Below are 114,515 nucleotides of genomic sequence, written 5' to 3'. Positions count from 1 at the left end.
AGAATGGGAGAGTTTGGGTTTGAGGCAAGGTCTCATGTCGCTCAATCTGCCTTGATTCTCCTTCCTCCAGCACCAAAGTGCTGGGATTCCAGGCATTCACCACCATGCTCAGTGTTATGAGGGGCTGAGGACTGAACCCAAGGTTTTACAAATGCCAGCAAGCACTCTACCCACTGAGCTGAATACACAACCCCTTGTTTTGTTTTTGTAAGACTGAATTTTGCTGTGTAGTTGGCTTCAAACCCTCACTCTCCAGTGTGAGCCTCCCAAGTGGTGGGAATCTGCAGCTGGTTGATATCCAGAGGACAAGTTGTAAGTGTCCATAGATACAGGTACAAAGTAAGCCTGGTATCAAACTTTTGGGAGGAAAATTTAAGCATACACACACACACACACACACACACACACACACACACACACACATTTAATCTTCATTGCCCACTTGCCTGGGCTTTGAAATCACCTAGGAGAATACCCTGTAGGTGCATCTCTGAGGGTATGTACAGGGAAGTTTGAATGAGGATGTTGGCAGTTCTAAAAACTCTAGGCTGAGGTCTATATTCCGTCATACTCATAGACTGGCACTACCCCAATTGTCATTAGAGAGCCCTTATCCAGTAACTGGTGGAAACAGACGCAGAGACCCACAGCCAAGCATTGGTCCTAATTTGGGGAATCCTGCTGAAGAGAGGGAGGAAGGTTTGTACCAGCCAAGGGGGACAAGGACATCACAAGGGAATCCCCAGAAACAACTAACCTGGGCTCATAGGAGCTCAGAGTCTAGACCAACAGCCAGGGAGCCTGCACGGGACTGACCTAGGCCATTTACATATGTGTGACAGTTTTAGCTTTGTCTACTTCTGGAACTCATAGAAGTGGGATCAGGGGCTCTGTCTAGTGCTTTGGATGTCTTTTGGGAAACTCTTCCTCATACTTGGTTGCCTTGCCCAATCTTAATACAAGGAGAAGAGCTTAGTCCTACCTGAACTCGATATGCCATGCTTTGTTGAGATCCATGGGAAGCCTGCCAAACAGAGGAGGAGTGGGTGGGGTGGATAGAAGTGAGGTGGGGAGAAAAATGGGAGGAGTGGAGGGTCAGGATGTAAAATAAACAAATAAAGTTAATTTAATAAACAATGCTGATAGAAGGAAAGATTAAGAAGACACTGCCATCTACTGGCCTAAGCCACCTCAGAAAAGTCACCACAAGGGGAAGGAAGATTGAGCCTGATAGGTAGGTGTAGCTAAAGTTTTCCTGCCTGGCCCATAGTCAGGACAAATCTCTCTCCCCTGCCATTCCCACAGCCGTTCAGACCCAACCAAGTAAACACAGAGACTTATATTGGTTACAAACTGTATGGCCGTGGCAGGCTTCTTGCTAACTGTTCTTATAGCTTAAATTAATCCATTTCTATAAATCTATACCTTGCCACGCATTGTGGCTTACCGGCATCTTCACATGCTGTTTGTCATCATGGCGGCTGGCAGTGTCTCTCACTCAGCCTTCCACTTCCCAGCTTTATTCTCCTCCTTGTCCCGCCTATACTTCCTGCCTGGCCACTGGCCAATCAGTGATTTATTTATTGACCAATCAGCAACACACTTGACAAACAAACCATCCCACAGCAGTCTCTAAACTCTAAAATAGGAGTTTTAAAGAATCTGCAGCCAGGACATTAAACTGCTACAGAAAAGGGTCTTAATCTAGGACCATCTCATTGCTTATTAGAAGGACAACAAGATCTGAAGGTGTGACACCACACACGCCCTGTCACAAGGCAGGCAGAAGAGCTGATTCTGCCCTGCTGACTGGTCCCCATCTCATTCCTGAAGGCCCATCTGTGCACCTTAGGTCAGTCCCCATGCCTGCTGGGAGCACCATATGGCCCCAGGCATACATCCACAGCTCTGAAGTCTCCATCCTTTGGTCAGAGGTCACAGACTAACATCTGAGGTTCTGCATGGACTAACAGACACGTTCTGGTTTGCCCACAATAATTCAAGGGAAATTTGTCTGTGTAAGTTGCACTGTGGGTGCTCTGTCCTTGGTTCAGAATCCATATTTTAGTGGCCTCATCTTTCCCTGGGCTCTAGGTAATGTCACATGTCTTCCACTCAAATGCGTCCTACTGGTTTTTGACAAAAACAAAAGCAGTGTGGAAAGATGGAGAGTTTAACACACACTGTTGAAACATTTGGATATCCACACCCTAGAAAACTAAATGCCTAGAACTGCCCCCCCGATTCAGAACAAGAAATCCCAATTAAATCATGATTCATGAGCTCAAAGGTTGACAAAAAGCTACAAAACTCAAGCCTTTTGGCTACCAACCTTGCCAAAAAGCAGTGAGCTCCACTTCAGGGAGAGACCCTGCCTCAAGAAATAAGGTGGAGAGTGATATAGCAAGGCAACTCACACCCTCCTATGACCTCTGCACGCTCATGTGAGTGCGCACACACACACACACACACACACACACATACACACACACACACACACACACACACACATACATGAGTTGGGGAGGGGTACATAAATATTGTAGATAGATACTTTAAAACTTTATAAAAGTTGCAACAAATACAAGGCTGCTATTGATTTTTTATAGACAATACCAAACAAAACCTTTAAAAGAAATTTGAAGAATTGGGTGTCATCAAAGCTTTAAATGTGTAGTCCAGGGTGATGGGTAAAGTGCTTGTCATGTAATCATGAGGAATAAGTTCAGATCCCCAGCACCGACATAAAACCTGGGTACAGTGGTACACATCGGTAACTTCAGAACTGAAAGTGGGGGAAGCAGAGCCAGGGGACTCCCAACACGGACTTTTCAGCAACATTTCTTTCTTTTTTAAAGTTTTACTTTCTTTATTTTACATGTATGAGTGTTCTGCCTGCCCATATGTATGTGTAAGTGCAGTGCCCACAGAGGCCAGAAGGAGGCATTGGATTCCCTGAGCCAAGTTCTGAGATAACAAGTGTGGGTACCAAGAACTGAACTTAGCTCCTCTGCAAGAGCAGCCACTTCTCCTAACCGTTGAACCATCTCTCTAGCTCAGATTTTGTTTTCTTTTTAGGAACTGATTGGCTAGTCCAAAGGTGTGCATAGAAGAGGACCTGACCATTGTTTACAGACATCCTGACGTCCACAAGAGTGACAGGACATCAAGGCTTGAGACTAAAGCTCTAGCAATGAAACAGCAGTGGACCTGTTCAGAGCTGAGAAATTAGACAAACCACATAAACCAGAGATGCCAGGAAAAAAATCCAAACATATTCAGAATCAGTATCTTCCTCAAAGTCGCTGGCATTGCAGGGCACTGGGAAGATGTGAGCAGTGTTAAATTAATTCAGAGAAAGAAAAATTGATTATTAGTCCAGGCTTAATTGAATAAAAATCAATAAAAAGCAGGCACGGTGGTTCACACCTTTAATCTCAGCACTTAGGAGGCAAAGGCAGGTGGGTCTCTGTGAGTTCCAGGCTAGGCTAGCCTGGTCTACAGAGAGGATTCCAGGCCGTCTTGAGTTACATAGCTAGGTCTTGTCTGTAAAACATCAGTTAAAAATTGGTCAAGAGCCGGATGGCAGTGGAGGCAACTGCCTTTAATCCCAGCACTCAGGAGGCAGAGCCAGGCGGATCTCTGTGAGTTCGAGGCCAGCCTGGTCTACAGAGCAAGATCCAGGACAGGAACCAAAAACTACACAGAGATACCCTGTCTGGAAAAACAAACAAACAAATGAACAAAAATTGGTCAAGGACTTACTTATTTATAAAAGGAAAAAAATTAAATCCTTTATACGGACCGGGAGGATTGCTCAGTGGTTGAAGATGCTGTGTGAGCCTGGGGACCTAAATCCAGTTCTCAGAATCATGTGGAAGTGAAAGGAGAGACCTGACTCCACAAAGATGTTCACTGACTCCCAAATGTGTGCTGTGACATGCACTTTTGTGTACACACACCACAAACATACTAAATAGTAATAAATAAAAGTGTAAGGTATTAAACATAAAAAGGTTTACAATAGGAAATAGGAAAACAATTAATTTTCAGGATATCGCTGTCATTTATTTCTGTTGTTGTTTGTATTCCCCCCTCTTACTCCTCCTCCTCTTCTTCTTCATCCTCTCTGAGGTTTCTGTTTGTTTAAAAATGCTCTTATTTGTTTTTATGTGCATGGATGTCTGTGCCTCAGTGCATGTCTTTACACCAGGACAGTGCTCACAGAGGCCAGGAAAGGGAGTTGGATCATCTGGAGTTATAGATAGTTGTGAGCTGCCATATGGGTGCTGGGTATCAAACCTGGGTCCTCTGGAAGAGCAGCCAGTGCTCCTAAATGCTGAGCCATCTCTCCAGGCCCTGCTTGTTTTTGGAGACAGAGTCCTACCAAGCCCAGGCTAAACTGGAACTTGCGATGTAGGTGAGGATGACTAAACTCCAGAAATCAGACCTCTACCTCCCAAGTGCTGAGATTACAGATATGTGCTTGGCTTGGTATTAATAATTTCTTAAATGAGGGACAAAAAAAGTATAATTAGTAGACTAATTTGGTTCATTATAATTAAAAGCCATTTATCAAAAGATATAAAAAAAAGATGACTGGGGAGATAGGTCAGTCAATAAAATGTTTGCTGTGTGAGCAAAAGGACTTGAATTGGATCTGCGGAACCCACATAGAAAGCAGGCCTTCAGGACACATGCTTATGACCAGAGTCATCCATCTGTGTTCTGTTTCATCACAAACACAGGATGGGGGAGGGTGGGAAGAGGAGGAGGAGGGAAGGAGGCAGAAGAAAAGGAAAAGGATGCTCTAAAGTGTTTAACCGCAGAGGAAAACGATGTAATAGTGTGTTAACACAGCCAGCCAGAGCAACACAAACAAGATGCACGGTACAGTGTCAACACATCAGTGTGCATGGACCTCAAAGACACAACGATGTCGAATGATAAAACCAAAGACTTAGAAATGAGGCATGCGAACTGAGTATGGTAGCACATGCCCATAATCCCAGAACTAGGGAGGCTGAGGCAGGAGGATGAGGAGCTGGAAACTAGCCTGGGCTACACAGTGAGACCCTGCTAATGAAAGAAATGGAAGAAGGAAGGAAAGAAAGAAGGAGAAAGGGAGAGAGATGTAGAGACAGACGCACCATCAGACAGACACAAAGATAGATAAATAGTTAGACAGAGTAAGAGGGTTGGGGTGCATCTCTGTGACAAAGTACTTGTTCTGCATGTCAGGCTTTGGGTTTACTCCCGAAAACTGAGGGAAAAGAGGGTAACACTGGTATAGGCAGCTGGTGCTGGTGAATCTCTGTGAGTTAAAGGCCAGCTTGGTCTACAAAGCGAGTTTTAGACCAGGACTCCATAATGAGACCCTGTCTCTAGAAAAGAAAATATAACTCTGTCTATATAAAAACCCCAAGCAGAGACACTAAACAATACACCCTGGGCAAACCCATGTGCATGTATGTGACAAAACCTTAAGCCAGCAGAAAAAAAATACCAGGTTGAGGTCGTCACCAAGGAGAATAGAAAGCAGGTATGTGACATCAGAGAGGAGGATCGTCAGTATAGACCACATTCTATTACTGCATCTGGAGGAGGGCACAGTGTCAAGAGTACTTCCATGTGAGGTGTATCTATTTATTGGACATGTTGTCAAACTGCCCTCTAAATATCTATGTCCATAAACTCTGATTAGCGCGGTCCTCAGCCTGGGTTGGAGAAGCTTCCCTCTGCTGTGGTCTTGGTGCTGAGAAAATGTGACAATTGAGTGCTCAGCCGTAAACGGGACATCTATATCACACCCTACCCTACACCACCTCAAGGCACCTCCGCACTACTAGAAGGCACCTTCATCATACCCCAAGCAACCCCATCCTATCCCAAGGCTCAGGAACATTTTGGAAGGAAGAAGGAGAGGAAAGCATTCGACAGCCAGAGGTGAGGAGGAGAGGGCTGTGAGAAGCTGGGATCTGGCTGAGGCATGGTCAGTGCACTCATGACACTGTGCCTGTGGTCACCTGCCCAAGACCAAGACAGCAAGATCGGTTAGCATTCCGGGGGGTGGCACTGTGGACTCAGTGGGTTAGGAAGAGAAAGAGAAGAATGGAAGGAAGGGAATGGACCACGAAGGGGAGGAGGGAACACATGAGGGAGGGGGGGTGGGGTTGGAGGAAGATATGATAGAGTTCTGTTGTACATGTGTGGAATTATCTAAGAATAAGTAAAGGTATTCTATTATAATGTGTATGTATATGCATTTATGGGGCACATTCTTTTATGCATTTGACACAGCAAAAAGAGTCTTGTAAAAATCTGAGAGCATTCTCAGAATCACAGATTTATTTGTTGTCCTCTGCCATCAGAAGAGCTGTGTCCAGGGACATGGACAGGGCTCCGACGTCAACAGACCTCACTGATTCTCATAATCGGGACAGTGTTGCTTCTCCCCAGAGCACCGCTGAGGCCTGTTCACCCAGAGGACGGCACTGAGCATGCTCAGGAGCAGGGGCACCTCCAGAAAGACCAGGAGCTGGAAGTAGATGCTGCTTAGCAGGGGCCTGTGGGGACAAGGTCACAATAAGCTCATTTCCCAGAAGGTGGTGATGGTGTCCTACACTGTGTGTCGGTCTCTTTACCCAGGTGTGTGTCCAAGGTGCTCTTTTCAGGGACGAGGACAAGGAACCCTGCCTGATGACCAGTGTGACTGATATACCAAGAAGTAGCCTGGAACTGTGGGTCTGACTCAATCTGTCCATGGACCTCCACTCCTAAGGCCTCTATGCAGGCAGGCTCTGCCTCCTCCACCCAGACCCCAACTCTCTTCTAAACTGAGTTCCCCTATTTTCTCCTGGTGGCTCTTCTTTGTTATTTATTTATGTGTTTGTTTGTTTGTTTGTTTGTTTTTTGGTTGGTTGGTTTTCTGGAAGATAGGGGGAAGGGTCTCTTTTTTATGTAGCCCAGGCTGTCCTGGAACTCACTATGTAGACCAGGATGGCCTTCAACTCACAGAGATCCACCTGCCTTGTTCTCCCAAGTACTGGTGTTAAAGCCTTGTGCCACAACAAACCGGTGACTGTATTTATTTTCATCAATTAATTAATTTACCGGTGTGTGTTTGTGTGTGTGTGTGTGTGTGTGTGTGTGTGTGTGTGTTCATGTGTGTGTATGTAGGTGCACATGTATGTGCATGAACGTGGATTCCAGAGGATACCCTTGGGTGTCATTCCTCAAGAATCATCAACTTGTTATGTTGGTGTTGGGACAGGTCTCACTATGCAGCTCTGGCTAGAATGAAATTTGTTATGAAGTCTAGGCTGAGTTTCATCTCTTAGACTGGCCTGCCTTTGCCTCCCAAGTGCTGGAATAAAGGCATGAGTCACCACACCTGATCCATCTATCTTGTTATCTGACAGGATCTCACATTGGCCTGGAACTTGCCAAGCAGACCAGGCGGGCTGGCCAGTGAGTCTCATGGATTCTCCTGTCTCCACCTCCACAGCTCAGGTATTTCAAGTGTATGCCACCATGCCTGACATGTAGGTGCTGAGGCTCGAACTCAGATCCTTTACCAGCAGAGCCATCTCCCCAGACTCTGGGTGTGTTTGTGTAGTAACCTCTTGACAGGAAACTAACTCCATCTCAGCACGTCTGGGTCTGGGTGTCATTGCTGTGTCCCAATCTGTAAATGAGCAACTGTTGTTCACAAGACACTCCCCAGGTCAGTGTGTGATTGGAAGATGCAGGAGATGCCCAAGGAGGGAGATCCAAACCCTTCTACCTCCACCTCCAGCATTACCCCCACCCCAATCCAGAGCCCTCAGGGTTCCTCACCGGGGTTGTAGGCTGGGACCAGGAGTTGTATCCTCTGTGGTCACGCTGGACTGAGTGTGCACTGGTGAGGATGTGGGGGACCCCAGGATATTTGCTATGATCTTGGGTACAGAGACTGTGACTGGAGCTAAGGATGGAAACACAGACTGTCCCAGTGACCTCCACTCCATCTCCTCCCCACTGAAACCTCTGCAGCTCTGCTGCACACAGGTCCCTAGGGACAGGTTGGACAGTTGTGTGACAGCCTACAAGCCCCATGGCCCCACCAAGTCCTGGTCAGCTCTTCCCTTCCCAGCCTTTCCCATGGTGCATTGGGGCTGGTTGGCACTTTCAAACTTGAGGCCAGTCTTCCTGTAGAGGAGAGTTTAATTGTCAATGACAAGACACTTGGTTCCAGGTCCCTTCTGGCCTCAGTCACACCTTTTGCCTCCTTGTCTTCCATCCTTCTGGGAATGACATAGAGTGGTGGGACTCTGTCTGTCTGGCCACCTCATGCCCACACTGTCACCTAGACAGGCCACTGGGAAGTCTTTCCTGAGGAATGGCCAGATGGAAAGTTCTAAAAAGACAGATGCTTGAAGGACCCTGTGGAGAGTGGCCTCTACTGAGGGGAACTAGAAACACCAGCAGGATTTGGTTCCATACTCCTCACTATGAACTCAGAGAGAGTGTTGGAGGGAAGCTTTTTTGAGGGGGAAACCAAAACTGAGAACCAGAACAGGAAGCTGGGTGTGGCGATGGGAGCCTGTAATCCCAGTGCCAGAGAGGCTGAGTCAGGAAGATCAGTCATTCAAGATGAACCCCAACTACACAGTGCGTTTGTGGCCAGCCTGGGCTACACAAGACCCTCTCTCAGAAAAGAGAAAACTGGGAATAACAGAGCAGTTCAGCCCCTTCAGCCCCTCCACCACCCGGCCCTTAAAGAGATGCTGCACTAGTTAGGAGTCTGTAACAAGGGAGGTTCCATTAGGGGAGAATGACTGCAGACATGGAGAACATTGGGACCAAAGGAGCTGAGAGACTGTCTTCCATCCAGCTTCACCCTCTGCCTGGGAAGGGGAACTTTTGGGGGATCCCTGAGTTTCTTTCTGTAGTAAATGTTTCCTGGGAAAGGGGGATGGAGGGGAACTTGGAGTAGTTGAATGGATTCCTCAGGGATCAAGAACCCCGATACGCAATCTACCCTCCTTTTTGTGTCTCTGGTTCCCGTCAGAAGACCCACAAACACTGTGATGAGGCTGCTCCCTCAGGACCTCCATGGAAGTAAAGTGTCCACTCAGTTTCAGGCCAGGGCATCCTTTGAAGAGGGGACCAGATACGCTGGGTACTGTTCCCACATGAGATGGGGACAGGACCAAGTGAGACCTGGAAGAGAGGACTTGTCTCCTATGAGGACAGAAAGTCACAAAGAGCCACTGATCTAAGGCATGTCTCTGGGCCTCAGACTGTCATATGGAAAACACAGAGAATCTCGAACAGTGGCTGATGAGACAGCTTGGTTGGTAAAGACCTTCCTTGTCAAACCTGATGACCTGAGTTTGAGCCCCAGTGATACACTGTGGAGAGAGAACTGAGTGCGAGTTCTCTGGCTGACACACACCGGGGCTATCCAACTAACTAACTAACTAACTAACTAACTAACTAACTAACTAACTAAATGTAATGAAAAGAGAGTTTCTAAGAACCCAGGTTCCCCATTGTGCCTGTGTGTACACGCACACACATGTATTGGTGTACATACACTATCACACATACCACACATGCTCTTACAAAGGTACACGTGGACTCACACCCCCTGTGGCCTGAGTCACTGATTCACCAAGCTCACCATGTTATTGTATCTGCCTTCCTTCCTTCATGAGGGAATGACAGGCCTGGACTCAGGGTGCCCTGACATGAGGGGAGCTTACCTGGGACCACGGACACCACAACCTTGAAGGACGCATCGATCCCAACGGAAGGATTGATTCCCACGATGGATCTGTCATCAAAAAGTGGAATGTCCACCCCACACTTGTAGGTGCCTGCATCCTCCAGGGTGAGGTTCTCCAAGGTCACTGTGAAGGTGAGGTTGACTGGACGGTCCCTGATGGACACTCGGCCTTTCCCAGCTTCTTTTGAGGCTCTGGTCTTGACAATCTCTTTACATGGTGTTCGCAGTGACACTCTGCACCAGAATTTCTCATTATTCTTGTGTTCCTCCTCGTACTGACACCGCACACTCAGGGACTCGCCCACAGTGCCTGTCACCTTGCTGGGGCCACGCAGAGGGACACAGTCTGGAAAACACAAGGCCCAATTCTGCACCCTCAAAGCTGGATGGGGTCAGGCCCCCCTTGGTCAGCTCCTAGAGAGCTGTCTGGTCTGGAGGAAGCATGGAGAAAGGAGACAGGCTTTGTCAGACCCAGGAGTCAGGACTGAGGTGAGTACCTGTGTTGTCCGGAAGAGGGGACGGGGAGGGGGCTTGTCCCTTGAGAAAGGAAGGGCCCAGTAGGAAACAACACTGTGTGTGTTCGTGTGTGTGTGTGTGTGTGTGTGTGTGTGTGTGTCTGTAAGAGAGAGAGAGAGACAGAGACAGAGACAGAGAGACAGAGAGAGATAGAGACAGCTGGTGGGAGGGAGTCTTTACCTATGTATATATATGTGCATATGTTTCTGTGGGTGTGACATGTATCTATGCAGGAATCAGTGCTTATGTGCATTTGGTATGCAAATACATGTGTGTACACAGTAGAGATTGTGTGCTTTCAGGGCAATGACTGTCACAGCTAACCCTCTCAGCAGGTCCTGACTGTCTCAGTGTGGTAGTCATGACTGTACTGTGCACTGAATCCTGACAGCACCTGTGAGGTGATGCTGGCCACTCCTGCCCACCCCCACTCCTTGTCTTCAATGGGCCCCATCTTCCTCTGCTGACTGCTCTCTCCCACCTCCCATCCCCCTGTCCTGCACTCTCACTTACTCCAGGAGTTCCCCTTTCAGAGCTGTAACCCCACACACACCCCCATCCCCGTGCTCACCTGGGACCTGCAAGAGGAGCAGAGCTGAAGGCAGCCACACTCCCATCACTCTTGGGGTCATTTCTTCAGCTCTGGTGTCTCCTGCCCACACCAAGCCCAAGAGGAGGAGGAGCCGTGTCCTTCTAGACAGTTCAGTGTTCACATGCCGAGTTCTCCTTTCTGTCCTCTGCTTCCTGGTCCCCTGAGAGGCTCCAGATGAACTGGTACAGGAAGTGCTCTGAAGATGCTCCAGGCCTCAGGGGCACTGGTTCCCATCACTCCCAGTGAGGGGACACACCCACGACCATGGATTGTGGGTGCTACCTGTCCACTAGCCTTCAGCTAAGGGCCTCACAACCTTCCCACTCCTGGCAGAGCCCTAGAAAGTATTTCCTTTTTTGTTCAGGCTGCTCCACCCTCTGTGACACATCATTTCCTGAGTGGACGTGAGGGCTGTCAATCTTCTCTTGCTCCTTCCCTGTGAGCAGAGGAACCATCTCCTTCCAAAATTCAGCTTACCCTTCCATAGAGTGCTCTTAGTCCATGGGGTCTCTGGCACTATTTCTGGCTTCACACAGCGGGTCCAGCAAACACTGTGATCCTGATACCTTCATCAGAGTTTATGTTGATGCTGAGTCCCCACAAAGGTACAGACCTGTAGGTCACAGCTCTCTCTCCTCTCTTCCATCTTATTCTGTTTGTTTGTGGCAGATCTCTAGCTCAATCAGGCTCTATACAACTAAGGATGACCTAGAATTGATCCTCCTGCTTCTACTTCCTGAATCTACGTTTTTATATGTGTGATCTACCACATGCCATTTATTCTGTGCTCAGAATTGAACCCAGGGCTTCATGCATGCTAGACAAGCACTCTACCAACTGAGATATGTGTCAGACCTTGTTTATTTGAGACAGTGTCTCACACTGCAACCCAGGATGGGCTGGAATGCATTATTTCAAGCTGAACTTGAACTGACAGAAATGCTCCATTCCTTGAGTGCTGAAAGTATGGACATCAGCCACTCTACCTGATGACTCTGTGTTTGTATGTCTCCTGGCCCCATATCTAGACATGGTCCTGTTGTCATTGTTTTGGGTGGGTGTTGGGTGTTGGGAGGGAGAATGAAGAATAACTCAGGTCTCTCCTTTCTGATAATCCAGTTCCTAATGCTGGAGGTCCATTTCCCTCTCATGTAGGGGAAGAAGGCAAGAGAATGTTTCTTAGAGCCCAGTGATGCACCTAACCTTAGAGGCATCTGTACCTCTCTGATATATGTCAGTATCTAGAGGCTGTGGTGACATTCATGGGGGACACTGGTACTTGCTCTTCATTGGCCTGGGGCTCTCCTCTGGGCAATCATACGTATTCCACTGATTTCCAATCCCTATTAACAGATAAGGCAGAATTTTTTCATTGTATCACTTTCTCCAGTTCTTGCCTCTCACATATACATCTTCAGGGTGTCTGTCTGAATTTTGTCTGTGTCCTTTGTTTCTTTATGCTCAACTCAATACCAGCTCAACCAGAGCAAATACTCAGCCTTGTGCATTCACTTGGGGACTCCAATGCCATAGTCTCTGCTTGGTGTCTTAGTCACTACTCTAGTGCTGTGAAGAGACACCATGACTACTTCTTAAACTCTGGCCCAGACTTGAGGAGTGTGGTAACAGGGAGTCACATTCAAGGTGGAGTCACAAAACCTCCTCTGTGGCAAATCAGTGTACCCAACACAACACAAAGCCACATTCCCTTTGTGCTGAAGACTTGAGTGAGGACTAGGGGCTCAGAAGTGTCGGTGACGGCCACGGCTGAGCCGCCAGCTGTACCTCATGTTGATGTTGAGTCACTCTACAAGAGCTGCGTTAGTTAGATAAGCTTGGACAGATGAGGAACCTGCACACACAAGAAAATCTTAGCGTTATATAGAAATTTGTAAACACAATGTTGTAACAGGAGTTCTATGTAGGATCTGGATTCCTCCCTGTGGCCCTCTTATGGCCACTTAGAAGCCCCAAGATCACTTCAAGGAGCCTGGTGTCTCAGGGACCTCCACGGGCTGGAGAGATGGCTCAGAGGTAAAGTGCTCACTCTGCACAGGTAATGACTAGAGTTCAGATCCCCAGAATCCACGTCAAGCTGGACGCCGTAACACACACCTGTGCTCTCAGGGGTCACTGTAACACGTGTGCACCTGTACTCTCAGGGGTCACTGTGACACGCACCTGTACTCTCAGGGGTCACTGTAACATGTGTGCACCTGTACTCTCAGGGGTCACTGTGACACACATCTGTACTCTCAGGGGTCACTGTAACACGCACCTGTACTCTCAGGGGTCACTGTAACTTGCACTGTGCTCTCAGGGGTCACTGTAACACGTGTGCACCTGTACTCTCAGGGGTCACTGTAACACGTGTGCACCTGTACTCTCAGGGGTCACTGTAACACGTGTGCACCTGTACTCTCAGGGGTCACCATAACACATACTTGGACTCTCAGGGCTCCTATGTAGCTGAAGTTTTCCTGTGTCCTACCCAGTCTGCAGCCGCTCAGACCCAAGTAAACACACAGAGATTTATATTAATTAAAATTGCTCAGCCATTAGCTCAGGCTCTCTACTGAGTATCTCTTACACTTAAACTCAGCCCATTTCTGTTCATCTATATGTCGCCACATTTTCCATGGATTTACCTGTGTGCCATTACATGCTGCTCCCTGGAGAGAGGCCTGTTGTCTCCTGACTCAGTCTTTCTCTTCCTAGAATTCTCCTTATCTGCTTATCCCACCTATACTTCCTGCCTGGCTACTGGCCATTCAACGTTTTATTAAACCAGTGTACAAAAGCAATATCCCACAGCACTGGTACATATGTGTTTTTGAGTGCGGTGTATGGCTATGTGTGAGAAAGTGTGTATGTGTACGTGTGTGTCTGTGTATGCAACAAAGCCATTGTTCATATTGTATTGTTACAACCTTGGCCATCACAGTCACCCCTATTAACGCACCCTGACTGTCTGAGAAACAGGATCATTGGCAAGGTATGTGTGTGGTATATTCTACTGTGTAAAGAATGGTGTACATATATACATCTGATGTGTGTGGTATATATACATCATGTGTGTAGCATGTGTAGCACGTGTATGGTGCATAGCTGTGTGAGATATGGAATATACACATATAATATTTGCAATATATATGTATCATGTGTAGTGTGTGCACTATGCCCTGCAGGTATGTATCACAAGTACACTGTGCTGCATACATGTGTGTGGCATGTGTAGCAATGTCAGGAAGGTTCACATGTCTATGGTATGATATACACACGACAATGCATGCATGTGTGTGATAAGCCATGTCCCCTCTTGATCCTGCACAGGTTACAGTTGCATTGATAGATGTGCCTTGGGGAGCCAGGCCTTTCCTGCGTAGCTACCGTCCAGTGATTGGCCAGGCTACTTCCATGAGCTAAGAGAGTGTGGCTCAGGAGCTGACCCTGTCTCTGGGAGCCTTGCTCTCCTCACAGAGTGCAAGAGTGAGGGTTGCTCCACCTGCTTCTCTTGGAAGGAAGAGAAGAGTTGGAAGGAGGAGTCATAGCTTTGGCTGCTCCCAGACATGGATTCTCACCATCCCCATTCTGAACTGCCTGTGGACATAGCTTGGATTCCCTGGCTTCTACCACAGTTGTTGCCAAAGCAAAACCGTCAACTCTAGACTGCCACAACCACACAAGTTTATTTCTTGTTCTTAGGAAAAGTGAGTCAGCTCACCCTTCCCTCCCGCCCAGACTGAAGATGCCTCCAGTCCACTGTAGGTGGCAGGAAACCACATGGTGGCCCTAACACTCTCAGCTCTGAGGGTCCCTGTGTCACATAAACTCACATCATCATGGGGACAGGGAAATGACATGCTTCTCTGCAGGAAATCACAGCTGTTGGGAAGACAGCTCTGCTCTGTGAGTCCTGGTGACTCAGTGAGCCCAAGTGACCTTGGGGACCCCAGTAACAGCAGGGAGGTTAGACTGAACTCAAGTGTATTTATGGAAAAGGTCTGCGGGTCATTTGCTGTGGGAGGTTAGCAACATGGCCATCAAGCTGGCTCCTGGAGAAAGCATGTCTACCAGACAGATCCTGGAGCATTGGACCACAGGAGTAGGATGGACTCTGGCTAGTGGGGGTGACAGATTCTACATGAGGTTGAGGGGACACTGTCCAAGTTAACTCAGTCACAGCTATTGGTGGCCATAGAAGTTTCCTAATGAGATCTGAGCTTGCTTTACCCAGCAGGACTGCTTAAGAGGATGAATGGACCACAGGCCTGGGTACCAGGTGTTTGGAAGGGTCTACACTTGGTTGTATTGAGCAAGGGGATGGTCTTTTGCCCCTCCCCTTGGCATTGTTATAAAAAGGCCTTTTGAATCAAGTTCTGGGCTAGTAGATAAGGATCTAGGCCCTAATAAGGCTATCCTGCGTTTCTGTCTTTCTCTCTCCCGTCTATATTTGTATCTAAATCTCTTATCCCTCACTCCTCAAGAGTACCCAGGTAGAGGTGGGGGCACACAGTCATCAACATCATGGATCTTTCTCTTATTTCTTTGGACATGCTGACATCTTTCCAAAGAGATAGCTTTGATTTTAACTGTAACAGGTATTTGATTGTTGTTTTTAATTAAATTGATAAAGTTTTGATGCAGTTTCTCTGTATCCCAGGCTGGTTTCCAACCCTTGATTCCTCTGTCTCAGCCTTCCAAGTGCTGGGGTTATTGTAAGGGTTCTGTATACGAGCAGCTTCTCTGGCGCCTTATTATGTCATCAGCGGGTGACTGTATCCCAGCCTGAAAGCCGGACATGTGCCCCATACTCTCTCTTTGCACTCTCTCCACGCTCTCTTGCGCGGTCTTTCTGTGAGTCTCTCTCTGCTCTTGGTTCTCTCTCTGTCTCTCTCTTTCTCTGCATATCTCTCTGTCTCTGTCTCTCTCTCTCTCTCTCTCTCTCTCTCTCTCTCTCTCTGCTCTTGGTCTGTCTCTGTCTCTCTCTTTCTCTGCATATCTCTGTCTCTGTCTCTGTCTCTGTCTCTGTCTCTCTCTCTCTCTCTCTTTCTCTCTCTGTCCTACCCCCTCTTCTCTCTACAAAGCCTATTCTAACTCTGGTAACCACGGCTCGTGACTCTTCACTTGTGACTCTTCCGCCGCCGACCTAACGAGCGCCATATACCCTTTCAGTTATAGGTATATGCTGCTACAGATGGCTATCCTTTTTATCTTTGATTCTCTCAGACAAGTTCTTACTATGTAACTCAGATAGACTGAAACACTTCATGTAGGTCAGGCTGGCCTTGTACTCATGGCCATCCTCCTGTTTCAACCTCCTGAGTGTGGGATTAGATACATGTGCTACCATGTTTGGCTAGTTTGTTTACTTCACAAGAATTAATTTCTGGGGCTGGGAAGACAGGTAAAGTGCTCAAAAGTATATGAGGCCCTAGCCAATCAGCCATGAGAGACCCAAAGTCTCAAAAAAAAAAAAAAACCAAAGTGGACAGTACCCAAGGAACAACACCCAGGCTCTCCACACTCAGGTGCACTCATGCACACTCTCACACACCCACCCTTGCCCACATGTGCATTCACATATGATGTGCATATGCCCCCAACCCATATGAACACACACTAGCACACAACATTTCTACTTTCTAGACCCTCCTTCACCACTACTACCGCATTTACTTAAGGACATCGCCTTGAAGGATTTATAAATGTTACTGAGTCAAAAGTACTGGTCAGAGGAGGGATCTTTGGTATAGACATCAGAAACAAGGAAGTTAGCCTTCAGAAAGAAGTAAATTGGCAAATTTGTGTGAAAGAGCTGGTTTTGACAGGAAAGATGGAGCCATGGAGATTTGGCAAAACAAAGGAGAATGGCAGAAGAAAACTTGTTTTGCTTCCTCCCCTTTCTCCTCCTCCTCTTCTCCTCCTCCCCACCCCTCCTCAGTGTCATCTTCCTAGTCTCCAAGAGACAGGGTCTAGCTATGTATCCCTGGCTGACCTGAAATCAGCTGTAGTCTGTCTGGTCTCAAACTTGGCCCAAGGTCAGGATCACCCTGCTAGGTTCTTCTGCATTCTTCAATTTTAAGAAAGAGGATGTTGACCTGGTCAGAACGTCTAGGAGGAATTTGAAAACAAAGAAGGAGGTCATGAAGGTCAAGGCTAGGCTAACAAATGACCTCAAGCTGCTGGGCTGCTGCTGGCTGCTGCTGGCTGCTGCTCAGTTTGGAATCTGATAAGGCATGAAGCCAAACACTCAGGTTGGACCAAGTTCACATTTAAACACTGCTGCCTGGAAGGAGACCCCAGAAATCAGGATCTTGGAACGGGGTAAAGCAGGTGGTGACTGACGCTCTGGGAAGGAGATTTGAGGAATCTGGTGGCTTGGTGCAACTGTTCCCCTCTTCCCAGAGTGAGCAGAAAACAGAGCTGGAAGCAGAGCATTCGTGTCCACCAACCCGTGATCTCTTAAAATCAGGGCTCACACTTGCTGTGTTCTTAGTGCCTTGCCCATGGTAGCTATAGCAAATAAAACTATACATTTGACAGCAACCTTCAGAGACTAGAGAAATTAGTGACTTACTTTTGTGTCCCTCAAAAGTCTGGTGAGGTACAGAGTCCACACGGCCAGGGTCCCAGGCTTCTGCTGTCTTCCTGTTCTGTGAACCCTCAAGAGTTGACTTCATCTGCACATTGAAGATAGTCATTAGTGCAAGAGTCACGTTAGTGCAAGGGTAGAAAGCTGATGGTGAGAGCATTCCCCGGGGGTGGGGCCGATTCACACTCCCTCACACCTGTCTGAACAACAGAGCCACAGAAGCACATAGAGTTGCTATGGAGAAAAGAGGAAATGGAGAAGACAAAGGATGGACTTCTCTTGTGTCTTGCCAAACTCCACCCTACAGTGAGAAGCAAGAAATCTCACCGAGAAGAGGAACAACCTACAGATAGTGAAAAGGAAGTGTGTGTGTAGACACATCATGTGCTCATCACTGCAGCTCCACATTCACAGACACATGCAATGCACCTAGCAGGCCATCTCTGGACCTGTGGCACCCTCCCTGTGTCTCTTCAGGGTCTTCCATTGTGATCCTCTCCAAGGAGCAGGATGGAGGCAGGTTCCTCTCAGGGAGTGGAGGCAGGTGCTGCAAGCAAATGCCTACTGTGTGCTGCTTGACAGACTGAATAAACAGCAAAGGGAAGAAGGAAGTGGAGCACCAACATCATGTCTCTGCTTTCTAGTCGTGGATGTAGCATCGTCAGTCACCTCACACCTACCACTGTGTGTTTTCCATCATGGCAGCTAAATTCCCCAAAATCATGAGCTCAAATAACCCTTCCCTCCTCAAGCTGCTTTTGGCTCATTATTTGGTCACAGTAAAGAGAAAAACAGCTAACACAAGGCCTTTGAGAAGGAAGGGAAGAAGAAAAAGGTAACAACAGACAGAGAGATTGGTGACAGTGTCTAGTAAGTTTTTGTCAACTTGATACACACTAGAGACTCCTTGAAGAAAGAACCTCTGTTGAGCATCAGACTGGACCAGTGAGCTCGTCTATAGGGATGTTTTCTTGATTGCTAATTGATATGGAAGGGTTCAGCATGTTGTGCCCAGATTGTGACCCCCAGAGAGACCACCAAGGATGAGCATACCAGAATGCAAAAGCAAGGTTTATTTCCATTACAAGTCACCACAACAGGGAACTCATCTCAAGCACTCACTGGCCGCAGCACAGTGAGGCAGGGAGGAGTTAGTCTTTCTTGGGGAAGATAGTTTTTATAAGCAAAATCCACAAAATTTCTTAGAGGGGAGGGGGTTAGTACAGGTCCATCCTTGATTGGTCCAGTTTTTCCCAGGCCTGGACTTTGTCTTATTTCAGCTTATCTGTTTGCCCTGTTAGGAGTTTTACAACCCATCTCCAGGGTCTGGTCATGTTATCTCCAGAGAGGGGCATCTCGTGGTTAATTGGTCACCACCAGACATCCTGACTTTGTTCTTTTGAAAACACCTGACTTCACCCTCTCCAGGAAAGGGGAACTGACTCAGTTCTGTTTATTTTTAAGATATCTCTTCCCTCAGCTCTTTTGAGTTTCTGGGGAAACTGTGTCTGGGTCTTTGGTGGGGTCTTTCACAGCACACCATGTGTGATGCCACCCCTGGGCAGATGGTCCTGAGTTCTATACGAAAGCAGGCTGGGCAAGCCATGTAGAGCAAGCCGGTAAGCAGCGTTCCCTGTGGCCTCTGCTTCAGTTCCTGCCTCCAGGTTCCTGCTGAGTTCTTGCATGCTTCCTTCAAAATGTACTTGACATGGAAGACAAATAAAGCCTTTCCTCCCAGCAAGTTGGTCTTGGTCAGTGTTTTATCACAGCAACAAAGATCAGACTAGAAGAGGTAGGTAGATGGATGGATAGATCAGAGAGACAGACAGATGTGTTTACCTCACCACTTGACTGACACACAGGGTGGCTTTTTCCATTTGTAAGGGACATAGACTCTCACCCTCATGATCCAGCTTCTGCCTCTATCTTGATCCCCTTTTCTCAACCATCCTCTTTTATATTTATTTATTTTCCCTGGACAGGGTTTCTCTGTGTAGCCCTGGCTGTCCTGGAACTCGCTCTGCAGACCAGACTGGCCTCAAATCCACTGATAGCCACCTGCCCCTGACTCCCAAGTGTGGAGATTAAAGGCATGAACCACCCACACTGGCCGCTCAAGATCCTCTTTATTGGTCACTATATTCAGCCTCATAAAAGGCAGATCCAGATGGAGAAAAACCTCTAAACAGATTACAGTGAGTTTAAAAATGTACAAAGGCTTGGGAGAGAAAAGAAAAGGGATATAGACAGTCACACACACACACACACACACACACACACACACACACACACATGCACACACGTATATATCCAAAAAAGAAACCTTTAGTCTCAAAATATCTTACATTGGTATGGATTTTTGTTTATGGACACAAATTTAAAGTTAATTTTGTTATACTGTATTTATGTTGCTACTCTTTTGTGGGAAATTGTGTTTATACAGCTCATTTAAAAATTCAATGTGTAATTATGAAATACAGATTAATAGTTAGCTACCTATTACAATCAGTCTTATAGGTCACGTTAGGTGTGTTTTCAAGGTCATACACAGATATATTTAGATAGACAGATGGTCCTTGAACACTTCAAAGACCTACAGAATATGACATTTAATGTGTTTAATTTTTAGCCTAAAATTTTTCATAACACTGAGACATTTCTGTTCCTGGCAGCACTAATCTACTTCAGAGAAGATGATGGGCATCAAAGAATGTCCATAAGGAGTTTGCATTCTTTGTCTCTAAAGCTAACCACTGGGTAAAGAAAATCCCCTTGCCTCAATTGCTATCAGTATACAGTCCAAACTGGATTAACAGGACACACACACAAAAGCAACTGCCAAACTTTGCCAAGAGAAAATTCTCTGCTTCTGAAAAATGTCTATTAGATATGCTAGGCCTGTAGGCCAAAGTTAGATGCTCCAACATTACAGAAGTTGACTGTCCAGATAGTCAAATGTCCCTGTTACTAGGTAACATTTCATTCTTCTGTGTTCTTGGATGAAATTTGTCTTGTTTGTGTTTCTATTGCTGTGAGGAGACACCATGATCACAGCAACTCTTATAAAGACAACATTTAATTGAGGTGTCTTGCTTAGTTTCAGAGCTTCAGTCAATGATCATCATGGCAGGGAGCATGGTGGTGTGCAGGGAGATGTGGTGCTGGAGCTGAGAGTCCTTACATCTTGACTCAGAGACAAGAGGAAGTCGACCGACTGTCACACTGAGTGAAGCTTGAGAAAAGGACCTCCAAGCCTGCCCCACAGTGACACACACTCCAACAGAAGATGTTGTTAGTTTTATTATTATGTGGCGCTGTTTACCATGAGAGAAAAGCCATGAGGCACAACAAAACCCACTTTGAGAGTTTATTACAAGGGAGGGACAGGAAAGGGTGTGCTCAGGCCTGTTTGAGAGACATGTGCAGAGGGATAGGAAGAAGGAGAAGGAGGAAGAAGAAGGGGGGAGGAGTCTGTGACCTGATTTTTATGGATTCCCCTGCACATGCACTTAGGGCTCACATAGCTAGGCCACACATGGGCATAGATTTCATGGTTGCATTGTGTGCAAATTATGTGACCACACAGCACATGGATTATGTAGGATGTAAGACCCATTGCTTGACTACTGAACAGTGCATGTGCGGTCAAGTAGCAACAGGTGTGGCCCAGATTAAAGTTGTGTCATCCAGCCTTCTCCAACAAGACCATGCTTCCTCCAATAATGCCATACTAATAGTACTTTCTGATAGTACTACTCCCTATGAGCTTATAGTGGCAAAATACATTCAAACTACTCCGTTCCACTCCCTGGCCCCCATAAACCTTTAACAATACAATAGTGCAAAATGCATTCAGTCCAATTTCAAAAGTCCCATAGTCTATCAAAATCTCAACAATGTTTAAAAGTCCAAAGTCTCTTCTGAGATTCATGTAATCTCTTAACTATAATCCCCTGTAAAGCCAAAGCAAAAAAGCAGGTCACATACTTCCAATGTATAATGGCATAGAATATACATTACCATTCCAAAACGTAGGGAAGGGAGCATAGTGAGGAAATACTGCACCAAAGCCATGTGGCAGAATGTAGATGAACATAAATGGGTTACTTTAAGTTGTAAGAGTTAGCTAGTAACAAGCCTTAGCTATTGGCTGAGCATTTATGATTAATGTTAATCCTCTTTGTAGTTATTGGGGAGTGGACTGATGGGACAGAAAAGTCCACCTACATGTGTGTGCACACCATTACACACATACACACAAATACATACTCATGCACACTTAATGATTTTTTTTTAAGGACAAGCCTCCAATGAGAATTGGACAGGACATGGATGATCTCTGCTGAGGTCTGGAGATACTGCTCTTTGTAGATGTGAGATGGGAAGCAGGACTCTGTGGCTTCCACCAATTCTTTTCCTTTTCAACTCCCCCCTCCCAGTCAGTTGTTCTGTGGCCTTGGAACCATAGGGCTTACCTGGGAATCAGAGAAAGTCTGTTCTAGATTCCAGGGAGAACAAACACGCCAGGAAAAATGACCAACTCATGTCTCACAAGATACCTCCCCAAGTGTCCAGAATGATGGTGGGGCTGACTCTTTTGGGTCCTTAACAAGATTCTATGAGTGTAGACATTGCTAAAGGAATTTTTACATAGTGTGGGGCCTGTGCAACATTTGTTATTTTGGAATGGTGTCATTTGTTATTTTGGAATCAACTTGTACAGCCTGTGGGACAGAGGACACAGCTATACTTGGGATCACAAGCCTCAGCTACTATTATCTATGTAGCATGGGGCAAGTTCTAGTTGCCCCTGATGTGTGAAGCAAAGGAGATGAATTAGTGGGTGTGTGGTTTCTTCATGATCTGTTTGTGCCCATATCAGGGGTGTTTGAGGCAATGGGAGTGAGTTTGCCTGACATTTCTGCTCAGGGAATCCATCCCAGAAAAAGTAAGAAAAAAAAATCTATCTTCATATCATGAGCAAATGACCGATAGTTCTGGCATTCTCCATGGAAGATTTTGTTTCTTTCTTTCCTTATTTTTATTGATTGATTGATTGATTGATTCATTTATCTATCTGTCTATCTGTCTATCTGTCTATCTATCTATCTATCTATCTATCTATCTATCTATCTATCTATTTATTTATTTATTTATTTATTTATTTATTTATTTATATATTTGTGAAGCCCTGGATGTCATGGAACTCATCCTGTAGACCAGGCTGGCCTCAGACTCACAGAGATCATTCTGACTCTGCTTCCTGAGAGCTGGGATTAAAGAAGTGGTCAACCACAGCCTGGCTTCTTCTTTCATTCCTCCCTCCTTCCCTCCTCCCCTCCCTCTCTCCCTCCTTACCTTGCTTCCTTCCTTCCTCCCTTTCTTCCTTCCTTCATTCCTACCTTAATTCCTTCCTTCCTTTTTTTCTTTTTTTGAGACAATGATTCTGTATAGCCCTGTATTTCCTGAAACAGTCTGTAGATCAGGCTAGCCTCAAGCTCTGAGATCAACATGCCTCTGCCACCCAAGTTCTGGGATTAAAGGCATGCACCACCACCACCCAGCCCACTTCTTTCTAATGCACCCCTCTCCTACTTACATGATATCTGTGTGTGTGTGTGTGTGTGTGTGTGTGTGTGTGTGTGTGTGTGTGTGTGTATACATACCACTGAGTTTAATTAGGATTGATTGTCTGAGCATGGGTAGAACACAGGCAACTTACCATCTGCTACTCCATTGAAGCAATGAAAAGCCTTCTCTCAACCAAGGCAGACTTACTAGAGGTCCAATCATGTCATCCAGGAGAAGATTCTAACGTGGGTCTCTTCCAACACAAAGTAGGGAGAACATCCATGTTAGGTGTGAGTTTGGGCTGTGGGTGTCAGAGCCCAGCCTGATAAGAAGACTGCATGTTGTGGGGTGCATAACTCAGCATGGCTGAGGCTGGAGAGCTGGGAATAGCTAGTTTCAGGCTGAGCCTTTGCCTTTGAACCTTTCAGCTTCCTCTGGAATTTAACCAGGTCTTTCTCATTTTGAAGCTTGTATTTGGATGGTGTGTAGTGCTTAAACATTGAACAGATGCTTCTGAAGGAACAGAAGAACAGCTGAGTGACCTGGTGTGGAGACTGGCCCTAGAAGAATCAAGAGTGTAGCTAGTTTTTCTCTGTCCCACCAGCCAGCTCCCGAATAATGACACAGAGACTTCTTTTAATTATGAACGTTTGCCTATAGCTTAGGCTTGTTTCTAACTAAGTTCTTATAACTTAGATTAAGCCATTTTGATTAATCTCCATCCCACCACGTGGCTTGAAGCTGTCAGCTCTCTTCCTGGATGTCCTGCTTCCAACTCCCCTTCTTCTCAGAATTCTCTCTGCCCTGAAAATCCTGCCTAGCCATTGGTCATTCGGCTCTTTATTAAAGCAATCTGTGTGATACATCTTCAAATTGTAAAAAAAGATTATTCTACAACACAAGGGGCTGATGTCGACTCATGATTCCTGAGAGGAAAGCAGCCTTCACCAGTTAACTCCCCTGTGGCAGGATTTTCCTTTTTGACCACCAACCAGCTCTGAAATCATGACATGGAGATTTATTATTAGATATATGAATGGTCAATCTTAGCTTAGGGTTGTTTCTGGGGAGGTGGTTTACATGGGTTCAGGGAGGTCCCATTCATGCCACTTTAAGTGTCTGGCTAGTTCTTATGAATTAATCTACTTCTCATCATCTACATTTTGCCTTGGGGCGTTTTACCTTCCTTTCTTTCTGTATGTCTTACTTTCCTGCTGTCTCTGTCTGGCTAGGGGCTGATCGTCTGGCTTCTGGTGTGTCCCTCTCTTTCTCCCTCATTCTCTTTGTTCCACTCTTCTCTTGAACCTGGATTTCTCCTTCTACTTATTCTCTCTGTCTGTCAGTGCCCATATCCCTCTCCTGCCTAGCTACTGACCGTTCAGCTTTTAATTAGATTTACCAGGTGCTTTATTTAGGCAGGTAAGGAGGAACAGCCACACATCTTTACATAATTAAACAAATCCACCATAAACAAATGTAACACATTTTTACACAGTTAAAGTAATATTCTGCAACATAAACAAATGTAACACATTTTTACAAAGTTACAATAATAATCCACAACACTCCTCATTTGGTCTCACTGAGCCGAATATCTGGACTTCAGGGACCAAGACTGAGCTACACCTTGGGAACCCTGACATGTGGCACAGAGACTCAGTCAACTGCTCCATCTGTGTTTGGAACAGGTTTAGTCACTGAGTTGTGTTGACAAAAAGGCAGGGTGTTTTCTCTCTGTAAGCTACAGACATCCAAAATGACTTTTATGCAAACTTTTATGCCTCTTGGTGAAGCCACATTTCCCAGATATTTGGTTAAACACCTGTATGGTGGCCCAGAGACTTTGTCCTCCAGGGAACTGGGGCCCTAAAAAGAAACATGACTTATCTTGTATTTTCTCCTCCACTGGAGGCCATCAGAGGAAGAAAGGCCTAGGGAGGCACTGTAGGATATTCTGAGAGGGAGAACCTGAGTGGGTTCCAGAACCTCAGCTGTCCTGCTATAAGAGGTGTCTGACCCCACAGTACCCCAGAGTCATGGTACTGCAGACCACAGTCATTTCCTCATAGAAATATTCTTTTCTAGGCTAGGGAGATGGCTCAGCTGGTAAAGAACTTGCCTTTCTTGTAAGTGCAAGCACATGAGTGAGACCAACACAGCCCATGGGTTTTTTATTTTGTTTTGTCCTGTGTGTGTGTGCTGTGGGATGGTCTGTATGTCAAATGTGTTGCTGATTGGTCAATGAATAAATCACTGATTGGTCAGTGGCCAGGCAGGAAGTGTAGGCGGGACTAACAGAGAGGAGAATTGAGAGAACAGGATGCTGGGTGAGGGAGACACGGCCAGCCGCCATCAGGACAAGCCGCATGTGAAGATGCCGGTAAGCCACAAGCCATGTGGCAAGGTATAGATTTATGGAAATGGATTAATTTAAGCTGTAAGAACAGTTAGCAAGAAGCCTGCCACGGCCATACAGTGTGTAACCAATATAAGTCTCTGTGTTTACTTGGTCGGGTCTGAGTGGCTGTGGGACTGGCGGGTGAGAGAGTTTGTCCTGACTGTGGGCCAGGCAGGAAAACTTTAAGCTATGTGTGTGTGTGTGTGTGTGTGTGTGTGTGTGTGTGTGTGTGTGTGTGTGTGTGTGTTGTAAAGCTGGGGCAGTTTTGCGTGTTTGTATAGCCCAGCTAGGAGGTAGAGTCAGGTAGCTCCCTGGATTTCCCCACCAGCTGCCTGGTCTACTTAGCAAAAGTCCAGGGCAATGAGAAATCCTGTCTCAGACAATAGTACAATGACACCTGAATTTGTCCTCTACATACACATATGCACCCACAATGGATAAACACACACACACACACACACACACACACACACACACACACACACACACACACACCCGGGATAGAGGTATTATTTTCTATCATTTGGAAGGTGTTTCTCTCTTTCCTGGGCATCAGGACTCTGGGCCTTCACCAGGCCAACTTCACCTCCCCCAGAGCACCTCTGAGGCCTGTTCACCCAAAGGAGTGCACTGAGCATGCCCAGGAGCAGGGGCACCTCCACAAAAACCAGGAGCTTGAAGTAGATGCTGCTCAGCAGGGACCTACAGGAAATGGAGACAGAAAGTAAGCTGTCACCGGGCATAGAGGTCTCAGGGTTCCTCGTGTCCATGTCCTAGCCTTCAGTGAGCTAGCTGATAAGGACAAACCTTGATGCAAGCAGGATGGCCTCCCTGCGAGTGTGTGGCTGGTCATGCTGCCTGCAGGCTAAGCTCCAGCTGGGGAAGCTTTGCCTGATTCCCACCTCTCTTCTTGAACCAATCCCTTCTCTAGTTGGCTGGTTGTTCAAGCCCAAAAAGATTTCAACTTGTGGTTTGAATCAAGGTCAGAGAGTCAGAGTTGATATTGCTCTCCAAGGCTGCATAATAGGGTGCAAAGGCATGGTCACCAGTGTCTTATACTTCAAGGCCTAATCACAAGATGCTTTGCCGTGGGGCATGGGTTACCAGGTGTTTGGAAGGGTCTACACTTGGCTCTACCTTGTGCTTTGATCTTGAAAGGGGGAGGTCTTTTGCCCCTCCCCTTGCTAGTGTATAAAAAGCCTGTTAGAAACAACTCGAGGCTGCTGGGTATTGACCCAGAGCCCTCCTAAATCTATCCTATGTTTCTTTTTTCTATGTCTACTTCTATATTTCCTGTCTAGCATTTCTCAAATTCCTCACTCACTCCTTCAAGGGACCCTTCAATAGGTCACGTTGGAACCCCAACCCTGGTCTCCTGACAGCTGGTCTCCCAGAAGTCCTCCTCATCTAGTCTGCATTCCAGTCAGGGTGCAGGTTTCCCTGATCCGTGACCTTTTGACCTTGGCTTCTGCTACATTCTTCACCCAGATGTCCCTGCCCAACCTCATCACTGCCTGTGTGGGAGCTGACATACATCCTAGGAGGCTTGGGCACACTACATCAAGAAATGTTTGGTGGCTGCTTCTGCTCTGTCACATGAATTGATACTCATGTTGTAGTTTTTTTTTGTGTTCCTTATTATACACCGTGGATCATGAGGCCCTGAACAGTATTGATCCCCTATTCCCACCTCTCTGTCATCCTCATCCCCTTTCCAGGACTCCATCTCCTTTCTTGACCATCCTTGATTTCTCCTTTGGCCCAACACAAGGCCATCCTCAGCTCATGGAAAGGATCTACAACTGCAGATACTCTGTGAGTCACAGGTTGGCATGAACATGTTCCTGGAAGTTGGAAGAGCTGCCTCTTGTCAGACCATTCATCAGATGTCCTGACATGTTTCCCAGGACTGACCTATGTGCATGCTCTACATTCTCTTGAACTCTATACATTTCGGGGGCCTCATATTCTCTGTCTCTCCATAACTAACACTCCATCCACTTGCAAAACAAATTAAAAAACACTTCCAAAGCACTAGGAGACAGAGAAAATTTAAAAAGTAATCCTCAAGATAGCTTACAAGGCTGAAATATTTTGAGACATGTTTGTATACCTTAAGGCTTGGTTAGCAGAAAGAACACAATAGAGGTGGGAATGTGGGCAGGACTAGATAAGACCTGAGGGACAATTCTCAGGGAGGGTTAGTGAGGTGACCTCTACCTTGGCTACAGGGGGATGTGGGGGCTAGTGTTTTAGCTGTGTCCATGACCTGGAGACGTGACCCCAACAGGCTGGGATGGAATTATGCCAAAGTAGCTATAAGGTGCTGGGAACTCCTCTGGACACATTCAAGAGTGACGAGCATAATACTGGTACAACATAGCCCTCAGTTTCCCATGTCCTCCTCTGCACTGTGTAGACCCCACACTGGCTCCTGGCAGAGTTGCATTGGAACAAGATTTGTTTATGAAGCTGGAGCAGGAGATGATGGGAGAAGAATCTCTTCTATCTCAGAGGAGACCCAACCATGGCCCTCTGTCCTGCCCTCTGGGGGACACATGGGGACACAACAAAGTCCAGGCTCAATCTCTTTTGCCACTCAGATAAAGATGTTGCCTTCCTGTAGCTGAAGCTTAGAAGGGAAGTCTTGGTATACTAAAAGGTAAAAGGGTTGGGGAGCCTACCTCAAACTTTAACATGAGAATGTAGCAGCCCCAGTGTCCCTCTAAGACAGTTACTGAGTTTAGCAAATAAAATTACAAGATGGCCAAGCCAATTTGGTATTCAGATAAGTGATTTTTTCAAAATTATAAATATAGCCATGTAATGCTTGGGAATGTACATAGGCTAGAAATGAAAGGTTTTCGTGTATCCTGGGAGTCCTGGGCATCTATGTTTTATCCAGGGGAGAGGCCACAGGGACAGCCCAGTGATGAAAGAGCTGCCGGGGTCCAGCTCTGCTTACCAGGTGTGGGTGTTGGTTTGAGTCCCTCCATAGTTGCCAGTGTTCTCCATGGTTGATGGTGTGGATGTCAGAACTGGGGCCATGGTTGTCATTGTTATAGTTGAAGTTTCTGGGGCTAAAGACACAAACAGAACATGGTTCACTCCTGTGGACAGTCCAGCTCTAGATATGGCCTAATCTTTTCCCACTAGTAATTTAGGAATTTGCTCTCCAGTCACCATCCAAACCTTCACATTAATTCCTTTCTAAAGAAAGATGATGTGGGAGCAAAGCAGCCCCCTTTAAAACCCACTTCCTCCATGGCTCACTCATTACTGCCTGGTGTGCAATATGCAGAAAAACTTCAGTTTCGCATTTTTTGTCTATTTTGAAAAATATTTATTTATATGTCTATGGGTGTTTGCTTGCCCATATCTATGTGCACCACATGTATGGGCACCATGTGCCTGTGGTTCCATTGAGGCCAGAAGAGGCCATCAGATCCCTGGAACTGGAGTTGAAGATGGTTGTGAGCTGCTATATGGGTGCTGAGATCCAAACCCAGTCCTCTGGAAAAGCAGCCCATGCTCTTAATCACTGAGCCATCTCTCCAGACCTAATTTTGTCTATTTTCTTTACTGTAGTTGTTTAAACAGACATAAATCTGATCCTTATTACTCTATCTTATGCAGAAACAGAGCTTCTGTGGCTTCATCTATTTTGTGTTAAAGGGGTGGTGTTGGGGGGTGTCAGGATGGGAGTTTAGTTCAGTGGTAGGGTGCGTGGCTAGCACACCTGAGGTTTGAGTTCAGTCCCCACATCTGTACAAGTGAGAATATGCAAGACTCACATGTGGGGGCAGGAAGACAAAGCCTCCCCACCTCACCTTTATCCCAGTAGAAAACAGGACCAGCAGAGTCGGCTGTGTTTATATTTCCCAGTAAGACTTTTATGGTAATGAATTCAGGGTCCCTGATTCCTCACCCCAGCCAGAATCTTCTAGAATTTTTTCTTACCTGGGTCAATGTTCACATTAACTTTAAAATGGGGATCAGGTCCAGTATTCTCAATCGCGCACCAGTAAATGCCAGCATCGCTTATCCTCAGGTCCTCCATGGTCACTGTGACGATGAAGTTTGTCTGGTCGTCCCTGATGGACACACGGTCCTTCCTCACCAACTTCTCTGATGCATCGGTTTGAATGAAGATCTCACATGTTCTCCAAACAGCTCCTTGGCACCAGAACTTCTTGTAATCCTTCCAGGATGAGTCATAAGGACACCGCACAGTCAAGGAGCCCTGCTCCTGACCCCTCATCATGTCTGGCCCTGTGATTGGATCCGGAGCAGTGGAGAAGCCTGGAAAATACAAACCCACAGACAACTGATCTCCCACTCCAAGAATGGGACACAATATTCTGTGCTGAAAAGAGTTCACAACTTATCATCCATTAAGAGCAACCCCTTTCTCAAGACAGATCATCGCCATTCTATTGGTCAAAGACTCAAGAAAAAAATGCTGAAGGTCTCAGAAGGAAAGTGGTGACACTGAGCAATCATGACTTCTGTCATCCACACCTCTTCACTCCCCAGTGGACAATAAAAGTACTTTTCTAAGGATCCTTTTGCAACCATCTTTGTGTTACCCTGGAGCAGAGGACGTGTCAGAAGGGATTGTGCACAGGACGCGATCCTGAGTTCATTGCAGTACCCGTGACCCTCAGAAGGTCCATCTGAAGACATCACATTCTGTGGCCATGCAGAGGCCACTTCAGGGAGTCCAGCAGTCTCTAGTGGTTGAGTGTGTGTGTGTGTGTGGGGTACTTACATAGGAAGCACAAAATAAACAATAATAAATACCTGCTTTAAAACCAGTAAAGGAAGCCTTCAGGGTATTAGATTCAACAATAAAAACAACAATTGTAGCTAGAGTTTTTCCTGCCTGGCCCACAGTCAAGACAAATCTTTGTCACCCGCCAGTCCCACAGCCGCTCAGACCCAACCAAGTAAACACAGAGACTTATATTGTTTAAAAACTGTATGGCCATGGCAGGCTTCTTGCTAACTGTTCTTACAGCTTAAATTAATCCATTTCCATAAATCTGTACCTTGCCATGTGGCTCATGGCTTACCGGCATCTTCACATGCTGCTTGTCATGGCGGCGGCTGGCAGTGACTCCTTCTGCATTCCTGTTGTTTCTTTTCTCCTCTCTGTTATTCCCACCTATACTTCCTGCCTAGCCACTGGCCAATCAGTGTTTTATTTATTGGCCAATCAGAGCAATTTAACATACAGACCATCCCACAGCAAACAATAACACCAAAGTATGTTCCTAATGGCACAGGTAAGAAAACAAAAATCACTAAATGTAATTATTTCAAACTACAATAACTCAAACAACAGAGTGGAGACACAGATTCCAGCCTGGGAGAGCATCTTTTCAGACTATGCATCTGACAAGAGGTTAATTTCTAGACTATATGAGCAAGAATTCAACTCAAGAGTCCATAAGCAGTCATAATCCAGTAGAAAATGATCTACTGAGGCACTGTGGAGAAGGCTTAGTCAGTGAGACACCTGCTGTGTTAGCCTAAGCAAGAAGAACCTGAGTGTGTGTTCCCAGCAACCATGTAAATGTCAGGAGTGCTGGTGTGTCCCTGGAGCCCAGCACAGAGGTGGACAGTAGAGAGAGGGGATCCTGGAAGCCTTGGCCATCCAAGCCAGCCTCAGTGTCAGTATGGAACCCTATCTCAAATAATAAAGGTGGGAGTAGAGCTTGGTGGTGCATGCTTTAATGCCAGCACTCAGGAGGCAGAGACAGGCAGATCTCTGTGAGTTCAAGGCCAGCCTGGTTTACAAAAAGAGTTGCAGTCCATCTGGAACTACATAGTGAGACTCTGTGTCAAAAATAAAATAAAATGAAAAGATAAAGGTGTGCATGCACACTTGCTCACACCCACACACACATGAGCAGATTAACAGCAAACAGTTCTCAAAAGACGTACAAATGGTCAATAAATATATGGAGAAATGCTCCATTTCACTAATTGTCAGGGAGATTGATGCAAATCAGAATTACAGAGAGCCATCATCATCCCCCAGTTAGAATGGATATTACCAAAAAGACAAAATATAACAACTGTAGATGTGCATGTGGGACAGTGGAAGTCTCACACGCTGTGGGTTGGAATGTAAATTAGACATTGTGGGAAACAGTATGGAAGTTCCTCAGAAAAGCATAGAACTGCCACATAATTCAGCAGTTACATTCAGGGATAAAGCCTGTGTTAGTGAGCTTTTTGTCAACTTGACACCACCTGGGGGTAGGCAAAGAAAGAATATCAGTTGAGAAGATGCCTCCATCAGGTGGGCCTGTAGGCAAGGGGATGTGAGGAGGTCTAGTCCACTGTGGATGACAACACCCCTGGGTAGTATAAGAGAGCAGGCTGAAGAAACCATGGGGAGCAAGCCACTAAACCACACTCCTCCAGGATCTCTGCCTCAGTTCCTGCCTCCAGATTCCTGCCCATCTTGAGCTCCAGCTCTGGATTCTCTCCATGATGGACTTGATTCGGACATGTAAGTAAACAAGCCTTCTCCTCCCCCCGCTGTTCTTGGCCATGGCCTATATCACAGTGATAGAAAGCAAGCCCAGAGTCCAGAGAATTAGTGAGTTACTGCAGTGATCCTTCCCCTGTTTTTCCTGCAGCAGATTCACAACAGCCATGGCACAGGATCAGCCTTGATGTGGATGCATGGATAATAAAGTGTGGTTCATAAATGCAGTGGAATAGCATTGTAGATGGATTGAATTCCATCATTTGCAGCCAGGGATGGGATTGGAGGAAGTGAAATAAACCAGACACAGAAAGACACTACCACACATTTCTATTTATATGTGGAAGATAAAAAGTTATTCTCTGGGTCTAGGGGATGGGGAGATGGACGGGTCAGTAAAGTGTTTGCTGCAGAAGCAGGAGAACCTGAGTTTGGATCCACAGAACACATAGAAAAATTCAGATGAGGTGGGGTGTGTCTGGAGCCCTAAGAGCTGGGGAGTCAGGGACAGGAGGATCCCTGGGGATCCATCACTGGCCACCTAGACTGAGTCAGTGAGCTCCAGGTTCAGTGGGAGAGCCTGTCTCAACAAACAAGGTGGAGAGTGATAAAGGTATCCAATGGTAATTTCTGGCTTCCACATATATGTGTGCACACACCTATGTACCTAAGCACACACATACACACACTAAACATTTACATATGCATACACCTCACAGACAGATTTTTTTTCAAAAAGCATGAAAGTTAATATCAAAGAAGTAGTGAACAGAATAGCGGTTATCAGCCTGGAAGGGTGTAAGGGAAGAAAGGTGGACAGAGAGAGTGCTTAGGATGTAGGGGGTCATTTGATGAGTTGACAACTTCTAGTGTTGTACAACACAGCTGAGAAATATGGTTGATGATTCAATAATTCAAAATAGCTCATAGAGAAAATTTCAGATGCTTCTAGTACAAAGAAATGACAAATGCCTGTGGTGAATGGTCAGCTACCTAGATTTGACTGTCACATCCTATATACACACATGCAAATATAACATTGTATCTATCAGTTTCTTTTTCCTTTTTGAGATAGGTCTCCCTATGTGGACCAGATGGGCCTTGAACTCACAGAGGTCCACCTACCTCTGCCTTCTGAGTGCTGACGTTAAAGGCATACTCTACCACACGCGGCCCCTATAAGTATGTTTAAATACTGTGTCAATTAAAAATCAGAGTGCGACTGGAAATTGAGATGCATGCTAGAAATCCCAACACTCAGGATGGAATCCAGAGGATCACAATTTCAGAATCATCCTAGGCTGCATGAGATCCTATCTCAAAGTACCAAATATAAAGTATAAACATATTTTTAAAATAATTCATTTATCCCTTCACTCAACTGCTTTTGTGGAGCAACAGGGTTGAGAAACACACTCTGGAAGAATTTTGAAAATTTGTTTTTTTATTTTGGCTTTTCTGAAGCATCCATAGGATCCATCAGATGCCAAAGACTTGCCTTTTATTTAGGGAGTAAGCAGCTGGTGAATGAATTAGCCCTTCCTGTTTTCCCTAACCCAGGGCAGACTCTGTGTCCTGTGCCACCACTGACTCTGTGATGTCTTAAAGCCCCAGCTACTTACCTGGGAGGAAGAGGAGAAGAGCAGGGAACAGCCACATGGTCCTGTCTCCTCTCCTGGCCGTGGTGGTGACAGATGCCAACACCCTGCAAGGACTTGAAGTTCAGTCTGAATTTCCTTTAGGTCTCTCTCATTCACTTCCTTGATAACTTCTTGCTTTTTCATATTTCCTGAAAGAAGAAGTCAGTTTTTGAGAAGACCAAGTCATTGCATGTGTGGTACAGGCGATAGATGCAATGCTAGATCTGAACTTGAAAGATGGGTGGGACTTCCAAGGAGAGACACAGACAGACAGGACAGTAGAGACAGATGCAATACAGCAAATCCCTCTGCTCACCTGGGACATGAGTGAGCTTCAGGGGATCATGGGAGAGGAGAGCATGTAACGAGCTTTTCTGTGGACTGCCGGCTCTTGAATAATGACACAGAAACCTTTTATTAATTGTGAAAGCTTGGCCTTAGCCTAGGCTTGTTCCCAACTAGCTCTTCTTTTTTTTAATTTTTATTTCTTTTTATTTTATGTATGAGTGCTCTGCATATATACCTGTATGCCAGAAGAGGACATCAAATCCTATAATAGATGGTTGTGAGCTACTATGTGGCTGCTGGGAATTGAACTCAGAAGAGTAGCCAATATTCATAATCTCTGCGCCATCTCTCCACCCCTCCCAACTAGCTCTTAATACTTAAATTAACTTGTTTATATTAATCTAAATTCTGCCACATAGCTCATTACCTCTCCTCAGTACCCTAAGTCCAACTTCCTCCATGTCTGATCCTACTCCTCAAAATCTTTCCCTGAGTTCCTATCTCTGCCCGGAAGTCCTGCCTGTCCTCTCCTTTCTAGCTATTTGCTGTTCAGCCCTTTATTAAACCAATCAGTAAGGGAGGAGAAAGAGACATCTTTATACTTTGTACAAAAAGATTATCCCAACATTTCCCCCTTTGAGAAATCCAATAAAATGCTCTTTCTCTAACATCAATAAACTATATACAATAAAAAAAAATTATCAGGCAAGAATTACATTCCCAATGTCCAGTCCATTTGGATGTTTCTTCCAACCATGGAGAAAGTACTCCATCATCTATCCTCCTTGATGAGTCTGTTGTTTTGTACCCAAATCACTTTCTATCATAACTTGTATTACTAGGCAAAGATATCCTTTTAGAGATTGAAACAATTTTAGACAAACAACTTAAGCTTATATGTTTCTCAACCTTTATAAACTTTAAATCTCTGAGTTTCTTTTTTAAATTTGGTAGCAATGAAATCTATAAAACCATAACTATCTAGTCTTTAATGCCATCAGAGACCTGAGAAGGATAAAATATTACCTGAGTAAAGAGAAAGTACAGAGCAAGAAACTTCCAAAACTAAGAAATGACAGAGACAGCTGGCTGCCTGGACAGTCACTCAAAGTTCCTCTGCAATTTTGGAGCATCCATCTTCAGCCTTCAGGCCCAGAATATCTAACAGACTTTTCCTGAAGCAGAAATTCTGAAGGACTGGCCTACCTTGTTTTTGCAAAGTTTAACAGTCAACTTCTTTTGTCTCCTACTTGTCCAGTTTGAACAGCATACTGTCAGCAGTCAAGGCAAGAACAGTTTCTTGCTCAATGGTCAGCTTTGTCACATTTGACGCAAACTTCATATGGAAGTTCTTCAGTGCCTATCATCCGCTTCAAAGTAGATTGGTGCTGGCAGGCAGTGTCACTGTCATAAAAGCTTTATGTTATTAGAACATCTTAAATGTCATATTCTATAAATCTCTGAAGTGTTTAAAGACCACCTATCTATCTAAAATATACCTCTGTTTAACTTTGAAAACATACCTAATATGATGACAAGCTTGATTGCAATAGATGACTATTAACCTGCATTTCCTAATTATCCTAAACAGTTTATAACAGTAGCTTTCAGGGCTAGAACACTACATTACATTTTTAAATGAGTTGCATAGGTACAATACCTTAAACAGGAGCAGAAACATCTATACAATATGCTGTAACAAAAATAAACTTAAATTCATATCAATACACAAAAATCCATGCAGTGTAAAATATTGAGACTAGTAGTTGCTTTTTAGTTTCAAAGTAGATTCAAAAATCTGCCCTTTTATCCTATCATTCCTACACCCCCCATTTTTTCATCCATATGCCCCTTTCTTTCCCCAACAGTAGATAAAAGGGGAAGGAGGATAGAGGAAAGAAAAAGAAAGAAATCCCTTAATTTAACTCTTTGTTTAGTTTCCTCCATGATCATGACCAATAATAACTTGTACTCAACTGCCCTAAATGACAGCAAACATCTGTAACCCACCAGATGACAAAAAAACAACACCCTTCCATACCTCTCGGGAATGTGGGTGTCATGTTCTTAAAATTGCTTCTTGTTGTCTGGGGGTGATGGCGTCTTCAGGTGACCCAGAGAAAACTGGGACAATGGTCATGTCTTGGGAGAGCTAGTTGTATCATTGGTGGTCCAGTTTCTCTGTGATGGAAAAGTGCGGGGCTTAACTGAAGTCCTGGCTAGCAGTCTGTGAGGATGGATCATCTGAGCTAGCAGCTTTGAAGTTGTCCTGTATGCAGATTTCCGAGGAAGCAGCAACACAGGCGTTCTGTGAGTCTGGATCACCTGGGCTACTTGTCTTGTCTTCATTAATGTCTGGTCCTTTTGGTCTGAAAACATACAAACTTTTAAAAGTAACATACATATCTACATTAACACAAGTATGGAATGTGTGGTGTGCACAAATCAGCTAAAGATGATTCTCTGTTCTATATTTGAGCAGGTAAAAGGCACCTGTCAATTTTATAAGTCTGTTTGGACTGCATAACCAAACTGTCATGAGAACTCTGTAGGCAACAAGATTTATCATGGCTCATCCAGTTTCAGAGCTGTTCCCATGTAGAGGGACCAGCATATAATGTTACCTGTCTTATAGTTTTCTTGGTTTCTTCCTCATGTCTGCAGCCAAGATTTCAGGAGGTCTCCCCTGATCAAATACGATCTTTATTAATTTTGAAGGAGTCCATAGCTTTTTCTTTCCTGTGGAAACAAAGGTATAACCTCTCCCCCAATGTAACACATTTCCTGAATTTCATTCTGAAGTTAAGACATCCTTAAATTATATATGATGGTTTGATTCAGCAGTTTTTTTTACTGTCCATTGTTTCTCCACAGTTGCTGGCTTTTGTTCATTAACATTTAAAATATTTGAAGTAAATAAAGCACTACATAATGTCTAAATGCCCTGTGTATGGCATTTTCCATCCTTACATGGCTTATTCTGTTTATATTACTTTACTCTCTCTTTGAAGACTTACTTTATTATTTTCTAAGTATTTAATTTTTTCCCTATGGCTGTCTACACCCATTTAATTTTCCTTCTTCAGCACCTAAGCACATTTTCAAGCACACCTTGGACCTGTTCGTAGGTTTTCTCTGTCTGGCCTTGGCTTTCTGCTTGCCTGCAGCATTTCTCTGACAGCGTGAGCTAAGCCTTAAAGGGCCCCTGTCCTGACAGACTGGACAAGGAGGGGTGGTTGTATTCAACAAGCACCCACAAGCCTGCCAGGGAGACTCTGGTTTTGAAACTTCTTTTCAGCTTTCTCAGGAGGGTGACTGCAATAGCAAGAAAGCATAAAGCAGCCCAGGCTAGCCCAGTGGTGAGGGGCACTGCTGAAGGCTCAGCCTGGGGCAGCACTGCTATGAACTCAGAGCAGCGATTTCTCTGGTCAGGGACACCTGTCACAATGACTACTGGGGCCACAGGTGTTCACTCAGAGAATGGGAGAGTTTGGGTTTGAGGCAAGGTCTCATGTCGCTCAACCTGCCTTGATCCTCCATCCTCTGGCACCAAAGTCCCGGGATTCCAGGCGGTCACCACCATGCTCAGTGTTATGAGGGGCTGAAGACTGAACCCAAGGTTTCACGAATGCCAGCAAGCACTCTACCCACTGAGCTGAATCCACAACCCCTTGTTTTGTTTTTGTAAGACTGAATTTTGCTGTGTAGTTGGCTTCAAACCCTCACTCTCCAGTGTGAGCCTCCCAAGTGGTGGGAATCTGCAGCTGGTTGAAATCCAGAGGACAAGTTGTAAGTGTCCATAGATACAGGTACAAAGTAAGCCTGGTATCAAACTTTTGGGAGGAAAATTTAAGCATACACACACACACACACACACACACACACACACACACACACACACTTAATCTTCATTGCCCACTTGCCTGGGCTTTGAAATCACCTAGGAGAATACCCTGTAGGTGCATCTCTGAGGGTGTGTACAGGGAAGTTTGAATGAGGATGTTGGCAGTTCTAAAAACTCTAGGCTGAGGTCTATATTCCGTCATACTCATAGACTGGCACTACCCCAATTGTCATTAGAGAGCCGTTATCCAGTAACTGGTGGAAACAGACGCAGAGACCCACAGCCAAGCATTGGTCCTAATTTGGGGAATCCTGCTGAAGAGAGGGAGGAAGGTTTGTACCAGCCAAGGGGGACAAGGACATCACAAGGGAATCCCCAGAAACAACTAACCTGGGCTCATAGGAGCTCAGAGTCTAGACCAACAGCCAGGGAGCCTGCACGGGACTGACCTAGGCCATTTACATATGTGTGACAGTTTTAGCTTTGTCTACTTCTGGAACTCATAGAAGTGGGATCAGGGGCTCTGTCTAGTGCTTTGGATGTCTTTTGGGAAACTCTTCCTCATACTTGGTTGCCTTGCCCAATCTTAATACAAGGAGAAGAGCTTAGTCCTACCTGAACTCGATATGCCATGCTTTGTTGAGATCCATGGGAAGCCTGCCAAACAGAGGAGGAGTGGGTGGGGTGGGTAGAAGTGAGGTGGGGAGAAAAATGGGAGGAGTGGAGGGTCAGGATGTAAAATAAACAAATAAAGTTAACTTAATAAACAATGCTGATAGAAGGAAAGATTAAGAAGACACTGCCATCTACTGGCCTAAGCCACCTCAGAAAAGTCACCACAAGGGGAAGGAAGATTGAGCCTGATAGGTAGGTGTGGCTAAAGTTTTCCTGCCTGGCCCACAGTCAGGACAAATCTCTATCCCCTGCCATTCCCACAGCCGTTCAGACCCAACCAAGTAAACACAGAGACTTATATTGGTTACAAACTGTATGGCCATGGCAGGCTTCTTGCTAACTGTTCTTATAGCTTAAATTAATCCATTTCTATAAATCTATACCTTGCCATGCATTGTGGCTTACCGGCATCTTCACATGCTGTTTGTCATCATGGCGGCTGGCAGTGTCTCTGACTCAGCCTTCCACTTCCCAGCTTTATTCTCCTCCTTGTCCCGCCTATACTTCCTACCTGGCCACTGGCCAATCAGTGATTTATTTATTGACCAATCAGCAACACACTTGACAAACAAACCATCCCACAGCAGTCTCTAAACTCTAAAATAGGAGTTTTAAAGAATCTGCAGCCAGGACATTAAACTGCTACAGAAAAGGGTCTTAATCTAGGACCATCTCATTGCTTATTAGAAGGACAACAAGATCTGAAGGTGTGACACTACACACACCCTGTCACAAGGCAGGCAGAAGAGCTGAATCTGCCCTGCTGACTGGTCCCCATCTCATTCCTGAAGGCCCATCTGTGCACCTTAGGTCAGTCCCCATGCCTGCTGGGAGCATCATATGGCCCCAGGCATACATCCACAGCTCTGAAGTCTCCATCCTCTGGTCAGAGGTCACAGACTAACATTTGATGTTCTGCATGGACTAACAGACACGTTCTGGTTTGCCCACAATAATTCAAGGGAAATTTGTCTGTGTAAGTTGCACTGTGGGTGCTCTGTCCTTGGTTCAGAATCCATATTTTAGTGGCCTCATCTTTCCCTGGGCTCTAGGTAATGTCACATGTCTTCCACTCAAATGCGTCTGACTGGTTTTTGACAAAAACAAAAGCAGTGTGGAAAGATGGAGAGTTTAACACACACTGTTGAAACATTTGGATATCCACACCCTAGAAAACTAAATGCCTAGAACTGCCCCCTCCCATTCAGAACAAGAAATCCCAATTAAATCATGATTCATGAGCTTAAAGGTTAACAAAAAGCTACAAAACTCAAGCCTTTTGGCTACCAACCTAGCCAAAAAGCAGTGAGCTCCACTTCAGGGAGAGACCCTGCCTCAAGGAATAAGGTGGAGAGTGATATAGCAAGGCAACTCACACCCTCCTTTGACCTCTGCACGCTCATGTGAGTGCGCACACACACACACACACACACACACACACACACACACACATACATGAGGTGGGGAGGAGTAAATAAATATTGTAGATAGATACTTTAAAACTTTATAAAAGTTGCAACAAATACAAGGCTGCTATTGATTTTTTATAGACAATACCAAACATAACCTTTAAAAGAAATTTGAAGAATTGGGTGTCATCAAAGCTTTAAATGTGTAGTCCAGGGAGATGGGTAAAGTGCTTGTCATGTAATCATGAGGAATGAGTTCAGGTCCCCAGCACTGACGTAAAACCTGGGTACAGTGGTACACATCGGTAACTTCAGAACTGAAAGTGGGGGAAGCAGAGCCAGGGGACTCCCAACACGGACTTTTCAGCAACATTTCTTTCTTTTTTAAAGTTTTACTTTCTTTATTTTACATGTATGAGTGTTCTGCCTGCCCATATGTATGTGTAAATGCAGTGCCCACAGAGGCCAGAAGGAGGCATTGGATTCCCTGAGCCAAGTTCTGAGATAACAAGTGTGGGTACTAAGAACTGAACTTAGCTCCTCTGCAAGAGCAGCCACTTCTCCTAACCATTGAACTATCACTCTAGCTCAGATTTTGTTTTCTTTTTAGGAACTGATTGGCTAGTCTAAAGGTGTGCATAGAAGAGGACCTGACCATTGTTTACGGACATCCTGACATCCACAAGAGTGACATGACATCAAGGCTTGACACTAAAGCTCTAGCAATGAAACAGCAGTGGACCTGTTCAGAGCTGAGGAATTAGACAAACTACACAAACCAGAGAAGCCAGGAAAAAAATTCAAACATATTCAGAATCAGTATCTTCCAAAAAGTGGCTGGCATTGCAGGGCACTGGGAAGATGTGATAAGTGTTAAATTAATTGAGAGGAAACTAATTGATTATTAGTTCAGCCTTGATGGAAAAATCAGTAAAGAGCAGACATGGTGATTCACACCTTTAATCCCAACTCTCAGGAGGTGCAGACAGATGGGTCTCTGTGAGTTCTGGGCTAGCCTGGTCTACATAGAGAGTTCCAGGCCATCCAGAGTTACAGAGCAAGGATTTGTCTGAAAAATATCAGTTAAAAATTGGTCAAGGACATACTTACTCATAAAAGGAAAAAATTTTAAATACTTCACAAGGACTAGGAGGATGGCTCAGTGGTTGAAGATACTGTGTGAGCCTGGGGACCTAAATCTAGTTCTCAGAATCATGTGGAAGTGAAAGGAGAGACCTCATTCCACAAAGATGTTCACTGACTGCCAAATGTGTGCTGTGACATGCACATGTGTGCACACACACCACAAACATACTAAATAGTAATAAATAAAAATGTGAGATATAAAAATGTTTACAAGAAACAGAAAAACAATTAATTTTTAGGATATCACTTCCATTTATTTCTGTTGCTGTTACTATCCCCCCTCTTACTCCTCCTCCTCTTCTTCTTCATCCTCTCTGAGGCTTTTGATTGTTTGTTTAAAAATGCCCTTATTTATTATTATGTGTATGGATGTCTGTGCCTCAGTGCATGTCTTTACACCAGGACAGTGCTCACAGAGGCCAGAAAAGGGCATTGGATCATCTGGAGTTATAGACAGTTGTGAGCTGCCATATGGGTGCTGGGTATCAAACCTGGGTCCTCTGGAAGAACAGCCAGTGCTCCTAACTGCTGAGCCATCTCTCCAGGCCCTGCTTGTTTTTGGAGACTGAGTCCTATGGAGCCCAGGCTGAACTGGAACTGACAGTGTAGCTGAGGATGACTAAACTCCAGAAATCAGGCCTCTACCTCCCGAGTGCTGGGATTACAGACATGTGCTTGGCTTGGTATTAATAATTTCTTAAATGAGAGGCAAAAAGTATAATCAGTAGACTAATTTGGTACATTATAATTAAAAGTCATTTATCAAAAGATATGAAAAAAGGTGACTGGGGAGGTAGGTCAGTCAATGAAATGATTGCTGTATGAGCAAAAGGTCTTGAATTGGATCTGCAGAACCCACATAGAAAGCAGGCCTTCAGGACACATGCTTATGACCAGAGTCATCCATCTGTGTTCTGTTTCATCACAAACACAGGATGGGGGAGGAGGGGAGAGAAGGAGGAAGGAAGGAGGCAGAAGAAAAGGAAAAGGATACTCCAAAGTGTTTAACCGCAGAGGAAAACGATGTAATAGTGTGCTAACACAGCCAACCAGAGCAACACAAACAAGATGCACAGTACAGTGTCAACACATCAGTGTGCATGGACCTCAAAGACACAACGATGTCAAATGATAAAACCAAAGACTTAGAAATGAGGCATGTGAACTGGGCATGGTAGCACATGCCCATAATTCCAGAACTAGGGAGGCTGAGGCAGGAGGATGAAGAGCTGGAAACTAGCCTGGGCTACACAGTGAGACCCTGCTAATGAAAGAAATGGAAGAAGGAAGGAAAGAAAGGAGGAGAAAGGGAGAGAGATGTAGAGACAGACACACCATCAGACAGACACACAGATAGATAAATAGTTAGACAGAGTAAGAGGGCTGGGGTGCATCTCTGTGACAAAGTGCTTGTTCTGCATGTCAGGCTTTGGATTTACTCCTGAACACTGAGGGAAAAGAGGGTAACACTGGTATAGGCAGCTGGTGCTGGTGAATCTCTGTGAGTTAAAGGCCAGCTTGGTCAACATAGCGAGTTTTAGACCAGGACTCCATAATGAGACCCTGTCTCTAGAAAAGAAAGTATAATTCTGTCTATATAAAAACCCCAAACAGAGACACTAAACAATACACCCTGGGCAAACCCATGTGCAAGTATGTGACAAAACCTTAAACCAGCAGAAAAAAAATACCAGGTTGAGGTAGTCACCAAGGAGAATAGAAAGCAGGTATGTGACATCAGAGAGGAGGATCGTCAGTATAGACCACATTCTATTACTGCATCTGGAGGAGGGCACAGTGTCAAGAGTATTTGCATGTGAGCTCTATCTATTTATTGGACATGTTGTCAAACTGCCCTCTAAATATCTATGTCCATAAACTCTGATTAGCGCGGTCCTCAGCCTGGGTTGGAGAAGCTTCCCTCTGCTGTGGTCTTGGTGCTGAGAAAATGTGACAAATGAGTGCTCAGCCGTAAACGGGACATGTATATCAAACCCTAGCCTACGCCACCCCAAGGCACCTCCGTGTTACTAGAAGGCGCCTTCATCATACCCCAAGCAACCCCATCCTATCCCAAGGCTCAGGAACATTATGGAAGGAAGAAGGAGAGGAAAGCATTCAACAGCCAGAGGTGAGGAGGAGAGGGGTGTGAGAAGCAGCGATCTGGCTGAGGCATGGTCACTGCACTCATGACATTGTGACTGTGGTCACCTGTCCAAGACCAAGACAGCAAGATCGGTTAGCATTCCGGTGGGTGGCACTATGGATTCAGTGGGTTAGGAAGAGAAAGAGAAGAATGGAAGGAAGGGAATGGACCACGAAGGGGAGGAGGGAACACATGAGGGAGGGGGAGGGTGGGGTTGGAGGAAGATATGATAGAGTTCTGTTGTACATGTGTGAAATTATCTAAGAATAAACAATGATATTCTATTATAATGTGTATGTATATGCATTTATTGGGCACATTCTTTTATGCATTTGACACAGCAAAAAGAGTCTTGTAAAAATCTGAGAGTATTCTCAGAATCACAGATTTATTTCTTGTCCTCTGCCACCAGAAGAGCTGTGTTAGGGACATGGACAGGGCTTCGACGTCAACAGACCTCACTGATTCTCATAATCGGGACAGTGCTGCTTCTCCCCAGAGCACCGCTGAGGCCTGTTCACCCAGAGGACGGCACTGAGCATGCTCAGGAGCAGGGGCACCTCCAGAAAGACCAGGACCTGGAAGTAGATGCTACTCAGCAGGGGCCTGTGGGGACAAGGTCACAATAAGCTCCCTTCCCAGAAGGTGGTGATGGTGTCCTGCACTGTGTGCCTGTCTCTTTACCCAGGTGTGTGTCCAAGGTGCTCTTTTCAGGGACAAGGACAAGGAACCCTGCCTGATTGAGCAGTGTGACTGATAGCCCAAGAATTAGCCTGGAACTGTGGGTCTGACTCAATCTGTCCATGGACCTCCACTCCTAAGGCCTCTATGCAGGCAGGCGCTGCCTCCTCCACCCAGACCCCAACTCTCTTCTAAACTGAGTTCCCCTATTTTCTCCTGGTGGCTCTTCTTTGTTATTTATTTATGTGTTTGTTTGTTTGGTTGGTTGGTTGGTTTTTTGGAAGATAGGGGGAAGGGTCTCTCTTTTATGTAGCCCAGGCTGTCCTGGAACTCACTATGTAGAGCAGGATGGCCTTCAACTCACAGAGATCCACCTGCCTTGTTCTCCCAAGTACTGGTGTTAAAGCCTTGTGCCACAACAAACCAGTGATTGTATTTATTTTCATCAGTTAATAAATTAATTTACCGGTGTGTGTGTGTGTGTGTGTGTGTGTGTGTGTGTGTGTGTGTGTGTGTGTGTTCATGTGTGTGTATGTAGGATAACCTTGGGTGTCATTCTTCAAGAATCATCACCTTGTTATGTTGGTGTTGGAACAGGTCTCACTATGCAGCTCTGGCTAGAATGAAATTTGTTATGAAGTCCAGGCTGAGTTTCATCTCTTAGACTGGCCTGCCTTTGCCTCCCAAGTGCTGGAATAAAGGCATGAGTCACCACACCTGATGCATCTATCTTGTTATCTGAAAGGATCTCACATTGGCCTGGAGCTTGCCAAGTAGTCTAGGCTGGCTGGAAAGTGAGTCTCAGGGATTCTCCTGTCTCCACTTCCACAGCTCAGGTATTTCAAGTGTATGCCACCATGCCTGACATGTAGGTGCTGAGGCTCGAACTCAGATCCTTTACCAGCAGAGCCATCTCCCCAGACTCTGGGTGTGTTTGTGTAGTCACCTCTTGACAGGAAACTAACTCCATCTCAGCAGGTCTGGGTCTGGGTGTCATTGCTGTGTCCCAATCTGTAGATGAGCAACTGTTGTTCACAAGACACTCCCCAGGTCAGTGTGTGATTGGAAGATGCAGGAGATGCCCAAGGAGGGAGACCCAAACCCTTCTACCTCCACCTCCCAGCATTACCCCCACCCCAATCCAGAGCCCTCAGGGTTCCTCACCGGGGTGGTAGGCTGGGACCAGAAGTTGTATCCTCTGTGGTCACGCTGGACTGAGTGTGCACTGGTGAGGATGTGGGGGACCCCAGGATATTTGCTATGATCTTCGGTATAGAGACTGTGACTGGAGCTAAGGATGGAAACACAGACTGTCCCAGTGACCTCCACTCCATCTCCTCCCCACTGAAACCTCTGCAGCTCTGCTGCACACAGGTCCCTAGGGACACGGTGGACAGCTGTGTAACAGCCTACAAGCCCCATGGCCCCACCAAGTCCTGGTCAGGGCTTCCCTTCCCAGCCTTTCCCATGGTGCATTGGGGCTGGTTGGCACTTTCAAACTTGAGGCCAGTCTTCCTGTAGAGGAGAGTTTAAGTGTCAGTGACAAGACACTTGGTGCCAGGTCCCTTCTGGCCTCAGTCACACCTTTTGCTTCCTTGTCTTCCATCCTTCTGGGGACAGACACCGAGTGGTGAGACTCTGTCTGCCTGGCCCCCTCATTCCCACACTGTCACCTAGACAGGCCACTGGGAAGTCTTTCCTGAGGAATGGCCAGATGGAAAGTTCTAGAAAGACAGATGCTTGAAGGACCCTGTGGAGAGTGGCCTCTACTGAGGGGAACTAGAGACACCAGCAGGATTTGGTTCCACCCACTTCACTGTGAACCAACAGAGGATGTTGGAGGGAAGTTTTTTTGAGGGGGAAACCAAAACTGAGAACCAGAACAGGAAGCTGGGTGTGGGGATGGGAGCCTGTAATCCCAGTGCCAGAGAGGCAGAGTCAGGAAGATCAGTCATTCAAGATGAACCCCAGGTACACAGTGAGTTTGTGGCCAGCCTGGGCTACACAAGACCCTCTCTCAGAAAAGAGAAAACTGGGAATAACAGAGCAGTTCAGCCCCTTCAGCCCCTCCACCACCCGGCCCTTAAAGAGATGCTGCACTAGTTAGGAGTCTGTAACAAGGGAGGCTCCATTAGGGGAGAATGACTGCAGACATGGAGAACATTGGGACCAAAGGAGCTGAGAGACTGTCTTCCATCCAGCTTCACCCTCTGCCTGGGAAGGGGCACTTTTGGGGGATTCCCTGAGTTTCTTTCTGTAGTAAATGTTTCCTGGGAAAGGGGGATGGAGGGGAACTTGGAGTAGTTGAATGGATTCCTCAGGGATCAAGAACCCTGATATACAATCTACCCTCCTTTTTGTATCTCTGGTTCCTATCAGAAGACCCACAAACACTGTGATGAGGCTGCTCCCTCAGGACCTCCATGGAAGGGAAGTGTCCACTCAGTCCCAGACCAGAGCAGGCTTTGAGAGAGGGGAGCAGATACTCTGGCGTACTGTTCCCACATGAGTTGGGGACAGGACCAAGTGAGACCTGGGAGAGAGGACTTGTCTGCTATCAGGACAGGAAGTCACAAAAAGCCAGTGGTTCAGGGCTTGTCTCTGGCCTGAGACTGTCACATGGGACACACAGATCAGCTGATGAGACAGCTCGGTGGATAAAGACTCTGCTTGTCAAGCCTGATGACCTGAGTTTGAGCCCCATGACAACACTGTGGAGGCAGAACTAAGTGCCAGTTCTCTGACTGAAACACACCATGGGCTAGTCCAACTAACTAACTAATTAACTAACTAACTAAATGTAATAAAAAGAGAGTTTCTAAGAACTCAGGTTCCCCATTGTGCTTGTGTGTACACGCACACACATGTATTGGTGTACATATGCTATCACATATACCACACATGCTCTCACAAGGCACACGTGGACTCACACTCCCTGTGGCCTGATTCACTGATTCACCAAGCTCACCATGCTATTGTATCTGCCTTCCTTCCTTAATGAGGGAATGACAGGCCTGGACTCAGGATGCCCTGACATGAAGGGAGCTTACCTGGGACCACGGACACCACAACCTTGAAGGAGTTATCAATCCCAAAGGAGGGATTGATTTTCACAGAGGATCTGTCATCAAAAAATGGCGTGTCCACCCCACACTTGTAGGTGCCTGCATCCTCCAGGGTGAGGTTCTCCAAGGTCACTGTGAAGGTAAGGTTGGCTGGATGGTCCCTGATGGACACTCGGCCTTTCCCAGCTTCTTTTGAGGCTCTGGTCTTGACAATCTCTTTACATGGTGTTAGCAGTGACACTCTGCACCAGTATTTGTCGTTAGTCTTGTGTTCCTCCTCGTACTGACACCGCACACTCAGGGACTCCCCCACAGTGCCTGTCACCTTGCTGGGGCCACGCAGAGGGACACAGTCTGAAAAACACAAGGCCCAATTCTGCACCCTCACAGGTGGATGGTGGTCAGGCCCCCCTTGGTCATCTCCTAGAGAGCTGTCTGGTCTGGAGGAAACATCGAGGAAGGAGACAGGCTTTGTCAGACCCAGGAGTCAGGACTGAGGTGAGCACCTGTGTTGTCAGGAAGAGGGGACGGGGAGGGGGCTTGTCCCTTGAGAAAGGAAGGGCCCTGGAGGAAACAACACTCTGTGTGTGTGTGTGTGTGTGTGTGTGTGTGTGTGTGTGTGTGTGTGTGTGTGAGAGAGAGAGAGAGAGAGAGAGAGAGAGAGAGAGAGACAGAGAGAGAGACAGAGAAAGAAAGAGAGACAAAGGGAGGGAATGAGATAGTCTTTACCTATGTACTTATAAGTGGTGTATGTCTCTGTGGGTGTGACGTGTCTATGCAGGAATCAGTGCTTGTGTGTGTCTTTGGTATGCATACACACGTATGCAAATATATGTGTATACCCAATAAAGATCGTGTGCTTTTATGACAATGTCTGTCACAGCTAACCCTCTCAGCAGGTCCTGACTGTCTCAGTGTGGTAGTCATGACTGTACTGTGCACTGAATCCTGACAGCACCTGTGAGGTGACACTGGCTACTCCTGCCCACCCTAAGTCCTTGTCTTCACTCTGGCCCATCTTCCTCTGCTGGCTGCTCTCTCCCACCTGCTATCCCCCATCATGCCCTCTCACTTACTCCAGGAGTTCCCCTTTCAGAGCTGTAACCCCACACACACCCCTGTCCCTGTGCTCACCTGGGACCTGAAAGAGGAGCAGAGCTGAAGGCAGCCACACTCCCATCACTCTTGGGAGCATTTCTTCAGCTCTGATGTCTCCTGCCCACACCAAGCCCAAGACAAGGGGGGTGCGGTCTCCTTCTCGAAAGTCCAGTGTTCACATGCCGACTTCTCCTTTCTGTCCTCTGCTTCCTGGTCCCCTGGGAGGCTCCAGATGAACTGGTACAGGAATTGCTCTGAATGCTCCAGGACTCAGGGGCACAGGTTCCTATCACTCCCAGTGAAGGTACACATCCCCAACCATGGATTGAGGATGCCACCTGTCCCCCAGCCTTCATCTAAGGGCTTCACAACCTTCCCACCTCTGGCCAGCCTTTGAGAGCATTTTCTTTTTGTTCATGCTGTCCATCCTCTGTGATAAGTCACTTCCTGAGCTGACTTGAGATCTGTCCATCTTATCTTGCTCCATCTCCATGAGGAGAGGAACCATCTCCTTCACTCTTGTGAATTCCACACCATTTGTGCCTGTGTCACTCACAGTGAAACCCTCTTGAGTTCATTGTGAATGGGAGGTTCATGGGACAATGAGGATGAGTGCTTGGCCAGTCTACTCTTTGCATCTTTGGTCTTGTTAACCACAGAGGTGGTAAATATGGATGGTAAACACATTGTCATGTCTTGTATTCCCCTTCTCAGGAATTCCCCCTTTGGGAACCTGTGCAGTGCTAGGACTGAGCAGAATGAAGGTATTGGGGGCTTTATGGAGAGCCTGCTCCAAGGCCCCCTCCAGGGTAATGCAAGAGAATCTACTAAGGCAGCGAGGGCTAGACTGTTTCTATCTGAGGGTATTTAGAAATAAATTTTATTCATCTCTTACTGGTCAAATAAGGAAACACACACGATTTCTGTTGTTAACTTTCTCTTTTACTTAATGTTAAAAAGGCTTCTGACTCTTCAGTCTCCACACAGTTACATATGTCCACATTGCTGCATACAGCTGCATATCTTTACAGACACACATCTCTTCACATGGCTACACAATTTCTTTGACATGCATTTCTCTTCTACATCTCTTTTATATGCAGCTTCATCTTCCATGTCCACACAGTCACTAATCTCCACTAACCACAGCTAAGCATCTCATTTATGGCCGTCTCTCCATACGGCACTTTACACAGTTTCTGGGCACAGCTTCTCTACGTAGCAGCAGCTCTTCCACACAGTGATCTCTCTCTCTCTCTCTCTCTCTCTCTCTCTCTCTCTCTCTCTCTCTCTCTCTCTCTCTCTCTCACACACACACACACACACACACACACACACACACACACACACGCTTCTATATAATTTCCTGGCTCTTTACTCACTCATTCTTTCACCCATTTATTTCCTTACAATTCTCTCATGCTTCTTCTCTTCATCTCTCACTCAGCACACACACACACACACACACACACACACACACACACACACACACACACACACACACATTCTGCAGCAGCTCTCACATAGCTCTACACAGCTGTATCTCTTCACACCGATGCTGCTGCTCCCTCTCTGCCAAACACTGGATAATTATAAATCACATTTTCAGGGTCCTACCCATTCTCAAAACACACGATAAGCCACTTAGTTTCTCCTAGGCTAGTATTGGCACATTGACCCATGCACATAGCTCTAAGTTGGTGAGGGGTCCAAGACATGAAACAACCGGCTGAACCTTGAGCTGTCAGGGACCTGTATGCACCAGCAGCAGAAAGGGAACTACTGCAAGGACTGAGTCTTCGTGTAAACAGCCTGGCCTTGACTCAGCAATGAACAACATCTGGGAATTAGTCTTTGTGTACCTTCTGTAGGGGCAGCTTAGTCTGTTTTGGACTAGTTCTAAGGTCTTTGCAAAATATGTAAAAGGCTGTTTTTGAGACTGAGAATACCGTTACTTTCCTATGTCAGTAAGGAAAAATATTCTGGTAATATTTATGTTCATCAGAATTAAACTGCTTAAACAGAAATCCACAGCTAAGTAAAGATAGTCTATTAAAATATGTATGTATATGTATTTATAGGGCACATTCTTTTATGTATTTGACACATCAAAAGAGTCTTCTAAAAAATCTCAGAGTATTCTCAGGAACACAGTTTTATTTGTTGTCCTCTGCCACCAGAAGAGCTGTGTCCAGGGACTTGGACAGGGCTTTGACGTCAACAGACCTCACTGATTCTCATAATCGGGACAATGCTGCATCTCCCCAGAGTCCCGCTGAGGCCTGTTCACCCAGAGGACGGCACTGAGCATGCTCAGGAGCAGGGGCACCTCCAGAAAGACCAGGACCTGGAAGTAGATGCTGCTCAGCAGGGGCCTGTGGGGACAAGGTCACAATAAGCTCATTTCCCAGAAGGTGGTGATGGTGCCCTGCACTGTGTGCCGGTCTCTTTACCCAGGTATGTGTCCAAGGTGCTCTTTTCAAGGACAAGGACAAGGAACCCTGCCTGATGACCAGTGTGACTGATAGCCCAAGAAGTAGCCTGGAACTGTGGGTCTGGCTCAATCTGTCCATGGACCTCCACTCCTAAGGCCTCTATGCAGGCAGGTGCTGCCTCCTCCACCCAGACCCCAACTCTCTTCTAAACTGAGTTCCCCTATTTCCTCCTGGTGGCTCTTCTTTGTTATCCTGTTATTTTGCTATTTATTGGTTTTTTTGGGGGGACATCGTTTCTCTATTACGTAGCCCAGGCTGTCCTGGAACTCACTATGTAGACCAGGATGGCCTTCAACTCATAGAGATCCACATTTCTCTACCTTACAAGTACTGAGGTTAAATGTTTGTCCCACCACAAACCAGTGGCTGTATTTATTTTCATTAGTTAGTTCATTAATTTGCTGCTGTGTGTGTTCATGTGTGTGTATGCAGGTGCACATGTGTGTACATGAACGTGGAGGCTAGAGGAATCCCTTGGGTGTCATTCCTCAGGAATCATCACCTTGTTACGTTTGTGTTGGGACCAGCCTCACTACGCAGTTCTGGCTAGAATGGAATTTCCTGTGTAGTCCAGGCTGATTTTCATCTCAGACTGGCCTGCCTTTGCCTCCCAAGTGCTGGAATAAAGGCATGAGTCACCACACCTGATCCATCTATCTTGTTATCTGAAAGGATCTCACGTTGGCCTGGAACTTGCCAAGTAGTCAAGGCTGACTGGCCAGTGAGTCTCATGGATCCTCCTGTCTCCACCTCCACAGGGAAAGTATTTCAAGTGTATGCCACCATGCCTGACATGTGGGTTCTGAGGCTCGAACTCAGATCCTTTACCAGCAGAGCCATCTCCCCAGACTCTGGGTGTGTTTGTGTAGTAACCTCTTGACAGGAAACTAACTCCATCTCAGCAGGTCTGGGTCTGGGTGACATTGCTGTGTCCCAATCTGTAGATGAGCAGCTGTTGTTCACAAGACACTCCCCTGGTCAGTGTGGGGTTGGAAGATGCAGGAGATGCCCAAGGAGGGAGATCCAAACCCTTCTACCTCCACCTCCCAGCATTACCCCCACCCCCAATCCAGAGCCCTCAGGGTTCCTCACCGGGGTTGTAGGCTGGGACCAGGAGTTGTATCCTCTGTGGTCATGCTGGACTGAGTGTGCACTGGTGAGGATGTGGGGGACCCCAGGATATTTGCTATGATCTTGGGTAAAGAGACTGTGACTGGAGCTAAGGATAGAAACACAGACTGTCCCAGTGACCTCCACTCCATCACCTCCCCACTGAAACCTCTGCAGCTCTGCTGCACACAGGTCCCTAGGGACAGGTTGGACAGCTGTGTGACAGCCTACAAGCCTCATGGCCCCACCAAGTCCTGGTCAGGGCTTCCCTTCCCAGCCTTTCCCATGGTGCATTGGGGCTGGTTGGCACTTTCAAACTTGAGGCCAGTCTTCCTATAGAAGAGAGTTTAAGTGTCATTGACAAGACACTTGGAGCCAGGTCCCTTCTGGCCTCAGTCACACCTTTTGCCTCCTTGTCTTCCATCCTTCTGGGGACAGACACAGAGTGGTAGGACTCTGTCTGCCTGGCCCAGTCATTTCCATACTGCCACCTAGACAGGCCACTGGGCAGTTTTTTCTAAGGAATGGACAGATGGAATGTTTTAGAAAGATAGATGCTTGAAGGACCCTGTGGAGAGTGGCCTCCACTGAGGGGAACTAGAGACACCTGTAGCTTGAGTTTTACTGCCTGGCCCACTGTCAGGACAAATCTCTCTCACCTGCCAGTCCTACAGCTGCTCAGACCCAACCAAGTAAACACAGAGACTTATATTGCTTACAAAATGTATGGCCATAGCAGGCTTCTTGCTAACTGTTCTTACAGCTTAAATTAATCCATTTCTATAAATCTATACCTTGCCACGTGGCTCGTGGCTTACTGGCATCTTCACATGCTGTTTGTCATCGTGGCGACTGGCAGTGTCTCTCTGACTCAGCCTTCCACTTCCCAGCTTTATTCTCCTCCTTGTTCCGCCTATAATTCCTGCCTAGCCACTGACCAATCAGTGATTTATTGACCAATCAGCAACACACTTGACATACAGACCATCCCACAGCAGACACCAGTGGGATTTGGTTCCACACTCCTCACTATGAACCCACAGAGGATTTTGAAGGGAAGATTTTATGAGGGGAAACAAAATTGAGAACCAGAACAGGAAGCTGCTTATGGTGATGGGAGCCTGTAATCCCAGTGCCAGAGAGGCAGAGTCAGGAAGATCAGTCATTCAAGATGAACCCCAACTACATAGTGAGTTTGTGGTCAACCTGGGCTACACAAGACCCTCTCTCAGAAAAGAAAAAACTGGGAATAACAGAGCAGTTCATCTCCTTCAGCCCCTGCCACCACCCTGCTCTTAAAGAGATGCACTAGTTAGGGTTCTGTAAACAAGGGAGGCTCCATTAGGGGAGAATGACTGCAGACATGGAGAACATTGGGACCAAAGGAGCTGAGAGACTGTCTTCCATCCAGCTTCACCCTCTGCCTGGGAAGGGGAACATTTGGGGGATTCCCTGAGATTTTTCCTGCAGTAAATGGTTCCTGGGAAAGGGGGATGCAGGGGAACTTGGAGTAGTTGAATGGATTCTTCAGGGATCAAGAACCCCGATATACAATCTACCCTCCTTTTTGTATCTCTAGTTCCTATCAGAAGACCCACAAACACTGTGATGAGGCTGCTCCCTCAGGACCTCTATGGAAGGGAAGTGTCCACTCAGTCCCAGACCAGAGCAGGCTTTGAGAGAGGGGAGCAGATGCGCTGGTTACTGTTCCCATACGGAGATTGGTTAGGAACAAATTATCAATTGGAGAGAGGACTTGTCTCCTATCAGTACAGGAAATCACAAAGTGCCAGTGGTTCAGGACTTTTCTCTAGAAATGTTCAGGCCTTACACTGTCGCATGAACACACAGAGAATCTCTAACAGGTGCTGATGAGACAGTTCCATGGTAAAGGCTCTGCTTGCCAAGCCTGGTGACCTGAGTTCGAGCCCCAGGACCACATGTGTAAAGAGAACTAAGTGCCAGAAGTTCTCCTCTGGCTGACACACACCACGGCAAGTCCCCAAAGTAAGTCGTAAGTAAGTAAGTAAGTAAGTAAATACATAAATGTAATTAAAAGAGAGTTTCTAAGAACTCAGGTTCCCCATTGTGCCTGTGTGTACACATACACACATGTATTGGTGTACATACCCTATCACATATACCACACATGCTCTCACAAGGCACACGTGGACTCACACTCCCTGTGGCCTGAGTCACTGATTCACCAAGCTCACCATGCTCTTGTATCTGCCTTCCTTCCTTCATGAGGGAATGACTGACCTGGACTCAGGGTGCCCTGACATGAAGGGTGCTTACCTGGGACCACGGACACCACAACCTTGAGGGAATCATCATCAATCCCCAAGAAGGGATAGATCCCTAAGGAATCATCAATAAGTGGCATGTCCACCCCACACTTGTAGGTGCCTGCATCCTCCAGGGTGAGGTTCTCCAAGGTCACTGTGAAGGTGAGGTTGGCTGGATGGTCCCTGATGGACACTCGGCCTTTCCCAGCTTCTTTTGAGGCTCTGGTCTTGACAAGACCTTTGCATGGTAGCATAGTCACTCTGCACCAGTATTTGTCATTAGTCTTGTGTTCCTCCTCGTACTGACACCGCACACTCAGGGACTCCCCCACAGTGCCTGTCACCTTGCTGGGGCCACGCAGAGGGACACAGTCTGGAAAACACCAGCCCCAATTCTGCACCCTCACAGCTGGATGGGGTCAGGCCCCCCTTGGTCATCTCCTAGAGAGCTGTCTGGTCTGGAGCAAGCATGGAGAAAGGAGACAGGCTTTGTCAGACCCAGAAGTCAGGACTGAGGTGAGCACCTGTGTTGTCCGGAAGAGGGGGCAGGGACAAGGCTTGTCCCTTGAGAAAGGAAGGACCCTGGAGGAAACAACACTCTGTGTGTGTGTGTGTGTGTGTGTGTGTGTGTGTGTGTGTGTGTGTGTGAGAGAGAGAGAGAGAGAGAGAGAGAGAGAGAGAGAGAGAGAGATTCATTTTACCTATGTACATATATGAGTGTATGTCTCTGTGAGAATCAGTGCTTGTGTGTGTCTTTGGTATGCACACACACATGTATGCACATGTGTGTACACAATAGAGATTGTGTGGTGTTATGGTAATGTCTGTCACAGCTAACCCTCTCAGGAGGTCCTGACTGTCTCAGTGTGGTAGTCATGACTGTACTGTGCACTGAATCCTGACAGCACCTGTGAGGTGATGCTGGCCACTCCTACCCACCCCCACTCCTTGTCTTCTCTCTGGCCCCATCTTATCCTGCTGGCTGCTCTCTCCCACCTCTCATCCCCCCTGTCCTGCCCTCTTGCTTACACCAGGAGTTCCCCTTTCAATTTGTAACCCTTCACCCCTGTCCCCTTGCTCACCTGCAACCTGCAAGAGGAGCAGAGCTGAAGGCAGCCACACTCCCATCACTCTTGGGGTCATTTCTTCAGCTCTGATGTCTCCTGCCCACACCAAGTCCAAGAGGAGGAGGAGCAGTGTCCTTCTAGACAGTTCAGTGTTCACATGCCGACTTCTCCTTTCTGTCCTCTGCTTCCTGGTCCTCTGGGAGGCTCCAGATGAACTGGTACAGGAAGTGCTCTGAAGATGCTCCAGGACTCAGGGGCACAGGTTCCTATCACTCCCAGTGAGGGACACATCCCCAACCATGGATTGAGGATGTCACCTGTCCCCTAGCCTTCAGCTAAGGGCTTCACTACCTTGCCACTCATGGTCAGCCCTGGAGAGCATTTCCTTTTTTGCTGATGCTATCCATCCTCTGTGATAAGTCACTTCCTGAGCTGACTTGAGATCTGTCCATCTTATCTTGCTCCATCTCCGTGAGGAGAGGAACCATCTCCTTCACTTTTGTGAATCCCACCCCATATGTGCCTGTGTTGCTCCAGTGAAACCCTCTTGAGTTCATTGTGAATGGGAGGTTCATGGGACTATTCTGATGGATGCTTGTCCAGTCTCCTCTTTGTATCTTGGATCTTGTTAATCCTCCTGGGTGGTAAATGTGGATGGTAAACACATTGTCGTGTCCTGTATTCCTCTTCTCAGAAATTCCCCCCATGGGGACTTGTACAGTGCTGGGCCAGAGCAGGATGAAGGATCCTGGGAAACATGAGTATGGGTTCTGGCTTCTCACGTGGGCCAGGCTTGAGGCTCCCTGGGATCCGGTCCTAAAGTGACCTCTATTTTAGAGGAGGCTGAGGAGGGACACTGTCTTTGTCAGACCCTGGACTTGAGACTGAGGGGCTAGGAAGTAAGGGGACAGGGAGAGAAGGTATCCATGGAAACAGGGGGACTAAGTTCTGTATATGTGATTGTGTTTACTTTTTGCACATGTGTATTTGGGTGGGGTGTGTGTCTTTGTCCGTGTGTGTGTGTGTGTGTGTGTGTGTGTGTGTGTGTGTGTGTGTGAGAGAGAGAGAGAGAGAGAGAGAGAGAGAGAGAGAGAGAAACAGACAGACAGACACTGACACAGAGAGAGACAGAATATACAACCAAGATATCATTCATATTATATTGCTATAGGAAAATATCCCTACAGACTTGCTCATTGGTCCAGTCTAATGGAGGCCATTGCTCAATAGAGGTTCTTTCATCCAGGAGTCTCTAGTTTGTATCAAGTTGAAAAAAAACTTACTAAACACTATCACCTGTCTGTCTGTCTGTCATTATATTTCTCTTCTTTTTCTTCTTTCCTTCTTTTATCAAAGGCCTTGTATTAGTTATTTTTCTTACTATTGTGACCAAATATTTTCTTGATTGCTAATTGATATGGAAGGGCTCAGCCACCATATGTGATGCCACCCCTGGGCAGGTGGTCCTGGGTTCTACAAGAAAGCAGGCTGAGTAAGCCATGTAGAGCAGGCCAGTAAGCAGCGTTCCCGTGGCCTCTTTTTCAGTTCCTGCCTCCAGGTTCCTGCCGAGTTCCCATACGCGTCCTTCAGAATGCAGGACCGTGAAATTGAAGCCAGATAGAGCCTGCCCTCCCACCAAGTCGGTTTCGGTCAGTGTTTTATCACAACAACAGCAACAAACTAGAACAGATTGATGGATAGATGGATAGATCAGGCAAACAGATGGATCAGCTTATCCTTGACTGACACAGAGGTTGGCTTTTTCCTATTTGTGATTGACACTGTTACCTCATGATCCAATTTCTGCCTCTATCTTGGTGACCTTCTCTCATCATCTTTTTTTTTTTTTTTTTTTTTTTTGAGACAAGATTTCTCTATATAGTCCTGACTGTCTTGGGACTCACTCTGTAGACCAGGTAGGACTCGAACTCACAGAGATCTGTCTCCCTTACCCACCGAGTGCTGGGATTAAGGGCATGCATTTCTACCCCCTGGTTCATTTAGTGGTTTTAAAGCAGATTATTTGGCTGCCATTCTACAGCACTCCCCCATGGGTCCCAGATGAAAAGCCATGTCCCCAGAGAGGACTTGCACGACCACCCTGCATCTCTTCACCTGGTTTGGTTCCTCCACTGAGCTTATTACAACTTGCAAGTCTTTTATGTGCTTGGGACAGAATGTAAGCTCCATGAGGGCCGCCATTCTACCTTTTTGTTTATACCAGGGCTTGGCACTTAGTAGGCTCTTAATAAATATTTCTTGAATAATAACAAAGGAATTACCTTGAGAGACTTCACATAATTCTCAGTGGGGCTAGGGGAGAATCGTTAATTTGTTCATTATGCCCCTTTCATTATTAATTGGTGTGGCCAGTTTGGATACATGATGGACAGTGTCTGTCCTTGTCAGAAACCATGCCAGGGGCTGGAGGGATGGCTCAGTGGCTAAGTTGTTGTTCTTCCAGAGGACCTGGGTTCAACACTCAGCACCTACATAGAGGCTTACAACCATCCTTAACTCTAGTTCCAGGAAAGCTGACGCCCTCCTCTTGCCTCTGTGTGGCACTAGACATGCATACGGTGCACAGACATGTGTGCAATCAAAAGACCCATACATGTAAAATGAATGAATAAATAAAAATTAAAAAAAGAATGGATGCTGCTCTTGCAGAGGACCTGAGTTCAGTTCCCAGCATCCCTGCCCCCAGGTGGCTTACCACCACCTGAGCTCCAGCTAGGGAATCTGCACCCTTTTCTGGATTCCCTGGACACCTGCACTCACATGCACATACCCACATACAGACACACATTATTTAAAATGATAATAATAATAAATAAAAAACTCATGGCAGGAACTGGAGAGATGGCTCAGCGGTTAAGGGCACCTGCCACTGTTCCACCAGCCAGGGTTGATTCCAGCGTTTATAGAGCAGCTCACAACCATCTGTAACTCTAGTTCCAAGGGATCCTCTGGCTTCTTCTGGCCTCTGTGGGCACCAGGATCACATGTAGTACACAGAAAAATATGCAGGCTGAATACCCATGCACATAAAATAAAAATTTTAATTACAAAAAGAAACTCATACCAGGGTACCTGGCAGTATGGTGACTGCGATCTCAGGACTCCAGTGATGCTCTGGCCTTGAGGTGGCTCCAGAACATGCCTTCCTTCCCTTCCCCTACACTTGGCACCAACTATTCCTTGTCACGTTTCTGAACCCTGAGCCACTGTATCTTAAGGCTTGAAATTGGGAAGAAGTTGAAGAATTTAACAAAAGGCAGAGGGAGGAATTTAAAAAAAAAAAAGGATAACTGAGTGAAATTACTGTTGAGTAAGCAAATGCCAGCACCCCTAGTTCTGTCCCTGGAACCCAAGGAAAGGCTGAGGAGAGGACCAATTGTATAAAAGTGTTCTCTGACCTCTAAATTTGTGCTATGGCAATCCACACACACTGTAGGTGTGTGTGCATACCATTACACACACACACATACATACTCATTCACACACACACACACACACACACACACACACACACACTTAATTATTTTTTAAGGACAAAACTCCAAGGAAAATCAGATAGGATGTGGATGATCTTTTCTGAGGTCTGGAGATACAGCTGTTTGTAGATGAAGGAGGCCGTGAGACGGGAGGCAGGACACTGTGGCTGCCACCAGATCTTCTCCTTTTCAGCCCCCCCCCCCCCCGGTTCATTGTTCTGTGGCCTTGGAGACCTGGAACCCAGGGCTTATGGGAGTCAGAGAAAGTCTGTTCTAGACTCCAGGTAGAAGAAACATGCTGGGGAAAATGACCAGGACCTGTCTCACAAGATCTCTCCCCATAACAGACCTCAGCTACAGTTTTCTGTGTAACATGGGAAGTTGCTTCTAGTTTTCCCTGATATGGGAGGCAAAGGAGATGGATTAGTGGGCTGTGTGGTTTCTTCATGATCTGTTTGTGCCAGACCAGGGGTGTTTGAGGGAGACAGGAGTGTGTCTGCCTCACATTTCTGCTCAGGAACATCTGTCCCAGAAGACTTGAGGAAAGATCTATCTTCATATCATGAGCAAATGACAGAGAGGTCTGGCGTTTCACCACCAGGGCAGATTTTCTAGGCCTCCAGCCACAGACAATCACAGCATGAGAGGAGGAAGAAATACAATGCCCACGGGTCCTCTAGAACAGCAAAACGCGTCATGGTGAAAGTTTGCCAACAAGGCAGCAAGTTGAGCAATAAGAAAAGGAGAAGCAGTGCGGGCAAAGAATCTGCATAAATAGGAAGGGCGGGGACGGACCCACGAGGGCTGTTTGCAGAAGGGGGCATAAGTATCACACGCATAAAACACGCTGTGATGACAAAATCTACTGTGGAAAGAAGGTGGGGACACTCTGATGGGAAACTCTTCCCTCTTTAAATTTTTATTTCATTATTTTAAAATTCTTTTACAGCTTCACAAATATATACAATAAATATTAGTCATTTTCACTGCTATTACCCTTCCTCAACTTCCTTCCTATTCCCACTTCTTTCCTTGTTTTCTTTTTACTTTTTTTAAACTTTCTTTTTTTTTTTTTTTGAGACAGGATTTCTCCGTGTAGTCATGAAACTCACTCTGTAGACCAGGCTGGCCTTAAACTTAGAGATCTGTTGGGATTAAAGGCATGAGCCACTATCTTCGTGTAATGAGCACTTCTTTTGATTACATACCATCTCTGTGTGTGTGTGTGTGTGTGTGTGTGTGTGTTCCACTGGGTTTAATTAGGATCGAGTGTGGGTGGGGATTATTTACTGGACATGGGCAGCTGACCAGCACCTACACCACTGAAGCAATGAAAAGCCTCCTCTCAACTAAGGCAGACTCGATAGAGGTCCAAACATGTCATCCAGGAGGAGATGCTCACATGGGGTCTCTTCCCACACAAAGTGGGGAGCACGTCCGTGTTAGGTGTGAGTTTGGGCTGTGGGTGTCAGAGCCCAGCCTGATAAGAAGACTGCGTGTTGTGGGGTGCATAACTCAGCATGGCTGAGGCTGGAGAGCTGGGAATAGCTAGTTTCAGGCTGAGCCTTTGCCTTTGAACCTTTCAGTTTCCTCTGGAATTTAACCAGGTCTTTCTCATTTTGAAGCTTGTATTTGCATGGTGTGTAGTGCTTAGACATTGAACAGATGCTTCTGAAGGAACAGGAGGACAGCTGAATGACCTGGTGTGGAGACCGGCCCTAGAGGGGTCCACGGGGTGATATGAGCTCGTGACTCCTGAGGGGACAGCAGCCTTCACCCAGTTCACTCCCCATTTGGTCTCACTGGGCAGAGAGTCTAGACTTCAGGGACCAAGCCTGAGCTACCCCGTGGAAACAGGTGCACAGAGACTCAGCCAACTGCTCCATCTGAGTTTGGAACGCACAACACTGGGTTGTGTTGACAAAAGAGAATGCAGTATGTTCTCTGTGTAAGCTACAGACATCCATACAACTGTGGCAATCTTTTATGCCACTTGGTGAAGCCACATTTCCCAGATATTTGATCAAACACCTGGCTGGTGGCCCACAGACTTGTAATGACATGTGTCCTCCAAGGAACTGGGGCCCTAAAAAGAAACATGACTTTTTTTGTATTTTCTACTCCACTGGAGGCCATCAGAGGAAGAAAGGCCTCAGAAGGCACTGTAGTATGTTCTGAGAGGGAGAACCTGAGTGGGTTCCAGAACCTCAGCTGTCCCTGCTATAGCAGGGGGGCATAGTCTGTGGGCTGAGCCCACAGAACCCAGAGTCATGGTACTGCTGACCACAGTCATTTCCTCATAGAAATATTCTTTTCTAGGCTGGAGAGACGGTTCAGTTGGTAAAGAGCTTGCCTTCCTTGTAAGTACAAAGACATGAGTTTAATCACTACAACCTATGTTTTTGTTTTGTTTTGTTTTGTTTTGTGTGTGTGTGTTTGTGTGTGTGTGTGTGTGTGTGTGTGTGTGTGTGTGTGTGTGTGTGTGTGTGTGTATGTGTGTGTGTGTGTGTGTATGTGTGTTAAAGCTAGGGCAGTTGTGTGTGCTCATATTGGCAAGATAGGAACTGAGGCAGGTAGGTCCCTGGAGTTCCCCACCGGCTAGCCTGGCCTACATGGCAAAGGTCCAGGGCAATGAGAAACCCTGTCTCAGACATTAGTGGAATGACACCCGATTTTGTCCTCTACATACACATATGCACCCACAATGTAAACACACACACACACACACACACACACACACACACACACACACACACACACACACTAAAGATAGATAGATAGATAGATAGATAGATAGATAGATAGATAGATAGATAGATAGACAGAGATTATTTTCTATCTACATGGAGGTATTTCTCTCTGTACCAGGCATCAGAACTGTGGACTTTCACCAGGCCAACTTCACCTCCCCCAGAGCACCTCTGAGGCCTGTTCACCCAGAGGACAGCAATAAGCATGCTCAGGAGCAGGGGCACCTCCAGAAAGACCAGGAGCTGGAAGTAGACGCTGCTCAGCAGGGACCTGCAGGAAATGAAGGAGACAGAAAGTAAGCTGTCACCTAGCATAGAGGTCTCAGCCTTCCTCGTGTCCATGTCCTAGCCTTCAGTGGCCAGATAAGGACAAACCTGGATGCAAGCAGGATGGCCTCCCTGCAAGCGCATGGCTGGTCATGCTGCCTGCAGGCTAAGCTCCTGCCCAGGGAGTTTTGTCTGATTTTCCTCAGTTCCCCTTTGACCACTATCTGTTCTGTTTGACCGGTCTCCCAGAAGTCCTCCTCATCTAGTCTGCATTCCAGTCAGGCTGACGGCTTCCCTGATCCCTGAACGTCTAACCTTGGCTTCTGCTACATTCTTCACCCAGATGTCCCTGCCCAACCTCATCACTGCCTGTGTGGGAGCTGACATACATCTTAGGAGGCTTGGGCACACTACATCGAGAAATGGTAGGTGCTGCTTCTGCTCGGTCACATTGAATTTGACACTGAGACTGTAGTTCTTTGTGTTCCTTTATTATACCCTGTGGTGAGGTCCTGAACAGTATTGATCCCCTATCCCCACCTCTCTGTCATCCTCATCCCCTGCCCAGGACTCCATCTCCCTCCTTGACCTTCCTTTGTTTCTCCTTTGACCCAACACAAGGCCATCCTCAGCTCATGGAAAGGATCTACAACTTCAGATACTCTGTGAGTCACAGGTTAACATGAATGTGTTCCTGGATGTTGGAAGAGCTGCCATTTGGCAGACCATTCATCAGATGTCCTGACTCGTTTCCCAGGACTGAGCTCTGTCCATGCTCCACACTCTTGGACTCTATACATTTCGGGAGCCTCCTGTCCTCTCTCTCTCCATGACTAACACTCCATCCACTGCAAAACAAATTAACAAAAACACTCCCAAAGCACTACGAGAGAAAGAAAATTTAAAAAGTAATCCTCAAAGTAGCCTACAATATGGTTACACTGTGGAATATTCCTTTACACTGCATGAATATGTCACTGTGATTGGTTTAATAAAAAAGTTAAACAGCCATTAGGTAGGCAAGATTTTGAGGGCAGAGAGAATGCTGGGAAAAAGGGTGGAGTTTGGGAGTCACAAGCTAGATGGGAAAGAAACATGAAAAGTACATTGATGAGGTAAGCAAGCCTCAGGGCAGCACATAGATTAATAGAAATGGGTTAATTTCAGTTATAAGAGCTAGCTAAAAGCAAGCCTATCAGCTGAGGATTTATAATTAATACTAATTCTCTGTGTGGTTATTTGGGAGTGGCTGGTGGGACAAGGTGGTCTGTCAAAAAACTCTGCCTGCAAATGGTGCCCAAGGTGGGGCAAGGTCACTCTTATCCACATAAAACCTAAAAAAAAAGCTTAAGAAAGCCTTCCAAACACACAAAAACAGTGCCAAACTCAGTTTTCTAGTCCCTCAGTCCTCACCCAAGCTACAGTACAAAGAGGTTTCTCTCAGCCACTGCCTGCCGACTTGAGGCCCCAGAGTGAGTGAACTAAACTGCAAGAGTTTAAGTTTTAATCATACAGATAGAAAAGATCACTGACACACAGTAAAGGCAGATCCAGACAGAAAAAAAACTCTAAACTGATTACAGTGTGTTTAAAAATATACATAGTGTGGGAGGCCAGCTTCCACTTTTTCTCAGGGTACTCTAGAGGAGAGAGAGATTAAGAAATATTAGATAGAAGGAGAGTGTGGAGAAGAGACAGACAGAAACACAGGATAGCTTTGGGAGGGCCTGGATCAATATCCACCTACTCCTTCTGTCTCTTCAAAAGGACTTTTTATAGGAATGCCAAGGGATGGTGTAAAAGATCTCCCCCTAGTACAGCCAAGTGCAGACCCTTCCAACCACCTGGTAACCATGCACGGTCAAGCCATCCCTTAATGCAGCCCTGCTGGGTAAAGCAAGCTCAGATCTCACTAGGAAACTTCTGTGGGCTCCCATAGCATAGGCTTGGGAGAGAAAATAGAAAGACTACTAGACATTCATAAAAAAAAGTTTAAAGACAATAAAGTCCTTAAAAAAGAAATAAAGTAAAAAAAAAACATGTAAAGATAAAAAGTACACAGGAATCTGGATCCTATGTGTTACTGTGTTGTCCTTAATTTTCTGATTGCTGATGAAGGAGCAATAGCTGCTAAGAGACATTGAATTATGAAAACTGCTAGATCAAACCAACCTATATATTTCAAAAAGATCTTGACTTCAAAATGGAAGTCAAAAGGTATGTTGCTTTGGGAGAGAGGTTACACTTTCATTTCCACAGGAAATGAGAGGCTGTGGACTAATTCCAGGTTGATATGGCTCAGGTTTGATCAGGAAAGACCCCCTAAAAATCCTGGCTACAGACATAAAGAAATAAACCTTAAAAAAACTACAAAACATGTAAGGTGTATTTTTCCTGGTAAAACATAAAACAAAAAAAAAATCATCTTTGACTAACTTGGGTACAACACACAGTCTATACTTGTATTGGTACAGATATGTATGTTACCTTTAAAAGATTATGTATTTTCAGAACTAGGAGACCAGACACCAATAAAAAAAAAAAAAAACTATGGCTCAAATGATCCAACATCTCAGAGTGCCTCTGTTGTAGTTTCCTGAGAGTTCTGGATCCAGAACAGCTTCAAGACTGCTGGCTTAGACAGTCTAACCTAACAGAATACTCCAGTCAGGACTTGACTATAATCCTGAATTTTCTTGCATAATGCCAGTGCCCCCAGACAATAGGAAGCAGTCTAGAAAATACAACTGCCCACATTTCCAAAAGATGGGTTTTGGATGTTTGTTATCATTTAAGGGGGGTTGGTTACAAGTTGTTATTGGTCATAGTAAGGAAAAAAGCTAAACAAAAGAGTTAAATTCAAAGATCTCCTTCGAAAGGAAAAAAGGGGGATATGATATAAGAATGATAGGAAAAACAGGTAGATTACTGAATCTACTTTAATCCAGAAAACAACTATTACTCTCAAAATATTTTATGGTATGGATTTTGGTGTATTGATACAAATTTAAAGTTATATTTGCTATACTATATGTGTGTTTCTACTCTTGTTTGGGGTATTGTGTTTATGCAACTCATTTAAAAATATAATATAATTTAAAAAATACAGGTTAATCGTCATCTATAATACTCAAATTTATAGTCATGTTAGGTATGTTTTCAGGGTTAGACAAACAGATTTAGGTAGATGGTGGTCTTTAAACACTTCAAAGATCTACAGAATATGGCATTTAAGGTGGTTAATAACCTAAGGCTTTTCATGACACTGAGTCACGTCTGCTTCTGACAGCACCCCTTTACTTCAAAAGAAGATGATGGGCATTGAAGAACTTCCTTATAAAGTTTGCTTTCTTTATGACAGAATCTAGCCCTTTGGGCAAAGAAACTGCCCTTATCTCAATTGCTGATGGTATGCTGTCCAAACTGGACCAGAAGGATGCAAAAAAGTGACTGCCAAATTTTGCCAAGACAAGGTAGGACAATCCTTCAAAATTCCCTGCTTCTCAGAAAGGTTTGTGAGATATACTAGGCCTGTAGGCCAAAGGTGGATGCCCCAACATTACAGAAGAACTTTGGGTGACTGTCCAGGCAGCCAGATGTTGCTGTCATTAAGTAACATTATATTCTTCTAGGGTCTTTGATGGAATTAAAGACTAAATAATTAAACTTAAAGTTTTCCTTAGTTATGATAAAAAGTAAATTAGGTATAAAACTTTGAACTCACAAAGATAAGATAAATAATGGAGAGTTTTCTCCAAACATGCCAAATACAAATGGACTGGACATTATAAATGTAATTCTTACCTACAATTGTTCTTATTGTCTGTAGTTTTATCATGTTAGAGTTAAAACCTTTCTTTTTTATTTACACAAAAAGGTAGAAATGTGGAATATTCCTTTACACTGTGTGAATATATGTCACTGTGACTGGTTTAATAAAAAAGCTAGGCAGGATTTTCAGGGCAGAGAGAATGCTGGAAAGAAGAAGGGTGGCATCTGGGGGTCACCAGCCAGATGTGAAAGGAGGAACATGGAAAGTGCATAGATAAGGTAAATGAGCCTTGGGGCAGCACATAGATTAGTAGAAATGGGTTAATTTAAGTTATGAGAGCTGGCTAAAAACAAGCCTCAGCTGTCAGCTGAACATTATAATTAATAATAAATCACTGTGTGGTTATTTCGGAGTGGGTGGCAGGACAGAGCTGATCAGTGATCCCTAGGAAAAACTCTGCCTACAGAACACTTTGAGACATGTTTGTCTAGCTTAAGATTTAGTGGGCATAAAGAACATGATAGAAGGGGTAGGGACTAGATAGGACCTGAGGGACAATTCTCAGGGAGGGCTAGCAAGGTGGCCTCTGCCTTCAAGGTAGGGGGACGAGGAGGCTTGTGGTTTAGCTGTGTCCTTGACTGTGATGGAATTATGCCAAGGTAGCTATACAGTGCTGGGAATTCCTCTGGACACCTTCAAGAGTGAGAAGCATCACATCAAGAGTGAGGGCTAGCACAGCACAGCCCTCAGTTTCCCATGCCCTCCTCTGTACTTGGTAGACCCCCACATTGGCTCTTGGCAGAGTTGCTTTGGAACAATGAAATTTATTTATGGGCTGCAGTCAGAAGCTGATGGGACAAGAATCTCTTCTAACTCAGAGGAGACCCAACCATGGCCCACTCGCCTGCCCTCTGGGGGACACATAGGGAAGACACCAAAGACCAGGCTCAGTCTCTTCTGCCACTCAGAAGATACTGCCTTCCTGTAGCTGATGCTTAGAAGGGAAGTCTTGGTATACTAAAAGGTAAAAGGGTTGGGGAGCCCACCTCAAACTTTAACATGAGAATACAGCAGCCCCAGTGTCCCTCTAAGATAGTTACTGAGTTTAGCAAATAAAATTACAAGATGGCCAGGCCAATTTGGTATTCAGATAAGTGACTTTTTCAAAATTATAAATATAGCCATGTAATGCTGAGGATATACTTAGGTTAGAAATGAACTGTTTTCAAGAATCGTAGGAGTCCTGGGCATCTTGTGTTTTATCTGGAAGTCCTCCCAGGGGAGAGGTCACAGAGTCAGCCCATTAGAAAGAGCTGCCAGGATCCAGCTCTGCTTACCAGGTGAGGGTGCTGGTATGGGCCTCTCCATAGTTGCCAAAGTTCTCCATGGTTGGTGGTGTGGATGTCAGAACTGGGGCCATGGTGGTTGATGGTGTGGATGTCAGAACTGGGGCCATGGTGGTTGATGGTGTGGATGTCAGAACTGGAGACATGGTGGTTGATGATGTGGATGTCAGAACTGGAGCCATGGTGGTTGATGGTGTGGATGTCAGAACTGGAGCCATGGTGGTTAATGGTGTGGATGTCAGAACTGGAGCCATGGTTATCATTGTTATAGTTGAAGTTTCTGGGGCTAAAGACACAAACAGAACATGGTTCACTCCTGTGGACAGTCCAGCTCTGGGTATGGCCTAACCTTTTCCCAGTAGAAATTAAGGAATTTGCTCTCCAGTCACCATCCAAACCTTCACATTTATTCTTTTCTAAAGAAAGATGATGTGGGAGCAAAGCAGCCCCCCCTTTTTTTTTTAAATTTATTTTAATTTATTTTGCAATACAATTCAGTTCTGCAGCCCCCCTTTAAAACCCGCTTCCTCCATGGCTCACTCATTACTGCCTGGTGTGCGATACGCAGAAAAACTTCAGTTTTGCAATTTCTCTCTATTTTAAAAAAATTCTTGATATGTCTATGAGTATTTGCTTGCACATATCTATGGGCACCATGTGTATGTGGGGCTTGGGGAGGCCAGGAGAGATTAGATCCCCTGGAACTGGAGTTGAAGATGGTTGTATGCTGCTGTGTGGACTGGGATTCAAACCCAGTCCTCAGGAAAAGCAGTCAGTATTAATCACTGAGATTAATCACTCTTAATCACTGAGCCATCTCTCCAGACTCAGTTTTGTCTATTGACTTTATTGTAGTTTCAACAGACACAAATCTGATCCTTATTACTCTATCTTGCCCAGAAATAGAGCTTCTGTGGCTTCCTTTATTTTATATTAAAAGGATAGGGTGGGGCGGTCAGGATGGAAGTTTAGTTCAGTGGTAGAGTACTTGGCTAGCACACCTGAGGTTTTGAGTTCAGTTCCCAGATCTGTACAAGTGAGAATATGCAAGACTCACATGTGGGGGCGGGAAGACAAAGCCTCCCCACCTCACCTTTATCTCAGTAGAAAACAGCAGAGTCCAATGTGGTTTCCTTTTCCAGTAAGACTTTTACAGTAATGAGTTCAGGGTCCCTGATTCCTCACCCCAGCCAAGATCTTCTGGAATTTTTCTTACCTGGGTGAATATTCACATTAACTTTAAAATGGGGATCACGTCCAGTTCTCTCAATCGCGCACCAGTAAATACCAGCATCGCTTATCCTCAGGTCCTCCATTGTCACTGTGACGATGAAGTCTGTCTGGTCGTCCCTGATGGACACACAGTCCTTCTTCACCAACTGCTCTGATGCATCGGTTTGAATGAAGATCTCACATGAACTCCAATCAGCTCCTCGGCACCAGTACTTATTGTAATCCTTCCAGGATGAGTCATAAGGACACCGCACAGTCAAGGAGCCCTGCTCCTGACCTCTCACCATGTTTGGACCTGTGATTGGATCCTGAGCAGTGGAGAAGCCTGGAAAATACAAACCCATGGACCCCTGATCTCTCACTCTAAGATCAGGACCCACTGCCCTGTGCCAAAAAGAGTTCACCACTGAGTAACAATCAGTGCAGAGCTACCCCTTTCTCAAGACAGCTAATCATCATTCTTTGGTTAAAGACTCAAAAAATGGCTGAAGGGCCCAGTTATAGGTCTCAGAAGGTAAATGGTGACACTGCGCAATCATGACTTCCCATCATCTACCCCTCTTCATACTACAATGGCCAATAAAAGTACATTTCAAAGAATCCCTTTGCAACCATCTTTGCGTTACTCTGGAGCAGAGGGCGTGTCAGAAGACCTTGTCCACACAACATGATCCTGCCTTCATTTCTGTACCCATGACCCTCAGGAATCCGTCTGAAGAAGCCACAGCCTATGGCCATGCAGAGGCCACTTCAGGCAGTAGTAGTCTCTAGGGGTTCTTTCGGGAACCACCCTGGATGAATGACTTGGAAGCTGACCAAAATGACGCCATCAATCTGTTCTCCTGTGGTACAGAGTCCACAGCACACTGATCCTGTGCTGTCCTTCAGATCCTTGTAAATCTGACCCAAAGCTCCCAGTGAGGGCTGAGGGTGCAGCTCAGTAAGAGCTTGCATAGCAGGGACAAAACCAAACAATAACAAATATCTGCCTAGAAACGATAAACAAGAGCTTCAGGGTTTTAGATTCAACAACAATAACAAAGTATGTTCCTAATGGCTCAGGTAAGAAAACATAAATCACTAAATGTAATTATTTCAAACTAAGAGGACTCAGCCAACAGAGTGGAGAGACTGCTTGCAGTGTGGAAGAGCATCTTTTCAGACTATGCATCTGACATGAGGTCAATTTCCAGACTATATGAGCAAGAATTCAACTCAAAGAGTCCACCAGCAATCATAATCCAATAGAAAATGATCTACTGAGGCGCTGTGGTGAAGGGTTAGTGCTGTGGTGAAGGTTTAGTCACAAGACACCTGCTGTATTAGCCTAAGCAAGAAGAACCTGAGTGTATGTTCCCAGCAACCATGTAAATGTCAGGAGTGTCATTGGAGCCCAGCACAGATGTGGACAGTAGAGACAGGGGATCCTGGAAGCCTTGGCCAACCAAGTCAGTTTCAGTTTCAGAGAAGAACCCTATCTCAAAAAATAAAGGTGGGAGTAGGGCGTGGTGGTGCATGCTTTAATGCCAACACTCAGGAGGCAGAGACAGGCAGATCTCTGTGAGTTCAAGGCCAGCCTGGTTTACGTAAAGAGTTTCAGGCCATCTGGAGCTACATAGTGAGACCATGTGCCAAAAATAAAATAAAATAAAGTGTGCATGCACACTTGTTCACACCCACACCCACGAGAGCAGATGAACTGAGCACACAGTTCTCAAAGGAGATACAAATAGCCAATAAATATATGGAGAAATGCTCTATTTCACTAATTGTCAGGGAGATTGATGCAAATCAGAATCACAGAGAGCCATCATCATCCCCCAGTCAGAATGGATATTACCAAAAAGACAAAATATAACAACTGTAGATGTGCATGTGGGACAGTGGAAGTCTCACACGCTGTGGGTTGGAATGTAAATTAGACATTGTGGGAAACAGTAGGGAAGTTCCTCAAAAAAGCAAAGAACTGCCACATAATTCTTCAGCCACACTTCGGGAAAAGGCCTGTGTCAGATACTTCTTGTCAACCTGACTCCATCTTGGGGCATGCAGAAAGAAAGACATCAATTGAGAAGATGCCTCCATCAGGTGGGCCTATAGGCAAGTCTGGGGGACATTTTCTTGATGTGGAGAGGGCTAGTCCACTGTGGGTGGTGTCACCCCTGGTTAGTGAAAGAGAGCAGGCTGAACAAGCCTTGGGGAGCAAGCCAGTAAGCAGCACTCCTCCAGGATCTCTGCCTCAGTTCCTGCCTCCAGATTCCTGCCCATCTTGAGCTGCAGCTCTGGATTCTCTCCATGATGGACTGTGATCCGGACATGTAAGTAAACAAGCCTTCTCCTCTCCCAGCTGTTCTTGGCCATGGTCTGTATCACAGTGATAGAAAGCAAGCCCAGAGTCCAGAGAATTAGTGAGTTACTGCAGTGATCCTTCCCCTGTGTTTTCTGTAGCAGATTCACAACAGCCATGGCACAGGATCAGCCTTGATGTGGATGCATGGATAATAAAGTGTGATACATAAATGCAGTGGAACAGCATTGTAAAAGGATTGAATTCCGTCATTTGCAGCCAGGGATGGGATTGGAGGAAGTGAAATAAACCAGACACAGAAAGACACTACCACACATTTCTATTTATAAGTGGAAGCTAAAAAGTTATTCTCTGGGTCTAGGGGACGGGGAGATGGACAGATTGGTAAAGTGTTTGCTGCTGAAGCAGGAGGACTTGAGTTCAGAATCCCAGAACACATGGGAAAAGCCAGGTGAGGTGGGGTGAGTCTGTAGCCCTCAGAGCTGGGGAGTCAGAACCAGGAGGATCCCTGGGGATCACTGGACACATAGACTGATCGGGTGAATCAGTGAGTTCTGTGTTCAATTTGAGACCCTGTCTCAACAAACAAGGTACCCAATGTTAAACTCTGGCTTCCACATATGTGTGTGCACCCACACATATGTACTTGAGCACACACATACACACACTAAACATTTACACATGCATACACCCCACAGACAGATTTTTTTTTCATAAAGAACAAAAGGTTACTTCAAAGAAGTAGTGAACAGAATAGTGGTTATCAGCCTGGGAAGGGTGCCAGGGAAAGGTTGACAGAGAGAGAGCTTAGGATGTTGGGTGTCGTTTGGTGAGAGTGACAACGTCTAGTTGTACAACACAGCTGAGAAATATGGTTGACAATTCAATATTTCAAATTACTTCATAGAGAAGATTTCAAATGCTTCTAGTACAAAGAAATGACAGACTCCTGTGGTGGATGGTGAGCTACCCGGATCTGAACGTCACATCCTATATACACACATGCAAATATGACATTAAATCTATCAGTTTCTTTTTTCTTTTTGAGACAGGTCTCCCTGTGTAGACCAGACTGGCCTTGAACTCACAGAGGTCCACCTACCTCTGTCTTCTCAGTGCTGGCATTAGAGCATGCACTACTACACTCCTATAAATGTTTAATTACTGTGTCAATTAAAAATCCGAATGGAACTGGAAATGGAGGTGTATGCTAGAAATCCCAACACTCGGAAGGTGGAGGCCAGAGAATCACAAGTTCTGGGTCATCCTAGGCTGCATAAGATCTTATCTCAAAGTGACAAAAATAAAACTATAAATGTATTTTTAAAAGAATTAGTTTGTCCATGGACTCAACCACTTTTGTCGAGCATTGGGATTGAGAAACACACTCTGCAAGGTTCTTTAAAATTTTGGTTTTGTTTTTGTTTTCCTGCAGCACCCATAGGATCCACCAGATGCCAATGACTTGCCTTTTATTTAGGGAGTAAGCATCTGGTGAATGAATTAGCCCTTCCTGTTTTCCCTAACCCAGGGCAGACTCTGTGTCCTGTGCCACCACTGACTCTGTGATGTCTTAAAGCCCCAGCTACTTACCTGGGAGGAAGAGGAGCAGAGCAGGGAACAGCCACATGGTCCTGTCTCCTCTCCTGGCTGTGGTGGTGACAGATGCCAACACCCTGCAAGAACTCGAAGCTCAGCCTGAATTTCCTCTAGGTATCTCTCGTTTACTTCCTTGACAACTTCTCACTTTCGCATGTTTCGAGAAAGAGAATGTCAGTCTTTGAGACCAAGTCATCGTATGTGTGATGCAGCTGGATAAAGAGGGAACTTCCTCTGCTGCATAGATTCAAGGCTGTATCTGAACTTAAAAGATGGGTGGGACTCTTAAAGGGAGAGGCAGATAGACAGGACAGTAGAGACAGATGTAAACTACAGAACACAGCAAACCCCTCTGCTCACCCAGTACACATGTGAGTGCAGGGAATCATGGGAGAGGAGAGCAACCAAAGGCAGGTTGTCTGCAGTAACAAGAGAGCACAAGGCAGCCCAGGCTAACCCAGGGTGGTGAGGGGCACTGCTAAAGGCTCAGCCTGGGGCAGCACTGCTATGAACTCAGAGCAGCGATTTCTCTGGTCAGGGACACCTGTCACAATGGCTACTGGGGCCACAGGTGTTCACTCAGAGAAAGGGAGAGTTTGGGTTTGAGGCAAGGTCTCATGTCACTCAATCTGCCTTGATCCTCCTTCCTCCAGCACCAAAGTGCTAGGATTCCAGGCATTCACCACCATGTTCAGTGTTATGAGGGGCTGAAGACTGCACCCAAGGTTTCACGAATGCCAGCAAGCACTCTACCCACTGAGCTGAATCCACAACCCCTTATTTTGTTTTTATAAGACAGAGTTTTGCTGTGTACCCCAAGTTGTCTTCAAACTCTCTCCAGTGTGAGCCTCCCAAGTATTGGGAATCTGCAGTTAGTTTAAATCCAGAGGACAAGTTGTAATGGTCAATAGACATAGGTATAGTGTATGTCTGGTATCAAATTCATGGAAGGAAATTTTAAACACACACACACACACAGAGGGGGGTGTGTTTATGGTGATTAATCTTCATTTTCAGCTTGACTGGCTTTGAAATCACCCAGGAGTCTACCCTGTAGGTGTGTCTGTGAGGGTGTGTACAGAGAAATTTGAATGAAGAGGAACAACCAACCCTGAATGTAGGCAGTTCTAAAAACTCTAGGCTGAGGTCCACAAGATGCTGATTGAAGAAGAGATTAAGAGCCACACTGCCATCTACTGGCTGCAGCTGTCCCAGACCACCCAGTTCAAGGCAAAGGAAAATTGATCCCGATGAGTAATGGAAGTTTAAAAGAATTTGAAACCAGGATATTAAACTGCTACAGAAAGGGGTCTTAATCTAGGCCCATCTCATTGCTTATTATAAGAACAAGAAGTCTCTCTGGTTCCTCCCTGGCAAGTGTGTTGGGAGTGTGAGCCAAGGCACCAGCTGTGTGCAAAGAAAGACTATGAAACTTCCTGCTCACTGGTACACCAGGGGTTGGAAAAGCCACAAGAGGCAAATAATTTGCATCAAGATCAGGACTGAAGTGCATTAATGTGGGTGATTTAGCTCAACAAGTCTGGCCACCTGATATCATGGAGTCTGGCAAGATGGCTTCTCCCAAGAGCATGCCGAAAGATGCAGAGATGATGGCACAAATCCTGAAGGACATGGGGACTGCAGAACATGAGCCAAGAGTTATAAATCAGATGTTGGAGTTTGCCTTCCAATAGATATGTGACCACAATTCTAGATGATGCTAAAATTTATTCAAGTCATGCTAAGAAGGCGACTGTTGATGCAAATGATGTGAGGTTGGCACTCCAGTCCTGTGCAGACCAGTCTTTCACTTCTCCCTTGAAAACCAGTCTTTCACTTCTCCTGTGAGAGGTTTTTTTACTAGATGTTGCAAGATAAAGAAATCAAATCCCTTTGCCATTGAGCAAGCCATACTCAGGTCCTCGATTGCCACCTGATAGATATTGCTTAATTGCCCCAAACTACAGTCTTTATAAAAAAAAAAAAAAAAGGCAAGAGGAGTAACAGTTCCACTGTGAAGTGTTGGCTCAGTTTCTAGCAGACCAAGTACTCCCACACTAGGCACTCTATTCCAACTCAACTGTCTCAACTAAAGTAGGCATGCCAGTGTCCCTCACAGGGCAAAGGTTTACAGTACAGATGCCTGCTCCTCAGTCTTCTGCTTTAAAAGCTTTAATTCCTGCAATATCAGCAGTTCAGAACATTCTATTAACCCATCATTAAATGGATCCAAAAACATTGTTATTGTTACTAATATGGTATCACAAAATGCAGCCAATGAGTCGGCAAATGCGCTGAAAAGAAAACTTGAAGATGATGATGATGATGATGACGATGATCATTTGTAATCTAACTGTGATGCATGTAACATGCATACTTGGTCTTGAATCCTTTGTACTGAAATTAAACAAGCATGTTAGATGTTTTAATGCTGTATTTTAGAAAATGGTATTCAATAAGTATATTTACTATGCTTTTTAATTGAAATGTTCAGTTGTAATAGAACTAGCAATGGGTTTTCATCAACTTTTATATATAAAAAATTAAAATTGTCATTTATAAAAAATAATAAAAGAACAACAAGACCTGAAGGTGTGACACCGAGGGCCCCAGTCACAAGGCAGGCAGAAGAGCTGAATCTGCCCTGCTGACTGGTCCCCATCTCATTCCTGAAGGCCCATCTGTGCACCTTAGGTCAGTTCCCATGCCTGCTGGGAGCACCATATGGCCCCAGGCATACATCCACAGCTCTGAAGTCTCCATCCTCTAGTCAGAGGTCACAGACTATCATCTGAGGTTCTGCATAGACTAACAGACACGTTCTGGTTTGCCCACAATAATTTAAGGGAAATTAGTTGTCTGTGTAAGTTGCACTGTGGGTGCTCTGTCCTTGGACCAGAACCCATCTTTTGGTGGCACCATCTCTCCCTGGGCTCTAGGAAATGTCACACATTCTTCACTGAAATGTGTTTGATTGTTTTGTTTTTACAAATAGTTCAGTTATTTACTAGAAAACTAAACATAAACTCACTATATATCTTAGTAGTTGTGCAAGCATACACACTGGAGAAATAAAAATGCATGATCATATAAAGGAAAATATGTATGAATATGGATAACAGTTTTATTTGTAATGGAAAGGACCTAAATACTCTGGTGAACAAGTAGTTAAACTATTGTGAATTTATTCCATTTTACGATAGAATCTCACCCAGTAATAAAGAGGAATGAATTATTTCTAAGTACATCTACTTGTATGGATCCCAGAACCATTGTAACTTACCAAGCGGGGAGGAAAGCTGATCTCAAAATATGACATTGAAATGCTTCCATTTCCAGAACATTCTCAAAGTGACAAAACCGGAGTTGGAGAACACATTAGTGGTCTCTAGTGGACAGTCGTGGGGTAGACTGACATGAAGTAGGTTTTGTGATGATGAAGCAATTCTCTGGTTTGACCGTGATGGTCATTACATGGATGTACACATGGGACAACAGTGTATAGTTAAACACACATGTAAATGAACACATGTGAAAACTGTTGAGAACTGAGTAAGCTGCAATGCAGCTCACAATGTGCCGACACCTCTCACTACACACATACAGCGCACCCCTGCTAGGGGAAGCTGAAAGAAAGGGTCACAGGACTTGTGCACTATAGGCACGAGGTCTCTAGAGGGTCCAGTAACTGTGCATGTCGACTTCAGTGGCCCTTCATCCTAGCTCACTTCTGCCTTTTTACACTACCTTCTGCCTTGAAACAGTTATGTTTGGCGTGGTTTAAGAGCCTCCCTGGTCTCTGTCCTTGGTCCTGAACGCCTACCTCAGCGGCTTCACCTCCCGCCTCCAGAGCTCTGTTCTTGGTCCTGAAGCTCACCTGGTGATTTCACCTACCTCTGGGCACCAGCTAATCTCTCCCTGTTCCTTCCTCTCCAGCCCTCAACATTCTGCTAGCCCATGCCTCTAGACTCCTAGTTGACACCCTCTGTCTGGTAATGCAGTCATGCACAGAAAAACTAGGCTCCGCATCATCCAAGCCCACCCCTCTCTTTCCCACGTCCAGCAGTTACTCCCATCTTACACTTAGACCCACCACTCTCTGACTCTTCCTTGAAGATGATACACCACTGGCCAGGAAAACTCTCCTATATTACATCCAGGATCTTGGTATGCTCAAGTGTATCCAATGTTCAGAAGGAAAATGTAAGCAAGGGTTGATGCTGAATCCATACACTCCATCTGAACTGTTAGAAGGAAATCTTCACTATGCTGGACTGACAGACAGGCCTCACTCTAAGAAACTATGTCCGTGGTGTGCTCTGTCAGTGGGCAGAGCTTCCATGGAGAACTATCATTAGGAGAGTTACCCCCTTGGGTCTTTACATTCACTTACGATGTTCCTATAAATATGTCCTCTCTGTGGAAATGGGCATCACTAGTTCAAGGCAAACCTGAGCCTGAGGGTGGAGAAAGAGGTCTGACATGAATGCCTGAGTTAATGGAGATGGTGACACTTGTAGCTAACCCTGTGAGGCCCCCCTGCAAAGAACATCAAGGAAGAAAATTGACAAGCATTCAACAAATCGGCCTTTTTCTGAGCTGAGGATGTCCAGTGGATGCCCAGATGATATGATATCTCCTCACCACTGGCCCTGCATCTGTCTTTGAATATCTGTCTTTATTCTGAAGGTGGTCTCAGCCAGTTTCTAAAGTGAACAAAGATGGACCCTAAGTTGGTACTATGCACAGGAGACCCCTGGGTTAGGAAATACAGAGTGACATCCGGAGCACTCATCACCTTTCTCTCCTGCTGATCTGAGTAACCACAGAACTTCACTTTCAAGCTGGCTATTTTCAGCCCAGCCAAGCATGTGCTGAACTCTGACGCATGCTCTCTGCTCATGGGACATAAGGAGGCTTCAAGATCATGTGAGCTATAAGGATCAGATGAGGTTTAAAAGAAAAGCTGTGTTTTTGAGAAAGTGGGCCATGAAGATGCTCTGTCAGAAGCCAAATCCTCTGGGATTGTTCTAGAAGAGGGGACATGGCCTGTGATCCAAATCTATGAGGGATGTGTTCCTCGGGAAACTCTTCTCTGTAGGAAGGAGGTGATTGTTGCCATCAGAGACAATGACCTGAGATGCTTTTATGTCACAGAGATCAAGGGGGCTAGAGGTGCTCAAGAACCTTCTAGAGGATTCTTACCCTTTGGAGCTGACATGAGAGCAGAAACCAAGAAATCTGGAGAAGGGAAAGGAGGACCTCCAAGACAGGGCTCAGGGGAGTCTTGTTCCCTTTTTTGGGTCAATGGAGGATGTTTGAGACTGAGTCTTGTTATATAGCTCTGGCTGTCCTGGAACTCACTATGTAAACTAGGCTAGCCCTGAACTCACAGAGAGCCACTGGCCTCTGCCTCTCCAACACTGGGATTAAAAGTACGTCCCAACCTTGTTCCCTCTTCATGCTGAGGACTCCACAGGAGTCTGATTTCTAAGACTCTCAGATAACCAGGACCCTCCCTTAAGACATGGGAATAGTGAAGTCCAGAATCCAGGCACTGCTGCCTCCATGCAGAATCAATCCAGAGTCCAGTGTGTCTCTCATCCAGTCTGCAGGGCTGAGTCCCTCCCAGAACATTCCTGGGATGCTTCACTTCATAGCTCTTGGGCAGTTCACTCTAAATTTCCCCCAGGGATCTTCTGAAGCCTGTTCACCCAGAAGACAGCACAGAGCATGCTCAGAAACAGGGGTAGCTTCAGGAAGACCAGGACCTGGAAGTGGATGCTGCTGAGCAGGGACCTGTGGGCATGTGGGGATGGAAAATGAGTTCAAGGGGAGGTTCCAGGACCCATCTGTCTCGTCCCACATTTCCTCAAAAGCCCAAATGACCCAGAATCAAACTAGGAAATTACTCAAGGAAGTCTGCCCTTGTGGTCCCACCACCCTTCCCCCCACGTCTCTTGTTGAGAGGTGACTAGTGAAGAGAGGAAAGGGTTCTAGGTAGACACAGTTTACTAGAAGCAAGGCCCAGGGCTACCTACTGTCTTCCAGTTATTAATTGATGTTATTAGTGGTGGGGCAGATCTCACACAGTGCAGGCCGGCTTCCTGACATAGTTACAACTTTGAACTGCTGTGTCTTCTGAGGTCAATTCCCTAACGCACATTACAGATGTGCACTACAGCACCCAATCTATGCAGCTCTGGGGGTCGCACCCTGGGATTTGTGCATGTTAGACAAGCATTGTAGCAACTTAGCTACATTTCCAGTCTCCAGTTGACTTCTTGAAACTAGTTCTCCTGAATTTCCCTCCCTCAGGGCCTAAAGGCACTGTCTTAGTCAGGGTTTCAATTGCTTCAACAAAACACCATGACTGAAAAGCAAGTTGGGGAGGAAAGGGTTTATTCAGTTTACACTTCCACATTGCTGTTTATCACCACAGGAAGTCAGGACAGGACCTCAAGCACAGCAGGAACCTGGAGGCAAGAGTTGATGCAGACGCCATGAAGGAGTGCTGCTTACTGGCTTGCTCCCCATGGTTTGCTCAGCCTGCTTTCTTATAGAACGCAAGGACTACCATCCCAAGGGTGGCATCACCCACAACATGCTGGGCCCTCCCCTATCCATTACTAATTAAGAAATGTCCTATAGCCATGTCTTATAGAGGAATTTCTCAATTGAGGTTCCCTCCTTTCAGTTAACTCTAGTTTGTGTGTCAAGCTGATATAAGACGAGCCAGCACAGGCATCACGGCCCTTTCTGAGTACCTCTGGGAGAGGAGGAAGAACAACTGAAAACTTCAGCCTCGAGCTGGGCCTGCTCCTCATGAACAGCTCCTGGGAGCAAGAACTCCAGCTGAACAAAGACCTTTACATCTATTTGTTTATTGTGGGGTTCGGAGACTGAACAAAGATGACAAGTGCCTTTACCCACTGAGTCACCAACCTGGCCTTCAACGATGACCTTTGAAGAGTCTACACAGAGCTAGGACTCCAAGTTTAGAGTCTGGTGGGGATGGATAGAAAAGAGAGGGGTGAATGGGAAAGGTCTGTGAATCTACCAAACACAGACTCTGCCTCAAGCCTTGTCCCTCGAAGCCTCCTCCACACTTGGCATCCACATGCAGGCTTGGAGAATGTGGAAGCTGAGATCAGAGTGGGAGGAAATATCACTCAATAGTAAGGTTTCCTCAATGTGGGTGACACTGCCGACCCCCGGAATCCTACAGCTCCTGACTCTCTCCAGGCCTTGGACCCTTACCATAGTTGGAGGAAGAACAGCTCGGTGGTGCTAATCCTCATCTGTCCAGTATTCACTAGTGGGAGGGTGGGAGTTGTTGCTGGGAGTGTGGTCTCCACGGCAGTTGTGGCTGTTGGAGATAAAGATACACGTCAGGTCACTGCTTGATCCCAAACCTGCACTAAATGAGTGTCTGCGTGGATCTGACATCACACAGAACCATACATTCACAGAGGGTTTTGAGAAGTGCTTTAAACTATATCCTGGGTGGGGCTCTCAAGGGCTGAAGGGGCCTTGCTACCAAAAGACTGGCCCTATGTGTCATCTCCCACTTTCCTCCCATCCCTAACTCTGCCTGAGGGAGGGCAGAGAGGTCTTCCAGGGTTCCCCCTGCTTGGTGAGAAGTCCAGGAGAGAGAGTGAAGGAACACAGCTCAGCTTGTGGCCCAAGGATCCTCCCAGAGACCGTGGAAGGTTCTCATGCATCTTTCATATGGGAACAATTAAAGATCACTTTAACGCAACACCAAGGAGGAATTAAATTGTCTCTTGGCTCCTCTTAGAGACATCAGGAGTTGGGCCATCTGTGTGACCTATATCTCAACCGCCCCTCCTATAGCTGAAAGGTCAGTCATCTCTCTCTCCATGTCTATACCACACTCTCCCCAGCCCAACTGAGATGAGGGCAATATTCATAGGCACGCTTCAAGACAATGCCCACCCATGTCCAAAGCACAGACCCTTCCTAAAAGCTCTGTGACTGGAGCCAGGATAGTCTTACCTGGGAAAACATGTACCTTTACAAGGACAGCTGGGTCACGTGACCATGAATCCCAGATAAAGAAAGTTTGAATCTTACACCAGTAAGATCCAGCGTCATCTTCGCTGAGGTTCTCCATGGTCACTGTCATGGTGAAGTTCTCAGTATGGTCTCTGATGGACACTCGGCCATTCTTCTTTTCTTCCCCGTTTCCTTTGGTTTCCACAATAGTTTTACATTTTGTGTCGTACTGTCCTCGACACCAGTATTTAAGATGGTTCTTGTATGATTTTCCATATTGACACTGCACATGAAGAGAGCCTCCCACGTAGCCAGACACAGAGCCAGGGCCCGTCAGAGACAGACAGCCTGGAAAACATAAGCCTGAGTCAAGACCTCCTTCCTGATGGGCCCAGAAGTAAGTTTCCCTGAAGCATGGGGAGATCCAGGAAGAGGACCAGGAGGGACATTTGGACTTGGGACCCGAACCAAAAGGACTGGAGACAGTGGCAGAGAGACAAATAAAAACCTGTCCCCAGTGGACACTAGGCACCAAGTGACCACACAGGAAATCTGCCTTTAGGGACTGGTTAAGTGAAGTCAAGGCTGGCATAAAGTTAGGTTATATGCAAATCACTTCCTTTGGACTCATACCTCTGCATTCTGGAATCTTCTGCATGCCAAACTTGCTCTTTAAAAGTTTAACTTCTAAATTGCATGTGGTAGAGCCTTCCTAGCACTCAGGGTCCTGAGATGGGAGGATTTTGAGTTTGAAGTCAGCCTCATCTACATAATGAATTTCAAGCCAACCTGAGCTATGTAGCAGACCATCTCAAAGCAAACAAAAAAACCTGATTTACTCCATTATTGTGACCAGGTTGTGTGTGTGTGCCCTGACATGTTACTTCGTATTGTTTAAAATATTTTTCCAGCTCTTTCTCTTCAACGAGGCGGTGGAGCAGCAGACGCCAACATGCAGATCTTTGTGAAGACCCTGACGGGCAAGACCATCACTCTTGAGGTCAAGCCCAGTGACACCATCGAGAATGTTAAGGCCAAGATCCAAGATAAGGAAGGCATCCCACCAGACCAGCAGAGGCTGATATTTGCCGGCAAGCAGCTGGAGGATGGTTGCACCCTGTCGGACTACAACATCCAGAAAGAGTCCACCTTGCACCTGGTGCTGCGCCTGCGTGGTGGCATCATCAAGCCGTCCCTTCATCAGCTCGCCTAGAAGTACAACTGTGACAAGATGATCTGCCGCAAGTGCTATGCACGCCTGCACCCCCGTGTGGTCAACTGCCGCAAGAAGAAGTGCGGCCATACCACGTACCTGGCCCATGACCCCGGGACCAAATAAAGTCCCCTTCCATTGACTGGAGCAGTAAAAAAATATATATATATATTTTTCCAGATTGTGTCTTGCCATGAGAGACTATATAAATAAATAAATAAATAAATAAATAAATAAATAAATAAATAAATAAATAAATAAATATTAATATATTATATTAAATTAAATATAATATATTTAATATATATTAAATAAATTAATAATATAAAATATATATTCGGTTTTTTTGAAGATAGGGTTTCTGTGTGTAACAGCTCTGTCTGTCCTGGAACTCACTTTGTAGACCAGGTTGGCCTTGAACTCACAGAGCTCCCCTGCCTCTGCTGCTCAAGTGCTGGAATTAAAGGCATGCACCACTACCACCCAGCAAGACTCTATTTTTTTTAAAGATTTTTACATTTTATTTTATGTGAGGCATGCACGCCCTCAGAGGTCAGAAGAGGATCCCTGGAACTACAGTTACAGATGGTTGTGAACATCCATGTAAGTTCTAGGAACCAAATCTGGGTCCCCTGTGAGAGCAACAAGTGCTCTTAACCACGGAGTCCTAGTCAGTCCCAAGACTGCCCTTTGCAAGTAGCTTTTGACTCTATTTTGAAGATGGAGGAAAATCGCACACACCGGAATGGACACAAACACCAGCATCCAGCACCACCTACATGGCTCAGGCTGATAGTTGACATATTTCTGGAAGTAGAAAGGGGGCACCCTATAGATTTATTGGGGGTAAACTGAGACTTTAGGGGTACATGGGCAGTATAGAAAGAAAGGGAAGTTATGGGTACATGAGAAGGTGGTGGAGCCTCCTTGTCCTAGAGTCTGATTGGAGCCTCTCACCAGCAAATGAAAACTTTCCAGCACAATCAGTATTTGCTGTAAAGGCTGCTGTCATAGAGTTGGCATTCCGTTCATATATAGATATTTAGTGTTAAAGTAGGAATGGCCCAGGCTTAAGGCTTGAACTTGCCCTTGGGTGAGGTTTCATTCCTTTCCTCACATTGCCCAAGAAAGTGGTATCTTAGAGAAACCCTGCCTTGAAAAACCAAAACCAAACAAACAAAAGACAAAGGTAGCTTTAGGTCTACTAATAGTTTTGCTAAACCTTATTCCCTTGAACTCCAAGCCCAGCTAAGCCCTTCCTCCCTAAAGTTGCTTCTTGCCAGTTGTTACAGCATCAAGAAAACTAATACATCGTAGCAGCACAGCCAGCAGGAAGCATCCTGAGCTGGTTCTTGAACATACAAGCTTGTCTTGATTCTAGACACTTCCGTAGCCAGTGGTAAGAGTTCCTGAGGCTGACTACCAAGGTCTAGCAATCAAAGCTCCCTTTAGTTCACCTAATTAACACCCCAATTAAAATTAAATACCTCATCCTAACACAGGGTTTCCCCCTTTACCTTTATAAGTCGCCTTTGGCCTCTGTACCACATCTGTCTCCCCTCTATCCAGAGGCAGTCCTTTGTCCCCCCAGGACAAATTCCCCTCCCCCTTTCCATCATCCCCTTCCCTTCTCCCTCATCACCCATCTCCTTTACCACCACATCCCAGCCCATTCTAACAGACCTCCCTTCTTCTCCTCCTAAAAATGACACCGTCAAGGTCATTTGCTGCTGTTTTCTGCCTGAGTCAGAAAGCAGCCACTTTAACTTTTCTTTCCCACTTAATGAAGGATCTTTCTATGAAAACAGGTGTTTGTGCCTAATCCTGGGTTCAGGAGGGAACCCCCGCTGAGCGTGGGGGTCTCCTTTAAGTGCCTCTTACTGTGTGTCTGTAAAATGGGGACTTTGCTGCCTTCTCTGCCTCATTCACAAATGGCTCATAGGCTTAAATGGTATTAACGGTCCTGATGAGATCATCTACTGTGGGTTCCACGGGCTGCTGAAAGCACACAGTACTCAACATTCTGCACTTTAATTATTGCTTCTTTTATTAGTTTTTCCATTAAAAACTATTTAATTCACTGGGCATATTGATGCATGCCTTTAATCCCAGCACTCAGGAGGCAGGGGCAGGGGGATCTCTGTGAATTTGAGGCCAACCTGGTCTACAAACAAAAAACAAGCAAAAAAGCAAAAAAAAAAAAACCCTAAAAACAAAATCTTACTCAAATTATGTTTTCTCAAAGAGAAGGCTCTGTGTGAGTCATCTTTGGAAGTTCTTGTGCTGTTTCAAAGCCACATTTGCTGAACTGAGCATTTTAGATGGACTTGGTGTCATCTCCACTGGAAGACAGTGAATGACAGAGTGAAGGTGAACGTTGAGCAACATCTTTTGTGTGGAGTGAGAGCCTGAGTCAGCTGAGCACGCAGCAGCACCGGCTACAGGAGTCTGGGGAACCAGACCATTCGGCAATTTCACCCAAATTCCAATCTGAGCATTTGTACAACGTTCATGGCTCCGGATGGGGATTGCCTTCTCTCTCCAGGCTCCTCGCCACCAGGCAACAGGTCATGGTGGCGCTCTCAGCACCTCCATGCAGCCAGGGGGGCACCTCAAGCCTCAGGCCAGGACTCTGGTAGCTACTGATCTAATCAAACCTAAGAACCTTCCAGAATTTGCAGGAGGGAACCTGCCTCTCCACTACATAGCAACAGGGCCAGGACAGAAATGCCTTTTGTGTTTTTGTTTTTGAGATAGCGTTTCACTGTTGTAGCCCTGAAATCAGCCCTGAACTCAAGATCCTCTTCCTTCTGCTTCCTGAGTGCTGAAATCACAGGCATGAGGTATCAAACCCAGAGCGTTATTTTATTGAATATGATGTCCTCAGGCTCATTCATGTTTTGATAAATGCCAGTACTGATTTGAGCATTGCAAAATGTGTGCATACATCAAAATAACACATTGTACCCCATAGTGTGTGCAATCATCATGTCAATCAAATAAAATTCTAATAACATTACAAAATTGAAAGTGTGGACTATAAAATATATAATGAATAGAAATTCTAGTTTCTCCCTGGAGGGCCAGGACCCAGAGACTGAATGGCCCAGAGACCTAGAATAGAACCAGACATGACCAGTGAAAAATAAAATGTCAATGTAATGATGCCTAATGATATTCTGCTATTCATAGATTGGTGCCTAGCCCAACAGTCATCAGAGGGGCTTCATCCAGCAAGTGATAGAAACAAATGCAAAGACCCTCAATCAAACATTAGGCTGCGCTGGGGAATCCTGCTGAAGAGAAGGAGGAAGGATTGTAGGAGCCCAAGGGGTCATGGACATCACAAGAAAACCCACAGAATCAACCAACCTGAACTCATAGGGGCTCACAGAGACTGAACCAACAACCAGGGACCCTGCATGGGATTGACCTAGGCCCTCTGAATATACGTAACAGTTGTGTAGCTTAGTCTTCTTGTGGGACTCCTAACAGTGGGCGCAGGGGCTGTCTTTGAATCTTTTGCTGGCTTTTGAGATCCTATTCCTCATACTAGGTCTCTTTGCCCAGCTTTAATACATGGGGAGGTGCTTAGTCTTAATGCAACTTGATATGCCATGTTTTGTTGATATCCTTGGGAGGCCTACCCTTTTCTGAATAGAAACAGAAGAGGAGTGGATTAGGGGTACTGAGGGGAGATATGGGGAGGGGCTGGGAGGAGAGACGGGAGGGGAAACTACCGTCCAGAAGTAAAATCCATAAATACATTTAAAAAAGAAGTTCTAGTTTCTCATTAACTTTTTGTTTATTTATTGGTGGGGGGCACAGTATTCATAGAGGTCAGAGGACAACTTCAGGGAGTCAGTTCTCTCCTTCCGTTTTGTGGGCTCCAGGGACCAGACTCAAGGCTCGTGTGGCAAGCACTTTCTCCCGTGAGCCATCCCACTGGCCCTAGCTTTGTTTGTTTTATTTTGATTTTTGTTGTTGTTTTTTTTCTTTCTCTTTCTCTTTCTTTCCTCCTCCTCGTTTTTCTTCAGACACGGTCTCTCTGGTAAGCCAAAGCTGTCCTCAAATTCACAATCCTCTTGTGTGTGTGCCAACAGGTGTGCGCCACCCTGCCTGGCTATTTCTGTTGGTTTTCTATCAGAAACCACTTCCTTTCTCTTTGCCTCTCCCCAACTTGCTCTGGAATTGTCCCTTCTGTCTTTCTTTCTATCCTTTTTCATTCCTCATTCTCACATTCACAAAATAAACCCTTGTGAGTCTCTTCCATAAATATAAAATGCCTGCCTTTTCCCAAACAGTCTTTACAGCCTTGGGTGGGTGCAGCGGTGGAGGGGGTGTGAAGCAGGCGGAGGAGGGTATGAAAGTAGAGGGTGGGCGGGATGCCAGGGCTGAGATGCAGGAGAGTGCACTTTGTCAGTACAAATTGCTTCTAAGTTGAAATCTAGGCATGAGCACTTGCCTGCCCAGGTGCCAATATACCCTTGGTGAAAAGGTGAATGGGTCGGGTGGTGAGGCCAGCTAGCTCCTGAGGATGAATGAAAAGGGTTCCTGTTTTCAGTTAACTGCACTGAACTGCAGCACTTGGGTAATTTTGTCAAATGTAAACAAGCTTACCCAAAGAAGCAGGAGTGGTCCTGCTTCATGGTGTTTACTGATTACTGTGGTGTCAATATTCTCATCCCATCTGACTTCAAGCTGCCATTTACTATAAAGAAGGGAAAAGCCCATTGCTAGGGGGTGTCTTTCTGTATACTGTGAATATGTGCCTTTCCCATTGGTTAATAAATGAACTGCTTTGGCCTACAGCAAGGCAGTTTATAGGCAGGCGGGAAATCCAGGACAGACACAGGAAAAGGAGAGGCACAGGCAGAGAAGAGATGCCAGCTGCCACCAGGAGAAGCAAGATGTGAAAATACCAGTAAGCCATGGCCACGTGGCAACTTATAGATTAAAAGAAATGGGTTAAGTTATAGGAGCTAGCTAGCAAGAAGCCTGAGCCATTAGCCCATACAGTTTGTAAGTAATATAAGCTTCTGTGTTTACTTGTCTGAGAGGCTGCAGGACAGGCAGGACACAGGAAAACTTCTGGCTACATTTGGTGCTCACCATTGGGCATTGATCCACAAAGACCTAAGAAAGCTTAAAGATTCTGAATGCACAGTAATGGAGCCACACTAGGCTTCCTAGTCTCACAGTCTCATGCTAGTAGCAGCACAGAGACTTGTCTCCCAACAGCTGCCTGTGAGATGGAGCTGGCCACCAGCCACCATAAGCTAAGCAGCATGGCAGATTCCCGCTGCAGTACACAGTGGAGTCTCCAAGCTGCACAGTGCATTGCACAGTGGATTGGGCTTTTACTTATACAGACAAAAAGGGTTTATGGGCCAGCTGCTGCTCCCTGATGGTAGCATGGACCTCAGAGTTAGCAGGATAAGCGTAACTCTCCTGGGTACCCCCGCCATGTTGAAAAGCTGACATGGGCAGAGTTAGCAGCCAGGGCTGCTGGTCCTAGCCATGCAGCTTAGCAGTTTAAAATCTCTCCTGGTCAGAGAAGGATTATAGATTCACAATGAGACAGATTCAGATGGAATAAACTGTTTACAATGTGTGTAAAAATGTACATAGGCTTGGAAGAGAGAGGAAAAGGAGGATAGACAGTTATATAAAGAAATAGATTTTTAAAATAAAGTATTTAAAGAGACAATAAGAATAATATAAAAAAGCCATGTAAAGATAGTCATCTATGATAATCAAACTTATAGTCATGTTAGTTAAGTTTTCTAGGCATATATAAATATATTTCGATTAGGTAAATAATCTTCAAAGACTTTAAAAACCTACAGAATATGGCATTTAAAATGTTTTTAAAAATTAGACTTTCTGGACAGAGAGACACGTCTGCTCCTGGCAGCATCAATTACTTCCAAGAGGAGGATGGGCATCGAAGACACTCCATATGGAGTTTATCTTCTTCTTGACAAAAATAGCCATTTGAGCAAGAAACTGCTCTTGCCTGGACTGCTGATAATATGTTGTATAAACTGGACATACAGGACCCATAGGAAAATGACCACTGAATTAGCAAAACAAGGCAAAATGGTCCTTCAGTTTCCTGCTTTGCAAAGGAGACTGCCAGACATTCTACAGGACACAGGGAAAAGTGACTGAGACTCTAGGCATATAGGCTAAAGACTGATGCCCCAATATTACAGAGGAACTTTGGGTGACTGTCCAGGCAGCCAGCTGTCTCTGTCATTCTAGATTTTAAGTTGCTTCCAGTGCTCTTCCTGTTTACTTAGGTAGTATTTTATCTTTCTGGGGTCTTGATGTTGTTGAAGACTAGATAGTTATAATTGTACTTTTCCTGAGTTATGATAAAACGTAAATTAGACATGAAACTTTAGACTCACAAATATAGGATAGATGATAGAATATTTTCCATATTCTACAAATAGACTAGATATTGTAACTGTAATTCTTGCTTGATAACTGTTTTGTTATATATAATTTTACTATATTAAAGCTAAAACCCTCCTTTTTGATTAGATAGAAAAGGAGAAGTGCTGGGGGATGTCTTTCTGTATACTGGGAATATGTGTTGTTCTCATTGGTTAATAAATGAACTGCTTTGGCCTACAGCAAGGCAGCTTATAGGCAGGTGGGAAATCCAGGACAGACACAGGAAAAGGAGAGGCACAGGCAGAGAAGAGATGCCAGCCACCACCAGGAGAAGCAAGATGTGAAAATACCAGTAAGCCATGGCCACGTGGCAACTTATAGATTAATAGAAATGGGTTAAGTTGTAAGAGCTAGCTAGTGAGAAGCCTATCATAGGCCATACAGTTTGTAAGTAATATAAGCCTCTGTGTGTTTACTTGTCTGAGAGGCTGTGGGGCAGGCGGGACACAGGAAAACTTGTGACAACAGCCCATAGTCATCTCCTGTAATCTGGGACAAGGCAGCTCCAAACATCATTGTTTCTGCAATCTACTCAGGTAATTACAAAATCTCCACCACCCTCTCCAAATTGTGTGAAGAGTACATCATCACCATCACAATCATCATCACCATTATCATATTCACCATCCTTCTTACTATAATCATCGCCGTCACTGTCACCATCTCCACCATCTCATCCCTGTCACCATTACCACCACCACCACCACCACCACCACCACCACCATCATCATCATCACCTTCAGTGAGGGCAATTCAAGCCCCGCCTAAGTATAACACTATGCGTCTAATTGTCTTACTTAGCCTAAAGATCTAGATTTTGTTTTCTTGTTTGTTTGTTGTTTTGTTGTTTTAAACCAGACTCTCGTGTAGCCAAAGCTGGCCTCGAACTGGCTATGTAGTTAAGGATGTCCTTAAGCTCCTGATCCTCCTGTCTGTCTCCCAAGTGCTGAGACTACATGGGTGTGAAGCAACTCCTGGGGAAAGATCTAGATCCTGAAGGTGCTGAGGGATCTTGGCGGTCACCCAGTCTCCTCTCACTTTACTCATGAGAAAGCTGTTTGGGGGCCATCAAGACGTCTGGGTGGCTTGCTGTGCAAACCTAGCTGTCATAGTTAGGTCCCTAGAATCCCCACAAAGGTGGAAGGAGAGAACTGACCGCAGAACTGGCCTGTGACCTCACATTTCCACCCACAACCACACACACATGCACACACATAATTTTTTTAAAAAGGAAAAGAAAAGCAAACTGTGTGAGCAGAGTCATCCAACTGGTGTCATCCTTTAAATCCTGGCCTTTAAATTCTATGTTCTGTGAGGGTCCATTATAAAAAAACAACAGCCAGGCAGTGGTGGCACACATGTTTAATCCCAGCACTTGGGAGGCAGAGGCAGGCAGATCTCTGAGTTCGAGGTCAGCCTGGTCTACAGAGTGAGTTCCAGGACAAGGACTAAACAGAGAAACCTTGTCTTGAAAAACAATAAAAAAAAACAAACCCATAAAATCTCATCTGTAAGGATGAGAAATATTCTCTAATTTTCATCCTCAAATATTTCCCATAAAAAAATGTGTTTCCCTCATTTTTTGTCTGTTTTTTAAGACAGGGGTCTCACTATGCAGACCAGAGTAGTCTTTCCGCTCATAGAGATCCACCCTTCCCTTATCTCCCAAGTACTGGGATTAAAGGTATACACCACTGTGCTTGGCCTAAGTATCTTTTAAAGGCAAGTATTTTTTTTTAAAGGCAAGATCTCACTATGTAGCCAAGGCAGGCCTACAACTTGCAAACCTCCTGCCTCAGCCTCCTGTGTGCTGTAATTACAGGTACACTCTATCAGACCTGTCTATGCATTATTTCTTACAAACCTTTCCAACCTCTTTAAACTAGACTCCAGTAAGACAAAGCCATTGCTACTTCTGTACTTTGCATAATCTTTAAGATCTCTATCTTCACTAAATGTAAATTATTGCTTTTCTGTTTGGCAGCTGTTCATCCTTCAAGACTGACTTCCATGAAGCCTCAATGAAGCTTCCATTCCTCTGAGAGAAAAGCTGGGGGGTCCCTGGTGTAGTCTATTTCTACATGAATGATCCATGTTGTAGCAGGTCCAACACTGTAACAAAATTACTTGACTGCCTCATTTAAATAGGATTTCCTCAACTGAGGAACTTACTTACAGTTGCAACATTCAGAACAATCCAGGCTTGCAGTTGCTACTTAATAAAGGTTTGTAGAGTCCATGGATGAATGTCAGATTATACAGATAAAGAGATGGGTGCATGGATGTGTCCCCTGCCCCTCTTCTGCTGACTCCTCGTTTCTGGCTTGAACCCAGGACTCCTCCTCTTCCACCCTCTGAAAAATTAGGTTCACAGATCCATAGCCCCACTCACCTTGAAGGCAGAAAAGGAGCAGACCTGGGCACAGCCACATGCTCCTGCCTTGCTGAGTGCTGCCTCTAGGAAAATCCAGGTGGCCGGCTGGAATCCAGATGTACGTAACAGAGCCCTGGCACCCACCTTCTTGTTCCACTTTCCTCTGTGTTTTTCTCTCGTCTACTTCCTTTCCACTCTAAGCTACTTCCCAGTTTAAAAAAAGAGGAAGATGAGCAAGAGCCACTTCAGAGAATGAGCTGACCCACCACGTAAGCCTGCACTAAAGAAAGCATGGTTTTCACAGCCGAACCTTCAGGAAAGCCAGTTGCTATGTGTGGACACTCCAGTCCAGGAAATCCCTGTTCTTCCCACTCCATTTCCTGGTTAGTACACTTCCTCAATCTCCATAGCTTCCCTTTTCTGTGTCTATCGACTTTGGGGTCATCAGAGATAAACACTCCGTGTGTCTCTCTGAGAAATTATCTCTGTGTGGTTGACTTTAGGCCTCCTCATCCACCCCAGCATCCCAGTATCCCTCCAGACTCAATGTTCTGACATCCTGTAGGCCAGTGCTACTTAAGCTATCAAGTGTTCACCTAATGCAGAATCAAGATCACCACTCAAGGTGGAGACTCCCATCACGCCAACTCCAATCCAGTTTCCAACATTTTATAACAGTATTTCTTTATCTATCTACTATGTGCACACATGCCACGGGGTGTGTACAGAGACTAGAGGACATCTCGCGGAAGTCAGTTCTCTCCTTCTGCCACATGGGGCTTGGGGATCCAACTCAGGTCATCAAGTTTGGCAGCAAGCACCTTCACCCACTGAGCCAGCCCCCCATTTCCATCATCGGCTAACAGTGTGCCTCTGAGCCTGTTGTGGAATCCTTCTTCCCTCCAGTCTTCTCAACTATGAAGCAGAATAATCGTGACAATTCTCTTGTTGCTGCCTTTGCTTGTTCATTATTCTTCAGCAATTTCATGTGCGTATAGTGTATTTTATTTTCACTTGCTTTACTCACTCTCAACTTCCACTCCCACCAAACCCTTTTCTCCTTCTTGACAAGCCCCCCTCTTATTTCCGTGGGTTTGTCTGTTTGTTTGTGTTTTGTTCTGTGACTCACTGAGTTCAATCACGGTTGCCTGCACGAGCATGGCGTGGGAGGCTATTTACTGGAGCACAGACAAGTTCCCTCTTCCAGCTAAATTGTGATGATTCTTTTTTAAGAGTTTATTCATTTTTATTTTGTTGTGTGTGTGTTTACCTAAATGTATGTCTACACACTACATGTATGCTTGATGCCCTCAGGGGCCGGAAGAGAGCAACGGATCCCCTGGAGATAGAGTTACAGACAGTTGTGAGTCACTATATATGTGCTAACAAGGGGAGATTTCAGGTCTCCCAACCAAGAAGGTCTAACCAGGGAGATGGCTCATCAGTTAAGACCACTTGTTGCTCTTCCAGAAGACAAGGGTTCAGTTCTCAGCACCATATGGAATCTCACAATTGTCTATAATCCAGTTCTAGGGGATTCAATACCTTCTTCTGGCCTCTGTGGGTATCAGGCATGAATACAGTGCATATATATATATATATATATATATATATATATATATATATATATATATATACAAACAAAAAGATCAAACCAGTCTCCAGCTCTTTCCATTAGGCTGTTTGGTTGGGTGTGTGTGTGTGTGTGTGTGTGTGTGTGTGTGTGTGTGTGTGTCTAGGTATATGTGTTTGTGTAGCTGTATGGTTCTCCTTGCCTAATCTGATTTCTAGAGTTGTTTATTTAAACTAAAACATATTACATAAATGTCTGAAATTCTCAAAAATAAATTAAAATTTTGTAAACAAAACCAAGCAGTTTTAAAGCAAAAAACTGAAACCAAAATGGAAGCTTGGTGTGGTGGCACATGCCTGTAATCCCAGCATTCCTAAGGTGAAGACAAGAAGATTGCCATAAATTTCAGGGTTAGCCTGGGCTACAGAAGTAAGTTAGGGGCCAATCTAAGATACATAGCAAAACCCTGTCTCAAAAAAGAAAAAATCAATAAATAAATAACAATAAATAGAATGGGAGTTAGCAAAGGCAAATATGATTTAAAGTCCACAAAATAAGTCTAATATGACATCATCTCACTGTACCCCAAATTCCATAGGCATCAGTAGGTTGGGTACATAAGAGCTTCCTTCAGAGGCTCCAAATATGGGAAGTCTCTACAAATTGCAGACCCAAAGTTTTCGTCTGCAGTGAGTCAAAGTCAGGAGCTGAAACTGTAAAGGGAAAGGCCAGGCTGTGAACAAGAGCTGGTGCCGGGGGCCAACAGGGAAATGGCCTTGGGCTGTAGCAGGGCGGGAAAGGCCAGGCTATGGACAAGAGCTGGTGCCGGGGGCCAACAGGGAAATGGCCTTGGGCTGTAGCAGGGCGGGGAGGGGGAATCTAATGAGGCAGGACCGGAAAGAAGCCAACGACAGGAAGAAGCCAACGGCTTAAGCCTCTGCCAGACGAGGACTAACAACTGAGTTCCCCGATACAAACTGGGATCCTCTAAGGGTCACTGAAGCCACAGACAGCCAGTGAGGGGGCCCGTGGTAGCACTGAGGTATCTTGAGAGAGTCATGAGCCACTGGAGAGTCTCCCAGAAGAACAGACACTTAGGGCCAGCGAGACGCCTCCGTGGGTAAAGGTGCCTGCTGATCAACCTGAGGACCTTAGTCCTTGCCTGTTCCAAGGAAAGACCTTCCTTGATAAGGGAGAGTGGGAATTGAAAGGTTGTTCTGACAGGGCTGTGAAGATGGGTCTGTCAGTAAAGTGCTTGTCACGAAGGAATGAGTACCTGGGCTCAGATTCCCAGCACTCATGGTAAAAAGCCGAACATAGCTGTGTTTGCCACGCAGTGGGAAGGCAGAGAGGCAGGAGGAACCCTGAGACTTGCTGGCCAGGCGGTTTAGCTGAATCAGTGAGCTCCAGGTTCACCGAAAGACCATGTCTCAAAAAATAGGGTGGAGGGCAGTTGAGGAAGACACCTGCATTGACCTTTGACCTCTGCATGTGCACATGTGCGCACGCGCGCGCGCACACACACACACACACACACACACACACACACGCCACTCTTGCCAGCTTTTCAGATTTTTTTTCTTCTATTATGGAAAAGCCATAGAGAACCAAAAAAGGGGAGAAATTCATAAAGAAAGTGTTCAGGATAGACTTGTTGGCACACGTCTTTAATCCCAGAACTCAGACTCGGGAGGCTGAGGTGGACAGGTATCTATCAGTTCAAGGTCAGCCTGGACAACATAACAAGTTACAGAATGGCCAAGACTACACAGTAATGACCCATTTCAAAATAAACAAATAGAAATAAAGAGGTCACCTAGGAGATAAAAAGATGCACATAGGGTCTGGAGAGATGGTTCAGTGGTTAAGAGCACTGGCTATTCTTCCAGAGGATCTGAGTTCAGTTCTCATCACTCAAATATGGCTCACAGCAGTAAAAGTAAGAGCACTTGGATCCCAGCACTCAGCAGGCAGAGGCAAGCAGATCTCTGTGAGTGCAAGGCCAGCCTGATCTACAGAGCAAGTTCCAGGACAGCCAGGGATACACAGAGAAAATCTGTCTCCTAAAAAAAGGCACTTGGGCCCCCGAGCATGGGAGGTTGTAGATATTTCTCTCTCTCTCTCCCTCTCTCTCTCTCTCTCTCTCTCTCTCTCTCTCTCTCTCTCTCTCTCTCTCTCTCTCTGTTTTTACAGAGTCTGGTGAAGAGGACAAAGGCTGATTTGATAGCATATGCCCCATCACTGAAGGGCACAGTTGACAGGGCTATGGCTTGCAACTGCCGAACTTGGCTAGGACTAGGTAGGACAGTCCTTCAGAATTCCCTGCTTCACAGGAAAGTCTGTCAGATTTTCTAGGCCTATAGGCCAAAGATGGATGCCCCAACAGTGCAGAGGAACTTTGGGTGACTGTCCAGATAGCCTGATGTCTCTGTCATTAGATAACATTTCACCCTTCTGGGTTCTTTGATGGAGTTGAATATTAGAAAGTTATAGTTATAGTTTTCTTTAGTTATGATAAAAGATAAATTAGGTACAAAACGTTAGCGTCACAAAGATAAGATAGATAATAGAGTATTTTCTCTGATTTTGCCAAATACAAATAAACTGGGTATTGTAACTCTAATTCTTACTTGATAACTGTTTTTATTGTATATAATCTCACTATGTTAAAATTAAAACTTTCCTTTTATTTTAACTAAACAAAAAGGGGAAATGCTGTGGAAACATTGTAAAGAATTTTCATTCAAACTGGTTTAATAAAACGCTGATTGGCCAGTAGCCAGGCAAGAAGTATAGGTGGGTCAACCAAACTAAGGATGATGGGAAGGAGAAGGGTGGAGTCAGGAGTCACCAGCCAGAAGCAGAGGGAGCAGGAGATGAACATGCCATGCTGATAAAGGTACTGCCATGTGGCAAAGCATAAATAGAAATATGGGTTAACTTAAAATGTAAGAGCTAGTTAGTGATAAGCCTGAGCTATTGGCCGAGCATGTATATTCATATATAAGCCTCTGCATGTTTATTTGGGACCAAGCGGTTAGGACAGGAAAATATCCGATTGTAGGAAACTGGAACTTTTAGCTTCCCAGGCAAACGGGAAGCATAAGGAAGCATCTCTGGGAAACAGGAAATGGTTGCACATCAGATGTTTTACCACCTATGGCTGTAAGTCCTGACTGGATTTGCAATTACCTAGAAGACTCATCTTTGAGTGTGTCTAAGAGGTGTTTCCAAAGAAGTTCAACTGAAGGGAAAAGACGCTCCCTGAGTGTAGGTAGCACCATCCCTTGGGCTGGACTCCGAGACTGAATAAAAATGGAAAGAGAATGGCTCATCAGATAAAGGCACTTGCTGCCAAGCCTGAGGACCTGAGTTCAATCCCTAGGAACCACACTTGGTGCACCATGCTACACACACACACACACACAGACACACACACACACACACACACACACACACAATCAGCAACCCGTGATTTTCTTTTTATTTAAGGGAAAAAGGAGAAAGCTAAGCCAACACCAGCACTCGTGTCTCTCTGCTTCCCACCTGTAGACACACTGGCTAGCTGCGTCCACTGTCATCACTCCTTCCCTGTCATGGCGAACTGCACCCTCAAACTGTTAGCCACAGCAAACACTTTCCTCCCCTGAGATGATTTTGCGTGTGCTTATCCCAAGAAAAGAGAACAAATTAGGACAGTGTTCACAGCTCAAGGGGCTTCCAGCAAGAAAGTGTAAATCAGAAGTCCAAGGCCATCTGCCAGAACGGACTTCTGAAGTCTCCAACAACTCCCTTGCAGCCCTCAGTGCCTATCTGCTGTGTTCCACGTGCTGCATGACAGCTCCCTGAGAGCACCCCAGTTGTAACATTACGTTTACCCTGGGCTTAGCCCGTTCTCACGTAAATGAAGTTTGGCTATGTCTTTCCATAATACTAAAAGCCCAGACACGGCATCTGAAGAACTCCCACGGGGCAAGCCCGCTCTGTCCTGCTGGTTGTCAGCCTCCTGCGGCCTGCTTGGCCTGCCCTTTCCACAAGAGTTAATCAGTCAACACTACCTTCCTGTCTCCACTGAGATTCCCTGGTGTTCAGAGCAGCTGAGATCTCTTCCTGCAGTCAGTGGACCCGCTATGTGCCACCAGTCTTGTGTGAGTTTGGAGCTGAAAGCACAGTCTTGCTCTCAAAAGCTCCCTACACACACCTGTATTGTCCCCGGACCTCTGGACAACCAGCCTGGCTGGGTGGCTTTCCTTGGGTCTTTGATGAGCAGAGATCCCCTGCCCACCTAAGGCTGGAGCCGGAAACTCTGTACTCTCTTCCATCTCACCCTCTCACTCCCTAGAGCAGCCCCACCCCACCCCCACACACTCTTGCTCCATCCCACCAGGCCAGGCCTCCCCCACTGACCCAGAACCAGAAGCATCACCCTGTCACTCTGTCACTCCGCCTCCTCTGTGAAAACTGGGGCTGGGCCAGGGGCTCCTGCCAGCTGGACTGAGATGCCCTGATTTTCTCCTCCACACTCGGGTTTTGTTTCTTCCTCATCTCAGGAGTAGAAACTACGGCTTCCCAGAAAAAGAGGAACTGCCAGTAGGAAAACAACAGAGGACGTTGCGGCTCTGAATCTAATAATAATTAACATAGGGCTCCCAGTTTCTAACGGGTGGCCTCAGCTTCCCCAAACAGACAGGCCACGCTTTCATGCATCACTGAGTTCTCAAATGCATGGGCAAGCAGAATTGTCTGCAGTCAGGACATGACTACTGGGGACTGAACTCAGGTCCTCTGCAACAGCAGTATGTGCTCTTAACCACTGAGTCATCTCTCCACTTCACACTAGCAAATCTTGGCAAAATATTGCTGACACGGCCTGTGTAACGTACACTATTGTTAACTGCACAGCCTGTCAGTGACTGGTTTAGTTAGGTTGCCACTGTGGACCCGAAGGTGAAGAGAAACGTAGGTGTCAATGAGCATCCTGGTAACGGTCGGACAGCACCCTCAGATGCACAGTGGAGGAAAGCGCAATAAGGAAAAAGGTAAGGGAAATCAGCAAGAGACAGAAAAACAAGAAAACAGGACTACTGGCAGCAGGAAGCCCTTGGCTCTCTAACAAGAGCTCAGCAGGGGCTGAAGCAGGCCTTCTAGCCTAATGGAGTGGGTCACAACCGAGCAGGCCCGAGCAGGGGCACCTTCAGAAATACTAGGGACAGGGAGGGCAGACTCACGGCCCACAGAGGGACATGAGGACAGGAGGGTGGCTTGCTCTTTGCTCTCCTCTCTTCAATGCCCCCTGTGACCCCCATCTTCACTCCAAGCAACACCAGCTGGAATGGCTGGCCCCAGCAGAGCCTTCAAGAGACTCTCCCTAGTGAGAGGGATGCTGAAAGCAGATCTCAAGCCAGAGACACCTCTATGTCAAAGACATCTGTACCAAGGCAGGCCACAGAGTCACCTGGTCCACGCTAGGTCTCCAGAGGACACTGCAGACCACAGCATGTCAAACTTCTCCCAGCCCTTCTGCCTCTGACATCTGACGTTCTCTTCCCAGGAACCCTATGGACCATTTGTTCGACACAAATAAGCCCAGGGGTTAGAATGACTTCAAAAACCAGCACTTCCAAGCTCTTATTTGTTTCATTTTTAGCTTTCCTGGAATTTTTTTTTAAACTGCTTTTCCATCTGAAATCTATTTTGAGGTTGTTTTCTGTAAATTTCTCCAATAAAGGTCTCTTTGGGGTTCTTTACTTTGGCCAAGAAAGCTTTCTTCTGATGCCAGAGTTCATTGGCTGGCTCTCTGAAGGCCAATGGAGTGGAGCATGTCAAAAGCAGAGCCAATTTAGAATGTCTTTTTATATCCCTCTCACTTGTCGATGAAGCATCTCAAGCCTGGACTTAGAGCTCTGTAGCAAGAGATGACACAGATACACACAGCGCATAGGCCTTTAGAGCGTTCCCCACGTGGCCACGGATGAATTGTTGTTTGTGAAGTATGTATTAAGGGAGCCCCAGTACCACGTATGGGGTGCTACAAAGTGGGCAAGGCAGCCCCCAGCCCCTGTGGGACTTGCATGTAGCAGGCAGAGGCACACACATCCAACCATAGCACCACGTGACAAGGGCAATGGAGACCAGAGGAGGGACGGGGGAGGCTGAGAGGAGATGATAATGAACTACATGTCAGGAGCAATTTAAGAGCCAGAGTGGACACGTGGAAGAAACTGTCTCATCTCCGGACCTCATAGCTGGGTAGATGGAGCATGCTTGAAATCCCAGAACTAGGGAGGCAAAGAGAGGAAGGTTCAGGGTTCAAGACCACTCAGGGCCAAGAAACCCAAGACCACTCAGGGCCACAGAGAGAGTTCAAGGACAACCTTAGGCTCCATAGGGAGACCTCATTCACAAAAAACAGGGGAGATGGGCCAGCAAGATGGATCCGTGGGTAAAGGAAGTTGCCACTAAACCTGACAATCTGAGTTAGATCCCCAGGGCACACATAATGGAAACAGAGAACCAATTCCTCCTTCAGGTTGTCCTCTGACTGCCTATGTGTGCACAGAGGTGCATGCGCGCGCGCGCGCACACACACACACACACACACACACACACGGACGCGCGCGCACATGCACATGCATGTTTATTTGTTTGTTTTTAATGTTTAAGGGGGGGTTAAAAACCACTGCTCATCAGCTCCTGGGGACCACAGCCCTTTCTCATACAGCATGCACGTTCCCAGTCAGGGGCCTGGTTTGACTCCGGGCAAGCACCTCACCCAGACTGATGCCTAAGATATGCCACTGTAACACGCACTGGGACCCTGCTCCACCAGGAGAAGGTTACTAGATGGTGCTGCCTCCAGTCCTTCCCAGCCTTCACCTCTACCAAGCCATCGTTGGATAAGCCCGTCCCTGGCACCACTGTTTGACTCACCCCAGAGGAGCCCAGCAAAAAGTGGCAAAGCTGAGAAGGTAACACCACCTGACCCTGTGGTTTCCTTGTGAGCTGAGGCTGAGGGGCCCAGTCTTCAGACCACGCAAGGCTCTGCTCTCCAGTCCCCAAGCCCACCTTTCTGCAACCCACCTTGCACTGCACCAATGAACATGCACACTCAAACATGCACTCAAATAACAGTAACAATGATGATAAGGACTTGTGTTTTCTGAGACTGCTACTGTATCTATTATCTCATTCCCTGTCGAAAATCACTTGAAAGAAGAAACAGTTCTTACCCCATTTTACACAGGACAAAACTGCATTGTAGAGAGAACAACTGATCCACACTGAAATGAGAGCCAACATTCAGCCCAGTCAGAGTCCAGCGCTGGTCCCTCCCCTTCCGAACCCCACATCTTCGGTCAGTTTATTCACAAAGTCTGTGGCTGAACCAGGACCACAAAGGCTGACAAGCAGACACTCCCACCCCAACCTGTCCCTCTGTATGTACTCTGAATTCAGGACTGTGTCACTCACAGTCCACTAGGTATCGGTCAGTAGAACAACAGAAAACAGCCTGATATTTGGGCATCTCAATGACCCACACAGTAATCACTATCAGGAACTGGCCGACACATCATTGCACAACTCCTCCCAGGCCCAGCCTGCAGTTTCACACCCACAGAAGTTTCGGTGTGACCTCATGTGGTGAGGAAAAGGGCTGGGGCGTAGGGATTCAGTCAAGCAGAAAGGTATAAACCAACAATAAGTCCTAGCCGCAGAGCAACTTGGGGCCTTTTGGAATCGCTAGAGAAGAGAGTACAGAGTATTAATGATCTCATGTCCACCAAATCTATAAGCAAAGTTACATAATGATCAATGGAAGTGTTAAAAAGTCCAGGATTAAACTCAGACATGGTCAGTTGATTGCCAACCAAGACAACAAGGCAATTAGACGGGGAAGCAATAATTTCTGTGGCTGGAGAGATGGTACCATTGGTAAAGTGCTTGCTGTGTGGACATGTGGGTCTGAATTTCATCCTCAACAGGCACATAAAAAGTCAGGCACAGTGTTACACACTAGGATCCCAGTGCCAAGGAGGCAAAGACAGGAGGAGCCCTGGGGCTCCCTGGCCAGCAAGCCTAGCCCAGTCAGTGAGCCCCAAGTCCCAATGAGAGACCCTGTCTCAAAAACCAAGGTGGGCAGTGCCCAAGAAACCATATCCACAGTTGTCCTCTGGCCCCCGTGTGTGCACACACACAGTTCCCTTAACAAATAGAGCTGAGAGCTGGGCACGATGGCACACAAGTGAAATGCGAACACTTGGAAGACGGAGGAGGCAGGAGAAGATCATTTCAGACCATCTTAGGCTAGTGTTGTGAAATCAATGAAGTATAGTATTGAAGGCTGGTGAGAAAGCTCAGCATGGAAAGGCATGTGCTCCCAAAGCCTGCAGTCCTAAGTTCAAGTCCTGGAACCCATGTAAAGATAGGAGACAACTGATTCTGACCTCTACATGCATGCCAGTGATGCACCCCACCTCCATATCATGTACATGTACAATAATAATAAAGTTTCTAATGGGTAAAATAGTAAATTTATACTATGTAAATTTTACATGAAAAGAACAGACAAAAAGCACATAGATACTTAAGAGGTTTCCTGAGCATGCATGTCATAATCCTTGGGAAAGATGTGGTCATACATAAAGAAACTGCGCTACACACACACACACACACACACACACACACACACAGACACACACACACACAATCAGGGATAAAACAGGCTCAGGCTGCAGGAAACACTCTGGTCTCTTAGATCAGTGAGGGTTTGTTTTCACTGTTCTGCAGCTGAACTGAGTCTATTCCTTTCTTTTTCTCCACTGACCTATTTCTCACAATACACATATGGCCATCCCCATTCTAGTTTTCTCCCTGGTTAAAAACTGTTAAGCCAGGCTTCTTCTTCCTTTTCTTCTTCCTCCTCCTCCTCTTCTTCTTCTCCTCCTCCTCCATCTCCTTCTTTTTTCTTTTTTCTTCTTCCTCCTCCTCCTCCTCCTCTTTCCTCCCTCCCTCCCTCCCTCCCTCCCTCCCTCTCTCCCTCTCTCTCTCTCTCCCTCCCTCTCTCTCTCTCTCTCTCTCTCTCTCTCTCTCTCTCTCTCTCTCTCTCTCTCTCTCTCTCTCCCTGTGTTTGAATAAGTATGAATGCCCATGGGTAGACATACCCGTGTGTGCGCATACGTGTGAAGGCAAGAGACTGATGCCCAGTGCCTTCCTCATAGTTCTCCACTTTATTTACTGAGCAGAGTCTCTCCCTGAACCTGGAACTTGAAGATTCAGAGTCCATCTAGCCAGCTTTTCCCAGGAATCCTGTGTCTCACCTCCTGAGCACTGGGATTTCAGGTTAACCAGGTGGCTCTCCCTTTATTTATGTGGCTCCTAGGGATCCGAACTCTGGTCCTCATACTTGCACAGTGTCTAATTAGGTTTTTGTTTTGTTTTTGAGGCAGGGTCTCACTCTGTAGCCTTGGATATCATGGACCTCACTATGTAGACCAGGCTAGCCTGGAACTCACAGAGATTCATCTGCCTCTGCCTCCTGGTTATTTTTTGGGTGTTTTTTGTTGTTGTTGTTTTGGTTTGGTTTAGTTTTTGGTTTTTTGAGACAGTGTTTCTCTGTGTACTTTTTGTGTCTGTCCTGGATCTTATTCTGTAGACCGGGCTGGTCTCGAACTTACAGAGATCCGCCTGACTCTGTCTGACTCCTGAATGCTGGGACTAAAGGCATGCGCCACCACCGCCTGGCTCCTGGTTAGTTTTTATCATCAACTTGACACAACTCAGAGTCACCAAGGAAGAAGAGTCTCACTGAGAGACTGCCCAAAGCAGACTGGCTTGCAGCCATATCTGGGGGGATTGCTATGATTGTGATTGATGTAGGAGGGTCACCCCTAGGCAGATGGTCCGGAACTAGAGAAGAAGCTGCCAGAGCCATTAAGCAGGGCTTTTCCATGGTTTCTGCTTCAGTTCCTGCCTGCCTGCCCTTGGTGATGCCCCATGACCTGGAAGTGTAAATGGAAATAAAGCCTTTACTCATCAAATCGGTTTCGGTCATGGTGTTTATCACTTCAAGGGGAAAGCAAGCTAGACACACAGTAGAACTTTATCCACTGAGCGTGCCCCCAACCCCTTCCTCACAGCAGGGAGAACCATGCCTCGTCCTCTGGATAAAACAGAAAGACGCAGAGACAGACAGCAAGCTTCAGCATGTGTGAAGAATCCACCAGACCCTCCACGCTTGGCTGGGCTGTACACAAGCCTTCTAGAGCATTCTTGTTCACAAAATTGATGCTTTTCACTTTCTCTCTTATCTCCAGAGAGGCTTCCTGCTTTCAGCCCTGTGAGACATCACCATCAATCACGTTTAGTCACCGGATACTGCCCTGCCAGACACAACAGGGTGCATTTTATCAGCCTCTTCATTTGGTGTATTTTAGGTAGAAGTAGCAATTCCCTCTTCTACTTCTACTTGGAAAACACAGTCTCCATTTAGAGAGAGAAAGAAAGGAAAGAGAGAGAGAATATGAATGAATTTGGAATCAAATGATGATGAGAAGGGGGCGGGGCAACTGTGTGATAGATAGCCACTGGATTTCAGAGAAAAAAGAATGCTTGGGTGGAAAGCCTCCTGGAAGAGCCAGAGGCTCATTCTGAACATTGCTTAGTGAGACAGAATAAGTCACTGGGACTGACAAAGTCCGCCTGGGTGGGCCACGCTGTCTGTTTTGTATTCTGTTGCTGTCTGTGTTACCTAAGCAATACGCTGCCACTTCCTGCTGGATGGACACTAACGTATTGTCCCTTTGGTTTTTCTAGATTCTTTCCTGGTTGTTAGCTGTACTTATGCTTGGCATGTCTCAGAAACAGAAAAGGGGGCAGGCGGAGGAGGAAGAAGGGCAGGAAATAAACAAACAATGGAAGAGAGGGAAGAGTGAGAAAGAAGGAGGGGGAGACTTTCGTGAGCGGCGCTGGGAGTCTAGCCTCTCAAACTTGGCTTCAGTCTGTGGCCAGCTGTGACCACTATTCCCCAGGAAGTCCATTCCCTCCAATGGATGTTGAGGCTTTAGGTTGAGGAGCCTGCTAAAAATGGTTCAAAGAAGTCACACAGTTAAAAACCTTCACATGTGGCCAGGTGGTGGCGCATGCCTTCAATCCCAGCACTCAGGAGGGGAAGGCAGGTGGGTCTCTGTGAGTTCAAGGCCACCCTGGTCTACAGAGTGAGTTCCAGGACAGCCAGGGCTATATAGTAAAACCTTGTCTTGAATCCCTCCCCTCAAAAAAAAAGAAAAGAAAAGAAAAAAATCTTCACATGTGTGGAAGCTGGAGAGATGGCTCATTGGTTAAGAGTGCACACTGTCCTACAAGGATCTCAGCTCGGTCCCTAGCACCCTTGTCCAGAGGCTTACGACAGAAGCCTGGGTGGGATGTCTGTTCCCTTAGAACCCATCCTGGCCAGTACTGTTTTGTTTGCAGGTATCATAAATCCATTCAGAACACACAAAAGGAAATGGGGACATGCATTAGAAAGTTGGCTCAGTCATCACACATCCTTCATCAAAGACCATCCTTGGCTACTGAAGCTTGGGGACAATGGGGACCAATCAAAAGGCTGCCCCCCACCAGGGTGTCTCTTTCTGTGTCCTGTGGCTGTTTTCCCCTCCCTCCACACAGCCTCCTCCAAAGGACAAATTATAACCACTGACATGGCCCAGATTTCTGTATCTCTGAGAAAGTCTGCCCTTCCTTCGTCTCAATTCAAAGAAAAATGAAATTCTGGGAAGAACTGAAATTGGTTTGACAATCATCCCAGGAGAGCCCTGAAGCTGGGGGATACCCAAGACTAAAAGCAGTGGCTGATCCTAAGTACTGGGAGGTACTGAGAGGGTTGGAATCATGAAAGTGGCTGAAACCAGTGAACATATGGAAAGAAAAGTGAGGGGGGAGCAAAACTCTGGGGGAAGTTGAAATAATAAAATATAAAGAATGAAAATGAGGCACCCTGTAAGGAAAGAGGAAGTGATCAAAACAAGAAGAGAACCAGACATCCAGAACCACACCACAGGAGCCAACTAGTCTAGAGCCTGAGGGAAGAGACCCAGGGAGATATGCAAAGGAGGCCTGGGATCCGTGGTACGAAACCATCAAGATCTATTCAAATGCCATCTTAGTGGAGGGGTGGCATGGAGGCCAGGTAAATGCAACCGCAGGAAGGAGGGACGGGGACATTTCTCTCCACTGCACTACCAGGACACTAAGGCCTTCACACGCAGCCCGCCCACGAGTCAATCAAACCCACAGCAAACGCTCATGTGTACAAATATACAGTGGCCAGAAACAGTTTCTACTAATAGCAGCTAATTCTTCTCGTCATGATTCACACTGATCTGACTCAAGGTCACATTCTCCTCTACTCCACGACACTCTTGGCATGAGTCCTGGAACTCTGACTAGGGGTGAGGGAATGAAGAACGGACAGACACAGACACACATTCAGGAACGCTGAGGTCAGGTGGGGGTGTGATCACTCTGGTGGAGTGGCACCAACTACTGTAAAAACCCAGAACCTCAGTGTGTTTATTATGAACAGCACCGGAAGGGGCTAACTAGTCTTCCAGGAGATCTCTATGGGGGAGCAGTCTTCAGCTGTAAACATCTGGGAGGAGCAGGAACCTGCAGTTGCTAGTTTGTGTACACACTGACCAATCATCTGTAAACACCCATACTTGGACAGAGGAAGGCTTTGTCAACTGTGAGCCTGGCCCATACAGGGACCAACTTTGCCATTTTCCCATGGGTCTGTGCATTCAAGTCTTTGGCATGGCCGTGTCCATGTCAACAGTCCATATTCACTGAGGATTTCACTCACTCAAGGTTCCTCTACTCCCTACAATGCACCTTTTTTTGGTATGTGTATACATATGTGGTATTTCACATCTATTATACATGTTATACATGCATACCTCTAGTATACACATGAGGAGGCCAGAGGCTAACACTAGATATCTCCCTTGGTCACTCTCCACTTTATTTCCTGAGACAAGTTGTGATGGTCAGTTTTGTCAACTTGACAAAATCTAGAGTCACCTGGGAAAAGAGTCTCAAGAGATCGTCTAGACCAGGTTGGCCTGTGGACATATCTATTAGAGATTATCTTGATCATGTTAATTGAGGTGAGAGGACCTGTCCACTGTGTGTGGTACCATTCCCTAGGCAGGTGATCCTAAGCTATGGGAAAGTGGAGAAATCTAGCTGAGCACAAGCACGCATGCATTCATTGGTCTCTTGCTGATGATGGATGTGATATGGCCAACTCCCTCAAGTAGCGGCTGCTGTGACTTCACTGCTACGACAGACCTGGAGCTGTGAGCTACAATAAACCCTTCGCCCCCTAAGTCAATTTGGTCAAGGTATTTTATCACTACGATAGGAAAGGAGATTGACGGTCCCTCCATAAACTCGAAGCCTGTTGATTTGGCCAGCCTAGCTAGCTAGCTAGCTTGCCCTGGGGATCCACCTGCCTCCACCTCTCTAGTGCTGGGATTACAAGAGGGCTGCCACGCCCACTCTGGTTTTACATGGGTGCTAGGGATTCAAACTGCAACCCTCACATTTGCAAGGCAAACGTTTTATGCACTGGGTCATCTCCCTGGGTCCCTTTCCTGTGCCTATGATCTCCCTGTGGTCCTCAGAGTGGAGGGACCCTAAGTGTATAAGTAATCCATCGGGCAGTAATAAAGCAACAAGGGAACTCATGCCCACAGACCTAGGGTCTCCTCCTGTACACAGCCACTCACCTCCACTCTACACGACCCCACCAGCTCCAAGAGAAGTAGAGTTCACCAAGCTGTTTTCAGGCCCCAAGCATTCATTTTGAAGCAAACAGTAATTCCACCCAACCACAAAGTACAGTTTGTTAGCCTCTGTCCTGCCCTGTGGAGTCGCCTCATACAATATGGAAAGTGCAGGGTAGCAATAAGGTCGTGAAATGACGGGGTGCCTTAGAGAAACAGACAGTGCGAGACTCAGGAAGACTATTCTGGGTCGGCTTTATTTAGTGTGTCTCACAGCCAGCCACCCATTACCTGGCAGCCTACGATGTCACGCTGATAGAACCCCACTGTAATATAGTCATGACCCTGCCCTGTGGCCTCAGGAAACGGGCAATCCATGGGACCAAAGCCCTGTCCACTGAGCTTGTCTTTAAATTGTGCTGTGTTCAGCCACATCCCCTGCCTGATGGCCTCCAATATAGTTGGATGTGAATATGTGACTCACCTGACTGTCACGGGCTCTGTCCTTTATCACCTTCTCCCTGTAGAGGACACTATTTTTTCCCTCCCTGCCCATCCATGCCTAATTTTTAGGGCAGATGAAATAAGACTTTCCATTTGTTCCCACTTCCAAAATATCAGGTGTAAAGAAACATTGTCTGTGAATTAAAAGCCTTCCACTTTGAAGCATTAACTTGAAGGTAACTATGTGCTTTCCCCTTATCTCTTCCGCTCTTCCCATCATCCCTCTGTCCCCTTCCATTCTGTCAGATAACTGGTTAAATATTAGCAGGCTGGACGGTCATTGAAGATGGACCTCCTCCCTCAGCATGTAAAGCCGGAAGGAAAACCAAACCCTCTCTTCTGGTTACTGGTCTAAAGGTCAGGATCTGAATCCTGTCTCTGGTCCCAGCTGGGGATATGTTGTTTAGAACTGCATGGGAGGCCGTGAGATTACTACACAGCTGAGGCTTTCTGGTAAAGACATACCACGGTCCCCTCCCAGAAGAGTCCATCACAATGGTCATGTCCATCTCCTGACCAGGAAAACACCCCTCAGAGAGCAGTCTATGCAAGAGTCCTCAAGAAATAGCATAAAGCCTACCTAAAGATATAGGTTGACACGATGGTCCCTTTGTCCTTTGTCTACTCACACCCCAGGGAGCACTCCACTTACTCACACTCCAGGGAGCACTCCACTTACTCACACCCCAGGGAGCATTCCACTTTATATTGTAATATACGCTGGTATCTTCTGGACTGCTCTGTGTGTCTTCTCTGAACTCTTTCACAGAGATCACAGGAGTGCGGAGGCCAAGGTAAGACCCCAGGAACAATCTCTCTTCCAGAGTTCTGTCCTTCTGGGACTCAGCCCCTCCTCCTTCCATGGTCAGAATTGCATGAAGATAACAGAGCCACCTGGAACAAAAACATAGGGAGTTCTTGGGCTAGAGGGATGGCTCAGTGGTTAAGAGCATAGACTGATCTTGCAGAGGACCTGAGTTCAAGTCCCAGCACCCACATGGCAGCTCACGACTGCCTAGCACTCCAGCAGGGAGTGCTTCAGGGAATCTGACATCTTCTTCTAACCTCCACAGGGTACTACATGATGGTGCATAAGCACACACACATATACATATAATTAAAAATAAGAGCCGGGCGGTGGTGGCGCACGCCTTTAATCCCAGCACTCGGGAGGCAGAGCCAGGCGGATCTCTGTGAGTTCGAGGCCAGCCTGGTCTCCAAAGCGAGTTCCAGGAAAGGCGCAAAGCTACACAGAGAAACCCTGTCTCGAAAAACCAAAAAAAAAAAAAAAAGAACTTACATAATATATTCCATATATGTGATATGTATTGTTTGTTTGCTTGAGACATGGTCTCTCTCTCTTATAGCCTAGGCTGGCCTCAGACTCACTACGTATCAAGACTGGCCTTGAACTCTTGATCTTCCTTCCTCTATGTCCCAATGGCTGAGATTACAGGCCTGCACCACTACGCCTGGCTCTTCCCTGTGTTTTTCTCTTTGTATCAACACAAGGCTTTTCATCCATCCTTCCTCATTCCTTTGCTCTTTAGGCCACCGAGGAGAATGTTCACTCTTTAAACACAGAACAATTACATTATTTAGTAATAAAAGATCATTCAACTATGCCATACGTAGGATAGAAGAATTATCAGTTTAGGTATGGGGGGTGGTTCAATGGTAGCATGCTGGCCTAGTGCGTTTCAGGCCCTGGGTTCATTCAGTGGCATTGAAAAGCAAACTGTGGTGAGGCGTGTCCCCCAGTGGCAGTGTGGTTGACAAGAAGAGAAGCCAGGTGCAAGGTTGAGGGATTGATCCCAAGCACAAAAGAAAAATAAATTTGTTTTTCTTTCCTCCAACATTCAAGGGTGAATGGTTCAGCATGTCCTCGGGGTTCTTCTGGTCCATGACTGGACCTTCCAGTACTTGGTTTCCACCTCAAGGCAAGATGGCTGCTCTAGCTTCCCATAGCCACCCGTGTATTCCATCCAGGCGGAAGTTAAAGAGAAGGCTTGCTCCTCTTTTTAAGGGTTTGACTTCTGACACAATTCCCATTGGCCAGAACTTAGTTATGTGACCGCACCTCATTGAAAGGGAGGCTGAGAAATGTGGCTTTTACATTCCAAACCACATCCCCAGCTCGCACTACTGTTATGACAGATTTCAGTGGCAGTGGTTTGCCTGTGTTCATTTTACTCAGAATATTAAGTTTTCCCTCAAAATAGTGGGGGAGCAAAAGCCCGTTGCTATCATTCTTCTCTACTTTTATTTCAAAGTACCGATTGGATTTTAAATAATCATTCAAGGAATCCTGTGAGCAGCATTTATGATGTATGTAAGCACAATCAATGATGGTGATTGATGGTGATGTATGGTGGTGATGTCGGTGACGGCAATAACAATGGTGATGTTGGCAATAACAATGGTGATGTTAGTGATGACCATGACAAAGAAAATCAAAGTGATGGTTAGCACCTACATTTCACTTTCTTGGTGCAGGAAACTATTCTGAGCCTCTTTATTAAGCCATCGTTCTAGTTTCGTGCCGCTGTTGTGACAAATGTCATGATCAAAAGAAACTTAGGCTAGAAAAGAGTTCATTTGGCTTACAAGTTCACGTCCCAGGGCATCACTGAGTGAGGTCAGAGCAAGAACCCAAGGCAGAAGCCTGAGGCAGGGACCATGGAGGAATTCTGCTTCCTGGCTTACTCACAGGCTCATGCTTATTGTCTTAGTGAGGGTTCCTATTGCTCTGGCAAAAACACCATGACCAAAGAGCAAGCTGGGAGGAAAGGGTTTATTTGACTTATACTTCCGCATCGCTGTTTATCACTGAAGGAAGTCAGGACAGGAACTCAAACAGGGCAGGCACCTGGAGGCAGGAGCTGATGCAGAGGCCACAGAGGAGTGCTGCTTACTGACCTGCTCCCCATGGCTTGCTCAGCCTGCTTTCTTATAGAACCCAGGACCACCAGCCTAGGGATGGCACCACCCACCATGGGCTGGGCTCTCCTCCATTGATCACTAATTGAGAAAATGCTTTACAGTTGGATCTCATGGAGGCATTTCCTCAGCTGAGGCTCCTTCCTCTCTGATGACTCCAGCTTGTGTCAAGTTGACACATAAAACCAACTAGTACACTTATTCACCTTTCTTATATAGCCTAGGACTACCTGAGCAGGAAATGTGCAGCCTACAGTGGGATATGTGTGGCCTACAGTGGGCTGTGTGCAGCCTACAGTGGGCTGTGCTCTTCTGCAACAATTAACAATCAAGGAAGTCCCAAAGGCCAGTGCGATCTAGGCAATCCCTCAATTGAGACTCGACTATCGGATGACTCTAGGCTGTGTCTAGTTGACAATGACTGCCAACTAGGACAGACATATAACATTACCACTCATTGCCCTTGCAACAATCCTGGCAGATGTACATTATCAGTGTGATTATTCTATACATGAGGTAACTAAGACACAGAGGTCAGGGATACAGCCAAAGTCTCACAGCTAGAAAAGGCTGGACTCAAACCCAAACTTAGTGTGTTAGTTACTTTTCTATTGGTGTGATAAAACACCCTAACCAAGGCAACCAACAGGAGGAAGGGTTTGTTTTGGGATAATAGTTCATCACTCAGGGCAACATGACAGTAAATAGCAGGTGTATAGCCTGGAGCAGCAGCTGAGTAGCTGCCTCAAGCTCCTGTGGCCATGGCTTCCTCTCCAGCTGCCTCAAGCTCCTGTGGCCATGGCTTCCTCTCCAGCTGCCTCAAGCTCCTGTGGCCATGGCTCCCTCACCATGAGGGACTGCATTCCCTCAAACTGTGAGTTGTGATGAACTCCTCCTTCTTAGAGTTGCTCCTTCTCAGGTATTTTGTTACCTCCATGAGTAAAGTAGCTAACGTATTGTAGCTGAAAGTTTTCCTGTGTCCCACAGCCACTCAGTCCCAAGTAAACACACAGAGGCTTATATTAATTACAAACTGTTTGGCCTATGGCTCAGGCTTACCATTAACTAGCTCTCAAAACTTAATTCAACCCATTTCTATTAATCTGTGTGTTGCCACCTGGCTTTGTGGCATTACCTGTGTTTCATTGCATCTTGCTCCTGCCCCACCCCCCACCCCCACTCCCCAGTACTCAGTGTCTCCCCTGGCTCCACCTTCTTCTCCTTCTCTCTCTGCTTAGATTCCCCACCTGGCTCTATTCTGCCTTGCCATAGGCCATAGCAGCTTCTTTATTAACCAATGGTAGCAACACACATTCACAGCATACAGAAAGACCATTCCACAGCACCTCCCCTTTTCTGTAAATAGATGTTCTTCCCTGTGAGGTCACCTAGGCCTCATAGCATGTGTATGGATGACAGCATGTATGCTATGGCCACGAAGTCGCTTCCACCTCTCCTAAGAAGTCTAGATTCTGTTCTGAACTCCACACAGCCCCTGCTCCTGCTCAAAGGAAGTCCTCCTTCATCTGTTTAGAAACATAAAAAGGCCCTTTCAAGCCGGCTCTCCAGGGCACATTGACTGAAAGGGACAGTAACAGACACCTAAACTTTTCCTCATGCCTGATGACAAGGCAAATTCCCAAGCCAAATCTGGAGAGATTCTGAATCAGGGAGCCTGGGGAGTCTGTGTTTCTAGAAAGACTCATGTGAGGTCTCTACAGGGAAGTCTAAACCCTCTCTTAGTTGGGGTTTCTATTGCTGTGATAAACACCGTGTCCAAAAGCAACTTGGGGAGGAAAGGGTTTATTTTATCTTACAGCTTGTAGTCCATCATCCAGGGCAGTCAGGGCAGGAACTCAAGGCAGGAACCTGGAGGCAGGAACTGATGTAGAGGCCATGGGGGAGTGCTGCTTGCCAGCTTGCTCCTCATGGTTTGCTCAGCCAGTTTCCTTATACCATCCAGGATCTCTGGCCCCGGGGTGGCACTGCCACCCAGAGCCCACTCATATCAATCATTAATCAAAAAAAAAATAATAATCTTCAGGGCCAATCTGGTGAGGGCCTTTTTTTTTAAAGTAAGGTTTTCTCTTCCCAAATGACTCTCGCTGTGTCAGGCTGATATAAAACTAGCCAGCACAGACGCCTTCCCAGACAAATTTGCTATGTGAACTAACGCCTCTCTTTGTCCTCACCTAGTGGACACTCAGCCTGTATAAGGAACTCCCACGGTGCCGGATCTGATAATACAGTCTACTTCTCGGGCATCTACTGTGAGCCGGGATCCGGAAAAGATTTGTGGCTATCTCACTCTTTTAAAAACAATATTCATTTACTTATGTATTAATTTGCTTCTTTCTGTGTATGTGGTGTGTGTGTACGCATGTGGGAACATGCATGTCAAGGCACGCATGTGTACATCAGAGGACAACTTGTGGGAGTCAGTTTTCTCCTTCCACCCTGGAAGTCTCAGGGATTGAATTCAACTCGACAGTCTTAGAGGCAAGTGTCTTTACCCACTGAGCCAGCCCACCAGTCCCCAGTTCATCTCATTTAATCCACATGGGAATTCTAATGGCTCAGTACAATTCCTACCCAGCACTGGCCAGAGATACTCCAAGCAGCAAGCATATGCCACAGTGAGGCTTTGATCTGTGACTGTCACATGTTATTCTTGGTCCCCAAATTCCTTAAATTACAAGTTTCAGTAAGAGCACCAATATAGCATTATAGTGTAGCATATGCAATGTATGGCCTAGCACGATAGTGATGGCATCTGGGGACAGGATAAGAAAAAATGAAAATGTGGCTGAGCTGAGCACTTACCATGTGCTCCATATTTCTTCCCACTCACTCTTCACAGTACCACAAAGTGAAGGCTATTGCTACTCTTTAAATTTTAAAAAAGATTTTTTTTCAATTTTTATTTAAGTGTATATGTCTACATAAGTTTATGTGCAGTCCAGGCACTCAGGTGCCTGCAGAGGCCTGAAGATGGCGTCAGATCTCCTGGGACTACAGGCGGTTGTGAGCTGCCTGATGTAAATGCTAGGAACTGAACCCAGGTCCTCTGCACGAGTTGTAAGCACTCATAACTGGCCAAACATTTCTCCAGGCCCAAGTTATTATGTTTTTAAGTATGTGTATGTATACATGTATGTGGTGAGGGGATGGTATATGCACGTGAGTTCAGGATCCTAGAGTTACAGGAGGTTGCGAGCTGCCCAACGCAGGCACTGGGAATTGAATTCTGGTCTTCTGTAAGAGTAGCTAGTGCTCTTATCTGCTGAGCCATCTCCCCAGCCTGCTGTTCCTCATTATTACCAGACTGTGGTAGTGCTTGCAGCCGCTAGCTTTGAAAAAAGGACTCTCAGCTGCAGAAACAAAGAGGATACATGGACAACAGGAAGTATGTGTGTGAAAGTTCACAGTTGCAACAGATAAAGCCAGGAGCCACCATGCATCCTCAGATGGGAGAACGGATGGGAGAACAGATGGACGCTTGTGGCGTATTCACTCAACACAGCACTAACAAGCAGCTCTCAGAGCAGTAAACCGCAGCAGTGTGCCAGAACACAAGACTCCACAGGGTGATCTTAAGTCAAAAACTAGCGAGGCCAAGCATGGTAGCTGGTGCCTATAATCCCAGCACTTGGGGATCCGGGGTGGGAGGATTGCAATGGATTAAAGCCAGCCTGGGCTACAGTGTGAGACCCTGTTTTAAAAGAGAAAAGGGGCCGGGCAGTGGTGGCACAAGCCTTTAATCGCAGCACTCCGGAGGCAGAGGTAGATGGATCTCTGTGAGTTGGAGGCCAGCCTGGGCTACAGAGTGAGATCCAGGAAAGGCACCAAAACTACACAGAGAAACCCTGTCTCGAAAAAACCCAGAGAGGAGAGAGAGAGAGAGAGAGAGAGAGAGAGAGAGAGAGAGAGAGAGAGAGAGAGAGAGAGAGAAGGAAGTGTCAATTAAGAATGTGGACTACGCTAGAAAACAGTTTGGTTTCCAGCATCCAAGTCAGGCAGTTCGAAAGTGCTTGTCACTCCAGCTCCAGGAGATCAAATGCCCCCTTCTGGACTCTGAGGGCACTGCACTCACATGTGCCAGGCATGCACCCTCCACAGAAACACATAAATAAAAAGAAGACATTTTAGCTGGGCAGTGGTGGTGCACGACTTTAATCCCAGCACTCAGGAGGCAGAGGCAGGTGGATCTCTGTGAGTTCGAGGCCAGCCTGGTCTATATAGTAAGTTCCAGGACCATTAGAACTATATAGTGAGATCCTATCACAAAGCAATTTTTTTAAAAAAGCAACTAAAGTAAAAAAAAAAAAAAAGGCATTTTAGGAAACCAATCATATGCAGCAAAACTGTGTAAGGAAAACAAGGGAGCTGTGAACCTGGAAGCAGAATGGCCATTACTCCAGGAGACCAAAGAATGGAGAAGAGCATATGGTTAAAACAGGTCACCACCAAGCTCTTGGCTTCTCCTTAGGGTTCCTATGCTCTCACTGCATTGGAATGAAAGACTTAGTGAATGAAAGAAATAATGAATGAATACCATTTATGGGTGAATAATAAATGTGCCAGAATTCAATTAGTCCAACTGTAGTCCAGTCCAATTTGATACCCCTTGAGTTCCATCTTAAAGAAAAACTAGTTGATTAATGAATAAATGACTCTCTCTTGGATAGAAGGATTTAATTATCCTCTCCCAGTCTCCATGCTCAACTGCACACCTCAGGGTGGGAACAGACAGCCTCGAGGACAATTGTACACCTGAGGGTGGGGACAGATAGCCTGGAGGACAGTTGTACACCTGAGGGTGAGGACAGATAGCCTGGAGGACAGTTGTATACCTGGGGGTGGGGACAGATAGCCTGGAGGACAGTTGTACACCTTGGGGGTGGGAACAGACAGCCTGGAGGACAATTGTACACCTGGCACTGGGGACAGTTGCCTGGAGGACCTGGCACCTTCTGCCTCTCTTTGGAAAATGCCTGAAATTAAATCCACGGGTCCCTGTAAGCAGGTGGCTGGCTGGGAGGGAGAGGCTGCTGGGACAGGATCATAGCCAAGTGAGGTGTGATTTCAATAAAGAGAGGGCCTCAAAAAAGTGGTGCCTCCCTTGAAGAGATGCTCTGTCTTGTGCTCTGGCATCTGCTGCTGACTATGGGAGGGAACTGTCTGTGTTTTCCACAGTCAAGGTTGATGCTTAAAAAAGAAATTCCTCCCCAATAGGCAACATGAATATTTGAAATCACTGAGTGTGGGTGGTCATAGACATCTTCTCTTACTAAAAACATTTTTATTGTTAAATTTTTATTACATTTTGCCTAATTTGGGGGTTGGAGTGGTGTGCCACAATGCACATGTGAAAGTCCAGGAGTTGGTGACAAGCACTTTTACCTGCTGAGATGTATTTCTGATCCTGACTTATTTTTACTTGACAAATAATACTTGATACATTTATAGAGAGCAACGTGATGTGATGATATTTGCCATACACATGGTGGAATTATGATTCTGCCACCTAGAATTCTTGGTGGCAAGAATTTTTTTGAAGTGGTAGTGCATGCCTTTAATACAGCACTCAGGAGGCAGAGGCAGGTGGATCTCTGCGAGTTTGAGGTCAACCTAGGCTACAGAGTGAGTTCCAGGAAAGGCGCAAAGCTACACAGAGAAACCTGTCTCAGAAAAAAAAAGAATTTTTCAAGATGTATTTTATTTTTAATTATGTGTATATGTGCAGGGGGAGTATGTCCACAGGAGTACAGGTGCCAGAAGGTGCCATAGGCGTCAGATTTGCCTGCATCTGCTGGGAATGGAGCTCAAGTCCTTCGTGAGAACAGTGCGTGCTATTAACTGCTGAGCCGCCTTTCCAGCCCTAGATATTCTGAAATGGAATGTTACTGGTAACTCCAGTCACCATGCTATGGAATGGATTGCTAAAATGTACTCAGTAGAGTTCTCAGT

The 114,515-nt window shown here is 46.0% G+C and overlaps 6 protein-coding genes and 1 pseudogene across 6 annotated transcripts; 2 read left to right on the top strand and 5 right to left on the bottom strand.

Annotated features, from left to right (window-relative positions):
* Positions 1-6,329: 6,329 nt before the first annotated feature.
* Positions 6,330-11,801, bottom strand: LOC128123069 (CMRF-35-like molecule 4). The gene is made up of 4 exons (XM_052759034.1): positions 10,860-11,801; positions 9,750-10,118; positions 7,840-7,966; positions 6,330-6,566 (listed from the first exon to the last, which is right to left on the bottom strand). The coding sequence occupies exons 1-4, from the start codon at positions 10,918-10,920 to the stop codon at positions 6,419-6,421; spliced, it is 705 nt and encodes a 234-aa protein (XP_052614994.1). The 5' UTR covers positions 10,921-11,801; the 3' UTR covers positions 6,330-6,418.
* A 12,661-nt stretch (positions 11,802-24,462) lies between these two features.
* LOC128122119 (CMRF35-like molecule 3) lies at positions 24,463-33,605 on the bottom strand. Its single transcript, XM_052757401.1, has 4 exons — positions 33,569-33,605; positions 29,405-29,746; positions 28,410-28,524; positions 24,463-26,146 (listed from the first exon to the last, which is right to left on the bottom strand). Exons 1-4 carry the CDS (start codon positions 33,603-33,605, stop codon positions 25,954-25,956), a joined length of 687 nt encoding a protein of 228 aa, XP_052613361.1. The 3' UTR covers positions 24,463-25,953.
* A 9,919-nt stretch (positions 33,606-43,524) lies between these two features.
* On the bottom strand, positions 43,525-47,899 carry LOC128121499 (CMRF-35-like molecule 4). Its single transcript, XM_052756225.1, has 4 exons — positions 47,886-47,899; positions 46,826-47,280; positions 44,940-45,066; positions 43,525-43,700 (listed from the first exon to the last, which is right to left on the bottom strand). The coding sequence occupies exons 1-4, from the start codon at positions 47,897-47,899 to the stop codon at positions 43,553-43,555; spliced, it is 744 nt and encodes a 247-aa protein (XP_052612185.1). The 3' UTR covers positions 43,525-43,552.
* Positions 47,900-50,144: 2,245 nt separating this feature from the next.
* On the bottom strand, positions 50,145-71,874 carry LOC128121498 (uncharacterized). Its single transcript, XM_052756223.1, has 8 exons — positions 71,665-71,874; positions 67,747-68,088; positions 66,522-66,816; positions 61,239-61,416; positions 54,914-54,920; positions 53,842-54,240; positions 51,526-51,652; positions 50,145-50,313 (listed from the first exon to the last, which is right to left on the bottom strand). Exons 1-8 carry the CDS (start codon positions 71,699-71,701, stop codon positions 50,166-50,168), a joined length of 1,533 nt encoding a protein of 510 aa, XP_052612183.1. The 5' UTR covers positions 71,702-71,874; the 3' UTR covers positions 50,145-50,165.
* A 1,352-nt stretch (positions 71,875-73,226) lies between these two features.
* Positions 73,227-74,018, top strand: LOC128123008 (transcription initiation factor TFIID subunit 9-like; annotated as a pseudogene).
* Positions 74,019-74,829: 811 nt separating this feature from the next.
* On the bottom strand, positions 74,830-89,993 carry Cd300e (CD300e molecule). The gene is made up of 4 exons (XM_052757011.1): positions 89,760-89,993; positions 79,690-80,037; positions 78,931-79,039; positions 74,830-77,469 (listed from the first exon to the last, which is right to left on the bottom strand). The coding sequence occupies exons 1-4, from the start codon at positions 89,797-89,799 to the stop codon at positions 77,343-77,345; spliced, it is 624 nt and encodes a 207-aa protein (XP_052612971.1). The 5' UTR covers positions 89,800-89,993; the 3' UTR covers positions 74,830-77,342.
* Positions 80,607-80,990, top strand: LOC128121927 (ubiquitin-like). The gene has a single exon (XM_052757012.1). It carries the CDS (start codon positions 80,642-80,644, stop codon positions 80,900-80,902), a length of 261 nt encoding a protein of 86 aa, XP_052612972.1. The 5' UTR covers positions 80,607-80,641; the 3' UTR covers positions 80,903-80,990.
* Positions 89,994-114,515: the final 24,522 nt, after the last annotated feature.

This window comes from Peromyscus californicus, unplaced genomic scaffold (genome assembly GCF_007827085.1).
Source record: "Peromyscus californicus insignis strain IS unplaced genomic scaffold, ASM782708v3 Scaffold_3__1_contigs__length_106647218, whole genome shotgun sequence".
Classification (NCBI taxonomy): Eukaryota; Metazoa; Chordata; class Mammalia; order Rodentia; family Cricetidae; genus Peromyscus; species Peromyscus californicus.
The sequence above is the reverse complement of the archived record's forward strand: the minus strand, read 5'-3'. Positions and strand labels throughout refer to the sequence as shown.

What these genes read in the sequence shown, in the direction of transcription:
- LOC128121499 (XM_052756225.1), bottom strand. An exon ending in TGTGGTGTCCGTGGTCCCAG is followed by an intron (nt 45,067 to 46,825) that starts GTAAGCTCCCTT and finishes TTCCATCCTTAG; the next exon opens with CTCCAGTCACAGTCTCTATA. An exon ending in GGTCCCAGCCTACCACCCCG is followed by an intron (nt 43,701 to 44,939) that starts GTGAGGAACCCT and finishes TTGTCCCCACAG; the next exon opens with GCCCCTGCTGAGTAGCATCT.
- LOC128123069 (XM_052759034.1), bottom strand. Translation starts at nt 10,920, where the DNA reads ATGACCCCAAGAGTGATGGGAGTGTGGCTGCCTTCAGCTCTGCTCCTC. An exon ending in TGTGGTGTCCGTGGTCCCAG is followed by an intron (nt 7,967 to 9,749) that starts GTAAGCTCCCCT and finishes TTCCATCCTTAG; the next exon opens with CTCCAGTCACAGTCTCTGTA. An exon ending in GGTCCCAGCCTACAACCCCG is followed by an intron (nt 6,567 to 7,839) that starts GTGAGGAACCCT and finishes TTGTCCCCACAG; the next exon opens with GCCCCTGCTAAGCAGCATCT.
- Cd300e (XM_052757011.1), bottom strand. Translation starts at nt 89,799, where the DNA reads ATGTGGCTGTGCCCAGGTCTGCTCCTTTTCTGCCTTCAAG. An exon ending in GCTCCTTTTCTGCCTTCAAG is followed by an intron (nt 80,038 to 89,759) that starts GTGAGTGGGGCT and finishes TATGTTTTCCAG; the next exon opens with GCTGTCTGTCTCTGACGGGC. An exon ending in CTGTTCTTCCTCCAACTATG is followed by an intron (nt 77,470 to 78,930) that starts GTAAGGGTCCAA and finishes ACATGCCCACAG; the next exon opens with GTCCCTGCTCAGCAGCATCC.
- LOC128121498 (XM_052756223.1), bottom strand. Translation starts at nt 71,701, where the DNA reads ATGTGGCTGTTCCCTGCTCTGCTCCTCTTCCTCCCAG. An exon ending in TCTGCTCCTCTTCCTCCCAG is followed by an intron (nt 68,089 to 71,664) that starts GTAAGTAGCTGG and finishes TGTATTTTCCAG; the next exon opens with GCTTCTCCACTGCTCAGGAT. An exon ending in GGTCCCAGCCTACAACCCCG is followed by an intron (nt 50,314 to 51,525) that starts GTGAGGAACCCT and finishes TTGTCCCCACAG; the next exon opens with GCCCCTGCTGAGCAGCATCT.
- LOC128122119 (XM_052757401.1), bottom strand. Translation starts at nt 33,605, where the DNA reads ATGTGGCTGTTCCCTGCTCTTCTCCTCTTCCTCCCAG. An exon ending in TAATGTGAACATTGACCCAG is followed by an intron (nt 28,525 to 29,404) that starts GTAAGAAAAAAT and finishes TTGTGTCTTTAG; the next exon opens with CCCCAGAAACTTCAACTATA. An exon ending in CAAACCAACACCCACACCTG is followed by an intron (nt 26,147 to 28,409) that starts GTAAGCAGAGCT and finishes CATTTCCTGTAG; the next exon opens with GTCCCTGCTGAGCAGCATCT.
- LOC128121927 (XM_052757012.1), top strand. Translation starts at nt 80,642, where the DNA reads ATGCAGATCTTTGTGAAGACCCTGACGGGCAAGACCATCACTCTTGAG.